The 144,179-nt window shown below is 42.6% G+C and overlaps 1 protein-coding gene and 1 long non-coding RNA gene across 5 annotated transcripts; one reads left to right on the forward strand and one right to left on the reverse strand.

Moving 5' to 3' along the window:
- The first annotated feature begins 18,327 nt into the window (after positions 1 to 18,327).
- Positions 18,328 to 103,101, forward strand: ST6GAL2 (ST6 beta-galactoside alpha-2,6-sialyltransferase 2). 4 transcript variants are annotated; one of them, XM_045445539.1, is made up of 6 exons: positions 18,328 to 18,430; positions 60,837 to 61,831; positions 71,387 to 71,484; positions 73,166 to 73,267; positions 76,047 to 76,221; positions 99,623 to 103,101. In XM_045445539.1, exons 2-6 carry the CDS (start codon positions 60,886 to 60,888, stop codon positions 99,892 to 99,894), a joined length of 1,593 nt encoding a protein of 530 aa, XP_045301495.1. In that variant the 5' UTR covers positions 18,328 to 18,430; positions 60,837 to 60,885; the 3' UTR covers positions 99,895 to 103,101. The 4 variants fall into 4 exon arrangements, with proteins under 4 accessions (XP_045301495.1, XP_045301496.1, XP_045301494.1 ...); XM_045445540.1 differs by lacking the exon at positions 18,328 to 18,430 and adding an exon at positions 18,657 to 18,813; XM_045445538.1 differs by lacking the exon at positions 18,328 to 18,430 and adding an exon at positions 19,067 to 19,487.
- On the reverse strand, positions 67,516 to 79,491 carry LOC123580597. Its single transcript, XR_006703375.1, has 3 exons — positions 78,952 to 79,491; positions 77,581 to 78,460; positions 67,516 to 67,799 (listed from the first exon to the last, which is right to left on the reverse strand). It is a non-coding gene; the product is annotated as an uncharacterized LOC123580597 (long non-coding RNA).
- Positions 103,102 to 144,179: the final 41,078 nt, after the last annotated feature.

Raw genomic sequence — 144,179 nt, forward strand, 5'->3', positions numbered from 1 at the left:
GAGCCCCGCGTCGGGCTCTAGGCTGATGGCTCAGAGCCTGGAGCCTGCTTCCGATTCTGTGTCTCTCTCTCTCTCTGCCCCTCACCAGTTCATGCTCTGTCTCTCTCTGTCTCAAAAATAAAAAAAAAAAAAAACGTAAATAAATAAATAAATAAATAAATAAATAAATAAATAAAATAGAGAAGGCTAACAGAAGTTCTTCAAATGGAAAGGAAATTATTATCTTGAACATCAGGACACAGAAGAAACTGGTAAAAGCAAACATGTGTGTAATTACAAAAGAATTTCTCTCTTCTCTTGAGTTTTCTAAACTATGTTCAGTAGTGGAAGTAAAAATTGTGATACTGTCTAGTGTGGTTTGCAATGGATGTAGAGGAAATATTTAGACAATTATAAATGGGGGAAATATATGGATGCAAAGGGAAGTACGGTTTCTACACTTCACTTAAACTAATGAAATACGAATACCAGTAGAATTTGATAAGTATGTACCTGTAATGTAATATCCAAAGCAACCACTAAAAAAGTTATAAATGAGATACACTCAAAAACTCTATACACAAAAAAGAATAGAATTCTAGAAAAAAAATGTTGTTAGTTCACAGAAAGTAGGAAAAGAGAACCAGAAGTGAAAAACAGAGATAACAGAAAACAAAATATAAAACATCCGCTTAAGTTTTAGCGTATAATAATTACATTAAATATAAAGGACTTTTATTTTATTTATTTTTTAATTTTTTTTTCAACGTTTATTTATTTTTGGGACAGAGAGAAACAGAGCATGAACGGGGGAGGGGCAGAGAGAGAGGGAGACACAGAATCGGAAACAGGCTCCAGGCTCCGAGCCATCAGCCCAGAGCCCGACGCGGGGCTCGAACTCACGGACCGCGAGATCGTGACCTGGCTGAAGTCGGACACTTAACCGACTGCGCCACCCAGGCGCCCCATAAAGGACTTTTAAAAGAGACTATCAGAGTGGATTAAAACATGACCCAAGAATATGTTTTCTTCAAGAAATTCACTTCAAGTATAATGACATACATAGTTTGAAAGTAAAAAGATGAAATAGCATATACCATGCAAATATTCATCAAAAGAAAGGAAGGATGGCTATATTAATATCAGATAAGGTAGCTTTCAGAGCAAAGTAATCTATCAGAGACACAGAGGGATACACAAAATAATAACAAGGTCAGTCCATCAAGTAGATACAAAAATCCTAAATGTGTGTGAACCAAAAAAAAACAAAAACAAAAAACAAAAAACAAACACAAAAAAACAAAAAACAAACAAACAACAACAACAACAACAACAACAACAACAACAAAACCCAGAGCTACAAAATGTGTGTGAGCATAACTGAAAGAAGAAACAGAGAAATCCACACAGTTGGAAACTTCAATACTCCTCTCTCTTGAATTAATAGGACAGCTAAAGAGAAAGTCAGCAAGGACACTGAAGAACCTGACTACTTCATCAACAAACAGAACCTGATTGATACTTAAGAACATTTTACCAAGCAATAGCAGAAAACATTATTTTCAAATACCCAAGAAACATATACCAACCTAGACCACATCCTGGAATAAAACCAACTGCAACAAACTTACAAGAACAAAAATCATAAAGACCAGGTTCTCTGACTGCAATGGGATCAAACCAGAAGCCAATAATGGAAAGATAAAAGAGATATCATCAAAACATAAAAACTAAACAGAATCTTTCTAAATAATCCATTAGTCAAAGAGAAAGTCTCAAGAGAAATAAAAAATATGTGGAACTGAATGAAAATGAATCCTCAGCATACCAAAATTTATGACATGCAGCTAATGCAGTGGCAAGAATGAGATTTACAGCCCTGAATATATACATTAGCATAGATAAGATCGACATCCAAAAATCTGTTATGTTTCTATATACTAGCAATGAACACATGGAAACTGATATTTAAAAAATAATTTTCTGACGAATAAATCTAACAAAACTTGTACTGAAAACTACAAAATGTTTATTAAAGAAATCAAAAGAATATAAAAATAAATGGAGAGATATACCAGAGTCATATAGTCATGGAAGTCTCAACATATTAGAGAAGTCAATTCCTCCCAAACTGATGCGCAGATTTAACAAAATTCCCATCAAAATTTCAGAAAGAATTTTTACGATATAAGCAAGATTATTCTAAAATTTATGTGGAAGGGTAAAGTAATGAGATTAACTAAAATAATTCTGAAAATGAAGAATGAACTTGGAGGAATCACTCAGCCCAAGTTCAAGACTCATTGTATAATACAGTAAGCAAAATCAAGTGGTACTGGAGTTGATTCGGATACATAGGTCAATAGTTCAGCTTTGACAGCCCAGAAATAGCCCTATAATGAGGACCAACTAGTATTTGCCAGAGATGGGAAAACAAATTGATAGAGGAAGGGGGGAGTCTTTTCCACAAATGGTGCTGGAGTGATTGGGTATATATAGACAAAAACGTAAACCTAGACCTGCCTCATACTTTATACAAAAATCAAAATAGATTTAAATGTAAAACATAAGATTATTAAACTTTTAGAAGAAATGTAGGCAGAAATCTTCAGGACCTAGGGCTCAATAAAGAGTTCTAATATGTGGCCCTAAAAATATGATCCACAAAAGAGAAAAATAATAAATTTAAATAAATCAAAACTTCAAATTTTTGCTCTATAAAGGACCCTGTTAAGGTAATGGCAAGAAAAGGTAATATTCGCAAATCACATGCATGATGAAGGACTCATCTACACTATGCAAAAACTCTCAAAAATCAACACTGAAAACACAAACAATCTGGGTAGAAAATGGCTAAAGACATGAAGGAAAATATGGGTGGCGAATAAGCACACAAAAAGATGTTCAGTATTATTAGCCACTAGGAAAATGCAAATTAAGACCAAGGTGTGATATCCCTACACACATATTATTAGGGTAACGAATTATAAGTATTTATTAGAGCAACTGAAATTAAACATTAGAAAATGGTGACAATAGCGAATGCTGGAAAGGATATAGAGAAACTGAATCACTCATATATTGCTGGTGGGAATGTAATATGGTAGAGCAACTCTCAAAAACCATATGTCCTTTTGTTTCTGAACTGTTTCACTCAGGCCGGTGTGTTTGTGGAACTCAGCCACGTTGTCGCACGTAGCTACAGTTTGTTCAATTCCATTATTGTATAATACTTCATGATGAATATACCATAATTTATGTATGTTTTATGGTTGAAGGACTTTGGGATGCTTCCAGATTGGAGGAATAGAAATGACACTGCTACAAATTTTTTTTTTTCTTATTGGTATTGTCAGTCTTTTATTAATTTTAGTTTTTCTGTTGTAGAGAATAATTAAAGATTTAATCTGCATTTCTCTGATTACTGAGAAAGCTGAACACGTTTTGAGATTCATTGGCCATTTATATATCCTGTTTTATGAAGCACCTGTTCAGTTCTCTTATTTATTTTCTACAGGGTGCCTACCTATCTCTTGCTAATTTATAAGTGTTGCAAGTGTCTTCTCCCATTTTGTGAATTTACCTTTCATTCTCTTAACAATATCTTTGGATGACCTCTTTTCAGACAGTACAGAGAAATTTCCTATCCCAAGGTGACAGAGAGGCCAATATGCTTGCTGTTCCCATGACAATGGCACCATCTGGGAAGGAGGATGAAGTCTGCGAGATAAGTAAGGGTGCTTCTGTGGCGCAACTTTGGCACTGGCTGCTTGAGAGGTAGATAGTGCTCAGCGAGGGCTGAAACACAGAAAAGACTGATTTTTGAGCACCAGTCAGATCCTATTCCTTCCTCCCTCCATTCCTTCAAATCTACGGAAACGGAAAATAAAATAGGAAAGACTGTGAGACAATTCACAGTGTCCAGCAACAGGGAACTAGATCTGCTGAAATTCTTTTTGTTACTGGCGGCAGACACAGGACATTGTAGCCTGAGGGGGGCAGGGGGAAGCGGGCAAAGAATGAAACACTTTTCCAGATTTCAGAGTTTCCAATCTCATGACAGAGATGCATCTTTGTATTGTGATAAGTGGTACCATGGTACCACTTACCACTTGCGACATCAGCGCCAAAGAGAAAGTGGCTGATGTTAACTGAAGAGAGGGAGAAGGGCCAGATAAGAGGGAAGCACCAGTGGGGGGCGCCTGGGTGGCTAAGTCGGTTGAGCATCCGACTTCGGCTCAGGTCCTGATCTCATTGTTCATGAGTTTGAGCCCTGCCTCAGGCTCTGTGCTGACAGCTCAGAGCCTGGAGCCTGTTTCGGATTCTGTGTCTCCCTCTCTCTCTCCGTCAAAAATAAATAAACATTTTAAAAAATTAAAAAAAAAAAAAAGAAGAAGAAGAAGAAGGAAGCACCAGGGGCACCTGGGTGGCTCAGTGGGTGGAGCATCAGACTCTTGATTTCAGCTCAGGTCATGATCCCAGGGTCATGGGATCAAGCCCTGCACCAGAACCTGCTTGAGAGTCTCTCTTTCTCTCCTTCTGCTCATCTCCCCTGGACGCACTTTCTCTCCCCCCACCCCCTTTCTCTCTCTCTTTCTCTTTCAGCTTCTAAAAAAAAAAAAATTTTAAAGGGGGGGCGGAGCACCAAGTTGGTTTAAGAAAGAAGACCAAATGTCAACGACTTGGGGAGGAGAAAAGAAAAATAGAAACCAAAGGTTCTCAAACTTTGGTAGTTTACAGTGCCCTCAGTGTCTCAGAAATTTTTCAAGATGCCTCTAGGCCAGAAGGAATGTCTAAGAGTTTTGATTCATGTATTAATTAATTAGGACGAACAACTTTAAAAGTATATGCAGTCTGACATCTTCACACAGCTGATCCTCACTATTCGTGGCGTCTATATATTTGCAAATTCACCTACTTGCTCCATGTATCACTCATCCCCAAATCAATACTCACGGCACTTCCATGGTCATTTGCAGACATACACGGAGCACTGAAAATCTTGAGTCAAATTTTGAGAACATGTTTCCAGTTGAGGTCAAACAAGATGACGCTCTGCCTTCTTGTTTCAGCTCTCCTACTGTAAACAAGGTCCTTAAGTGTTTATTAAGTGCCATATTTCTCACATTTCTGTGCTTTTTCGCTGGTGACGTTGCCGTTTAAAACACCCCAAGTATAGCACTGAAGTTCCTAAGGGCAGGAAGGTTCTGAGGTGCCCTACAGAGAAAATACGTGTGTTAGATAAACTTCCTTCAGCAATGCGTTATTGCCAGGAGCTGTGAGTTCAATGAATGTTAAAGACGCAACAATGTATACTACATAAGATGCCTTTAAACAAAACCACTAATAAACACGCTTATAAATTGATCGGTTGATGAAAATGTTGTGGTCAGGACTTCCCAGGAACCAACCGTGTATTTCCTCTCAGAGCAATGATTCAGTATTTGCGAATTCACGGTTTGTGGGAACATTCTGGAACATAACTACTACAAACAACCCAAATCCACTGTAGCTATTTGGAAAACAATTCATATAAATTGAAGAAACAACACGTTTTCTCTTCCTTCTTAAATATCCAAAATTATTCAATAATGTGTGTTTCAGTTGGGCACTGCACAACTTCTCACACATGAAATCAGATCGAACACTGCTGCTTTCATTTCTGGTTCCACTTTAGCTTGTACATGATACTTAATTCAATCACAACAACTGCTGGAAACACAACTTCAAAAAGATGAGATATCACCAGTAACAATGTAGCACAATCTAGCATTGAGATTGCCTGAACTGCATTATCCTACAGGTATCAGGTACCACTGTGTTTCCCTTGAAAATCTAAAATATTTCTGCAGTATCTCGCTTAGTTTGCTGTGGCACCAACAACCCCTCTGCACACATTTTGAGAACCATGGATCTAATTAAAGAAAAAAGAAAGACACACTGAAATTGAATATTCTTTTCAGGAGTAACCAATTTGGTTATTTTTCCAATATGGAGAAAAATTGCATATTTATGAGAAAAGTGGTAGAAAATGAGGCCAGAAGATGAGGTTTGAACTAGCAGAGAAAGACTCTGAACATCACTTTAAAAGTGCTTTTATTCTCAAAGCATTAGAGAGCCAAAGAAGATTTTAAAGGAGGAAGGGCAGACTGGCAAATCTGTATGTAGATATGTTTCAATGATATGTAGACATAGCTATCATAGAGATAGATGAATTCAGATATGTATTATACTTAATATATCTGAAAAATATATATTATACATATAAGTAAATCTAAAATTATAGTTATAAAAATGTATATGATATAAATGAATGAATAAATATATCATATATGATTTTATATAATATATAAAATTATAAATATATTATAAATGAGTAGATATATTTATATGTAATAAAATATGCATATGTATATGTAATATGTAATACATATATAATATGTATATTTATATGTAATTTTATATATATATATGTGTGTATATATATATATATATATATATATATATAGGACACAATATGGTGGCTATGAAGGATGGATTGAATCAGGGAGAACTGGAGGTGGAAAGACCAGACTGTAAGCTAATTTCAGCACAAGATGCTAAGAATCTGACCCAAAGCAATGGAAAAGGAAAGGAACATTTTAAGAGGCAAAGCAAATACAGGAGCTCAAGAAGCTAACTAGTTATTAAGGATAGAGAGGGAGGGGTGTTGTTTCACTTTCAGCTTCCTGGGTGGACGATGATGCCATTAACCAAGCTATCTTCAGACTCGAGTTTAGAATTCTCTTCACCGGTGTTAGATGAGAAGGATGAATTAAAGTTCATTTTTACTCCAGATGCCAGTAACCTTTAGTACTTCTGCTGGTATCCCTCACTGGTTTATTTCTCTGTCAATGTTAAATGACACGGGTGGAGAGAAGGACCCACAGAGATTCCAGGAAGAGCCGATTTCAGGACCAAGGGTGAATCCGTGCCTTAGGGCGGGGCTGAAGGGTGGACGGAAGAGAGTTGGACGCAGCTAGCCCTGTTGATTGCACCTAGCAGACATTCCCAGAGCACTGAATGCAAGAGATGTCATCCTTGTTTTTATTGATTCAAACAGGGAAATGGGATGCCACAGAAATTAGATACTTGTGCTTTAAAAATATATACCTCCTTATAATATTTAATAAATGAATAGCATCCATTATCATTGCTATTTGCTGTTCCCTCTTCTACTGTTCTGGGGCCCTCTCCGGGTAGGTTTGCTCCTTCGCCTTCTCTGTGAGGCTTTCCCTGATCAACCTTTTAAAAACAGCAACTATCCCACTGATAGGACCCTGTATATTCCTTCCCTGTTTTATTAATCTCTAGAGCTCTTATTATCATCTGGCATACTATATAATTTATCTGTTTATTTGCTTATTGTCTGTCTCCTACCCACCCTGCACCAGAACATTAGCTCCACAAGGCCTGGGATTATTTTTATGTTTTTCACTCATGTTTCTCAGCCCCTAGAACAGGCCCCAGCATATAGAAGACACTCAAAAAATATTACTTGACAAGTATTTTGAATGTGAATATAATTTTGTTACACGCAACAGAAGAAAAGTACCATGTGCCATGAATTGCATTTTATTTTTTTAATGTTTCTTTATTTTTGAGAGGGAGAGAGAGTGTGTGCGCACACGTGAGCAGGGGAGGGGCAGAGAGAGAAGGAGACAGAGTATCCCAAGCAAGGCCTATGCTGATAGCAGCAAGCAAATGTAGGGCTTGGGGCTTGAACTCAAAAACCGTGAGATCATGACCTGAGCCAAAGTCCAACGTTTAGCGGACTGAGCCACCCAGGTGCCCCATGAAGTTATATCTGAAAAGTACTTAACATGGTCTGGGGTCATTTTTTTTTTTTTTCAGGAAAAATTTAGATTGAAACTGAGATGTAAGGGTTAGGAAGTAAGCAAGCAAAGGCCCAGTGACCAGAAGACCCCTAAGTGGAGGGAGCCAAAGAAGTGCTGTGCTAGGAAGAGGGAAGCGGCAGGAGAAACAGTTCACACAGGCCCTGGGGGACAAGCCGAGTCCACTAATCCAGGACCTCACCACATTTCAGGACATTTTCATGATCAAATGTGCTCTAATGCTGTAGCTTAGTGGTTCTCAAACTTTATTGCATATTTACCAAAATTAAGCCAAAATATTTTTAATATTTAATTAATTTAAAAATAACAATAACTGATAAAAAAGCACAAGAAATAACAAGTGCTGGTGAGGGTGTGGATAAAAAGGAATGCTCATGCACTGTTGAATGGAATGCAAACTGGTACAGCCACTGTGGAAAACGGTAAGGACGTTTCTCAAAAAGCTAAATATAGAACTACCCTACCATCTAGCAATTGTACTGCCAGGTATTCACCCAAAGAATATGAAAATACTGATGTGAAAAAGTATATGCACGCCTATGTTTATTGCAGCATTATTTACAACAGCCAAATTATCGAAGCAGCTCAAGTATCCATTGATAGAGGAATGGATATCATCTGGTATATATACACAATGGAATATTACTCAGCCATAAAAAAGAATGAAATTTTGCCATTTGCAACAACATGGATGGGTGTAGAGTATAATGCTAAGTAAAATAAGTCAATCAGAGAAAGACAAGTACCATGTGATTTCACTCGTATGTGGAATTTAATTTTTTTTTTCAACGTTTATTATTTTTGGGACAGAGAGAGACAGAGCATGAACGGGGGAGGGACAGAGAGAGAGGGAGACACAGAATCGGAAACAGGCTCCAGGCTCTGAGCCATCAGCCCAGAGCCTGACGCGGGGCTCGAACTCACGGACCGCGAGATCGTGACCTGGCTGAAGTCGGACGCTTAACCGACTGCGCCACCCAGGCGCCCCTCGTATGTGGAATTTAAGAACCAAAACAAACAAAGAGACAAACAACAACAACAACAACAACAACAACAACACCAGACTCTTAACTATGGAAAACAAACTGATGGTTACCAAAGGGGAGGTGGGTGGGGGAATGGGAGAAATAGGTGATGGGGATGAAGGAGTGCACTTGTGATGATGAGCATGGGGTGTTGTCTGGAAGTGTTGAATCGCGACATTGTACACCTGAAACTAATATAACACTGGGTGTTTACACTGGAATTTTTTTGAAAGTTAAAAAAGTAACAATAATATAAAGCTATTGTATGTTAACATAAATCACATGTTTTTGTGACAAAGTAACTAGTTTTCAAAACAAAGCAAAACAAAATCTAGGAAGAAGAACCACATTGCTCGACACTTTTGCAAACTGCTTTAATGTCTGATTGAAAATACAGGTGAATTCACAGCTGCTTCTGCCATCAATCTGCTGCAATATCACATGTCACATGTCACCCTGCATCTAGAAAACTAGTGCACACTCATGACAGAATGAGAATGAAAAAGGAAAATAATATCCAGTATTATTAGGAAAATAGTTTTGACTTCAAGAGCTCTTTTGGAGAGGGTCTTGAGGCCCCCAAACCCTGGCCACACATAGAGGGGGCTGCTCTCTCGTTCAGGAAGATGCCTGTGGAATGCAGCCCATCTTGGACTCTTCCTTCAAAAGCGTTCTTTTTTTTTTTTTTTAAAGTTTATTTTATTTATTTATTTTGAAAGACAGAGAAAGGGCATGTGCAAGCAAGGGGGAGGAAGAAAGAAAGGGAGACAGAGAATCTCAAGCAGGCTCCACACTGTCAGCACAGAGCCCGATGCGCTCGAACCCATGAACTGTGACATCATGACTGAGACAAAACCAAGAGTCAGACCCTTAACCAACTAAGCCACCCAGGTGTCCTTCAAGAGTGTTAAGTTATTATCAAAAAAAAAAAAAAGTAAAATCATGAATATGTGTATTTTTCTTTTACCATATCTCAATGATTCCATAGATAACAGCATCTTCCAGAATCCATGTAAACTAGGAAGAAAGGAAGGGAGGAAGGGAGGGATGGAGGGAAGGAGGAAGGAAGGAAGGGAGAAAGAAACAAAGAGAAAAAGAGGTAAGATTTTAAAAGTGCTAACATTTTCAGAAGAATAAATTACCCACTGTGCCTCGTCAATACTTGCACCATAAGATCCAGCTGAACAAATAGGGCAACGGACTTTGATTGTGTCCTTCGAATATTCTTACATGCCATGAGGTAATTGGTTCCCCTTAGCCAAGTCAGTCAAAAATCTACAAATTATTTCCTGCCTGTAATAGGATACAGTTTGCTTTGGTGATTCTTTTTCACTTTTGTTGATTTTTGAATTGAGAGAAGTATAGCTGTCTAAAAGCGTGCTATTTACGGATGCCTGCATGGTTCAGTAGGTTAAGCGTCTGACTCTTGGTTTTGGCTCAGGTCACGATCTCACAGGTTTCGTGAGTTTAAACCCTGCATTGGGCTCTTTGCTGACAATGTGGAACCTGCTTGGGATTCTCTCTCCGCCCCCTCTCTGCCCCTGCCCCGCTCATGCAGTCTCTTTCTCTCCCAGAAAAATAACAAATAAATAAACTTTAAAAATAAATAAATAAATAAATAAATAAATAAATAAATAAATAAATAAATATTGTAGTATTTAATATATACCTTACAATCAACCTCAGTCATGCAAGAATTGATTTTAAACTGTGTTGGATGAGAAACACGTTGGGGAGAATAATTTGAACTGAACAAGAGAAATATCAAGACGACTTAGCACTTCTTTTAAAAAACTAACAGGTTGGTAGGTTTTCTTTCTTTTTTTTTTTTTTTTTTTTAATTTTTTTTTTTTCAACGTTTATTTATTTTTGGGACAGAGAGAGACAGAGCATGAACGGGGGAGGGGCAGAGAGAGAGGGAGACACAGAATCGGAAACAGGCTCCAGGCTCTGAGCCATCAGCCCAGAGCTTGACGCGGGGCTCGAACTCCCGGAACGCGAGATCGTGACCTGGCTGAAGTCGGACGCTTAACCGACTGCGCCACCCAGGCGCCCCTCTTTTTTTTTTTTTAAAGAAAACTTTGGTGCAAAGTTTCTACTTTGTATTCATGCTTCTGGTGGCTCTTAAATTAGTGCCATTATTATCCATTAGTTTCTATAGCTAAAGCCATTTTGTACCATTTCTAGTATTGACTGAGCAAAGTGTAAATTGCTGTAGGATTTAGACACTGAAACGGAACGGTGTTTTCACCTCTGTTGTAATTATATGTCGGGATAGGCTGCTTCACCTTAAAATGATTAGTGTTTTGTGAGGGATGTATAACAAATTGCAAGGCCAATCAATGGGAAAATTACCCAGTAGTTGAGGTAGGGTTTTAATTAATTATATTGCTAGTTTGTTAGAAGAGAGGCCTTTGAACAGGTAATCAAAGAATCAGCACATATGGGCTGTTTGTTCCTGAATCACTGTGTTTAGAAAGGAAGTTTCTTGACTAGCCTTGGTCTGCCTCCATAGCCTGCCAAGGATTGGGGGTGGGATTAGGTATTTTTCAGGCAACACACTGATGGGTCTTCCCCCTTCCTGTGTGGAAATAAATGAAGGCCACCCAAATGAGAACCGACAAAGGCTATTTGCTGGGAGTTGGCTCAAGGGAGGGAGTCAGCCACCATCCCTTGCCAAATAGGCATTTGGCAAGGACTCAAAGGCAGGCTGAGGAGGGGGAAAGCTTTAAAATGGAAAGAAGAGGTGGCTTCAGGGGTGCCCTGAGTGACACTGTCAGCCAGAGGAAGCTGTAGGTGGTATGTGATCCTGCTAGGGCCACCAGAACAAGATACCACAGAGGGGGTGGTTTAAACAACAGAAATCCATTTTCTCCCAGTTCTGAGGGCGGGAAATCCCAGATTGAGGAGTGGCAGGGGTGCGTCCCTTGAGGCCTCTCTTCCTGGCCTGAAGATGGCCAGCTTCTGGCTGTGTCGTATGGTCTTTCCTCCGTGAGAGGGAACCCTCATGTCTCTCTGTGTGCCCTACCCTCTCCTTCTCATAGGGACCCCAGTCAGACTGGATTAGGAGCCCGCTTAATGACTTTATTTTAATCAATCACCTCTTGAAAGGCCCTGTCTCCAAACAGAGTCATATTCTGAGGTACAGGGTGTTAGGGCTCCAACACATGAATTTTGGGGGGACGTAATCTATAACCATGGAGTAACTAGACATGGGGCATCCCATGTGATTGGTTAGAGGAGCATATTTGGCTTTGTACATATGGTCTTAAATTGAAAGTGGGGACAAAAATTGGAGAAGCCGGCAGTTATTAAGCCCTGACTGGGGTGGATCACACAAAGGTCTGGCTTCCTGGTTTGGTTGCTGCAGATTGTGAGTCAGTTTCATCATCACATACGATCTGGCTGTTGTTGGTTCGTGTATTCAGTCTCACCTGGGAAAAAGAGGCAGCGAGAGCAAGCTCATGTTGTGTCGTTGACTTCTACAGCCCCAGCTCCTAGAACCGAACCTGGTAGACAGCTGGAACTCAAATAATAGTTGCTGAAGGAAAGATTTCAAGGTCACAATGTCCCTTGGTAACAAGTCTTACACACTTCTCTTACCCTCTATAACCAGATTTTCTCTTCTACAAAATGGGCATATTCCCATCATCTTAATGACCATTACTATATGTTCAATAGGGGTAGACACTTCGGAGTCACTATCTCATTTAATTCTCCAAACAGCCTCAAAACATGGATTATTGTTTTAATTTTATAGATGAGGAAAGATGGGACACCTGGGTGGCATTAAGCATTGGCTCAGGTCATGATCTCACAGTTTTGTGAGTTCAAGCCTGGCATTGGGCTCTGTGCTGACAGCGTAGAGCCTGCTTGGGATTCCCTCTTTCCCTCTCTTTCTCTTCCCCTGCCCCACTCTGTCTCTCACAAAAATAAATAAACTGGGATGCCTGGGTGGCTCAGTCGGTTAAGTGTCTGACTTCAGCTCAGGTCATGATCTCGGAGTTCACGGGTTCGAGCTCCGCATCAGGCTGTGTGGTGCTGACAGCTCAGAGCCTGGACCCTGCTTCAGATTCTCTCTCTCTCTCTGTCCCTCCCCTGCTCATGCACCACCCCCCCAAAAAAAATAAATAAACATTAAAAAATGGTTTCAATTAAATAAACTGAAAGAGAGAAATCAGAGGCACTACCTTGCCCAAGTGACAGTTAATAGACGTGTGATCCAGGACAATCCGCGTCCCCTCTCTGTGACTCTTCATTTCATCCTCTTTAGAAAGAGGGGAACAAAAAATGCTCGCATCAAAATCCTGCTATAAAATCAATAAATGGGGGAAAGGGAAAGCTCTTTCTGTGGCAACATGCCAACAACTAAGTGTAAAGAAAAAAAGGTGCCACCATTGCTTGTAGGAGTCATGAGTGGAGATTAAAGCTAGCGAATACAAATTTGAAGGGAACAGAATATGTACATGCCCTCAAAGTATTTACACACAAATTACTTTTTAATTATAAAGGAAGGAGTAACTTCACTGTGGAGCAAGGTGGCAGGCACCACCTTCGCCAAGAACAGAAGGTAAGCCCACTGCTATTGGAACAAAGGCACAGAAAGCGTAACTTTGAAACGATGCTCTGAGTGATACATAACACTTTGGTATTCCCGGCCAAAAAGGAAAAAAGCATAACCTGAATCTAATCTGAATTTAATCGTGAGGAAACAGCAGACAAGCCTAAATTGAGGGCATCTAATGATATAAATAGTCTGAACTCTGCAAAAGTGTTGAGGTTAAAGAAACTGTAAGAAAATGTTCCAGATTAAAGAAACCAAAAAGACACCAAGTATAACAGATGATCCTGGATCGGATCCTGGGCATTATTATTATTATTATTCCTTAATGACCTGTGTCAGGGAGCAAGAGTGCCTCACCCCCTTCACAGGGAGTAAGAATTTCCTGTCTCCTTCAAGGTCCTTCTAGCTGGACTAAGAATCAAATCAAGGAGAGACAGATTCACAGGAGAAAATAAAATGTAATAGGTGTATGTATGGGGAATCACATACACAGAGAAATTCCAAAGACAGTGGGGTAAAATGATGGATCTATGTCATCCCGAACCAAGCAGAAGGAGGCAGGGGTCTGGGGTTTCAGGGGAAATAAAGGCACTTCACAAGTGATAAGACAGCAGATGTTTGTTAATTAGATGTTTGCCCTGCCATACAGATGGGTCACTCAGATAAAATGTATCTTCGTTAATAACCCTTATTCTGGTAAGATCCTCCAATTTAGATTCTTCTGGATACTTAAGGGAGGGGCAAAAGTTTCTCTTGAGCCCACCGGGTCTCAATTATCTTGAGCTCCAAATAATCCACATGCCAAAGGGGCACATTCTTGGTGGGGGGAGTGGGGCTGTCCTGAAACCCTTCACCTGATATAAAGGACATTAGTGGACAATTGACATGTGCATACCGTCAGAGATTAGACAACAGTATAACCAATTTTATTTTCCTAAGTATGATAGTTGCACTTTGGTTATGTAAGAAAATGTCCCTGTTTTCAGAAAACTAAAGCAAAGTGTTTAGGGGTAAAAGAGGCATGATGTATGCAATGCACGCTTCAACTGCTGGGGGCGGGGGGAGGGCAGGGACATGAAGAGAAGGTAAAGGAATGGGAAAGCAAACACAGCAAAGTGTCAATATGTGGGGAGTGGTGGGGGGAGGTATTACTTAACCCCATTTTTCTCTAAGTCTGAGGTTATTTCAAAAGAAAAGGCTAAAGATGGAAAAAGGGTTTTAAAACCCTTACTGTAAGGATTGAGTGAGTTCATGCTTATAAAGGACTTAGAACACAGGCCCTAAAATTTTAGCGACTAGGTATTCTTATTACCACATAATTAAGAAGTGATGGGGCCACCTCACTCTGCCCCCGCATACCTTCACTTCCTCATTCAGAGTTGTGGAAAATCCAGGAAATCAAGTCACAGGAAAGCCTTTACAGAAACTGTGTACCCTGGCAAATGTTTCTAAGCTTGCGACGTGAGGTCAGATTCTTGTAGATAACTGTGAAGTGGGTTAATCTGTAGTGTTGGTGAGGTCATTGAGGTACAGAAAACTCAAACAAATTCACTAAGCGTGACAAGGTCAGAAGCAAAGCCCAGAGCTCCTGGCTTTCCATCCAGTCCTTCAGATAGGAAGGAAAAGTTTAGGAAAAGAAAACATTCACACCTGACCTGTTCTCATCTTGCTCTGTATGAAAGGTAGGGATGGCCTATGGGAGGTCAGGTTGTGACCTCCTGACCCCACCTTGAGGCCAGCTCAGTGACCTTGCCTGGAGTCCAAGGGCAGGCTAGAAGGGGTGCAAACTGTGGACGGGGCAAGCCTAAGGGCAACCAATTGCATTTCTCTGTCCTCTCCTCCATATCACATGCTGAAAAGCTATCTTTCTTATGCTAGCAAAGATTTTTTTTTTCTCCACCTGCAAATATTGAAGGAATGGGGGAGGGAACTCCTGTATGGCCAGGATTCAGCTTCTACACACATCCACACACTCAAGGCTATTTCTTCTTAATACTGGTCTGTTTCCTTATTAACATTTCTAAAGAGTAAATTAATTAATCTTATTTTTTAAAATCTATAGGTTGGCTGGAAAACAAATGTTTCTTCCTGATCTTTGCATTGTATATGGGATCCAAACAAATGAGTATCTGAAATTCATTTTTTACACCGACCACATACAGAATTGTTTCGCTGATGAAGTATGAACACATCTATAGGTGATTTCCCTCCCTGAGGTACTAAATGCATTTATAGAATAGCAATCACAAGTAAATCAGAAGCAGAAGATGTCATGCTTGGAGAAGTGGGAAAAAAAACAAAAAAACAAAACAAAACTTGCCAGCCTCAGTTTCCTCATCTGTAAAAGAATCCCTGGGTTTACTGTGACAGCAGAATGGCAAAATAAATAGGAGAGAAAGATTTTCTATGAACAGTACTTTAAGTGAAAACAAACCCCCAGATTCAGCAATGGTACAGTTAGGAAATATTGACTCTTCAGTTCCTACCCAAGCTCAAATACTTCTCCGCTGAGAGATTCACCTAGCCTCCCGATTTGACTGCTTACCAATAACAAGTTTCTGAAAACAGAAGGAACGTTTCCTGTGAAACACAGCCCACCATCGGTCAAGAGTGGATGTGAAAAAAAGCTCAGGGGAGGAGCCCGGAGTTTAAAAACAGAAAAAGAAATTGAAGTTCTTATAAGTAAGTGGATAATAGCAAGCAGGCTTCTGATGCAGGAATTTTCTTATTTGCAGGAGTAAGTTTATTCTGGCTCTTTGTTGGGTTTTGTTTTGTTTGAGGAAAGGGATATTAAAGTGTCAGATGAGCCCTGGAATTTCTTACAAATCAGTAGACTAACACAAAAAGTAAATCATTTGTTCCTATTTGGCGTACCTTCTAGGCAATGAAACTAAAAGATGTCAAAATATGTTATTTATCGTTACACTTTAACAGAAATAATCATCAGTTGATAGTTTTATGTACATCAACTGGCTTTCTGATTTCTTCAGGAAGCAACAGATTAAGTTAGTTTAGCATCATTTCATTTACTACCCCCAATCATAAATAATAAATACAATCCACTTAAAATTTTACAACAATGATTTGCATATTTGCCTTCAGGTGGTAATTTTTCTAAAAGCATCAAGTTAATTGTTATTGGGCCACTCTTTTTTTTTTTTTTTTAAGTTTATTTATTTATTTTGAGAGAGAGAGAGAGAGAGAGAGAGCAGTGGAGGGGCAAAGAAAGGAGAGAGAGAATCCCAGGCAAGCTGCATACTGTCAGCACAGAGCCCAAAGCAGCGGAAGCAAGCTCCTTCCTCTGAACGGTGAGATCATGACGGAGCTGAAATCAAGAGTCAGAGGCTTAACCACCTGAGCCACCCAGGAGCCCCCATGGCTACTCTTATTTAACTTCTCATTAAGACTTCTTTAAGGTAGTCAACATCAACTTTCGCAGCAAGAATACAAAGAAACGGAAGTGTATAAAATACAAATACACCACAAGAAGTGTATAAAAATTATTCCTTTACTTCACCAAAGTATTTAACACTATTGTTTATGAATTACTACTATTAAGTATCAGATTCCAGGCACTAGGGGAGACACTTTCAACATGTAATCTCTACTTCTTACAACAAATCTTGAAGGTAGGCACTATTATATGTGTTAGACAAAGGAGAAAACAAGACAGTGACTGGCTCAAGGCCTCTCAGCTGATAAGGGGTAGATTTTTCTTCATTACTTCCTTCCCCCGCCAGCCAATGGCCTCTGTCATGTCTCTCTTGTTTTAAAAGTTACTTTTAGCCACACTATAATATTTCACATTTGTGAAACAGAGTCGTTGTTGTTGCTGTTAAATCCGTGTGACACATTACCCCTTCGTGCAGTTCTGCAGAATTCCAAGTGTCAGAAACCATTAACGTAACTGGGGAAATACTGAGTAAGCTTTTTCGGCCCACGCTTTTGATTGAGTGCAATGCATTTTGCCCAGTCAGTTTTAGTCGAACCCTCGTGATGTTTTACATTTCTGCAAGCCTTTTGAGGGTAGGAAAGAGATTTTATTCGCCTTAATAGGTCTACTGTTGAACCCAGTCCCCAACCCACAGTAGCCACTCGGTAACACTGACTGAATTGGGTATCCAGGTAATTGTTTTACTCTAAAAAGCCTCAGTTAAACGAACGTACACGCAAATTTTAAAATGGTATATTTAGTGAAGGATTTGTGTCTCCAAAATGTGAGCCCCTGCAGGGCCCTGGGATGGAGAGGACAGTGGGCAACCTGTCCCTCTGAGGTGGATGGGCGCTATCTGGTAATACCATCCGACTCAACAACCTAACTCCAGCTGGAGGCTCCCCCACACCGGTACAGCTCACGGTCAGCGAGAGGACCCCCAGGGAAAGACGGAGGCCCAAAGCCACACGTACGCACGCTGCGAGCCACGTTGAAGTTCAAAGGAGCGTGTTTAACCAGCAAACAAAGGGCGGCGCGGTCTCCGGTCCCGGGACCAGCTGCGGCCTCCTGGGAGGGGCAGGAGGGCCGCGGTGACAAATGGACATTCCGCACGCGAGCAGACGGACACCTGATCTGCGGCTCCCGGCGGCCCCACCCACCGCCTCCAGCTGCCTGGCCCACAGTCGCCGCCGGCTTCCTCGGCGGGTTCTCCACGCGCCCAGCTAGCAGCCTCTGGCGCCACCGTCCCGAGAACTTTCCAATCCTCTCGGGGCTAGGGGCGGGCAGTGGGGAGGGGGCGGCTAGGTGGGGGCCTCGACGAAATTCCTTCCCGGGACTTGGCGGGCGGCCCTTCGCAAGTGGAAAGTGGCTCGTCCCCAAGTCCAACCCCGACCCCAGGGCGCCCCGGAGAAGCTCCCCGGAGCGAGGAGCCGGCGGCCGCGCGGGCGGAACAAAGGGACTCAGCGGGCCGGGGAGGATGCTGCGCTCCCCCGCGCCCCACCCGGCCGGCTCTCGGGCGCTGCCTCCGGCGCAGGTAGCCCGGCCTGCGGCGCGGCGGGAGGGTGTGTTCAAGCGGGGAACACAAAGACTCACTTCCGCGGGGCCACTCGCAGCCCGTTCACATTCCTGCATCCCTGACGCCCGCGGGACCTGCGTGCCCGCCGGGCGCCCAGCGCGGTGCGGGTGCAGGTAACCCTCGGAGGAACTAGGGCTGGCTGCAGGCGGCGGCCGGGGAGAGGCATGCCTTTTTAGGCAGCCACGCCGCCCGCACAGCCCCACGCAGCCCAAGTCTGCAGTCGCTCCTTTGCCAGAGGCAGGGCTCGGCGCGCAGCCGGGGAGCGTCCCGCCGTGCACCCCGCCTGGCGGGCCAGGGGCGCGGGGAGCGGACGGTGCAACTTCCCGGCGCCCGGCCGCTAGGTGAGCCGAGGCCGGGAAGGGGGAGGACGGGGGGACGGGCGGAGGGAGCGGGGTGGGGGGGGAACGGCCTGGGCGGGCGGGGGGGGACGCGCGGAGCTCGGGGGCGGGGCGCGGCGCAAGCTCAGCGCGGGGGCCGGGAGCCTCCGCCTAGCCCCGGGGCTCGGGGCCGCGGTCCCTCCCGCCGTCCGCGCCGCCGCCGCCGCCGCCGCGCTGCCGGGAACAATGAGGCGCGCGGCGCGGGGCTAAGCGCAGCGCCGCGCCGGCCCGAGGCCGAGCACCCGACGCGCCCGCAGCTGCCGCCCGCCGCCGAGCAGCTCTGGCCCGGGGGAGGTGATCCGCAAGCCGCCCGGGACGCGAGCGCGGGTCGCTCGGGGCTCCCGAGGTGGCGCGGGGAGGCTGCGCGGCGGAGGCGGGGGCGGCCACCGGCAGCACGATCTGAGCCGCGCGCTCGGCGTTCGCAGCCCCCAAGTTCCGCGGCGCGCGTCGGGCGCCCCCGGCCCCGGGTCCCGGCTCCCGCGGGCGGCCGTGTGAGTGTGGGAGCGCGTGGCGCGCGCGCCCGAGCGGCTGCCGGAGAATAAAATGTGACACGCACGTCTCCGACTCCAGCGCCGCGCGGACGGGGGAGCGCGGAGCACCGCGGGGTCGGACGGTGCGAGGCGCGGCGTCCGGAGAAGGTTGGTAGGGGAGGGCGCGGGGCTCGGGCGATGGGGCGACGTCTGCCTTCGGGTCGCCGCAGCCTGTGCGCTGCTCGGCACGGAGTTAGACTCGGTGGCCGGGAGGCAGACCTGTGTAGGGGGGTGAGGGGACGCTGAGGGTTTTGGGGGAGAAGCAGGACATTCTTCGAGAGGGTGAGTGAACCTGAGGGCTTGAGCTTTGGGGACGGGCAGACACAGTTGTGCTCCTGCGGTTCAATCAATAAAACGGCGATCTTTTATTTTATTTAATTTGGCTCTGGAAGGAAATCGAGATTTTTAATTGCCTTTCTTGACCCCACCCCCATGCAAGACTGCGCTTCTTAAGGCTTAAAGTGTGTTCTATTGGTTTCTAGTTTGCTGTAGGTATAATGTTTAGGGACAGAAGGGATCCTTAGAATCCCAAATACCCGGGTGTTAATTCTTACGCGCTTGCTGGAGGAAAACTCTTGCTTTTAAGTTGTTACACTTTTCACCGTGTAGGGAGAAGATATTTGATGAATTCTTTTGAGTAAGCAACGTTAACACCCGTCTCTTTCGGATGTGACGGTGCTGCTGGGGCGGGGAGTGAAGTTCAACTTGTGGCTCGCAGCGAGTGATGCCTTCCAAAGCGAGCTGAATAGCTGTGTTTGGAGAAGCCCTGCTTTCCAGGAATTTAAATGAGACTTTTTGTGGTTGCCTTCCAGGTCTCTCCTCCTAGTACCATATTTGTTTTGTCAGGCTGAACTTTCAAAGCTGTTTTATAATCCGAGAAGCACTTTGGGAGAAAAGTAATGCTTGGCTGGGTTTTGTGAACTTATTTTTACAGGGTCATATTGAAAATTGGAGGAGACGCAAACCATATTTGGTAGCAATCTTTGTTTTCTGTACCGTTTGAGTTCTAACAGCGAAGGGGCTTGCTGATCTCCCACGGGCACTGGCTGCTTGGGTGAGGGTATTGTTGGAGCGCTTGCAACACGTTGTGAGTGAAGTGCTTTGTACGTATTTAAAAAGCCTCGTGCGGGTTACTTGATATTTAGTTATTTTTTTCTTTTTGAAATTTTGCTCAACATATTTTTGCCATTTTGAAATAATTGTGACTAATGACGAATTTCAAAACCTGAAATGCTGTGTGTGGTCCCGTTGTTGCAAACTTACGGCTAACACTTCCTTTAAATGGCCTTGAACTTATTTTTACCCACTTCGCTCCTCCATTATTTTTCTGAACTTGACCGCCAGACTTTTGCAACACTCTGGGGTTTGCATTTCCTACTAAATGTTTAGAAAAGCTGATGACAATGGTGAATGAATATTATGATGAAAATGGAGAACAACCTAAAATAGTAGGGCAGTCGCCTTGAATTTTGCAGCCACAGTGAAAAATGGGGGTACTCAAACATGTTGGAATTCTTGATCCAGTTTTTATTGTGATTGATATGAATTTTAGCATTTTACCTTTTTGTAAAATGCAGCTGACGCTTAGTTTTGAGGTAAGTCTCTTGACGAACGTGTGGTAGGAGCCTCAGCTCTTTGTGGAATTCTGAGCCCCAGAGTTCAGACAGAAGGTAGAGACTGTTGGAGAGTGTTCAGAGCAGAGACCAGCATTTGGGGGGTTTCTTATGTTGTGCACGCCATCTAGGAAGTAAAGATAAAGTGAGGATATGCAGGCAGGAGGATTCAAGCCTGAGATAACTTAATGTTTGAAAATATGTGAATAGATTTATTAGGCAGGGAAGGGGAGTCAATCAACTAGGCTCAGTTTCTGATGAGGACACGTAAGAAGGGGGTGAACAATTAAGTTGGTGTCGGGAAGGATTTCTGGTCAGCCAGTAAGATTGGTTAAATAGCGAAGGGGTTGCTGAGAAATTCTTCTAGGTGCTTGTTTCTCTAGAGCTTTTTTTCCCCTGAGATTCTCTTTCTGAGATGATTTACCTGTGTGAGTCTCTATCTATTGCTTATACTAACTGCAATTGTGTACTGTGGGTCCAGGATGTATCCAAGCATTTGCCAAGCGCTTAAATCTTCCCTAAATTGACAAACTAATTCTCAGTTTCCTGCATCTGCTGCTTAGGTAGATACACGATGGGTTGCATTCCAAAAAAACTTAGAAATATTTGCCCTTTGAGAAACTTAGTTGATTTTCAGATTTCATGCCTCATTCCTGATACTTTTGAATAAAAATATCTTATGTGTTGATAATAGGGACAGTCTGTTAAATATTCACCTTCTCTTTCATTGTAATGTGTTTTACCCTCCTGGGTCTTCTGTTATATGATCATAAATTTTAATTGCTTAGATTAAATGAAATACTTAATTTGAATTGTTTACATGTCTAAGCAAAAAATAGTGCCCTCATGCTAGGTGTGTGTTAAGTTTTAAGTTTTTGAGCCTCCTCAAAGAAGAACTATGGGATGAAGTTCACAACTGACTGTCAGAGAAATAATTACATAGAATCAGACGCTAATTTTGGAATCCAGAAAGTGCAGGTGTACATTTACATAGCAATTCAGTATTCTCAACAGGTTGAGGTCAAGGGCAAGAACTGAGTGTGCTCTAGAAGTTGCCCAGCTGCTTGCTGTTAGTGGATAAACTTCAGACTTTCTGTTTAGCGTTATCTGTCATTTTTCTGAAAACGCTCCTTCCTACTTTGGAGAGATTTGTTTGGAAGCATTATTAAGTACACAGAGCACAGACAGAAGAATCAGGGGGGAAGAAAAGAAGCATCAGAGAAATATGGATTTATTATGCCCCTTATCAAATCCCATCCTGATCCGAAATCCCATGCCCCCCCACCCCCCGGGATGGATGGGGAACAGTTGTAATGCTTGGAACCCACCCAAGCTGTGGGTGAAATAGCGGCCGTGCGTTTAAAGGATGTGATATATGAACTGGCACTCCTGAGGCTTTGTCCTTATCAGTGGTTTGGTCCAGCACTAGCATGGGTCCTAGACCTGCTGCTTTGGTAAAAATGGGGTACCAGCAGCTGCTTGGCCAGTGTCTTCACTTGGCCACTTGCAGGTTCTTCTTGGCCATCCCACTGTGCCAAGACCCTTCTGATTTGGGGAAGAATTGCTCTCTGGATGGAAGTGGCATCAGAGAAATACTACCCACTCTCTCAGGGATTTTGGTCTGCACAGACGTGCTCTGTGCCCCCTTCCAGGTTCTGCTGCCCCCTGTGGTCTTCTCTAGGAAAAAATTCTGAATTCCAGGCAGACATCGGCTCTAACAAGCTAGAAGGATGTGAGGGTTGGGTTTGCAGTTTGCACTGGACTTTCTCAGTGAAGAAGCCACAAAGGAAATTCTTGGCTGGCGCCCTCAAACCTGAGTTCTCAGGAGTGCTGTCCCTGCACCACAGGTCACTGGAACAAGTCTGAGCCTTCCCAGGGCCTGGTTTCCAGGGCTGGGAAATGGAGGCTTAGCTTAAATCCTCTCCAAGGTGTCTCCTCATGCTGAGATTCCGTGAAATTGAGAATTGTATATTCTGACATACTTAAAAGTGAATTCCCATGCTCAGAGGAGAATTCACCTTTAGTTACTGTGCTTCGTATCCCTTCAAACACCATGTAGCCCAGAAGGGAGTAGTAACTCAAAGAATAATAACAGCAATTGCTTCAGACTTATTATGGATTATACCCTGCCACCTGCTCTGCATAGGTTATCCCAATATACCTTAGCCACAACCCTGGGGTGTATTGTTATCCCCATTTCATAGGTGAGGAGACTGAGCCTCAGAAAGATGAAGTGCCTTCCTCAAAAGTCCCACAGTGGGAAAGCAGCCCTGGGTTTGTGTGTTCCAAAGTCCATGCTGTTGAGACTATGCTCAGACTCTGTGGAGGAAAAGGCATGACTCCTCTCGTGGTCTGTATGTTGGGGTCAGAGAAGGGCTGTGACCTTGAGCTTGATCGTCTCAAACCATGGCTGAGCTTGCTGGATCAGAAAGATTTTTATAACAGGATGGAAGGGGCTGGTGGGGCACTCATTACACAAAGCCAGCAGATTCACTGGAACCTGGAAGCAGAAAAAGGCAGGAAATGCAACCTAAAAACGACCCCTGCAGTTGAGAATATCCCAGGCAGTCAGTATTCTAATGAAAATCAGGCTCATATGAAGGGTTTCTCATCAAGTGAAATTTCCAAGGAAAAATTTAAGCAAAGACTTGAGAAAATGATCCCTACTCTCTAAGTTATTGGGTCAGTGAGGAGAGGAAGCTCAGAAAGTAGTCTCTTGGGACATTGAGAAATATATTGGCTAAAGCATTAGAGAAGACACTGTAAAGAAAAATCCTGCGATATCTTGATTATAACCTTCTGCTTTCAGAAGTTTATAATTCACACGTTATGTTCTGCTCTTGGCTGCTCCTAGTCTTTGAGCCCGAGAGGGAAACGCATTATTAAATTTAAAACAATTGGTTTTCCATGTTCAAATTATACAAATTTTTCAAGTAGAGGTTCTTGCCTGTTGGTAATTGTGGTTTCTAAAATGACTTAGCTTTAAATTAAATTTGGAAGAGGGTAAATCTCTTAGATAATCCGGTAGCTTTCATTATTCAGAAAGAAATTTGAAAAGTAGCTTCCTTGAAAGTGTAGTGATGATTTTTGTTTCTGGAAGATAAGTATATTACTAGGTGCTTAAAACCTGTCTTTGTACCTCTGACCACAAACAGGTAGAAAAGGTACTGGTAAGATTGGTATATTTTCTGAATGATACAGTTAACCCAGTTATGCTGTGGAACTGTAAGTGCGTGATTGAATGAATGGATTTGGGTTTACTGTGAGAAGAGGGATCTTGCTCTGTAAATTCTATTTTAAAATTAGTAAAACTATATCCCCCATACAGAAAAGAGGACTTCCTTCCTCCCTCCCTTCCTTCCTCCCTCCCTCCTTTCCTTCCTTCCTTCCTTCCTTCCTTCCTTCCTTCCTTCCTTCCTTCCTTCCCACTGTCATTAAAAAGAACATGCCTGGGAGGCTCATTCGGTACATATCCAACTCTTGGTTTGGGCTCAGGACATGATCTCAGGGTTTGTGAGTTCAAGCCCTGTGTCAGGCTGTGTGCTGACAACATAGAGCGTGCTTGGGATTCTCTTTCTCTCTCCCTCTCTCTCTGCCCTTTGCCTTTGCTCTCTCTCTCTCCAAAAATAAATAAACTTAAAAAAATAAGTAAAAAATAAAAATATAACAAGAACACGCACACACACGTGCACAGACGTGTGCACACATAAACTTGCAAATACAGGGGGACTGCATCCCTGCATTAATATGGTTTACCATTAGTAATTTGGAGTGGGAACCTGAATTCGGATACTTATGGATGAATTGTTGGGATTCACAGCTGTTGAGTGAGAAAATCAGGACTCAGAGCCTTGGCCTTCTGACGGAGAGAAGAACATTCTTTTTCCTGTACTACTTATCTCTGAGAGAATTGCATGTTCCAGATTGCCAGTGGCTTGTGTGAAGATAGAAATGTTTAAGGTCGTTTAAGCTTTACTTGGATTTATTATTAATAGGATAGGTATGGGAAAACACACTTTTACTTCTATGTGTATATGTGTGAGAGTGTGTGTATCTGTAAATATTCTTTAAAACAATAGCGTCTCCAAGGTCCCTCTGGTGGTTTGCAGAATGTTTTTTGACTGTTGACGTTCACGAGGGAGGCCTCTCGGGCAGGGCAGCCTGGAAAACCAATGTTGGGGTCCTGTACATTAGTTAGCTACTTGCTGGGTGAAAGAAGTGGTGCCATTTTAGAGGGTTTGGGGTCAGCCTGGTGTTGGCCCAATAGTGGGTGTGAGTTAGTCTTTCTCTGATAACCATTCGAAGTTGCCCCGATGCCGTCTCATCACTTTAAACTTTAGGTAAAATAATTAAAACAGCAGCAAGCTCAAGTGTTCAAAAAAATTTTTTTTGAAACCCTCTGGTTCATAAGGTACTTTTTGGAGCAATTAATGAATACCAGGAAGCTGACAAATGCAACATGGTTTACTTTATATTAGTATTTGTGTAGGGGCGCCTGGGTGGCGCAGTCGGTTAAGCGTCCGACTTCAGCCAGGTCACGATCTCACGGTCCGTGAGTTCGAGCCCCGCGTCAGGCTCTGGGCTGATGGCTCAGAGCCTGGAGCCTGTTTCCGTTTCTGTGTCTCCCTCTCTCTCTGCCCCTCCCCCGTTCATGCTCTGTCTCTCTCTGTCCCAAAAATAAATAAAAAACGTTGAAAAAAAAATTTATATTAGTATTTGTGTATCTGTATGTATGTCATGTATATGTAGGTATTTGATTGACATTTTTCAAAGGGCAGTTTTCCTCCTTACAATAACAGTACAAACAGTATTCCTCTGCCTTATGTTCAAAATTAGTAGCTGGGAGAGCTGAAATAATTAAGTAATTTGTCTGACTAAATACTTGATACTTAATAATAACATTCAAAGAGAGCCATTAAATAGATTGCTTCATTAACTATTTGAGGTGGGAGGGTTTCAGAAACTGACTTGATAGTAACAGGAAAATCTATAATGTGACTCGAAAATAATGTTAAACCCAAACATGTCTCTACTGGCCACACTGTAATTTTCACATAATTAAAACATACCATTAATGTATTATAATCATACCCCAGTAATACCCCTCATATTACTGTTTGATACATATGCTGAAAGAGCAGAATTAATTTTTGGTTTGGGGGTTTTCCAGTATTTTCATGACTGGTAGGCATAGTATTAGATGTAAAACCAGAAGTGGGTAAAAGAAAAGCTTTAAATTGCATTAAACAATGTGCTTCACAAAGGAGAGTCAAAAGACTCCTGGAACAAGGAGGCTTTGTTTTTTGTAGATGGTATATAAAACCCAATTATAGCATGGAACTCCAGGAGTATAATCACATACATGATGTGCATGTTATACTGGCAAAACTAAACTCACCTGCCCCAAATCTCCCCCAGTGGGTCCCTGCCTCTCAGTTGCCCAACTTAGATCTATCTTGAATTCATTACACCATATTGAAAATGAATATGAGTTTGTAATATACTGAGTGACCCTGCATTATGGCCCACACATTTGGTCTGGGAATGACTGTGGTGCATAGTGGTGACCCTAAATGCTTAGTGTGATTGGTGCAGTGCACAGCCAGGTGTCCGGGCTTGTCGTCCATCAGGTCCGTGCTCAACCTCACCAGTTACAGGTTGGAAGGAGGGCCATTCCTTAGAATCATTCCTTGTTGAACTGAAAGGCATCCACAGATCAATTAATTCACTTTCCAGGGTACATATTTTCTATGAACCCACATAGTCTTTTCTCAAGAAAAAAATTCAAATTCTGTATGTGGGGAAAGGTAGACATAGAACAAAATTATAGGAGGAAGGTCATGTGCCTTTTGTTTGAGATGTATATATATATATATATATATATATATATATATATATATATTTATGTTGAGGGTAGAAAACAAGGATTGATGATTGCAATGAGGTATTTAAATCTTCCCCTTGTTTGTTTTGCATAGTTGCTAAGCAAATCTTTTTTCCAGGTGAAGTCCCTTGGACTGTTCTTTCATCTGTGTGAAATTTCAAAATGAAATTCCTTGGGGCGTCTGGGTGGCTCAGTCCATTAAGCGTCTGACTTCAGCTCAGGTTATGATCTCATGGGTTTGAGCCCCGCTTCGGGTTCTGTGTCTTCCTCTCTCTCTGCTCCTCTCCCACTCATGCTCTGTCGCTCTCTCTCTCTCTCAAAAATAAATAAACATTATTATTATTTTTTTTTTCATGAAGCATCCTTCATTTGGTGCTGACAGTTTGTAGAGAGAGAAAAAGCAGTGACTGAGTCATAGACTGCTTGCATTGGTAGAATGGGAGATATGTGTAGATACATTGGTAGAATGGGAGCTTGGAAGAGTGACATCATTGAACAAAACAGGTCTAGGGCATGTCTTTTCTTCTTTTTTTACTTTTTTTTTTTTTAAGTTCACAAGACTACAGTTATTTTCATGTGACATTCTTCTTGTCAGCTACCTGTATGCTCAAGAAGCAGATGACATTAACCTCAAATACAAAAGACGGAGGTGGAGCAGTGCCCCTAAACCACCTTCTGGGGTCTCAGGAAGATACAGAGAATCCAGCTTAGCTATCCCTTGAAGATCAAATAGGCCATCAGAGATTTGCTAAAACATTCAGGGTTGTCAGACACTAATCAGTATGAAACTGGAAATGGATGGCATCAGATGCAGTCTGGGGGGAGAAATGAAGTACATAGAAACCTGTACCCCATATCCCCACGTGACCCTCGTTTTTTCCTCCAGAGACTTCAGAGCTTTTATTTTCTTCCTCACTCTCGAAATGTGTCTGTGTGCGTCATGTGCTGCTTGTGTCCGTGGGACATGGGAGGGAAGCTGTATCACATCCCCAAAGTTCAGTTTTCTCTGGATTTTGGGCAACTGCCTTACCTGGCTTGTTTTCTTCAGCTGTGTTCCTAACCAGAGAAGTGTTGCATAGAAAAGGTAATTATTAAATCTTTAGCCAGTGCCAACTGTGCACAGATCATAAGTGAAAAGTTTGATGGATTTTCATAAACCAAATACACCCATATAACCAGCTAGATCAAGAATGAGATATTACCAGGGCACCTGGGTGGCTCAGTCCTTTTAGTATCCAACTCTTGCTTTGGGCTCAGGTCATGATCTCACGGTTCATGAGATCGAGCTCTATGCTGACAGCATGGAGTCTGCTTGGGATTCTCTCTCTATGTCTCTCTTTCTCTCTCTGCCTCTCCCTTACATGCACATGCATGCTCACTCTCTCTCTCTCTCTCTCTCTCTCTCTCTCTCTCTTTCTCTCAAATAAATAAATAAATAAACTTAAAAAAAAAAAGAGTAAAATATTGCCAACAATCCCTGAAGCCTGACCCTTCTGGTCACTGTCCAGCGGAAGGTAACCATTATCCTGATTTCTCACAGAACAGAGGAGTTTTGTGTCACCTGCTTGCATTCAGTTTTAAACAAAATGACGTTTTAACAGTATGGTATATATATTTTTTAGAGTTAAAGCAGCGTTAACCAGCAATGAAATATAGGTTGTGCTGTTAAAGTTGAGAAGTTTGCTCTTGGTTCAGAAACTTCCATGCTGTGCATGGAACAAAAGTGCATTTTGTTATTAACAATTGTAGGTTGTTAGTAACATAAATGTCACTTAGTTTTGCTGTTTCTTGGATGCTACAGATCTTCCTTTCCATTCGCTACACAACAGGATCAAAATATTTTTTAAGTGTATTAAAAGCTAGTAACATTATGTTCTAAATCTTGAAGATATATTTTAATATATTTCCCCTTATTAAAAATAAAACTGGAGCACCTAGGTGGCTAAGCCAGTTAAGCATCTGATTCGTGGTTTCGGCTCAGGTCATGATCTCACAGTTAGTGGGTTCAAGCCTTGCATTGGGCTCTGTGCTGACGGTGTGGAGCCTGCGTGGGATTCTCTCTCTCCCTCTCTCTTTGTCCTTCCCCTGCCTAAATAAATAAATAAATAAACAAACAAACAAACTTAAAAAAATAAAATTGAACATAGGACAGTTCTATGGAAAAAAACTTCAAAATGAAGCTTTCTTTACTAACTGAATTTAGTTTCATTTGGCAACTTTTAGCCTTTGATTTGTGAATTTGGCATACTTTCATACTGTAAGTGGACACTGATAGATGGATAGTTCTATGAGATATTTTACATAATACGACTTTTTTAGATTTTTTAAGGGACTAGCTCAGAAAAATTCAGCAGGACATGGAAGATTAAAATCATATAGATTCTTTAGAGTTTTTGTCTGCCTAGAGATAGTCTACATTGCTATTTGGAAATAAATAAAAATCCATAAACTGAAAAGACTAAAAAAAAAAAACCCTGAAGACTCAGTTCCAGGCCATCAGTTGCCTGGCCTGTACTTGGTACACTGACCAACTTGAAAAAAGGTTTTCACCGTACCAAAGAAAGTAAAGTTCAAAGGGATATAAAGAAAAGATAGAATGATATCTTAACGTTTACCAGAAAAGAATTAAAAATTGGAAATATGATTTAAAAAAAGTAAAAAGGTTAACAGGCAGACTGCTTAATAATAGTCTGATGTACTTGAATTATATTGTATAAATTCAGGATTTGCCTAAAGCCAAAGAGATTGGCTTAAACCCAAAGCCAGATGCCATTGGAACCCAGTTGGTAGAGAGCAGGGCATTTGGCAGTCAAAGCTCACATGGCATTAAGAGTCTCATGATTTGGTTTCTGTCTCCTAAAGAGGAAGCTGTATCTCTCACCTGCCTCTGAAAATGCTGGCTTTTGTACAGCATGCCCTTGGGCGTGTACTACTTAAGTGGTTCAGAAATATGTGATTATACTTCATGTGATTGTCCAGAGTTTCTTTCCTGACATTTACTGTTTCTGGAAGGCAAAATGTTTTTTGGGCTCCAGCTTCTATTGTTTATCATATTCTTTACAGAAAAAATGGAGGGAAGCCCCGCTCTATTAGCAGAAGGAGCATTTAAATGAGGAATTCACTTTACAGATGGCTCTGTCCACTCTTGCTCACCTCCTGAACCCCCGTATGTTGTCCATATTGGCAAAGAGCCATCTTTCCAAACCCTAAACTTGATCATGTGACCTTCTCCTCTCCTTAGTGCCGCGCCCTCCCACCCCCCCCCCACCCCCACCCCATGGCATACAGGACCCAGCCTGGAATTTTTAGAATATCATGTGCTTCTGAATTGGGCCCCAGTTTTGTCTCCTCTTTACTACTTTAAGGGTGTCTCTGACTATATTAGGCTGAGTTTAAGGATGGACCTGCTTCTTCCTCCTGCTGTCCCTGTCTCTTTCACACACACACACATACACACACGATGTGTGGTCCCCTCCTGTGCTATAGCACCATTTGTCTTTGTTGCACCTCCCAGTCTGTGTTGTAATTAACCTTTTACTTTTTTTCTCCCCTGCTTAACTGTAAGGTGCTTGCAGGCAGCCGTGGGAGGCTGTGTCCCCAGCTCCTTAGTACATCTCAAGATACTGAGCTCAGTAGATGGCTTGATCAATGTTAACTGAATGAACGGAGCTGAAAGTATTTCAGATTTGAAAGGACTACCGTCCACTCCATAAACATGACTTCTACAAATGAAGGGGAGAGGGTGAGATCCTTTCTGCCTTTTTTTTCAAGGCAAATCCCCACGTATATAGCTCATCCAATTCTAGCCATCCATTTATAAACAGGCTATTCTAAAGACAAGGGACTATGGACCGAATGGACCATTCTGTACATACATTATCTTTAGAGTTGCAGTTAATCACTTTGGAGAAACACATTTACTAGTGATATTAGGAAATCAGAGTTAAACTGTTCAACCTTGTAATCTTTAGGCCTCTTGTGAATCTCACCGAGAGCACTAGAAATTCACATTTCTTTTCATAAGTGGTAGAAATGTGGCTGGGCGTCTTTGTTCCTCCTTTAACAAAGCATTCCCAAGTAAGGGACACGTGTAATTGGTAAGTGATTAGTAAATAAATTGGGGAGGATCTGCCCAGGGAGGTTTTATAAAAGCACTTTGTCTAGGATTCATAAATGTATCAAATTCTAACAATTAGAGCTACATACATTATCAGCACCTGGTGTGATAATAAAGGCTGCTCCAGAGCGAATGGGCTCAGCAGCATTTTGTTGTGGGCTTGCATTTTTTCTGGCTGCCCACACAAATCATCTATGAATAGGTATTAAAACTGGGAAAGGTGCTGCTAGCCCGGGGACAGTATGAAATATGAGCTGTCTGTGAGGAATTATAAGTGCAATCCCTTTATCCTGAGATCAGTCCAACCAGGTGCAAGCGGAAAGGTGCACACCTTTAGCTGAAAGCCTGGAGAAGGCACTGTGCTGTGCCTTCTTCCTGTGTGTCTGATGGTGTGGCCTTGACCTCATTCTGCCAGTGCTTCCTGGAGGAGACAGCCCCCAGGGCTGAGGTGCCTTCCCCGACAGGGGGGTCAGTGCGTGTCTGGGGTCACTCATTCCACAAAAATTTATGTGGAATCTAGTGTATTTTCAACGTATCTTCCCAGATGCACATCCTGCAGAGTACCAAATGCTGTGCATTTCTCTCCCCACTATTTAAATGAGTTTTGTTTTAAAGTTTGCAGTCTCCCAAAACACTGGGTTAGAGCTAGGGAATGCCTGGGATGAGTCATTTAATTAAGGGGACACTTTCCCTTACTCTGAACCCATTCTAGAATTAAAATAAAAAATGTTACCCATGGTTGAAGTTAGGGACCTTTGGCGGTCCCCAGCAGTAAATAGAACATTGCAGGAATTTAACAGAAGCTGGAGGAATTTTAAAAAATGCTTGGAGCGTTTGAATAAACTATTTCCGTGCTCCATTTACATATGCTTAAGATCATGGAACCACTTGGGAGTAAAGAAAGAAGAACCTAAGTGTGGATTTCCTCTCACCCACGGAAATAGCTTTAAATCGCTTTCATAGTCAAGTTAAGTGGATTTTAATGATTTCATGTGTGCTGGCTATTAGCAGTTGTCGTGCTGCTGACTGTGGCACTCTGTTCCTTCTGGTGACCCCTCCTCCGCCGGAGGCTATGGGTACATCTCCACATCATCAGCACAGACTCACATCTGTCCCTGGATTCACACACCAGGCAAAGGAAGCTTTTAAAGTAAGAAAACTACGGGTAGAAGTCAGGGTTAGGCACCAGAGCATCAGGGCATGGCTGTTATTTAAAGTGATGTATTCAAATTTGAATATCTGTTTAAATTATTTCATTTTTCTTAATGACCTTAGATCCCTACACACCCCCAAGCCCTTTTAATTTTCCTTGTGAGTCATGCTATGCCAGCTTAATAAGGCTTTCTATGCCAGTGGGTTTCTTGGCGCTTTTTAATTATGTTGTTGTCCCAGACATGGCTTTTGATAACTGGATGTGGTTAAAAGATTCTGTTACTGTGTTTTGGAAATCTGGTGCCAGCCAGGAAGGCCTACCCCTGCGACAAACCAACCCACCAACAATTGTTGAACCTTTCAGGAAACTCACAATCGTTGGATATTGGAACTCGTCTCAGATGGATTCCAGGCTGTGTGGGGAGGCACCAAATTTGGCCTGTGCTTTTAGTAATGGGTTTGGTGTTTTGCTTATTTATTGGTTTGGTTTTCTTTTCTTTGTTCTCCCCCCTCCGCCCCCAAATGCTTTAGACTCCTTCAGAAGATTTACTCTCAGGCAGTAAGTCTCAAAGTAAACACAATTTTGTGGCTTCCTAGAAACTAGTGATGAATAATATGGATCTAACAGGAAGTCCTGCATTTACCTTTCATGAATATCTGAAGTAATTCAAAGTTGTAACTTTGAAGGCCCTCTTAGTGAATTACTATTAAACATTCAGTTTGAACAGCAAAAAAATGTATTTAAAAAAAATTTTTTTGGACGTTTATTTTTGAGAGAGGAAGAGAGACAGAGTGCGAGCAGGGGAGGGGCAGACAGAGAGGGAGGCACAGAGTCTGAAATAGGCTCCAGGCTCTGAGCTGTCAGCACAGAGCCTGACGCGGGGCTAGAACCCACGAACCGTGAGATCATGACCTGAGCCAAAGTCAGATGCTTAACTGACTGAGCCACCCAGACACCCCCAAATAATTTATTTATTCTTTTTTTTTGTTTGTTTGTTTTTTGGAGGCAAGGCCTTCTCCCAGGAAGACTAGCATCCTGCAGGGTGATATGAATTGTGCCTGCCGCCCTCCCTGCCAAGGGAAAGATGGAGATGTGGCCATGCAGTGATTGGGAGAATTCCTTGTCCAAACAGTGGCTGAATGCAGGGATCTCCCAGGCGACTGTCTGTACAGAGCTGGCTCTCCCTGTGCTCCCCTCCCTGGCCGTTTTGCGGATGGGCTCCCTAGCAGTCACCACAGACACATCACATCGGCCACACCAGGTGAAGTGGAACGTGGCCGATTATAGTCTTCACAAATAAATAACTAAAGGATAATCTTTCTCCCAGGCTCAAAGGTCAGGTGCCTTCCAGGATGGGCCCTCTGTTCAGTCCTGCTTTGAATCAGGAAGGGGTGAGGCGCAGGTGTAAGGGGGAGCTGGGACCCCCTTGGAGCTGGGAGAGGGGGCTTCAGCCCCAAATCCCCACATGGCTGGGCATGCAAGTGAGGCCTCAGCTATCAGTCAAATTAATGAGAAAGGCTTAAAAGCAAACAAATCCTTTCTTCCCTCCCCAGGGTTCTTCAGCTTTCTGGAAGGGTCTGACTGACAGCTTTGAAGGCCCTGCTCCTGCCCAGAGAGCTTAAGCGGCCAGAGGGGGCTTCTGTACTGCGTAAACTGTCAGTCTTTCCCCTCCCTGACCTAGAAAACAGGCAGGAAAGGGGTCCCTTGGGCCCCATCTCAGGCAGGCTTCCTAGGACAGGAGCAGTTCCCATTGAGTTCAAAGGGCAGCTGTTGTTTTGGGGCTTCTAGAGGACAAGGTGAAAAGATGAGGCGAAATATGTTTTCTGTTTGCTGAAGGAAATTAACAGAGTTGCCTGGCTTTGGTATTTCCTGGAATATCTGCATGGAAGAGGTAAGCTCTGTATGCAAGGGAAGCTGCCAGAGACCCAGATGGCTTCCCCTCACTCCCTGGCTGCACCTGCCTGAGGGGAGCCTTTGCAGTCCCTGATTCTAGTGAGTCATGACTCCCTCCCTAGGACTTTCACAGCGCGGCTTGTGTCTCCTGGCCTGGCTGTCCTGGACTCCTGGGAATTCTGGTCACCACCCACAGATCTTCTCTACCCTTTGCCACCCCCAGAATTCTTAAATATGGGATCTTCTCTCACCTTCCATAGACAGTTGTTGAATAAAAGAAGCTGCTTTCATGCTGGACACAGCGATCTTACTACTAACTTAGCATGGAATGTGATGGCACTCCTTCCACAAATACGTATTTAATCATTTTTTTTTTTCTATTGCACTTTCTGATTCATGCTCTTCAGCCATAATAAACAGAAGTGGGAACAGAAATTTGTAGAAGGTACCTTCTGAGATTAGAAATTTCCTTCTTAAAAAGAGGAACACGTAGGCTTGTATTGTCTCTTAAGCTCCCCGGCCCCAACACCGATGGTAGATGGTTGACAGTTTTTCGTCAACCCCCACCTTTCTTCAGTTGCTGGTCTCCCATCTCTTTGGTGTGACACATGATGTCAGGACTTTTGCATTAACAGCAAGCACTATTGAACCACTGCTGGAGGTTTTCAGGACCGTTATCTTTGCTTTGGGACTTGTACACAGATATTTCGTTTATTATGGCAGGTTCTAAAAATTTATGACCTGTGAAAAGTTTATTTTCGGTGTAACTGAGGTCAGAATTGAACATTTAATCCAAAATCCATATGGCACTGAGTTGCACAGTGTATGAAAGCGCTTTGTAAGCCATGGAGGGGCTGCCTGAGGAGAGAGGCCTGCACTCAACAGACCCAGTCTCAGATTCCAGGGCCTCCACTTCGGGGTGATTTGTGTGTGAGTTTTTCTCTTCTCCTTTTATTTCTACATCTTTTAGCATGAAGACTTTCAGAGTAGCTTTAGGATTGCAGCAAAAATTGAGCAGAACACAGAGATTACCCACAGGCCCCTGCCCTCCCAGGTGCACGGCCTCCCCCACCATCAGCACCACCCCCCCTCCCCCCAGAGCGGTACATTTGTTACAGCCAGTGAACCTATCCTGACACATCACTGTCACCCGGAGTCCGCCGTTCACATTGGGGTGCACTCCTGGGGTTGTACGTGCTGTGGGTTTGGACAAATGTTCACATGTATCCATCACTAGAGTGTCATACAGAGTATTTTCACTGCCTTAAAGATCCTCTGTGCTCAGTCTGTTCACCACCACCTCCTCCCCCCGCCACCAGCTCCCACAACCACTGAACTCTTACTGGTTCTATAGTTTTGCCTCTTCCAGAATATCATATAATTGGAATCACAAAGTTTGTGATTGGCTTTTCAGATTGGCTTCTTTCACTTAGTACATTTTAAGATTCCTCCGTGTGTTTTCATGGCTTGACAGCTCGTTTCTTTTTAGTGCCAAATAACTTCCCATTATCTGGTTGCCACAGCTTATTTATCCGTTCATATTTATCCAATGGATTATGTATCCATTTAGCCAGTTGAGGGATATCTTGGTGGCTTCCAGGTTTTGGCACTTGTGAATAAAGCTGCTGTCAACATCCACGTGCAGGTTTTTATGTGGATGTAAGTTTTCAGTTCCTTTTAACATGACTGGAACATGATGCCAGATCGTAAGACAAGAGGATGTTTAGCTTTCTGAGAAGCTGACAAAGTGGCTGTACCATTTTCTCATTCCCACCAGCTATGAGTGAGTGCTCCTCTTGGCCCACATCCTTGCTGGTGTCAGTGTTCTGGATTTCGGCTACTCTAGCAGGTGTGTAGGGGTATCTCATGGTTGTTTTGACTTGCATTTCCTTGAGGACTTATGATGTGGAGCATCTTTTCATACACTTACTTGCCATTGGTATATGTTCTTTGACACGTTGTCTGTTAAGGGCTTTAACCCATTTTTTAATCATGTTTATTTTCTCACTGTTGAGTTTTAAGAGTTCTTTGTGTAATTTTGCTCACAGTTCTTTATCAGGTGTGTCTTTTGCAAGTATTTTCTCCCAGTCTGTAACTGGTCTTCTCACACTCTTGCGATTGTATTTCAGAGAGCAGAGGTTGTTTATTTCAAGGAAGTTCTGCTTATCAACTCATCCTTTTATAGATAGTGCCTTTGGTGTTGTCTTTAACAAGTTCTGCCATACTGAAGGTCATCAAGATTCCCCCCTATATTACCTTTGAGGCATTTTATAGTTTTCTGTTTGGGGTTTAGGTCTGTGGTTTCTTCAACTTGTTCTTAAGTTTCTCCTTTGTAAAATGAGAGTAAATCGTCTGCGTCTTTTTTATGCTCAAGTACCAACCAGCACTCCTATCCCGGGCTCAAGGGTGGTCATTTGTGGCTGATATTAGTAGAACCACAACACAGTAGTCAAAGGCAATGAACTTGGCCACAGGTCTAGCACATTTTTTTGGCCTTTGCCTCATCAGCCCTCATAAAAGTTTTGGGGTTTTGTTTTGGTGGTGGTGGTTTTGCTATTGCATTGCCTTGTTATAGAATACCTTATTCTTTAAAGTGAGTTTTGGCTGATGTGACTTACAACACAATGATTTGGGGGTCTTAAAGATGCAGACAGTTCCTAGGGTGGAAATTCCCTGACTTTGAGTTCGCTGTGGGACTCAAGCACACAGAATTTTCATCTGCTACTTCTCACCCACATTTGGTGTTCAACCAAACACACCCATTTAGCAACCAAATGCTCATTTCAGTCCCTCCCTCCTCCGTCTTAACCAGCCCAGTCCCCGGAAGGATTACACCTGCTGTAAAATGCAGCCTCTGGTTATGAAAGTAATTAAGTATTGGGGAAAATAAGCAGAAAGACTTTGAAGTTACATAAAACTCCTCATTTATTTGTTTTTATTAAGGTTCTTAGAAATGACTTTGCCATCTTCGACTCTAACATTCTACACTTTGCTGAGACTCTTATATGTTCCTGGCTCAGAGTGAATACTTACTCAGTGAATAGAGAAAATACAGCCTTAAATGATCCAGAGAAAACAAGAAGAAAACAAGAAAAGCCAAAGGGAATAAACAATTAATTGTGTGCTGTCCAGATTGCTAACAGTGGAATAATGACAAAAATGTTCTGAAGCTGGGAGCACTGTTGCTTTTAACCGGAGGCCGCCTAAGATGGTGTGAAAGTAGAGGAAGCTCTGCAGTCAGCCTGGGTTTGGATCCTGACTGCCGCTTACAGGCTGCGTGACACCCAGGGCTGGCTGAAGGACTCCGTGCACAATGCGAGGGGGCAGGGGGAACCCTTGTTCAAAAAGCAGGGGGGGATAATGCCCTTAACAGCACCCAAACAAAACACTTCTTCCTTCCCTTTCCTTCCATTTTTTTTTTTTTTTTTTTTTTTTTTGCGTGTCATGGTGTTTTTAATGTTCTAAGGAAAGAGGAATTAAAATTTAATTATTAACATCAATTTTACTGGTCATTTTTGTTGTGCAATGCCACTTTTAAATCCACATGTAGGATCATTTAACTCCTGTGCACAATCAGTGAGATTACACAATGTGTACTTCCTGGCGGGCACAGGCTTACATATTTCATTCTTACCAGAACAGTGGAGACATAACTCAAAACTAACTCAGCTCTTTTTATTTCACCTCGTGACACATGCGATTCTACCAACCTCAGCTTTCCCGTAAGGAAGGAATTCCAGGCTTTTCTTCTACATCATTATTTTCAGCATATGTGGACAGTTCATCCAGGGCAATGAGAAAGGACACGATGAGAGCCCTTGGCCTATTGTGTTTCTTAGAACACCATTGCTTCTTTTTGCTTTTGAAGACAGTTCTGGCTCTAACAAAGCATGGCCCCTCGGGGCTGTCAGATCCCCCTACTTAGTCACAGAGGTAACATGCTTACTGTGTCCTCACTTTGAGTCTTGCTAAACTTCCAATGCACCAGATCCACAGGGCGTCAGGCATGCTGTCTGTGAAGGGGCTGGCAAGGAAGGGTGGACACACATACTGCACACGTTATACATGTCTGGTCTGCTCATGGGAATGCTTCATTGTCCCATTGCCCCATTTTCCCATTGGATTTTACTTGGAAAACACAAACTCAAAGGTGAAATTATTAATAACTTTAAGACAGTGGCAGGAGAAAATCAAAGCAAGCATGGTCCTTCTGTATGTGGGGTCCTGTGACATGACACAAGTCACATCCCATGAAGGTGGCCCTGCTGACATCTAATGGATTCTTAACTTCAAGGAACCTCTTTCCTCATCATAAAATTGAGCAATAATATGACCGAACTCATTGGTTGTTTTAAGTTTAAATGAAGCCCTGTTTGTGGTGTATGAAGTACCACACTTGGTACATAGCATGCCTTTACTTAAAGTTCACTCTTTTCTTTTTTAAAGTTTGTTTGTTTATTTATTTATTTATTTATTTATTTATTTATTTAGAGAGCGTGCACGCACGTGTGACTGGGGGAGGGATACAGAGAGGGAGAGAAAGAATCCCAAGCAAGCTCCACACTGTCAGCGTGGAGCTTGACACGGGGCTCAAACTCGCTAACTGTAAGATCATGACCCGAGCCGTAATCAAGAGTTGGACACTTAACCAACTGAGCCACCCAGGCACCCCATATATTCTGAAACCACTTCGGACTACAGGGTGAGTCTTCAAATAAGATGGTTTTGTTGTTGGAAAGACTACCAAATGTGGAGGCAAGCCAGAGTCATGAAATGCAACTTCTAGAATTGAGCAGGGTGGAAAAAAAAAAATTATAAGCCACAAATGCATTTTATTATCTCTGTTGAAACAATTCAGTGCCTGTTCAGATGCATAAGCAAATAAAATGTAGTGCCTTGAGGGCTTTGAAGAGCCAACTGGTTTTATAAAAATATGAAACATGGCTTCCAGTTCCACACCTCTTTTTACCTGTGGGCAACTTGCTTCCTTGTGTCCAGGAGAGTGTCAGATGTCTGACATGGATACTAAAACTCGTTGCATCGTGACATAGCATCTAGCAACTGGAAGGGGCCTAGATAAAAAGCAGAGGCTTAACAAACGTATGTTATGAGGACCTGATGGAAAGAAGAGTGGCAATAAATCAGTTTTATTATTGCCATCATGTTGACTGGGTGCTGGCCGTGAGCTGTGCACTGTAGAAGCTTCCTCCTCTACAGCAAGGGCTTTGCCCGGCAGAGCTAATGCACAGGGAGCACTATCCCAGTACTGCACAGATGTGTACTGTTCTGTAGCCATATTTCACCTTTGTAGAAACTCGAAGCATATACTTTCTGCATCTGCTTAAAGGGTCCTGCATAAATAAAGCCCCCCTATATAGTCTGCAAATCAGAACACCCCGGAATTAATACGCTGTAGTCAGCATTTTCTTGATGAGGTGAGATACAGTGGTGTGCTTAGAGCCGGCCGGTGAATACTCGCTCGGGAATTTTGTGAGCCAGTTGTTAAACTACTTTAAAACAGTCCTTTCTCAACATTCATCATTTCCTAATTATTTCAGTTACATTTTACTATCATCTATGCTCTCGAAGGTGTTCACATCTGCCGTGGCTGATGGTGCAAATACTGTACGACAATAAGCTTCTGTGGATCTCTTCTCTGTGTTCAGTGGCCTCACCTTAGTAGTTTAAAACTGGCCATGACCGAAGGATGTACTCCAAGGAAATGGGACAATGCCAAAATCAGCCCTCCACTTCCCACTTCTCTTTCCCAAGAGCCAGTCGTCAAACATTTATCAGCACATTACTAAGGAGGAATGAAATTGGCATAGAAGTTTCTTTGGGAAGATTTGTTACAAGCTCTATAGGCTCCTGTAGACCATTACAGAGCCAATTAGAAAGTGTACAAAAGGAAAAGGGGAAGGGAACGAACATTCTTGAAGCATCCGTGCCTGGCAGTGCATTAATTGACTTTCATATAGAGGTCAGTTAAAATCCTCTTAAAGGCTGGCTAAGCTGTGTGATGTTACCTCAGTCTTGCAGTTGAAGAAACCGGTCTTTGGTTTAATAACTTACCCACGTTGGTATGGTTAATAAGGGAAGAAACTTACATGGAAAAGTATTTGAATGTAGGTGTTTGTAACTCAAGTCATTGTCTTTTCCCTATAGAATGGAAATTTGAATGTCTAGTGGAAATACTGTCGTTAATGCTGTGGTAAGGTTTTTGCAAGTGTAATGAATGCTTTTTTTTCCCCTTTCATTCATGTGCATACAAGCATTGGAAGGCAGGTGCCCATTGGTCATGCAGAGGTTCTGCCCCGAGGGAGGAGGGAGGAGTAGTGTGTACGAAGTCCTGGGGCAGTGCAGGAAATGATAAGGAATGTCTGAGAGGGATGCTGAAGCTGGCTCTTAAAAGGTGACAGGTCATTTCAAAGACATGCAGATGTGTGCCTGGCATCAGTCACATGTGGCCCGGGGGTGACCCCAGGGATTAACATGTTGTGGTGCAGGTTGGTTTTGTTAGCTAGCGGTGACAGGATTATGAGATTGTGGTCAGACAGGCGTCAGCGGGTAGTCTGGGGCAGATTCTTGCCCAACCGCCTTGGAGGAGCATTTAGAATGCAGTGGCCCATTCTTACCGGCCTCCCTGGCTTCAGGCTCATTCACTGGCCCTGGCAAGGCCAAGGGCAAGGGCGAATGGCCCAAGGGGGAGTGTCTGCAATGCAGGCTCAGCGGCCCTCCTCCTCTGATTCTGATTCAGGAAGTCACAGTGGGACCCAGGAAGTTTCCTTTTTAACACGCAGCGCTAGAGATTCTGGGATGGTACCAGGCCCTTGTTCTATAACTTCTGTGCTGTCTCCACCAGCAAGAAGAAAGCACCGGCACCTAATAATGATAATAGCCCTTCCTAGCTTTGGCAGAGGTTTAATCCAGTACCACCAGCCTCCACCATTGGCAAACTGAGGACCCAGACTTCCGAATACTTTCCAGTATATTTCCCTCAGGTGCATGGTGCCCTTAAGGGATGCTGCCCCGGTGCCTGGGATGCCACCTTGCGGTGATCTGCTCTGCAGTCAGCTTCAGAAATACTGTGCCTTAAAGAGGGGACCACCTATGCTCCCCAGAATATTTGGGACTCCATTGGAATGATTCTACAGATGCTACAATGTAGTAATTTTATTCTTCAGATTTCTCCTTCCCAATTCCTGCAGGATTCTCTTGGGCTACAGAACTTTAAAATACTCCGGAAGTAAAATCTGTGATCCGATCTATTTGGTATCATTAGATGACAGGGAATGCATTGTGAGTATCTGCCTCCAGTTACTCTTGCAACACAGGTAACGTGCTTCATTTTCGCACACCGTGGGTCCCTCTTTGGTGGAAAAAAAAAAAAAAAAAGTTGGAGTCCTTGAGTCCTTGTAAGGTCTGTCCTGGCTTTTGTGAAAACTCCCTAGTCTCCAGGATGGAGGGAGAAAATACAACCACTGATTTCATGTTCTTTGGCTTTTCTAAGACAAATGGCATTGACATTGTAAGCCATGAACTCATGATTCTATTACTGTATTCACTTATTTTGGGGTTGAGGGAAAACCAAAATGTATTTTATGCGTTGTATTAATTAGACTTAAAATAGCTCACTTACTTGTTTTCTTTAGTGTGAAGCCAGTTTTCTCAATTACCCTGTCTCCATCTAGAAAATGTGGTTTTCTTATATGACCTGCCTCCATTTAGCGTCCACATCATAAAGCACAGTGAAATTACGTTCCTCCGGGTGCACAATTCTCAGTGGTTTCCACTGAGAGCTGATATTTTGTTTTCTTATAAAATGGGGACTGAAGTTTTTACTAAAATGAGGGGGGCAACCAAGTCAGAATGCTTTTCTAGCACATAATGCAGAGTAAACCCACAGTAGCCCACATGGCTTGACTTGAACTTTACATTCTGAAGACAGCCAGAACATCCTTGAGGGTGCATTCTTTTTTAAATTCAAAGTAATAACTACACACTGTTGAGAGCTGAATTTGAGCTATAGATTTTTATCAAAGTCATCTGACATTTTAAATAAATTTTAGATTGGTGAATTCAGTGTTTCTGTGACAGAGATCATAAACGTTTTCCTTGTTCCAAAAGCAATATGAGGACTGTATATTTGTACTGTAGTTAATGCTGTGTTAAGTCAGTGTAATGTAGCTGCTGCAAACATTTGTAGAGCAGAGGAGAAAAAGCCTTTATTTAAATCTTGCCAAGAGCAGAAATAAAGTGAGCAAATGCACAGTGGAGTGAGAGAAAACATAAATATCCATACGGTTTTATTACCGTGGTGCCCTGGTGGTAGCATCTCCTTTAAGCTGCATGGAATATATGGTGCTGTTGCTGATAATTTTATGTCTGAGTGTGGGCCTCACAAGAGATGTTTGTTGAGTGAATCAATGTTGGATCAGTGCTCTCTTTTTCTGTTAACAGGACTTTCACTTACCCAGCATGGAAATTAGGTACAGATAGCCTAAATGTAGTACTACTTGTAAATTTCCATAAGAGTAAGAAATAAAAATAAATGAACATAAATTCTCTTTAATAGTGAAATGTTCGTGGCTGACGCAGGTACCATGAAGACAACTTTAGAAGTTATTTTCACCGTAAGTCAGGCAGAGAAAGACAGATACCATATGTTTTCACTCATGTGTGGATCCTGAGAAACTGAACAAAAGACCATGGGGGAGGGGAAGGGGGAACAAAAAAAGTTACAGAGAGGGAGGGAGGCAAACCACAAGAGACTCTGAAATGCTGAGAACAGACTGATGGTTGATGGGGGGTGGGGGAGAGGGGAAAGTGGGTGATGGGCATTGAGGAGGGCACCTGTTAGGATGAGCACTGGGTGTTGTATGGAAACCAGTTTGACAATAAATTGTATTTAGTAAAAAAAAAAAAAAAAGTTATTTTCACTAAATTATAGACTCATGAAGGATAAGACGGTGTTGTATTGTCCTTTTGATCCCTACCATGTAGCACAGTGCCTGGCATATAATAAAGGCGTAATGCGTGCATTGTGTGTATATGATGTGGTGTGTGTGTGTGTGTGCATGTGTGTGTGTGTGTCTCCATCAAGGGTAGGTGGGCAGCTTACATGCCATGGCTTATTAACAAATTAGATAAAAGGGCTTTTTGCAGCCCAGAGAAAAGTTACAGCTGGAAGGAGGAGGGGCTGGGGCGAGTGGGGTTAGATGACCAGAGCATTTGTTTAGCATAGATACTGGACCAGAATTCATCAGAACGATTTATGATGCCTGTTGTCGTCCCAGAGACACAGTCTTCAGACAGCATCTTTCATCTCCTTTGAGGTGCTATTTTCCTGTGTCATCCTGGTTGCTTTAAACTCCTATTCTGATAATTTTGCCATGACTCCGGTCTCACCCTTCCCTCCCTCTGTACTTTTCTGTCCCTGCCATGTCGGGAGTGGGGCTGGTCGGTCCCTCTCCAGGGCAGATCTCGGTTTCCGGCGTCTGGCAGCGATGCCTTGTTTGTAAACTTCTGGTCCTGCTGGAGCCCTGCAGAAGTTTTGTGCTATCCGTCAAGGCTGGGTGCATGTGGACGCAATATTATTTTCACATCTCTCCCTTTTTCCTCATTCCATCTATGACCAAATAAACTTCCAGAAGTCATAGTGCTAAGTTCCCATTTGCCAACTGTGTGTGCTAAAACTGTCTACTGACTCTGATGGGGAGGGTGAAACCCACTGCATTTTATTTATGTCATTAGATGTGATAAAGACATTAAAATTATAGTGTTTCTCCCAAGTTCTTGATAGTATATTTCATAGAGGCCAGCATTTCCGTATCATGGTGTGTTTGGGGATTAAGTAACAAGGGGTTTGATCTTTGTGAAGAGGAGATATTATGTTTCTCTGCCCTTACCCAAACCACAATACAGGCGCGCAGATTCCCACCTGCCCTAACCCTCACAGCTCCTATTTTTCCACTTGAAATGCACCCGGCCCCCAACTACCTAATTCTTGCCACCCATTTGTTCTCAGTTTAAATTTTACTGCCACCGTATGATCCGCCCAGGCTCCCCAACCTAAGTTAGGCCCCAAAGTCTTTTGTCTTACAGTCCCTCCTTCATTTCCCCACCTTGTTCCTGGAGTGGCTGAGAACTTCCTATGTGCCAGGCACTGTCTAGGGAGTGAGGAAAGACAGGTCCCCCTTGTAGAGCTTACAGCCTGTTGGAGAAGGATAGCATTAGAAAAACAACATAGCAGGTGGTGAGCAGTACCAAAAGTGAAGACAGAGCCGGCTGAGAGAGAGGTCGGGAGGAGGAGTATTTCTTTTTTTTTTTTTATTTATTTTTTTCAATGTTTATTTATTTTTGGGACAGAGAGAAACAGAGCATGAACGGGGGAGGGGCAGAGAGAGAGGGAGACACAGAATCGGAAACAGGCTCCAGGCTCTGAGCCATCAGCCCAGAGCCCAACGCAGGGCTCGAACTCACAGACCACGAGATCGTGACCCGGGCTGAAGTCGGATGCTTAACCGACTGCGCCACCCAGGCGCCCCGGGAGGAGGAGTATTTCAGGGAAAGCCCTTCTGAGTAGAGCAGAGACTTACATAAAAACTGGGAGGAAGGCAGGTCATCTTCTAGAGGATGGCCCCAGGCAATAGGAAGGGCCCAGGCAGGGCCCCAGCCCTGCAACAGGTGGGAGCTGAGTGTGCAGGAAGCTGTAGGGGCCAGGAGGACGGAGGAAGGCAAAGGGAGCAGTGGTGTGAAATGAGGACAGCAAGGGGCACCTGTGTCAGTTAAGCCTCTGACTCTGGATTTCGGCTCAGGTGATGATCTCATGGTTTGTGAGTTCGAGTCCCGCTTCAGGTCCCATGCTGACAGTGTGCAGCCTGCCTGGGGTCCTCTCTCTCTCCCTCTCTCTCTGCCCTTCCCCCACTTGTGGTTGTGCTCTTTCTCTCCCAAAAATAAGTAAACTTAAAAAAAAGTGAGGTCGGGGTGCCTGGGTGGCTCTGTCGGTTGGGTGTCCGACTTCAGCTCAGGTCATGATCTCACAGCTCATGGGTTCGAGCCCCGCATCGGGTTCTGTGCTGACAGCTCAGAGCCTGGAGCCTGCTTCGGGTTCTGTGTCTCCTCTCTCTGCCCCTCCCCTGCTCACACTCTCTCTCTCAAAAATAAATAAATATTTTTAAAAAATTTTAAAAGATTAGGTCAGCAAAAGAAGTGGAGGCATACCACATACGGGAGGTAAGGGGGGAGGGGCGATTGACAGCAGGTAACTGGCTACATTAAATTCCCATCATAAGAGTTTCTTTCTGTGGCCTGCAGCACGCACAGAGGGAAGGCAGGGTGCCAGCAGGGACACCGGTTCCAGGGCTGTTGCACTGGTGCAGGCGAGAGGTGGTGTGGACCACTTTGGGGAGGCAGAGAAGGCAACCAGTTGTGCGAGTGCAGGCATGTTTTAGGATTGGGTCTGTCTAGGTCAGGTCAGGGCTGGTGGTTGGGATTGGACATAAGTTTAAGTGGAAAGAAGCAGCAAGAGTAACACCAAAGTCTTTGACCCAGGCAGCCCGGTGAATGGCCATGCTGGTTACTGGATGGGGAAAGGCTAAGGGAGGAGTAGAGAGTAACAGGTGTTTGGTATGGACACATGAAGTTCGAGATTGCTAGGAAGCACAGAAGGGGAGTAGTTGGTTATATATAGGTTTGCGGTTCAGAGGAGAAACCAACATGGTGGATATAAATGTGGGTGGCACCAGGAGATAGAAAACGTAGCACAGTTGTATCCGTACACTTATGTAGCAGGTGTGTATGTTGAGTCCACATCCAGAAGTGTTCAAGAAATGGAAATTTATCTCAATGCAACTTAAGCTGTATTTTGAGACCCCATTCCACCCAGTGTTGGAAAATCAAACTACCAATTCAGCCAACCTTTTCTAGTTGAGTAAATTAACCAAAGTTGACATTAACGTGGGTGATTTAGGTTCTTTTTTTTTTTCCTCTTCCAACTTAGATAGCTTCATGACTTCAGGGAAATTGTCTAGTCCTTAGCATGCAGGTGCATGCATTTTGGGCTGGCTGGGCTTGAACTACCTGCCTGGCCTTCTGCCTTGCAGTACATTATAGTACGGCGCCCTCTACTGTCCCCCTTCCATCCCGTGCCTGTGCCGCGCGTCCCCTCTGGGTCTGTGGATTCTGTCTACTTTGGAGGCCACAGTTGGTTGACATTAGAAACCATCTTCGGGGGCCCTGGCCAGTGCCCAGTTGTTCTGTTTCAATTCCCACTCTCCTTTTCCATCAGTTCAGAGATCTTTCCAGTCTCCCTTTGGACAAGAGAAAACGGGCTCAGCAAGTATTCTTCCCAGTTTTTGTCCTGCCCTTTCCCACCCCTTGAAATACAGCTTTTGAACTTTATTTATTTCTTTAACATTTTTTAGTGTTTATTTCTTTTTGAAAGAGAGACAGACAGAGTGTGAGTCAGGGGTGGGGAGGGGAAGCAGAGAGAGAATCCGAAGCAGGCTCCAGGCTCAGAACTGTCAGCACAGAGCCTGATGCGGGGCTCAGACTCATGAACCGTGAGTGAGATCATGACCTGAGCTGAAGTTGGATGCTTAACCAACTGAGCCACCCACGTGCCACTATTTATTTATTTTTTAATTTAAATTTTAATTAGGGGGTGGCTCGGTTGGTTAAGCATCTACTTCTTGGTTTCGGCTCAGGTCATGATCTCATGGTTCCTGGGTTTGACCCCCACATTGGGCTCTTGTGCTGACAGTGTGGAGCCTGCTTGGGATTCTCTCTCTTTCTCTCTCTCTGCCCCTCCCCTGATCATGCAAAATAAATATATTAAATTTATTTAATTTATTATTTTTAAAATAATAAATTAATACTAAAATAAATTAATTTTTAAAAACTTTAGTTAACATACGGTGCAATTTTGGCTTCAGGAGTAGAATTCATTGATTCATTACTTACATGTAACATGCAGGCTCATCCCAAAAAGTGCCCTCCTTAGTACACCTCACCCATCTGTCCCATCCCCCACCCACCTCTCTCCATCTAATCAAAATAAGTCATTTAGCTTTTGGACTTCAAAGGCAAGAATTGACGTTACCGCCTTCTGGTTCCTTTGTGACAATTTTCCTTTGGGCACTAGAGGTCTTATGTTAAAAATTTTTTTTAAATGTTATTTATTTTAGAGAGAGACAGAGACAGAGCACAAGTGGGGATGGGGCAGAGAGAGAGGGAGACACAAAATCCAAAGCAGGCTCCAGGCTCTGAGCTGTCAGCACAGAGCTTGACGCAGGGCTTGAACCCACAGACCTCGAGATCATGACCTGAGTTGAAGTTGGACACTTAATCAACTAAGCCACCCAAGCACCCCTGTTTTATGTTTAGCATCCTCCCTCCCACTCAAAATCTCGGTCCTCCTCCTTTAGCAGTAGCTGCCAAGGTCACCAGGAAGGTCACAGCGTAAAAAGGAATGTGGTTAAAAAAAAAAAAATCAGTTAAAACTACACAGTATCTTGCAAGATTTGTATACCTGATTTCTGCCTTTCCTGTCCTATAAGCTCAGGGGAGGGGACAGATTATATTTGATTTGCTCCACATGGTAGACACAGGACCCAGTGTGTAGTAGGTGCCCAGTTACCTGTAGAATGAATGAATGAGTGAAGTAATGTTAAGACCAACACTGTGTTCGTAGGTACACGTGCGCTCAGATACAAAAAAACATTTGTGCTGCTGTTCCCAGGGGAACCGTAACTCAGTTGACTGGCCATGCCTGGGGTGTGTTGGCACTTAGAAGATGTTATAAGGGTGAGCTAATCCTAAGAATTAGAAACTTCAGAAATTATTCCATAATCTGGAATTTTTTTACTGGCTTTGGAAAATGGAACCTGGAGAAGCATACTAGAGAGGAAACATTTGAATCATACCTAGGTTATTTTTTCTTTAAGTTTATTAATTTTATTTTATTTTTTTTTTTAATTTTTTTTTCAACTTTTATTTATTTTTTTGGGACAGAGAGAGACAGAGCATGAACGGGGGGAGGGGCAGAGAGAGAGGGAGACACAGAATCGGAAACAGGCTCCAGGCTCTGAGCCATCAGCCCAGAGCCTGACGCGGGGCTCGAACTCACGGACCGCGAGATCGTGACCTGGCTGAAGTCGGACGCTTAACCGACTGCGCCACCCAGGCGCCCCAAGTTTATTAATTTTAGATTGAGAGCAAGCAAGCGGAGAAGGGGCAGAGAGAGAGAGAAACAGAGAATCCGAAGCGGACTCTGTGCTGACAGCAGATAGCGCGATGCAGGGCTTGAACTCACAAACCTGGAAATGGTGACCTGAGCTGAAGTTGGATGCTTAACCCAGTGAGCAACCCAGGGGCCCCACCCAAGTTATTCTTAAGTGCACTGGGGACCTTCTTTGTTTGTTTGTTTGTTTGTTTGTTTGTTTTTAAGTAGGCTTAACGCAGCATGGAGCCCAACATGGGGCCCAAACTCAGGACCTTGAGATCAAGACAGGAGCTGAGACCAAAAGTCAGACACTTCACTTCCTGAGCCACCCAGGTGCCCCTGGGGTCCTTACTCTGGAGTCTCATCCCAGCTTCTCAGATTTTTCCATTAGGGAGAAGAACACTGAGCTCTGGAAGGTCAGAGGGCAGAGTTGAAAGCTCTGTACCGAGAAGTTTCTTTGAAGTCTCATATTTTATGTTAAGTTCAAGTTCATTTATATTTGACAACATAATATGTATATGTGTTTTAATATAAAAGTTAATGCATTTCGAAGATATGCTGCCTTCTTCTGCTACTTCTATGGAAAATATTTCCTATCATAAGAACTTGGTGTTAGGGCATTCACAACTTGCATTTTCTCTTAATGTTTTAATAGTTTCATTCTTAAAACCAAACTATAGGAATGTTAAGGCTACATTACTAAAGCCACTAAGTAGCCTTACAAAGCAAACTGTTGTCATTTTTACTTGCCCAGAAGTATGTTCACCAGTCTACGATTTTCACTGGCAATTCTTCATCTGCCAAGGTGATTTTTATCTTTTTATTTACACATATATTATGGGACAAAAAAATCAACTAGGATAACTGACATAATATTGAAATCTAAGTATTTATGATTCCTTATATCATGGACACTGAATGAATTTGTAGGACATTGAGTTTTAAATGTTCCTACTAACACATTTTTCTTGGGCATTTTCAACAACCCTGGGAGGTAAGGAAAATACACATCATCATTGTCTTCATTTTGACTGCTTGCTGTTTTACCAGGTACTGTCCTGGCTCCCACACGGGTTAACAATGGGACTTTTAAGTCACCGCCCTGGGACTCATGTTTCTCTTCCATAAAATGGGCTTCACCATAGTTCCCAGATGGTAGGATTTGAGAGACACTGAAATAACTGTTCAGCATTTTACAAGATACCACAAATGTCAGACAGATGGAGGTTAAATTATTATGTGCGTTACAGATAGTCATGCCTAACTTGTGGCCTGGGTGTGGGGAACAAATTGGGTTGCCAGTCCCCCACATTGCTTCCCCCAACTGTCAAATCTAGACTTTGGGCCAGCTTAGTTTGGTGCTACCAAGATTCATGCCATTATCCTTGTCCCTCAGTGGACTGGGAACTCCTCTATAGGAGAATTAAGAGGTGGAGTAGAGAACACAGGACTCAGAGACTCCATCTTCTCAGGTAGTTAGGAGTAAACAAGATGGCAGCCATAAGTGCTTAAGGCAGAGCCTGGGGCCACAGGGCATAGCTGTTTTTAGATACTTACAACCTATGGTGGCAACAATAGAAACTTTATTTGCATATTCTCATTAAAATCTGTTATTCTGTATCAGTCTGTTAAAGTCAGGAGTATTTTCATCTTCATATGATGAAGCTGAGGCTCCAAGAGCTAAAGTAACTTGCCCCAAATCACATGGCTAGAAAGAGTGAGGGCCAAAATCTCATTGCTTTTGTATGCTTTCATAAATCATTACAGCTGTAAGTTATTCATTGCTGGATTGATGATGTTGTCACATGAGAGTCTTAACCAAAGCTGGAATCCAGGCTGGAATCTAAACGTTAGATTTATACTTTGTGCTAACAGAGGAAGCAGGGGTTATTAGCCAAAGAGATTAGGAAGTAGAGATGTAAATATAAACACAATTAGTGATTTCTCTTATTTTTACAACTCTTATTACAACTTTTATTTTTGTAACTTTTGTTATGTGTAAAATTGTTATGTTTAAATATGTTCAAAACACAAAATACATAAGTTAGTTTATATACTCAGATTTAATACCTATTAATATTCTGCCTTACTACTTTGAATCTTTTCTTTATAAGAAAGGACATTTTTTTAAGTTTTTTTTTGTTTATTTTTTTAATTTTTTTTAACGTTTATTTATTTTTTAGACAGAGAGAAACAGAGCATGAACAGGGGAGGGTCAGAGAGAGAAGGAGACACAGAATCCGAAACAGGCTCCAGGCTCTGAGCTGTCATCACAGAGCCGATCGCGGGGCTCGAACCCACAAACCGCGAGATCATGACCTGAGCTGAAGTCAGACTCTTAACCGACTGAGCCACCCAGGCACCCCCATTGTTTACTTATTTTTGAGAGAGAGACAGACAGAGAGTTGAGTGGGGGAAGGGCAGAGAGAGAGACACACACACAGAATCTGAAGCAGGCTCCAGGCTACGAGCTGTCAGCCCAGAGCCCGACGTGGGGCTCGAACCCACAAACGGTGAGACCATGACCTGAGCCTAAGTTGGACGCTTAACCAACTGAGCCACCCAGGTGCCTCAAGAAAGGACATTTTTGAGCAATGATGCAAGCACCCTCCCTCCCACTCAAAATCTCAGTCCTCCTTCCTCTTTGGTCACTGCTGAGGTTTGTACTGGCATTTTATAACCCTCCAGAAATGATTAAGACTCTTGTGAGTTTGCTTCTGCAGCTTCTGTTTTCCCTCAGCATTATTCTTGAGATCCACCTGTGCTGATCTATGGAGACGGATCTAAAGCAGTTAGCTTTTTTTTTATGATCCCTATTTGTTAAGATGTGGCTCTTGCCATAGAAAACATTCTCTTTCCCCTGATAGGCAAAACCAGTGCCCTGGTTTGAAGTTTTCTGAAAGGGAATTCTTCTAAGCACACTCTCTTCCTGGGCTCTGATGACAGCCCCAGTGTCTGGACTGAAGAGACATGTTGGAATTTGCACTCTTGGTGTTCAAGATTTTAAATCTTAATTTCCCCAAGAACTTCATTCAATTCCCCCAAAGGCAGAGTCTTCTGGGATACATATTCAGCCTGACATTAAGTTTAATAACTATTTGTTGAATTAGAGTAACATGAATTACAATAAGCTAACACAGCAAGCCCCAAAGAAGATACTTCTCGGGCATTCAGCCCCTGATGGGTTCTGCTTTTTGTGACGGAGACACCAGAGACAGGCCTTTATTTAGGTCTGGGCCATGCTTATTAGCTGGAGTCCCCTGCTTGTGCTGATGTCAACGAGGGCATGTCCTTTTGGGGCCACTGAAAGAGAGGGATGCCTACTGGTGAGCCTTTATGTGTTTATGCATGGGACCAATATTCATACAGTGAAATCCATGCTGGTTATACCACTTTTTTGCTTTTACGGGATTTCAAAACCTGGACTGAAATCATATTTATGTAGCTTTCCCTTTGGGCCAGGCACTGTGCCAGTCAAGTCACACGCAGCGCCTGACTCATTCATCTCACAGAGCAGTGGTGATAGAGGCAGTGTTATGACTCACACTGGATGAAGAAACTGAGGCTCAAAGGATTTATCCAGAATAACAGAGCCGGCAAGGATCTGAACAGGCTGTCTGACCAAAGGGCTTTCCAGTCAACCATATGTTGCCTTTCCTTCTCAGTGTGGAATCATCAATGTCACCGTGCAACACTGTGTAGACCAGAGACGGTGGCCCTGATGTGCCCCTGATTGGTGCTGGCACCCTCTTGCCATCACACATGCATCCACTGCCAGTCCGTATTGATGCTCTGACCCCTGTGGGGACAGGAAGGCATGCTTTTCCTATGAAAGAGTGGCTTCCACTGGTCCAGAGGCCTCCTTGGGAGAGCCACCTGCTGACCACCTACACTTTGACCCAGAAGCCCAGTTACATTGGAGGAAGCAGAGTGTAACCTTCAAGTCTCAGTGGCAGGTATGCAACATTTCATCTTCTTGACTACTAAACATCAGTGCTGAAGCTAATTTACAGCTTCAATCATGAGCCTTGGCATATTATTGGTATAAAGTGTAAATATTTGAATGCTAATTATCGTAAAACAAACAGGCCACTGTGTCCAAAGCAGATGAATGCTGTTTCAGGAAGCCAGCAGACCCTAGCTGGTAGGCAGCTTGTGTTGTCTCTGCACAACCAATAATAGATGTCTGGAATCATTTCCACCTCCCTCTGCCCCAACAGCACCTGCCACCTCATTGCAGAAAGTTCTGAAAGCTAAAAGCTGCCCAGAGTGGCTCACATATGGGAGTCCTTGCCTTTTAAACTATTTCCCATCTGCCCTGCCACTTGAGGAAAAATCTTGTATTGCTGAAATTATTTGCTCAGAAAGAGAATACCATCGTCTTAATAAGATTGGCCACCCTTGTTCAGCCGGAGCCCAACATTCCTGGTCACCTGTCTTTGCACCATGCAAATTCTCATCCCAGGTGCACTTAGCCCAGTTGTTCCACTGGCTGGAGGTGACTGACTCCGTTCCAAACCAATGTGTGCTTCAGTGTCCAAACCTACTCCCCCGCGTCTCTAGTCCTTTTCGCTCCTCTCTACATTCACTTATCCTGGGACAGAGACCCAAGCAGTCAGAATTGTGGTCTTCCTACCTAGATAACAAATTCCTTGAGATCTTAGACCTTCCCACCTGTAGCTGGAAATGTTAGTGAACTGGCAGCCTGTTCTGACTGGGCGAAATCCACGTGGTTGGTGTGCCCAGGCTAAGCTGTCTCTAGTAATGGCCAAGCAGGTGGATTCTGGGGAGGTGTTGATTCCAAGGCCTATACCTGGGAAGATCAGTTTCTCCAGCAGACAAAAGCGTGTTAGGCAAGACGGGATGTCAGGTGGTCTGGTCAGTGTAGGGAGCTAACCTGAAATTTGGCATAATACTTTCTGGCCGAGAGAAAAAAAATCTCATTAAAATTTCAAGCATGGTGGGGGCGCCTGGGTGGCTCAGTCGGTTGAGTGTCCGACTTCGGCTCAGGTCATAATCTCACACCTCGTGGGCTCGAGTCCCGAGTCAGGCTCTGTGCTGACAGCTCAGAGCCTGGATCCTGCTTCAGATTCTGTGTCTCCTTCTCTGCCCCTCCCTGACGCGCGGGCACGCACTATCTCTCTCTCAAAAATAAATACACATTAAAAAATTAAAAAAAAAATAAATACATTTTCAGGCATGGTGCAACATCCCCTGGTTTCATTGTACAGTTGGTACAAAAAGGGGTTTGGAACAGTGTACATGATGGGGACCACTCAGAGCTTCAGTTTCTCCATATGCCGAATGAGAATAACAATGTTGACTGTAGAGTTTGATACGACGATTACACCGGGAATGAAGCATTTAAATGAGACAGTACAGATGAGGGGCTTTGCACAGGGCCCAGCACGTGGTAGGCATCTGCTGCATGGCAGCATCTGATACCGTCGCTGCTCGTTCATTCCATCTCCCTGACCACTCCTGTGACTGCTGTTCCTTACATTCTGTTCCTTACATGCTGTTCTTAAGCCAACCATACGACAACTGGTTAAATGTGTAGAGAGCCACCCACACACTCCCGCTGGCCTGGGAAGGACAGCAAGCGGTGGGGCCCCTCCTGCCTGTCCCACCCAGGAGTCTGCCTCCGGGCGGTCCTGCTTATTTTATTTTATGAATTGCAGTCTTTCATTTCATTTATTTAAAACATTAATCGGGAACCTTCCATGGGGCCACCTACACTGGTTTCCTGGGAATATAAGACTGAATCTGATACGGTCCCACCCTCAGGCAGCTCCCACTGTCCCCCTCTGAGATTACTCAAGATACCACATTTTAAATCAACCAGAAGCCATGGCACTGGTTTTTTAAACTCAGGCCTTTGCCAAGAGAGCTCATTTGGGTCGGCTGGCCCTAGCATAACTGCGTCCTTCCTCCTACAGGAGATGGCGACATCTATCGTGGAGTCCAGCGGCTCCTGGTCACAAGGATACTTGGCCTGAGCCAAGCTGCCTCACCCTCAGGGCACCCAGTGCACCTGCAGGGCTGCCCTTGTAGGACAATGAATCAGCAGTTCGGCCGGGACCGTTAGAAAGGGGGCCGGCCCTCCCACCACCAGGCCCCACTGACCAGGCTGACCTCCTTCTTTCTGTTTTTCTGGGCATTAGCTTCAAAATGGGCTGAGACTGGAGTGAGAAAGAATGCAAGAGCGGGCCCTCCGTGTCGTGCATGTAGCAGTCCGGAGGCTTTCTTACATTTATAGAAAATGAAAAGAAAGAAAAGGGGTTATTTGTGAAAGGAGCCAATGGGGTTGTGAAGAGAGAGAAGGATTCCAGCTGGGGGTGGTACCTCCCTCTTTTCTGCAGACTTGAGTGTTTTCTTGGGTATGTGACAAGAGCTAATTTTGGAAAAACGAATCTTGAAAGCAAATGTCTCCTGACGGCTACTAAGATACATGAGTATCTCACTATAGCTCACATCCTAAATCTTCTTTATTATTTCAATGTTAAAATAAATACTTAGATTTAAGATTCTTCAGACAACTTCGACACACAAAAAAGACACGAGTGTTTCTCCGACCAACAGAAAACCTGGTCAGATGGCAGTTGTAACAGAGACCCATCCATCAAAGTGTGTTACAGAATGTTCTCCATTCAAGGAAACGGGTGATCAAGCCTGTCAACCTGAGGGCTTATGAGAGGGACATCGTTGAAGTGGCAAAGGCCAGAATTAACTTCTCTCTACCCTTGAACAAAATGGGAAGCTAGCCCTCTTAACACTTAGCTGCACTGTAATGTTCATCTGCAGCTTGTGTTTCCTCACGTCATCTGACCACTTGTAATGAATTGTGCCTTTTGGAAAATGTGATTTCTCCCTCAACAATTTGAAGGAGGATTATTAACACTCTCGTATTATTTTCAACATCCTCCATGCAGAAACGTGGCTCATTTCTTTGAGAATTAGTATCTGAGGGGCACCGAAATTCCTGAACAAGTGGAATAATCAAAATAATTTCTAGCAGCCGGTCATTTTGTTTTGTTTGTCTATGATCATTGCTTTAGTGTTACCCTGTTAAGTTTCCTAGAGGCCTGGCTAGAAAGGCAATAGGAATTGGGAGAAAAGTGGGAAGAGAGAAAAGTAGTTCAAGTGGGCAGAGAACGTCTACTTGGAATGTAGACCTTAGCACGGCTAAAGTAGTAGGTCATAATGTTATTACAATCGCTTTGGAGAGGGGGCACCTGGGTGGCCCAGTTGGTTAACCTTCTGACCCTTGATTTCAGCTCAGATCATGATCTCGCCGCTTTGTGGGTTCGAGCCCCACATCGGGCTCTGTGCTGGCAGTGCAGAGCCTGCTTGAGATTCTCCCTCCCTCCTTCTCTCTCTCTCTCTCTCTCTCTCCCCATCTCTCTCTGCCCCTCCCCCACTTGCACTGTCTCTGTCTCTCACAAAATAAATAAATAAACTTAAAAAAAAATCCCGGGGCGCCTGGGTGGCGCAGTCGGTTAAGCGTCCGACTTCAGCCAGGTCACAATCTCGCGGTCCGTGAGTTCAAGCCCCGCGTCAGGCTCTGGGCTGATGGCTCAGAGCCTGGAGCCTGTTTCCGATTCTGTGTCTCCCTCTCTCTCTGCCCCTCCCCCGTTCATGCTCTGTCTCTCTCTGTCCCAAAATAAATAAATAAACGTTGAAAAAAAAAATTAAAAAAAAAAAAATCCCTATGGAGAGAGGGCCACGCCACACAAACGATGCTAATAATCTTGCCAGTTCTCTTCCCAGGGGACAACTGGCAGGGACTGAACTGCCGCAGTCACTAAAATCACCCCCGACAAAGCACACGTGAACGTATGATTAGGTAGCACTTTGTCATTGGCACCTGGGAACGGATGATTTGCCTGATGTAGCTCTTATATCTCCCCGATGTGATTTATATCACACCAGCTAATGATGGGAAATAGCAATGAGTATACGTTACTTTGTTTAAGCTACGTTATTATATTTTAAATATACCACGTTAGAGGAAAAAAAAATGTGTTGTTTTTTTTCTTTTTCTGTTGCTTAGCTGAACATTTCTTCCTCTGGCTGAATGGTCATTTTGAGGAGAAGAATGAGCAATGGACAGAACATTGGTGATGTCCTCCACCTGTCTCTGACCTGGATTGTTTATAAAGATGCTGGGGACTGGGCCCCATGATCCGTAAAATGATGTGTGTAGCGTTTTGCTGGCGGAGGATTTGCTGTTGCCTTGAGATTTAATCATTTTGGAGAATGTTCCCTTAATTGGCAGAAGGTTTGCAGCGACAGAGGTTGCGGGGAAGCTTTTGGATTATTAAAAGTTCAGCCTAATCATGAGTTGAGACCGTGATCCCCCTCCTTTCTATTATTACTGTGCATCCGAAGCCACGAAATCTTACCTAATGAAAAATTATCATTATTGCATTGGGCTTCCCAGTGCTTGCATGGTGCCCAGAGGGCTTCACAAATCCCACCTTTCTGCTTCCTGACAAAGTGGGCAGAGACAACAAGAGCTGCCCCAGGGTCCTGGCCCCATGGCAGTGCCTTCTCTCCTGCTTTTCCCTTTTAGGCTTGTCTTCTGACCAGAGAGCTCCTGTCATGATTCTGCCTCTCTTCCATGTCTGTCAGCTCCCCAAAGTTAAAAAACAAAATGTCTTGGCCTGCTTCGGTTGGGAACGAGGCGTTTTCTAAATAAGGAACTCTGTATGCCTAATACCCCCGCTCTGCTGCTCTGAAGCAGCTCAGGGTCACCTGGCATGGGGGTGGGGCCCTCAGCTCCAAACCCCACGGCCAGAGGTTTCTAGGCCCTCCCCAAAGGATCAAGGCTTCCTCCTCATCATTTTACACACAGCAACCCTGTGCACAGCCCACATCTCCACTTCCCCATTCTTCAGCAAGCCACCGACTGTGTGCCCAGAGCTGTTGCTCAACGAGAGGCCACCACATAATGAGGACTTCTACAGCCTTGCTGTGGCAGAATAATCTCTCTGGTCTTTGTCCGGGGGTTCCTGGCATGGGGCTGCCAAAAGCCTTGCAATTTCCTGAGTGGCAGGAATATCTTTGTTATGTTCATGAGGTGACTCTTGGTGGGTCCCTGCCGAGCTTCAGGATGGAGGCTGGTCACCAGAAAGATGAACTGTGTGTTCAGATGGTAGGGAGAAATCTCTGGATGACAGGGCTTGGTGGAAGTTCATGGTTCATGAACATAGTGGAGTCCAGAGAGTGATGTTCTCTGACACCACAGAGAGAGGGATCCTCCCTGCAAGACCTCGAACCACGCGTATACCTTACAAAACCTCGGTAATCGTTGGTACAGGGCTCTCGTAGTTCATTCTGGCAAATTATGGAACCCGAGGGGGTGCTATGGGAACCTCCCAGATTGCTAGCCAAAGAAAGGGTCCTAAGTGCATGTGGCCTGGGGTTCCCACTTCAGGCTGGTGTCCGAGGTGGAGGCAGTCTTGTGGGACTGAGTCCCTAACTGGCGGGGACCGTGCTAACTCCAGAGCTTAGTGTCAGAATGGTATTGCAGTGTGCTCATCTGGGGTAAGGGCAGAATAACCGGCATTAAGGGTGATTTTCTGATTTCCTAATAGAAATGTTGAAATACTGGATATAGCATCTAGATCCTCAGCTTGGGCAGCACAGTTTGAAGCACAGGCTCCCAAGAAAACAGGTTTAGAGAGATCATGTGGTAGACGCTACTCAAAGTGTGGTCCCCAGACTGCGTGTGCACATCTGCAAACTGTCCATTACCAGCTCCTGATGAGATGTGTACAAAACTTGACAGTAAGCATTTAGAGTCTTTTACGGCAATTGGGCATTGCCAAGACATGAAGGAGTGGAAATATAAGAGCATCAGATTGTGACAGTTTGGAGAAAAAAAGCGATCCTTCACCAGAGAGAGCTTTAAAAGCTTTCTTTAGAAGATATAGCTTCAGTCTGTATGATCAAATGGAGTCAGAACTTACTGTTAAACGTGTGAGCCCTGGAGTCAGGCAGATGGGTTTTGTATGCAGTCGCTGCTGCTTGCTATCTCCCCGGCTTTGGGCAAGTTACTTAACCCCTCCGGGCTTTAGTTTCCTCATTTATAAAGTGTATTTCCTACCTTATGAGGTGCTGGGAAGACCAGATGAGCTAATCCAGGGGAAAGAGTAAGCCTAGGGTCTGGCACATAGGTTAACCATTAGTATTGTTTCTTCTGCGTTAATTTATTGGCATCAACGTTCCCAGCTTGGTGAAAGCATGTTCTGTACGTGTGTGTTTGAATTATGACCGTAAATGAAACCTGCAGCCTTGCCTTTAGGTGATACAAGGTAAAGCAAACACGTTTTTAAAAGCCACAGCTCCTCCATTGAAATGAATATTGCTTTTCATATAATCTCTGAGAGGCTGGGCTCTCCTTTCAAGGATGCCGTGATGTTGGAAGTGTTTGGGGCACTTCCCATTTCTCATTTCTGTTAGCACCGGCCCCCGTGATCTATTCTGAGGTAACAAAGTCCTCAAAACCTTTGTGGCTTATTCCCACAACCTGTCATCATCACTGTGGCGGTAGGTAGACTGGGCTTTGGCTGGGTTCTCACTTGGGGTCGTCCATACAGTTGCAGTGAGAGGTTGGCCAGGGATGGATCATCTGAAAGCTCAACTTGGCTGGACGCGCCGCAATGTGTCTTCGCTGTTCATGTTTGATGCTGGGGCTGGGACAGCCGGAAGAGCTTGGGGTTGGCGGGCATCTTGCAGTCCATGTGGCCTTTCTACATGGCTAGCTTCGGTTTCCTGACTGTAGGGTGGACTGAGGTTAGAGAGACAGCCTTGTTGGTGGCTAGCTTTCCTCCAGATGAGCGTTTTAAGAAGTAGAAAATGGAAGCAGGGAGTGGAAACGGATCAGAGCAGTTACAGAACCCTCCTCTGAATGCAAGACCAGGATTAGACCCTGCCTCTCAATGGGAAGGGGGTCAATGAATCTGTGTCCATATTTCGTCGGCTACAGAGCCACAAAGAAAACATGGTTTTCTTACATTGGCATATCATTTTTTACCACCAAAGACAGAGGACAGCTTCCACAGTAACTGTGTTTATGTAGGTATCAGTCATTTTGATATGAGTTATCTAAGTAAAAACCCAGCCATTGCATTATGGCCCCACCTCACATGCTTTGAGTTTTAGTCACATCGATCAGCCTATGCTAGGGAGGGAAGTCCCCCCCTGAGTTCTTCATACTCTACTTTCTGAGTGTCTGATTTCTACCAATGACCCCCTCGAGCCCTGTATTGCCTCCTTACACCTCTCCTCCCTGTCCCCCCTACCTGCTATAGAGAAATCTGAAAGCAACCAGTATGGTACCCTCGCTCAGAGAACTTCACTTCTCCCCGTTTCAAATACACCCTCCGGGTCCCCCATGGCTGGATGGGAGTCACTTTCCAGTTCAGTTTTCCCTACTTCTTCCAACCCCATCACCCAAACACACAACCCCCACCCCCAACACGCACACGCAGGCTCACGCCATTCTTTCAGCCAATATGTATTCAGTGCCTGCCTGTGTTGGGCACTGTGCTCATTGGTAGGCTCCAGAAAGCTCCAGTATTATTACACGTGCCTTGTATTTTTCCCTTTTGGGGGCTTTGCTTACTTTCCCGAACATTAAGGGCGTTTCTTGTTACTGTTTTATTAGTACCAGGCACTGTACCTACACAGCAATGTAGCAGTAAACAGGGGCTCGAGTACTGTGTGAAGGAGAGGTTCCTTCTCCCTTACCTTGTATCTTGTCCATTTCATCTCTGCCTTCTTCGTCACCCTTTCTCTGTTGGAGGCTCATCTAGAATCAGGCAGCTTTTCCTTCATCTCCTCCCGTGTTTGACATGTGAACATACTACCTTCCTGTTCCACGAGAGACTCATGATGGGGGTGAAGTCGGAGGCTACTTATTTGAGTGTATTTTTGAAGTCCACAGATACTCTGGCATCACATTCGCCCACAGTGGCTAACTGCAGACCTGGCTGAAGCATTGGTTATTCACGACCCTAGTGGGCTTCTGGTATATTTCAGGCAGCCCCCAGGGCCTGGGGGAGACCAGGAAGAATCTGACACGCTTGTCACCCATTAAAAGCACACAGTACTACAGCTGTACAATATAGGAGCCTTTGTTGTCTGATAAAGCAGGGAAGAGAGGGCGGACAGACTCTGCTTCTTAACTCAGCTGCTTTGCTTTTCCAATGGAATTCTGTAAACCCAGTTTCAGGGAGAGGCTTTTGGGATGGGCCCCAATTCAGTAGCTGTCAGGGTGGGGGAAGTGGTTATACCTGCAGAGGTTTTCCATATATACAGCCACTCCTCCAGCTGTCTCCCAAGACTCTGGGCAGGACCTCTTGTCTGGCACGGATCCAGTGGAGGAAAGTGGGGTGGGGCTGGGGGGATATGACGCTTAAATTTAGTCAGACTTCCCAAATGATCCTGGTTTCTGATGCCCCTTCTAACCCTCCCCTGCAGAAACACTGCTCAAGCCAGATTCTCCCCAGGGGCCTCTGAGCAGGTGTCTTCTGGTGGCTAACTGCAGACCTGGCTGTTTTTCAGGTTCATTCGGCCTCCTACCGACACAAGGTGCTGACCCCAGAGACCTGCCATGAAACCACACTTGAAGCAATGGAGACAACGAATGCTTTGCGGGATCTTCGCCTGGGGGCTCCTCTTCGTGGTGATTTTCATTTACTTCACCGACAGCAACCCAGCTGAGCCTGCGCCCAGCTCCTTCTCCTTCCTGGAGACCAGGAGGCTCCTGCCCATGCAGGGGAAGCAGAGAGCCATCATGGGTGCCATGCAGGAGCCCTCCTTGCCCGAGAGCGTGGGTGCGAACAAGCGGCTGCTGGGCGGACGCCCGTCTGTCCCCTTCCGCTCTGGTCCAGGCGACCTGCCGCAATGGACCCAGGTGCAGGATGGGTTTGAAAATGACGAAGAGTTCTTTTCATCCCAGATCGGGAGAAAATCGCAAAGTGCTTTCTACCCGGAGGACGACGACTACTTCTTTGCCGCCGGGCAGCCAGGGTTGCACAGCCACACTCTGGGCACGCCGGGGGCCCTCTCCCCCGGGGACCCAGGCCGGCGGGAGGGGGCTGCACCGGCTCGCCTGGCTCAGAGAAGGCGGTCGAGGAAGCGGCAGCGGAAACCCGGCGGGAGCCCGGCGCTGGAGGACGGCGACGACGGGGACAGGCTATACTCGTCCATGTCCAGGGCCTTCCTCCACCGGCTCTGGAAGGGAAACGTCTCGTCCAAGATGCTCAACCCGCGGCTGCAGAAGGCCATGCAGGACTACCTGAGCGCCAACAAGCACGGCGTGCGCTTCCGCGGGCGGCGGGCGGCCGGGCTGAGCCGCGCCGAGCTGCTGTGTGCGCTGCGGAGCCGGGTGCGGGTGCGCACGCTGGACGGCAAGGAGGCGCCCTTCTCAGCGCTCGGTTGGCAGAAGCTGGTCCCCGCCGTGCCGCTGAGCCAGCTGCACCCGCGCGGCCTGCGGAGCTGCGCCGTGGTCATGTCTGCCGGCGCCATCCTCAACTCCTCCCTGGGCGAGGAGATAGGTGGGTCCCGCACAGTCGCCCACGGTGCGCACTCGGCCTTGTTCTTTGCATCTGGCTGGCTGGGCAGAACCGGGGTTCTGCGCTGGATGTCTCTGACGCCAGCGGGAGAGTCTCCCGTGCTTCTCCCTCACTGGCGCAGAACGAGCCTGTTGGAGGTAGCAGCAAAGGTCTTTTTTGGGGGGACGATTTGAAAGCAGAGGTGTTCCCCCTCTCCTGGCTGGCAGGGGAGTGGAAGGTCTGTGTCCTGCCCCTGGCAGCCGCTCCGAGTTCTTCTCCCAAAGAGACTGTGTTCTACGTGGCCAGGCTCCTGGCCTAGCCTGCAGAGACCTGATGAACCCCTAAGTTGTAGGCTCATGGGAGAGGAGCAAGAGGACCAGAAAAGAAAGCAGAACTGTCTGCAGGGCAGCGACAGTTAGAGAGGGCGCAACTGCAAAGAGAAGTATGCATGGTGGTAATTTTCGTTAGCCCAGGGACTAAATGGATGTTGTGGCTCAGAGAAGAGCCCTTCCTGTCCGCACAATGAGCTCTGACCTCACGCCAGCTAGTGCATGTCCAACCTTTGAGTCGTGGCCAGGACACCCATCAGGGACCTTCTCCAAGATGGTAAATAACATGACCACACCTTGGGTATCCGTCTTTCCTTCTGAACTCTGCCTTCAGAGCCCTGTCAAGAGCCCAGGAGCACATCTGGGTCATAGTTCCTGTATTAGGCCTGTCCAGAGAAACAGATTGATGTAGAGAGAGAGGAGATTTTTTTAAGGACTTACTCCTGCAGTTGTGGGGACGGACAAGTCTGAAATTTGTAGGGCAGGTGAGTAGGCTGGAAGTTTGGATAAGAGTTGAGATTGCTGTCTGGAGGCTGGAGTCTGCAGGGCAGGCAAGCAAGTGGGAAGTTGAGGCAGGGTTTCTCTTTTGCATCTGGAGGCAGAATTCCTTCTTTCTCAGCAAACTTCAGGCTTAGCTGTAAGGCCTTAGCCTTCCCTCTGTGCCCATGCTCATTCCATTGCCACACGGGCAAACAAGCAGTTTGAGTCTATAGAATCATTCATTCATTTAGTAAACATGTGTTTAGTCCTTACTATGTTCAGACTTCTGTACTAGGTGCCAAGAAAAAAATGTGAATCGGACACAGCCTTGGCCTGAAGTCAAGTTGTAAAACAACTGTGTCTAATACATTCTCACAGTAGACAGTGTTGTAGCTCATAGCTAATCTGGAAGTTTCAGTCAAGGGGCTTTTGCTCACTTGGTAGAAAGGAATAACCATTGTTTCTTGGGTCTGTCAGTGTTCTGTATTCCTGAGGAGGGGCTGACATGCCAGAGCTGCCTTGAAATGGGGCGATGCCATTGTAATCGGGTCCCACCACCCAGACCTCCTATCAGACATTCTTGGGAATGGAGGTGAATGTGAATTTTTAAAAAGTTAAAAAAAGTAAGCACGAGCACGGGCTTGAGGTGTAGGGTCCCAGTGTCCCAGTGCTGACATTACAGCAGGCTCATAATAACACTGTCCATGTGTCATATGCAGCCAAGGCCGGAGCAGAGTAGTCTGCAATTGATTATGGAAGAACAGTGGTTTAAAGCTCCCTGGGGTGAAGTTCCTTCTCATTCCCGAGGACCATTATTAATAATGTAAGAAGGAATTTAAGTATTATGCTTGAAAGCAGGCAGTAACTTGCTTCCGGTTTTGTTTTGCTTTATTTTAAACACTTCTGCATAGTAGCTGCATATATGGATTGCTCTTGTGTGTCAGGGAGATTCCTCTTGCTCTTTATTCTGGCAAAAATATCCTTGACCAGAGTCTTATAAATTCTACTTGATTCAGAGTTTGGAAGAGAGTGTGAAAGACACTGAGAATTACACATTTCTGGGGAACGTGAAATGTCACTTACATCTTTGTTAGTTGCTAGCATCCAAATTTAACTTCTATTGTCTGCCCTTAGGTGAAGCTTCATGATTAGAACTATAGACTTCCAATTATGATATTGAAGAACGCAACTCAGAAATTTTAAGAAATTCTCTTTATTGTATTGCCCAGGTTCCTTTGAACCCAGTTTTTCACTACCATTTTAAGAATGTGGAATCAGCACAGTTCCGTGTGTAAAAGCAAAAAGTTTCATTTTTATAAGCGAGGGTGTCTCTTAGTCTCAGCACTTGTGCATGCCAGGTGCTTCTATGTCTCCTTCCTGCTCCCCTAACGTATATGTGCTTATAACACATACTTGTCAATGTCTCTCTTGATAAAAACAGATTCACTCAGCAGATTCCTTCAGGCAACTTGGAATGCTGGGGCGTTCCATGCTGGTTAGCTAAAATCATCTTGGCCCCTACATTTCTACTTGTGTAATTGGCTAAATGAAGATCAAAGAACTTACAGAAAGGTCATGGTCTCATGAAAGACTGAGGAAGAAGCTAAGAAAGTACCTACCTCCATGTCACCCCTCCCAGGAGGCCCCTCCAGGCTGTACTGGCCCAGAATGCTCCATCAATCTCCCCTCTCTGAGTGGGAGACCCCATGCGCCTCAGGTTTGCTTATCGGCCGCCCTGTAGCTCCCTCTGCTGGTTGCTCCGCTGACAATGCAGTCTTGCTTCTCCCTCTTCTGTTAGGCTTGAGTCATGCCATGTAATTGTTTTTGAGAACAGTATAGCAGTTGTAAACACCTCCACTTTGAATATGTTATTGCAAAGCAAACTGAACTGTTTTGGAAACATGGAACATTCTTTCCTAGAACTAAGAGATGATTTTTTTTTCAGCCATACACATAAACAATAATAATTTGGTAGTGAAATCAGCTCCCAGCAGTCCTGTGCAAACACACTACAGAGGAGAAATGTCTTAACAGCCCTAGCCCTGATGTGGGAAATCAGGGACTGTGTGCTTGCAACTCAAATTCTGGGAAGGGTCTGGGGAAGTGGGAGGGTGTGGAGGGCTGTGTGTAGGAAGCAGGGCATATGGTACTTGGTGGTAATAGCTTAGGATTTGGCAGATCCTGATGCCTCAAAAGGGGAGAAAGAAGATCCTGTAGTTATTTAACAGGAATTGATTATTTATTGAGTCCCCAACCCACCGAGGCCTAATGCTATGCTAGGCACTAGCGATGCAAAGATAAATAAGGCTGAGAGATAAACCTCAAGTCCTATGCAGTCTATTGGAGAAGACCAACTGGAACAGACATTTTCAGTATTGTGGTTAGAAGGACAGAGAGATATGCATACTGACGGGGAAGAAATGACAGCAGAATCCTAACCCACCGTGAGGGCTGATGACTGGGTAGAGAGAGGTTAGCAAGGACTGCCCAAAGAGGGAAATCCAGGCTGAAGTCTAGGGTAAGAGGTAGGTGAGACACAGCATGAGAAGTGCTTGGCGGGGCGGGGGTGGGGGGCACACAGAAGGGCACAGGGGTAGGGAGATGGGGGAGGTGGGTGGCATGAGATCTACAGGGAGCACGAGGGGCTGGGAGTGGGGAGAGACTTACATTGATAGGCAGGCAGGCCGCTTGCACATCATTCTCCAGAAATTAGATTTCACTTAATAATTGTAATAAAAGGTGCCACTTATAGGGTGTCTACTGCAAAGTCCTGTTGCAAATGCTCTTGTGTAAACTGTTGCAAAGCCAAGAAAAGGAATCTTCCTGTTTTATGGGGGCACCTACAGGCACACTGGGTGGAGCCTGGACTCCATTAAACTCCACTCTGGGTCTCCAGAAAGTCTAGCTCTGACCCCTGGGTCCACGTGGCCGAGAGAGGCATTACGATCTTTGAAGCAGGGAAGTGATGGGTCAGCTTTGCATTTCAGAGAGAGTTCCAGAGCCTGGAGTGGAGGGCACAAAGGAAGTCACACTGCAGCAGTCCCAGGGAGAGGCGAGGCACACAGGGGCGGCGGAGTCTTGAGAGGGATGAATCATCTCTTTGGCAGGCCATTCCCTATAGACTGGAGGCTTTTGCTCCCTTGCTGTTTCAGATTTTGTTTTCTGGAGGAGTGCAGGAAGGGAGGAGGGGGATGTGGGGCCCAGTGCCCAAGGCAGGGCACTGACTTAGTGCTGGTACGCCTCCTGGCTGGCTGCTTCTTGAAGGGTTTTTTAATCTTCCTTAGTGAATGCATGTAGCCTGGCCCTGTTCTCAAGGTCAACACGAAATGGCTCTACCCTGGAAATGCCTTCTCCAGAAATGAGGCTTTACTTTATTCCCCATGTGCTTGCTGTCTGATCCATTCCTTCTTTTCTAAATATGAATGGACAGCTTAGTTTTTCAAGAGCATTATCAAGGAGATGCACAGCCAGGAATATGTTTACAAAACATGTCTGCGTGATAGACACGCTCTCAGCTCATCCTCCCCAAAACGCTCCCCCCTCCCATCCTGATCCCACTGACAGCTTTAAGGAGGTTCTGTCTCCATCCATAGCAGCCTCCTGCACAAAAATTGGCCTTTTAACTCTTTAGACTCCTACCACTTCCAAAGGAATTAAGCTAGTTTATGTTTTTGTGCCCTGTGCCTTGTGTGGTCGCTTGAAGGCTTAACACACACCTCAGTGTAGAATACTGGCATTTAAAAGCTGTGACATTTTCAAGGCTGATACCGTTAATTTGGAATTTCTACCTAATTAATTTGAAAAGCACCCACTGCTTGGAAGCCTTGGCTTGTTCACCTCTCCTTTAGACAGAGGCTGCGTCCAAGGGCAGCATGGTTTAGCAGGAGAACTGAGGTTCAGCAGCACTGGCCTCACACTTCTTACCCTCATAGTGCCCTGATTACGTCTGTTCCTAAAGGTCACCTCACTGCCTGGAGCCTGCTCTCACTCTGGCTTGGGAGTGGGTTGCCCCAGATCAGCAGTTCACATCGCTGTGATGTGCTTACATTTGGGGTCCCAAGACCCCTTCAGGGGCTCATGAGGGGAAAACTTTTTATGAAAACACACAGGGGTCTTTTAACCATTGACATTTGCACTGGTGGTGCAGAGGCAGCGGTAGGTAAAACTGCTGCTTAGTGTAAATGAAGGCAGTGTTGCCCAATGGTACTAGTTGTGATTTCTGCAGCCAAGCTCTGCAGGAGAAGAATAGAGAGGCAGTTTCACTTATGGATGTCCTTGAGGAAGCAGGAAAACATTTAAAAATGTTGGCTTTATTAAATATCAGTCTTTGAGTACACGTGTTTTCAAGACCAAGAAGGCAATGACGTGAAAACGCTTCTGCACACCAGCACATAGTGGAAAAGCCCTTGTGTGGCTGAGTAGTGAGCAGAACTAGCCACTTGTATCATGCGACGCCATGTTTACTTGAAACAAATGACTGATAGACATACTTGATTCAGTCCCTGGATATTTGGTAGATATTTTCTCAAAGAGGAATTGAGTCAGCCTGTCCCTTTTAGGAAAATAGCAGACAGTATTTTTTTTTTTTTTTTTTTTTTGCCAGTAATAAAATTCAAGCTTTCAACCAGGAACTTGTAACTGAACCCAAGTTCGTCTGCCCTATGTGCAGCAGCAAAGCCAATCACCGAGACATCAGGTATGCAGCAAGGAAAGGGTTCATTTATGCAGCCAAACCTGAAGAAGGGAGGATAAGCCTCAAATCTGCTTCCTCCAAGGGGGAGGGAATGAGTTTTTTACAATCATAGGGGTTGAGAATGCATACATATTGATGCAAAGCGCAAGGAAACTTAACAACTACTCATAAGGAAAGAGAGCATGTTCATTGAGCAAACGTTTATTGTAACATATACCCATGTTCCCTTGAGGTGGAGACTTAACTCCGGAAGGAGGCAGAATTCAGCCCGTGATGTCAGGAGGTTATCTTCAGATGAGGAGAGGGATTATGGGCTTGCTCTGAGAGCCAGTATAAACTGGAGGGGGTCTTGGGCTTGTAATCTCGAGTAAGGAATGCCAGGCCTTGCTTGTTCCTAGGCTGGAACCATATCAGTTGACCTTGAGTCCAGGCTTCTGTAGAAATAGCTAAGTGAGTCTGTTAGTGGGGTCTGAAAAGACACAGCAGCTGATTAGGGGGGAACAGTTCTCAGAAAAACAAGCTTTAAACTTTCTGCTAGTTTCAGCCTCATTAACCCCATGAGGCACTCTTTCAAACTTAGAAGTGTCCCAGCCTTAAAAACTGATGAGATGCATGGTAATATTAACTGCTGTGACTTGGGGGGATACCTTATAATGAAGTGCATCAATATTTGGAAGATCTGCATAACTTATTAAATTGGTAGTTCCAAATGACCGTTGCACAATGCTGCAAAATCATGCATGGGTGAATCATCCATTTTAAGAGCAAGATGAACTATTTGAATGGATTTTAATCTAATGGAGCATGGCAACTTCATTGATACGGTTTCACATTCCACATTAGGAAAGCTTTTTTAAGAAACTAGCACTTGTCAAGTTTTGATGAAGTATCAAAGAAGAATATTCTCAGTAATGTGGAAAGACTTTAAGTACTCCTTACATTTTCAGAGATATATCGGAGTGTTCATATACTTCAACTAAAGCAATATGTTGCAACAGAATGCAGAAGCAGTTAAGAGAAACCAACTGTCTTCTGAAAAGCCAGGCGTTAAAGAGATTTGCAGACATTTAAACCAGTGCAAGTCCTCTATTTTTTGAAAATATGGTTATTTTTCATAAAAATATTTTATTTTAAAATAAATGAGTAAGTAAGGGTGCCTGGGTGGCTTGGTCGGTTAAGCATCTGACTCTGGATCTCAGCTCAGGTGTTGGTCTCAGGGTGGTCAGTTCAAGGCCCACCTTGGGCTCCATGCTGGGCATGAAGCCTACTTTAAGAAAGTAATAATCAGTTAATTAATAAACATCTTTAAGTTTTCTTTTTTTTTTAATTTTTTTTAACGGTTTATTTATTTTTGAGACAGAGAGAGACAGAGAATGAACGGGGGAGGGTCAGAGAGAGAGGGAGACACAGAATCTGAAACAGGCTCCAGGCTCTGAGCGGTCAGCACAGAGCCCGACGTGGGGCTCGAACTCACGGACCGCGAGATCGTGACCTGAGCGGAAGTCGGCCGCTTAACCGACTGAGCCACCCAGGCGCCCCAAAACATCTTTAAGTTTTCTATTTTGCTTCCGAAGTAGGCATATATTGACAGATATAATCCAAATAAACAAAAGAACTTTGGGTTGTCAATAATTTTCAAGAGTAAGAGGGTTCTAAGACCAAAACGTGAGAACCACTGCTTTGGGTAATCAAATTTTTCTGACTCCAATAGCATTTGAATTTGTATGAGAAAATACTATCCAATAAAAATAAATGACCAAACAGCTCATTACAAAAAAAAAAAAAAATGTATGAACAAGTGCCTATATTGTAAAGAAAATAGAAAGTGTTCAGGTTGTTAGGCATCATTTATTCAAAGCATGGATCACCTAGAATGTAAACATTGGCAAACCTCTTTATTTATTTCTTTAAGAACCAAGTAGTAAATATTTTAGTTTTTGTGAGCCATGGGGGTCACTGTCACAACTCACCTCTGCCATTACAGACAATAGATAAACAAATGACTATGTCTGTGTTGTGGTCCAGCTTTATTTACTAAAACAGGTGGTCACAGCTTGCTCCCCCCTGCACCATTTCCCCTAAAAGAACACTGTAGAATTTTTTTAATGCTTATTTGTTTATTTTTGAGAGAGAAAGAGAGAACGAGCTGGGGAGAGGCAGAGAAAGAGGGGAACAGAGGATCTGAAGTGGGCTCTGTGATAACAGCAGAGAGCCTGGCATGTGGCTCGAACTCACAAACCTCGAGATCATGAGCTGAGTTGAAGTCAGATGCTTAACCCCCTGAGCCACCCAAGGCTCCCCTTTAGAATTTTTTCAATTACGTAGTCAAGTACCAGTTATTCATTCTTTGTGTTCTGTTTAATTTTGGTGCTCAAAACTGGAATACAAATTCTTCTGAGTTCAGGGCCCGTCAAGAAAGGCACCTAAGATAACTGTGTTTTGTTTGTTTTTCTTTTTAATGTTTGTTTATTTTTGAGAGAGAGACAGAGTGCGAGCAGGGGAGGGGCAGAGAGAGAGGGAGACACAGAATCTGAAGCAGGCTCCAGGCTCTGAGCTGTCAGCACAGAGCCGGACACAGGGTTCAAATCCATAGGGTTCAAATCCATGTGAGATCATGACCTGAGCTGAAGTCAGATGCTTAACTGACTGAGACACCCAGGCGCCCCCTAAGGTAACGTTGTTTCAATGGTGGCATGTGTGCCCAGTCTCTGATACTTAGGGAGTAGGAAAGTCTCTCCTAGGAAGACTGCTCAGGAGGGAGCAGCACACTCAAGGAGGTGGCCTGCTTTAAGGACTTGTGTGGGGTATGGTCACGGTAAACATAGGGCACGTCTACAGGCTCTTTGGTGAATCAGAAATGCATAACCTTACCTCTCTCTCACGCAGACAGAGGCATTGTCGTTGCTCCAAGGTAAGCTTGAAATGTGCCTAGAATTTTTGAAGCTAAAGATAGCCCGTAGCGATTCCCTTATTGCTGATTAACTCTGGTTTCTGGGCAACACAGTAGCTGGCTTGGGAGATTTCAAGACATATGCATGCGTCTAGACTGCTTTGTGGAAAGGGAACGTGTCCCCATTCCCATCTAGCCTACCTGTAGCTCTTCGTGTCCTCGTCAGCCTCCAGGATGTGGGAGGTGTGTTTTCACCCGGGACCCCTGAGAACTTGAGGAAGTCTGTCAAGTTGAATGAAGAGAGACACAGATTTATGTTGTAGTCGAGGCTCGGTGAACCAAGGTGTGCCCTTAAAGAGTGTAAAGAGCCTTGGCAGCCAGTACCACTGGTGGTGTCTCCCGTCCTCCAGTCCTGTGGCAGTTGGTCATACCATTGCTGGAAATGCAGAATGCTCTCGATTGCTCTCACATGGGCCTTCTGGGAATCAGCAGCAATTTGTAAAGCACAGAAATCAGCTGGTTTTCTTTCTTTCTTTCTTTCTTTCTTTCTTTCTTTCTTTCTTTCTTTCTTTCTTTTTCAACTTTTAAATTTCAATTCCAGTATAGTTAATGTACAGTGTTCTATAGGGCTGGTGTTCTTTTTAAGCACAAACCAGTACCCCAAGGTATAAAAGTTGCACTGAAGGCTGTGGCTCTCACTGTGTGGGAGATGTCCTTGTCCTGGCACAAGTGGCCTCTTTAGCGACACCATGAGCAGCCTTCATGCTCTAAAGCAATAAGAGGCCACAAACAAGCAGCCTCTGTCTGCAGCCTTTGTCTGCTCCCATAGATTCCATCTTCGAAATACCCTGGAATCTCTGAGAATGCCCGCATAAAGCATGCCCCCTTTAAAGAATATGAACACGTAACAAGTACCTACACATATCTGAGATGACATTGGACCACATGTAATGGATTCATATGTTCCCATGTTGATTTGTCCCCTAGAGAAGACCTCATTCGAAATAAACACTACAGACACTGAAAATGACATGTATGGGTATCTTAACTATATTGGTTGTTTCCAGTTAGCTTCAGGTATTAAAAAATTTGCTTTAAAACTTTTTCTAAATTATGTTGATTCTACAGCAAAAAATAAAGTAACTTTGTCACTCATGTGTTCTTAGATTCTCATGATGCAGTTTTGAGATTTAACTCGGCACCTACACGTGGCTATGAGAAAGATGTTGGAAATAAAACCACCGTGCGCATCATTAATTCCCAGGTAAGATGGATGGAGTGTTTTCATGCATGTACATTTTATAGGTAAATAATCTAACTGGGTGAATGAAGAGAAATTACCCAGTTGTACATGACCATGGTCTTGCTTATTTGTAGGTTATTGTAATCATAAAAGAATTGATGAGAAAAAATGCAGATAAATGGGCATTTATGTGTGACATGACTAGGAAGAAATGAGTAAATAAGATTAAAAGGAAAAATCAGAGAAGATATAGAAACATGTATGGATATCCATATATGCATATGTGTGTGTATATATATATAATCGTAGTCTTAGTGTGTTGTCTATAGCAGATGGAGCAAAGGACAGTTGAATTTAGAAAAAAATCATGGTGGTGTGAAAGGCAAGGGATGAAGGGGAGAAAAAGCAAAGGCTACAAAATCCAAGGGTCAGCAGGGTGGCTTGGAAACTTTAGTCCATTATCTGAAAATTTTAAAAATGAAATTGTTGAAAATGGAAGTATTTCTCTTTATGGTGTTCTTCATACAAATGTTTTCCAAATTCAAAGCAAAATTATTCTCAAAACCATGGCAGTTTCTAGAGTTTCAAACTATATAGAAAGACCATGAGGTGATGGATGATTTATGACAAGTTGCTTGCAGAAGAAAAGATTGGCTTTCTGCCTGGGACCCTGAGCCAGGCAGCCTGCAGCAAGGGAAGAAACAATCGCCATGTTCCCTTGCTTCATAGCATGGATTGTAAGAGTCGCCATTCATTTATTAACACTTCCAGCTTTTTAGCTAATCGTCCCCACAAATTAAAATACATGCCGCCTGTAAAATATGTCCTGACTTGAGAAATCTGTATGAAGAAAGAGAGTGCATCTTAAAAACTGTGAAAAGTTGCACCTCAACACTGAGGAAAACCAAATTTTTTTTTTCTCCTCCAAAGCTGTAGTTTAAAAAAGATGATTGGCAGGTGAGACCGAAGGACTCCTCTAGGACCACAGAGGGAGGAAGTCACATGTGGGCTGTCACCAGTCTGCTGGCTGTCCCTGTTCCATTTGTCCTGAGGCTGGCACTCTGAAGGCACCTTAATAACGTGGGTCATTCATATCTGTGCCTCCTTCTCCAGTTGTCTGTGAAGGCAATTAGAGAGGAGGTCGGGGGTGCCAAATTAGCTAAGGCATCGCATCTTTCAGGAGCTGATTCGATACCACCGGCTTTGGGTATAATGCTGATGAAAATGTAAGAACTCGTGAATTTTATTTTATTTTGTTTTTTAAATTTTTTTAATGTTTATTTATATTTGAGAGAGAGAGAGAGAGAGAGAGACAGAACAAGAATGGGGGAGGGGCAGAGAGACAGAGGGAGACACAGAATCCCAGGGAGACTCCAGGCTTTGGGCTGTGAACACAGAGCCCGACTGGGGACTGGAACTCATGAACCATGAGATCATGCCCTGAGCTGAGGTCAAGACGGGTAACTGACAGAGCCACCCAGGCACCCCTCCTAAATTTTATTTTTAACCCTAGTTTCCCCAGACATTTCTTCAGGCTCATTAGCGTGCAATGCCTGCCTCTCTCACTCCCCCGGAGGAAAATAGTAAAGTCTGAGTAACTTTGTTTTTCTTGCTCTGATTCATTTTTTAAAACTTTCCTCTTTTTGAAAATATAATTTTGAAGAGCCACTCGCTTTGAAATGATTTCTGTGTGTATTTGCAGATTCTGACCAACCCCAATCATCACTTCATTGACAGTTCATTATATAAAAACGTCATTTTGGTGGCCTGGGACCCTGCTCCTTACTCTGCAAATCTTAACCTGGTAAGTGTTCCCTTTGGTGCCCTTACCCTACTGATCAGACAGTGCCTTTGACTGATTAATAATGGGAGCAAGTCAAGGATTAAGCTTTCACAGAATGAAACCAATCATGGGCACTACTGAAATACATGGGCGTTCATACCATTTTGATACCCAGTTCCGGTAGCGTACTTGGTGAATGTGACCTATCTAATGAAAAAAGGGCTTTTGCTCTGGAAGATTTAAAAACAAAAACAAATCACAGTGCCCTAAATGTTCAGAAATTCCTAGTTACACTGGAAGTTGAGCCAAGTAAACTCAGATTTTTCCATTGTGATAGGGTTACACCACCTTCCACGTAGTTATGAGACCTTCTGAAATAAATTCAAAGTGCTTGATAAGAGAATCTAAACTTTGTGAATCAACAGCTCACTGCCCTTTAAGTGGAACCTGTTACACACTTTTCTTGAGTGTGCAACTCTGGCTTTTTCCTCTAAACCTTTCTTACCTTATGTGATATAGTGTAAACAAGATTACTGCTAGCCATCAAAATATAAGCAAGTTACATTCATGGCATTCTGGCAAATCATTCCCTATCTAAACAAGCAGCTAGTTACTTCTGGTGAGAACTTGGATGAAGAGCCGATGCACTTGTCTTTTAAGGAGGGCTGGGAAAGAAGTGTGATAGTTTTAGCCTCATGAAAGATAATGTCTGCTGTGCCACTGAGCGTCTTTCAACTTGTTCTGTCATGACCCAAGAGAATGCATCCTTCTTAAGATGATGGAAATGAGGGAACAGGCCTTGGCTTTACCAAGAGGACTTCCCAAGAGAGCAGCGGCCCAAGGTCAGATGGGTCCTTCTGGGGCTGTTGTGTCACTGTTCATCTTGAGACCAAGGCTGGACATTTAACTAGCATGATTCCTAACTGGTTCTTTTTTAAAAAAAATTTAAAAATTGTACTTAAATCCAAGTTAGTTAACATATAGTGTAGTAATGATTTCAGGAGTAGAAGACCCAACAAGTGCCCTCCTTAATGCCCCTCACCCACTTAGCCCCTCCCCCCACCATCACCCCTCTGGCAACCCTCAGTTTGTTCTCTGCATTTGAGTCTTTTATGGTTTGCCTCCCTCTGTCTTTTAATCCTAACTGGTTCTTAACCAGGAGCGCAAAACAGAATCACCTGGAGAGTATTTTTTCAAATGTATCTGTCAGAGCCCCATTTCCTGACATATCACTTACAGCCCCAGTGTGTAGTTTCTGAGAAAGCTCTCTGGCTGATTTTCACAGGTACCGTCTACCGAGAATCCGGCACGAAATGCATGTTGGAACTCTTCAGCTTCCTTTCCGGTCTGAAGTTCTCTGGTTTTAAGTTCTGACAGCTTTCTCACTATCTGTGGACAGACTGAGAGCTCTAGCTATTGGACCTTGTTTCTTCCTCCTTGGGAAGCATCCAAGCCCAGGGCACAGAGCTGTCCAACCCGATGGAGGGGACAGCAACAGTGCTGAAACCCAGGCAACCGGGCTGCTTTCTGGGTGGCCTGCGCTCTGGGGAGCAGGAGGAGGGGTGAAGAAACTGAGGCCCACACTCCTCTTGCTTCCCTTCTGCTGCCTCTTGGCTTGGGGGCAAAGTTTACAAAAGATGATTGGCCCCGGTCCTTCTCAAAATTGTTAAAGCCACAGAACCCATTCAACCATGGAATATTACTTGGGATCTCAGGGCGTATCTACTGTTTCCCGAAGGTGTCTGTTTGAAGGGATAACAGGGCCCTCAGAGCCTTATGAACTAAGTCTCTCCCCCACATACCTCCAAATCCCATTTTTTCATGGTGGCACCTCAGATGTTCTGAAGACATTTAAAAGTAAACCTAGGGGCGCCTGGGTGGCTCAGTCGGTTGGACGACTAACTTCACTCAGGTCATGATCTCACAGATTGTGAGTTCGAGTCCCATGTCTGGCTCTGTGCTGATAGCTCAGAGCCTGGAGCCTGCTTCGGATTCTGTGTCTCCCTTTCTCTCTGCCCCTCTCCTGCTCACGTTCTGTCTCTCTCCTTCAAAAATAAACATCAAAAAAATTTTTTAAGTAACTCAACCTTATTGTACATTTTTTCATACAGTAACATGTACAGTCAGTGGAAGGATACATGTTGATGAGTATTAGCAAATTTATATAGTCATGTATCCACCACCACAGTTAAGAAATGGAATATTTTCAGCACTCCCAAGAGTTCCTTGTGCCCCACCTATCAGTCTGCCCAGCACTGCCCCAGACCTAGGCAATAACTGATATGCTTTCTGTCACTGTGTATTACATATGAAAAATATGTTTTGAAATACACTGATTGAAGCCCCAGGGTCAGCACACTGTAGCCGTGGACCAAATCTGGCCCCATTTCGTAAATAAAGTTTTATTGGAACACAGCCATGCTCATTCATGATGTATCTTCTGTGACTTTCTCAGTACAATAGAAGCATCGACTAGTTGCAGCAGAGACTGTCTGGCCCACAAAGCCTCAAGGGTTTGCTACCTGGCCCTTTACAGAAAAGTCTGGGGCCCCTGCCCTAGCTCATCTCCCATATTTCACTAAAGAACAAATCCTTGTCCCTCAGGGCTGGGACCCTATCTCTTTTTGTTCTGGTTCCCTCATCCATGAGGCAGTGCCTGTCCTTCACCTCCTTCTCCCGGGCCCTTAGCCTCTAAATAGTCTCCAACCCCACCCCGGTGCTGCCCTGTTTCCTTTTCACAGTGTGGTTCTCTGTACTTGATTGCGTTGATTTTTTTTTTGTTTGTTTGTTTGTTTCTTAGTGGTACAAGAAGCCAGATTACAACCTGTTCACTCCATATGTTCAGCACCGGCAGAGAAACCCAAATCAGCCATTTTACATTCTTCATCCTAAATTTATATGGCAGCTTTGGGACATTATCCAGGAGAACACCAAGGAGAAGATTCAGCCCAACCCACCATCTTCTGGCTTCATTGGTAGGTATATATAAAAATGGATGATCAGGCAGGCACTCAGGGTTAGGGTTAGGCTTAGTATTCAGCAAATGTACAGTTATGTTATTTAATCAGAACAATTAAAAGGTGGTTTTAGAGGAAGCATAGATAAGCTGACGATAGTAGAAACACTCTGTTTTTTCCAGTTTTCTATTGGTACGTGATAACTGCCCCCAGAATTGCAAGATGTACAGCAAAAACTATTTTATTTTCTGTCGGTTTTGTGGGTCAGGACAGGCTTGGATGGGTTATTCTTCTGTTCCACAGGCTTCAGTGGGAATCACTTCATGGTATTCACCTGCTTCATGGGATGGCTACAGTCCCGTGGTTGGCCCCTTTGGCGGAGATGGCTGGGAGGGCGGGCTCAGCCAGGACTATTGACTTTGTGCCTGCACGTGGTCTCTTGCATGGTGGTCTCAGGGTACTCGGGCTTCTTACATGGGAGCTCATGGCCCCTGGCAAGTGTGCCAAAAGGCAGGAAATAGAAGCTGCCTGTTTCTTAAGGTTGAGGCCTAGAGACCTGCACAATGTCACTTGCACTCTTCTGCGGGTCAGAGTAGTCAAGGCCCCACTGGATTCAAGGGGGAAGACACACAGACCCCACGTGGGTCATCTGTGATCCACTAGCCACTCACCCATTCACATTGTTTATGTAATAGCAGATTGAGGAGCTGAATTTGTGACCGTAGGATCGTGTCATGTGCTGCAAGATAGCAAGCGCAGGCTTTGATGAGACTAATTCTAAGACCTTGTACAGCTCTTGCTGCCAGAGTCCACTAGCTCTAATCTAAAAACTGGATTTTTTTCATATAACAGATCATCACACTTAGCTTATTTTATCTATCTATCTATCTATCTATCTATCTATCTTTCAGCCAGGCTTTGATCCTCCAAAATTTGTGGTTTTACTCTACTTCTTTACCCATGATTCAGCTAATCATCCCATTATCTCTTTGATTTTACCCGAGTAGGGTAATATTAAGGAATATCCTCGATCCCCTTGGCAATATGAAAGCTGTAGTGGAACCAAAGAATGTTAGTTGTGTCCACAAAAAACTGTGATGTTCTCCCCGCCTAATTTCAACGAATTAGCCACCCTGCGTCTTAATTTGGGCTGCAAACTGGGTCCCTCTGAATAAAGGAGAGATTTATGGAGATAGCACCGTTTTCATTATGGATACGGGACACACAAGTATCTGAATGGAGGCCTGTGGATTTTGGAGTGAGTTTCTGGCATTACAATAATGTGAACTATTTTACCTAGAGTTCAAGACAGAATTTACGATATGACTCTGTAGATTAGCTGCCTTAAGTATAGCTAACCCCCTTTTAAAGTCATACCTTTGACACTGTGTCCAAATCAGTTTTTTGAAATCGTAGTGTCTTTATCTTTTGCACAGTTTCGTGGGATCCTGTTGCTTTAGGAAAGAAAGTATAATCCAGTTTGTCAGCAAAGGGTAAGTAGGAGAGTATAATGCTTAGACAGCGTAACGGGATGTGGCGGAAGTTTAATAAAATCATTTTCATATTGTTGCCTTCTCACAAATTCATGGGGCTTCTACTTGCTTGGAGCAGAAGTTTTAGAGCACAGTGGGGGCTGTCAGATATACTTACAGCAATGTGCAGTTGAAAGACTCACATAGATAGTCATAGCTGGAGAGAAATATTTTCCCATGTGTTTTTGTTGGAAGGAATCCTGCCACACATGGCCAGCTTCCTTTCATAGCTATTTACTGAGAATTTGGAGTTTTCAGAGGCTGATACTTGCCTTAGAGGCTGCTTTTACACGAATATGGAGGAATCCAGTTTGACGTCATTGCAGGAGTGGAGGCTGGGTCTGGCAGGTTAAGTGTAAATTCTTCTCTGCCCTTTACCAGCTTTTTGGTCATGGGCATGTCACTTACCCTCGTGAGCCTTAAATATGCTCATATGAGAAATGAGACTCATAAAATCTTTCTAAAGATGAGTTGGTGTGCCGATGGGCAATGGTTCCTGTTTTCTACCACTGTCCTGCCCAGAGTGACAACTATTAGCCACATGTGGCCATGCAAATTTAAATTAATTAGGATTAAAGGAGAGAAAAGCTTCAGTTCCTCTTGCACTTGCCTTATTTCAGGTTCTTAGTATCCACGTGCACTGGCGGCCACTGTCTTGACAGGCAGGGCAGGAGAACATCTCCATCATCACACAAAGTTGCATGGGACAGTGCTGTTAAGTTTTGCTAATCACAGAAGAATGAAAAAAGAGCAAGCAGATAAGGAAGCCTTAAGTTCCCAGTAGGTGGGCTGTGCTCTGTGACTGGGGATACAGATGTCACAGAAGACATGGCCTGCTGTCCCTGGCCGGATTTAAGAGTGAGCTCTCACTAAGGATGGACGGGAGATGCAGTCTGGGTGGGCTGTGCCCAGCAGAGCCCCAGTCGCCCTCTGAATACTCTGCTGATTTTGCAATCTGTCTGCCTCCTCTTTGATCCTGCTCAGAAATATGCTGAGAGCCAGAGTCTGTTTTATAACTTATCTGATGTTCCTAAATATTAGCAGAATGATGGTCGCTCACATCTCAATCTGTCGGCCATAAGAATTTCTAAAAATCAATGAGTTATTTTCTGTTATTGAGAAGTGTTCTCCAAATACGTGTTCTAAGGTCACGTAGAAAAAAAAAAAAAAACTATTGACTTCTTGTCTCACCACCTCATCATGTCCAGACACTAACCTCTCATGTTCATTACTGGACAAAAAGAACCCATTGCAGAGCTGGTCGGTGAGATCAGGATGTTTCTGTGTGCACAGCGCTGGGCTCTGCCCAGGTACAGCGGTCAGCAGGGTGCTTTCTATCAGAGGAGAGCAGTATTCTGACGCCCTGCTTTCCTCATTAGCACAGCACCTGTGGGGAAGACATTGCAGGTGAAGCAAGATGAGGCCCTTTGCTTTATGGATGTGCTCTTCTGGAAAGGAAAATGGTGTCACATTTAATTACTGGTGTTTCTAAACCCGCTGCATACGTTTTCCTTATACGTGTTTATGAATCTGCACGTGTGAAATAGAGGGACTCTAAAAGTTGACTGTTTTGAACACAAAAGACATGTCTTTCTATGGAAATAAATGGTAGTTAGATTCCCAGGGGAACACACCTTGAACCCTTTAAATGTCATGTCATTGGTGGTATTAGGAGACTTGTTCCTGGTGCCTGAATTCATCATACAGGAGGAAGGTGGAGAAAATGGAAGGGGAAAGTCATCCCAAGAAGTAGGTATTAATTAAGCCCCTCTATGTGCCAAGCATGATGCTGAGCCCAGGCTCAGCCCAGTGGTGAGGAAACCAGGCAAAGAACTCATGGTGCACCGAGTGACAGACATTGCATAGGTGTCCCTTCCCTAAATAAAATAAAATTACAAACTGGGCAATGAAGGAAGAGAACAGGATGCATCAAGGGCTGGGAAGTGTGTGCTTTTCCCATTGTGTTCCTGCTCTTAGCCTAGTGCATAGGAGGTACAAGAAGTAATTACTTGGAGAATGAATGTTTAGCTTAGAACTTGAGAAGTTCTCAAGTTTAACATGTGTCAGAATCACCCAGAGAGGGCTTATGTATTAGATATCTAATGATGTGAGGCAGATTACCCCAAAATTTAGCTACTGGACAGAACAATAAGCATTTGTTATCTTGTACAGTTTCTGTGGTCAGTATTGTAGGAGCAGATTGGCTGGCTGGCTCACCTTGGTATCTTTCATGAGATTGCATTGAGCTGTCTGGACTTGGCTTGGCTGATCTGTTTTCTGGATGGTTCACTCACAAGATGGCTGTTGACTGGAGGCCTCAGTTCCTTACCACACCTCTCTATAGGTCTACTTGAATGCTCTCACAACATGGCAGCCGGCTTCCCTATAGCAGGCAATCCAAGGGAGAGAGCAAGAAGGAGGTCTCAGTACTTTTTATGGTGTCATAAACTATCTATCCCCTTGGCTACATTCTATTTGTTACACAAGTCAGTCCCATTGTTGTGGGATGGAACTACCCAAAGATGGGGATACCAGGTAGGGATCATTGGGGGCCATGCTGGAGGCTGGCTACCATACCTTTCTAAAACACAGACAAGTGGGCCCACCCCTAGAGTTTCTGGGAAGGTGGAAGGGGCAAGAATTTGCATTTCTAACAGGTTTTTAAGTGATGCTTCTGCTGTGGTCCTTGTTCTGTACTTTGAGAACCACCCTTCTGGCATTTTAGAATCCTGAAGTTAGAAGGAAATTCAGAAATCAAGTCTGTGGGCCCTGTATTGATAGACATGCCATCAAGGTGATAAGCATTTAGCTCAGCAGGAGAACACAGGATGCTACCAATAATACATTATTCCTTTGTTTCTTTGAAGACATAGCTAAAAAATTTACTCTTATTATTACTGATGGACTTCTTTCATGCCCTGAAAACTTGTGAAATGATATACATAACAGCTACCTGTCAACATCCTTCTTAAAAGTAGATTTTTGTTCGTTTGGTTGGTTGGTTTATCATCTTGGGACCCAGATTCTCAGATGTACTGATTAGTCAGGTATAAGTTCGGGCACCAATAAGCAACTCTCATTGATTTCAGGAAACCGCCCTCAGTAATATTCAGGCAGATAGTTCAGCCAACATCTCCCATTCCAGAAGCATTTGTACCTTCATTAGCAACCCCTAGTCCTGCACCAGCAGTCTCCTTGATGGCACACAAATCATGTGGGCTTGCCTGGTAGATAGGAGCTGTGGTAGGTATGTGTGTGTTCTTCTGGGTTATAACAATATATTATGATAAAAGTCATGTGAATACAGTCTTTCTCTCAAACTGGTATTGCAATGTGCCTACCCTTCTTCTGATGGTGTGAGGTGATAAAATGCCCATTTGATGAGATGACATAAGGTGAATGACATGGGCATTGGGATGTGGCATTTGGCCACCACTGACCTTCTGATGACCTATCAGAAGGAGAATCATCTGCTTTCTGACTGCAGGCGACCGTGGTGGGTAACTGAACCTACAGATAAGGGGAAAACTACCATGTTGAAGGGAAGAAGGGTCTAGAAGTAACTTCTGTCCACTACACCATTCTGAATGTTCCTTAGAACAGGGTTGGAAATATTGCTGCATCAATGTCAACTCTGATCACAATACCCAAATAGGCACTGTACTTTTTCCTGGGTTCTGTGGGGTCTGTGTATTATCAGCTCCTATGGAGAAGTTTCCTTTTGGGCAAGATGTCCTAGTTACATCAGATTCAGGCACAAATATTTAACTTGCATCTGAATAAATTCTTCTTGTTCTGTCTACAGTAATAGGAACTGCCTTTTCTGATTATAAAGAAAGAGCAGGGAGTTGTAGGATTTAAGGAACACATTGACCTAGCATTGAAGAAAACAAACTCTGAGAGCCTCTTCACTGGAAAAACATTCCAGAAGTTTCTCTTTAAAATTTTTTTTTTTAATATTTATTTATTTTTGAGAGACGGAGCACGAGCAGGGGAGGGGCAGAGAAGGAGACACAGGTCTGAACTGTCAGCACAGGGCCTGAATCAGGGCTCGAACCCATGAAACATGACATCACTACCTGAGCCAAGGTTGGACGCTTAACCAACTGAGCCACCCAGGCGCCCCCAAAACATTCCAGAAGTTTCTAATTCACATACATAAAGGACTTATCAAAGCTAATAACTTCAGTTTGCTTTCTTTGTAATAAAACTGACTTAAAGAACATATGTGAACAATTTTTATAATATTGACAAAATGTAAATGCATATTAATATCAAGTGAATTAAACTATACTTTCATTACAAGCTTTAATATTACTAAGATACTTATTAAAGATTTAATATCTATAATGTGTACTGAAGGTGGTCCTCTCAGATTTCTAAATGAACATTTTTGAACTATGTTTTCTCCCTTTTTTTAAAACAATCGAACCCATGTTATTACCAAACTACTCTGCCAAACAAAATATTTTAAAGAATCACTCCTAAAGAGATGACTATTCACTGCAATTAAACATGAAACCTAATTCAAAGTTGTATGTTGATTAGTGGTAATTGTCTTTCAAAATATTTTTAAAATTTTTTTAAATTTTTTTTTTTTTTTTGAGAGAGAGAGACAGAGTGCAAGCGGGGGAAGGGCAGAGAGAGAGGGAGACACAGAATCCGAAACAGGCTCCAGGCTCTGAGCTGTCAGCACAGAGCCAGACATGGGGCTCAAACTCACAATCTGTGAGATCAAGACCTGAGCTGAAGCCAGACGCTCAACCGACTGAGCCATCCAGGTACCCCTATCTTTCAAAATATTGTAATATAACTGTGCGAATATATTCTGACTTTTGTTAACAAGGTCATTATGTGAAAATTAATGAAAACCTGACTTTTTAAGAGAGCTCATTATTAACATATGTAAATCGAAGGAGATTGAGAGATTATTTATCCCAACATAGATACTGGTCCAAAGCTTTGACCAAACCTTAAGGGAGAGACTGATTCTGTTGCTTTATAAGATTTTTCTTTGTAACATTTTATTTGAGTTTCAATAATTAAAACATGGTTTAATTGTTATTAGAATAGCTAGTTGGATTAATAAAGTAAATAAGTACATTCAGAAAAAGTCAGGAGAATATTTCTAAAAATTAACTTCAAATAATAAATAATAAAAATAAGATTTTTCAAGAATAAGAATAATGTCTATTTCATTATTTTTTTTAACTTCTTGGTTTCTTTTTTTTTTTTTAATTATTTTTTTAACTTACATCCAAATTAGTTAACATATAGTGCAACAGTGGTTTCAGGAGTAGATTCCTTAATGCCCCTTACCCATTTAGCCCATCTCCCCTCCCACAACCCCTCTGGTAACCCTCTGTTTGTTCTCCATATTTAAGAGTCTCTTATGTTTTGTCCCCTTCCCTGTTTTTATATTATTTTTGCTTCCCTTCCCTTATGTTTATCTGTTTTGTCTCTTAAAGTCCTCATATGAGTGAAGTCATATGATATTTGTCTTTTTCTGACTGATTAACTTAGCATAATACCCTCCAGTTCCATCCACATAGTTGCAAAGGACAAGATTTCGTTCTTTTTGATTGCCAAGTAATATTCCATTGTGTGTATGTGTGTGTGTGTGTGTATACACACACACACACACACACACACACACACACACACACATATACATATATACCACATCTTCTTTATCCATTCATCTATCGATGGACATTTGGGCTCTTTCCATACTTTGGCTGTTGTTGATAGTGCTGCTATAAACATGGGGGTGCATGTGTCCCTTCGAAACAGCACACCTGTATCCCTTGGATAAATACCTAGTAGTGCAGTTGCTGGGTCATAGGGTAGTTCTATTTTTAGTTTTTTGAGGAACCTCCATACTGTTTTCCAGAGTGGCTGCATCAGCTCGCATTGCCACCAACAATGCAAAAGAGATCCTCTTTCTCTGCATCCTCGCCAACACCTGTTGTTGCCTGAGTTGTTAATGTTAGCCATTCTGACAGGTGTAAGGTGGTATCTCATTGTGGCTTTGATTTGTATTTCCCTGATGATGAGTGCTGTTGGGCATTCTTTCATGTGTCAGTTGGCCGTCTCGATGTCTTCTTTGGAGAAGTGTCTATTCATGTCTTTTGCCCATTTCTTCACTGGATTATTTGTTTTTTGGGTGTTGAGTTTGATAAGTTCTTTATAGATTTTGGATACTAACCCTTTATCTGATATGTCATTTGCAAATATCTTCTCCCATTCTGTCGGCTGCCTTTTAGTTTTGCTGATTTGTTTCCTTCACTGTGCAGAAGCTTTTTATTTTGATGAGGTCCCAGTAGTTCATTTTTGCTTTTGTTTCCTTTGCCTCCGGAGACATGTTGAGTAAGAAGCTGCTGCGGCCAAGACCAAAGAGATTTTTGCCTGCTTTCTCCTCAGGAATTTGATGACTTTCTGTCTTATGTTTAGGTCTTTCATCCATTTTGAGTTTATTTTTGTGGATGGTGTAAGAAAGTGGTCCAGGTTCATTCTTCTGAATGTCACTGTCCAGTTTTCCCAGCACCACTTGCTGAAGAGACTGTCTTTATTCCATTGGATATTCTTTCCTGCTTTGTCAAAGATTAGTTGGCCATAAGTTTGTGGGTCCATTTCTGGGTTCACTATTCTGTTCCATTGATCTGAGTGTCTGTTCTTGTGCCAGTACCATACTGTCTTGATGATCAGAGCTTTGTAGTATAGCTTGAAGTCCGGGATTGTGATGCCTCCTGCTTTGGTTTTCTTTTTCAAAATTGCTTTGGCTATTCGGGGTCTTTTCTGGCTCCATACAAATTTTAGGATTATTTGTCCTAGCTCTGTGAAGAATGCTGGTGTTATTTTGATAGGGATTGCATTGAATATGTAGATTGCTTTGGGCAGTATCGACATTTTAACAATATTTGTTCTTCTTATCCAGGAGCATGGAATCTTTTTCCATTTTTTGTGTATTCTTCAATTTCTTTCATAAGCTTTCTATAGTTTTCAGCGTATAGATTTTTCACCTCTTTAGTTAGATTTATTCCTAGGTATTTTATGGATTTTGGTGCAATTGTAAATGGGATCGATTCCTTGATTTCTCTTTCTGTTGCTTCATTGTTGGTGTATAGGAGGAATGCAACTGATTTCTGTGCATTGATTTTACATCCTGTGACTCTGCTGAATTCATGAATCATTTCTAGCTGTTTTTTGGTGGAATCTTTTGGGTTTTCCATATAGAGTATCATGTCATCTGCGAAGAGTGAAAGTTTGACCTCCTTCTGGCCAATTTGGATGCCTTTTATTTCTTTGTCTGATTGCAGAGGCTAAGACTTCCAGTACTATGTTGAATAACAGTGGCGAGAGTGGACATCCCTGTCTTATTCCTGACCTTAGGGGGAAAGCTCTCAGTTTTTCCCCACTGAGGATGACATTAGTGTTGGGTCTTTCGTATATGGCTTTTATGATCTTGAGGTATGATCCTTTTATCCTGACTTTCTTGAGGGTTTTTATCAAGAAAGGATGCTGTATTTTGTTAAATGCTTTCTCTGCACCTATTGAGAGGATCATATGGTTCTTGTCCTTTCTTTATTGATGTGATGAATCACATTGATTGTTTTCTGGATATTGAAGCAGCCCTGCATCCCAGGTATAAATCCCAGTTGGTCATGGTGAATAATTTTTTTAATGTATTGCTGGAGCCAGTTGGTTAATATCTTGTTGAGGATTTTTGCATCCATGTTTATCAGGGAAATTGGTCTATAGTTCTCCTTTTTTAGTGGGGTCTCTGTCTGGTTTGGAATCCCTTCATAGAAAGGGTTTGGAAGTTTTCCTTCCATTTCTATTTTTTGGAACAGCTTCAAGAGAATAGGTGCTAACTCTTCCTTAAATGTTTGGTACAATTCCTCTGGAAAGCCATCTGGCCCTGGACTCTTGTTTTTGGGGAGATTTTTGATTACTTATTCGATATCTTTATTGGTTATGGGTCTGTTCAAATCTTCTATTTCTTCTTATTTCAGTTTTTGTAGTGTATATGTGTCTAGGAATTAGTCCATTTCTTCCAGATTGCCCATTTTATTGACATATAATTGCTCATAATATTCTCTTATTATTGTTTTTATTTCTGCTGTGTTGGTTGTGGTGTCTCCTCTTTCATTCTTGATTTTCTTTATTTGGGTCCTTTTTTTTCTTTTTGATCAATCTGGCTAGTGGTTTATCAATTTTGTTAATTCTTTCGAAGAAACAGCTTCTGGTTTCATTGATCTATTCTACTGTTTTTTTGTTTTGTTTTGTTTTGTTTTGTTTTTTGTTTTTTGTTTTGGTTCCGATAGCATTAATTTCAGCTCTAATCTTTATTGTTTCTTGTCTTCTGCTGGTTTGGAATTTTATTTGCTGTTCTTTTTCCAGCTCTTTAAGGTGTAAGGTTAGGTTGTGTATCTGAGATCTTTCTTCCTTCTTTAGGAAGGCTTAGATTTCTATTTACTTTCCTCTTATGACTGCCTTTCCTATGTCCCAGAGGTTTTGGGTTATGGTGTTACCACTTTCATTGGCTTCCATGAACTTTTTAATTTCCTCTTTAACTTCTTGGTTAACCCATTCATTCTTTAGTAGGATGTTCTTTAGTCTCCAAGTATTTGTTACCTTTCCAAATGTTTTCTTGTGGCTGATTTCAAGTTTCATGGCATTGAAAATATGCACAATAGGATATCGATCTTTTTGTATTTGTTGAGGGCTCCTTGTAACATTTTTGAAGAGTCTCCTTTGCAAAGGAAAAATAACATTATAACTAAATATTTAAACATTTTTTAAAGCACCCAGTAACCCCACCACCACCTCGCATACTGCCATCTGATTGTTTTAGTCTGTGCTCTTCCAAATGGCAACCACATCTAGGGTTGGGTTTTCTTAACGTGGTTGTAATGAAGGGGCTTCCCTCAATGTATGGCACTACACAACAGGTGCATGGTAAATGTTTGCTGAATGAGTGAAGGCATGAAAAAATGAATTGGAAGTTCTGATTCTTGTCTCCTTATAGACTCTCCCCTCTGATAGAGCTGCTCTCACATCTAGAAGGATGCCCACTTCCTCCCATAACACACTATATGTGTGTGCTGTGGTTAAGACCTTGGGTTTTGCAGAGACCAGAATCAAACTTTGGTTCTACCTGTCAACTAGATATGTGATCTTGAGAGCAAGTTACTCTAAACCTCCAAACCTCAGTTCTTTAAACTGGAAAATGAAGATACCAGTACTACCATAATATTTGAATCATCATATGCTTAGCACAATAGCCAATATTTGCTCTTTACTATTATTGTGATGTTTCCATCTAAAACTTTATGCTTAGTCAAATAAGACCATATTGGCAAATATAAAAACATAATAAAAAATAGACTTGTTCCCTTTGATATTACAGAGGCCATATCAGTCCATCAAATAGGAGTATCATAACTTAGGCCTTTCTTTTTTAAAAAATTTTTTTTTCAACGTTTATTTATTTTTGGGACAGAGAGAGACAGAGCATGAACGGGGGAGGGTCAGAGAGAGAGAGAGGGAGACACAGAATCGGAAACAGGCTCCAGGCTCTGAGCCATCATGAGCCATCAGCCCAGAGCCTGACGCGGGGCTCGAACTCACGGACCGTGAGATCGTGACCTGGCTGAAGTCGGACGCTTAACCGACTGCGCCACCCAGGCGCCCCAACTTAGGCCTTTCTTTAGCTGTTGAGTATTTAAGTTGTTTCAAAGTATTTGATATCATCAATTTATTGATGAGTCATTACTATCTCTGTATGAATAGTACTATAGTTTATTCTGTATGTGCATACATAAACTTTTCTTTCTTGTAAACCATTTCCTTAAGATAAATTCCCAAGGGTATTAGTGCCAGGCAAAGGCTGTGTATGACATGTCATGTAGGTGACTGTTGGTAAGTGTTGACATAATGCTTTTTCTTTGAATTTCTAATTGGACCATATTTGTCCTTACAGTTCCCAGAAAGAGGCACACTAGTAGATACACTGGAAATGTATTATATGTACCATCCCCTTCTCCAGAGAAGCAGTAAAGGGATTCCTACACCTCTTGGATGGCACATGCATTTTTTAAGTTAAAAGAAAGTAACGTGGATCAAGGTAATTTTGATGATCCATAAAGACTTGTTTCTTTGGAGCAACTTTTTTATTTTATTAGGTTCCTTACCCTGAGCCCACTGGGGAGTGATTTGTGCACATATGAGTAGCATTTCTCTCTTTCATCACTAGTTGGATACTAGAGATTTATCTTGTTATTTGGTACTTTGAAGTCGTTTTGACTGTACCATAGCCTGACTGAGGATAAGGAATAATTTACTTGGAGTCTCACGGCTTCCATTTTGTTCTCATAAAGACCGATATTTTTATACAAGGTCAGTGAACTCACCTGGGGTCATAAAGCATGTCTGGATTGGTTTGTCATCTACATGCAGTAGGGCATCCAGCCAGGCTGGGAGGCACCAGCTTCGCCATCCGTGGCGCATAGCCTAAGTACCAGCAGGCAGACAGGCCTGGTAGCACACATCCCAACCAGAAGCACAGAGATAAGACTCTCTACTTTAATCCGGAATTGAGCAACTGACAGTATTTTTATTGTAGAAACCAGCAACACCTCCTGCCACTTTTTAAAAGGCAGTAGCCAGTACTGATTGTATTATAACTAATATTTCTGGAATTCATAAATGCAGACACTATAATTTCAGGCAGTTTAACTATGCACAAGAATAATAGGCTTAAAAACAAGTCATAACTTTCTTTTCCATGTTGTATTGCTTTTGAGGGGGGAGGATTCTAATTTTCCAATACATCATCCAAACTCAGATGTTTAACACAAAATAAGAAGCCACTTAGCATCCGTATTTATGATTATGTAAAACAAGTCAGAATTATATTGATTAGGAATACCTTTGCATTTCCCTGTAAATAATGAATTCTGAATGTGTGTTGCCATGAAATAAATACAGTAGAAATCAGCTAATAATTGGCCTTTCCGGTATCATTCTTGCATTATATGATTTTATCTAATGAGGTGGATGCTTCTTAAACTATTATTTTGCTACATCAAGTTCAGATCTCCAAACCACCTTTTAATTACAAATATTTTCTGGAAGTCTTACTTGAAGACTCACTTTTGCTCCCAAATAATCTTAAGCATAGGGGCACCTGGATGGCTCAGTCGGTTAAGCATCCAACTTCAGCTCAGGTCATAATCTCATGGTTTGTGAGTTCGAGCCCCGTGTTGGGCCCTGTGCTGATAGCTCAGAGGCTGGAACCTGCTTTGGATTCTGTGTCATCCCCTCTCTCTGCACCTTCCCTTCTTGCATGCCCTCTCTCTCTCTCTCTCTCTCTCTCTCAAGAATAAATAAACATTAATTTTTTTAAATAATCTTAAGTATAATTTTCATAATTTTCTATTTTATGATGAATTTATGGGGAAACCTGACAGGGGTGCTAGATTCCTATGAGACTGGCCTATTCCATACACTTAGATTTTCTTGCACTCAGACCACTTATTCAGAAATCTGGTTTGCAGTGTTGTGTTGGTCATGCTCAGAAATTCCTAATTTACCTCACATATGAATTATGTTCAAGTGTTAACTGAAATTGATGTAAGCCAGCGTTTTTTTCTGTCACTTGCATTGTGTTGTTTATATCCATAGTTTATTTTGCCATGTGTTAAAAGGATCCATTCAGCAAGGAGAAAATTCTGTCATCCTGAACAATTTTGGACGTTATTTTGAATACTTCAGGTGAAAGCAAGATAATTTTAATCACAATTAAAATACATGAACACACTATACCTGATCTGAAAACACATCAACTACAGCTAGACACGCAAAGTAGAATTTTACAGAGGAAGCCTCACTGATTTAGAATTTGTGGTACTCTGAACATGGGTTGTACTTTGCTTTGTATCCTGGCTTTGGAGCAAATAAATAAGTGTATCTACTGTTAGTATGCTGAGTCAGAGAATGTGACATTTTATTAAGACCAGTTGAAATGCTTTTTAATTGGTTTGATAATTACATTGCATTATACAGTACTTAAAGACATGTAATTTGGCAAATGAATGCTTCTTGAGTCATGACTGCCCAGAAAAATGTGCACTTTTTTTTCCCCTTTAAATGAATCTCTAGTATGGACTCGTTTGTAAAAACTGGCCAAAGAAACTGAATGTTAATTGAATTATATTTACAGATTTTAAAAAGCTGGCCACGTGCCCATCTGATTGGCTTAGGAAAATACATTAAAATGTGTCTAAATATTGATCTGCCTATCTAAAAGTCTGGCTTCGTGTCAGGAGCAGGAAATTTTCATTGAGGCTTAATTGATGTACAATATTATATTAGTTTCAGATGTATAGCATGATGATTTGATATTTGTGTCTGTTGCCAAATGATCACCACAATAAGTTTAATTAACATCTGTCACCATATGTGGTTTACAGAGTTTTCTTTCTTGTGATGAGAACTTTTAAGATGGACTCTCTTAGCAACTTTCCAATATGCAATACAGTGTTGTTAACTATAGTCTCAATGCCATATGTTGTATCCCATGACATACTTATTTTATAGCTGGAAGTTTGTACCTTTTGAGCCCCTTCACCTGTTTTGCCCACCCCTCACCACTGGCAGCCACCAATCTGTTTTCTGTATCTATAAGGGTATTTTTTTGTTCCTTGGGCTTTTTTTTATCCCACATATAAATGATATCATAAGGCATTTGTCTTTCTCTGTCTAACTTACTTCGCTTAGCATAACACCTTCTAACTTACTTCACTTATCAATGCCTTCAAGGATTCTTTGGTAAGAGAAACAGAGTCCAGCAATGGACTCAGGTTGTTTCTGTATCTCAGCTATTGTGAACATTGTGCTTCAGTAACATAAGGGTGCAGATATCTTTCCAGGTGGCTTTGTTTTCTTCGGATAAACACTGAGAAGTGGTATTACTGAGTGATACGGTAATTTCTATTTTTAATTTTCTGAGGAACCTCCATACTGTTTTCCACAGTGGCTGTACCAATTTACAATACCGCCAACACTGCACTAGGGTTTCTTTTCCTGCACATCCTTGCCAAAACTTGTTATTTCTTATTGTTTTCATGATAGCCATTCTGAGAGGTGTGATGTAATATCTCCTTGTGGTTTTGATTTCCATTTCCCTGATAATTAGTGATTTTGTGCATCTTTTCATTTACCTGTTGGTCATCTTTATGTTTTCTTTGGAAATCTATCCATTCAGTCTTCCGCCCATTTTTTAAATTGGATTGTTGGGTTTTTTGTTGTTGTTGTTGTTTTGTTTTGGGGGTTTTTTTGCCTGTGTTCTTTATATGTTTTGGATATTCAACCTTTTTCACATATATGATTTGCAAATATTTTCTATTCAGTAGGCTATCTTTTCATTTTGTTGATGGTTTCCTTTGCTTTGAAGTTTTTAGTTTGACGTAGTCCTACTTGTTTCTTTCTTTTTTTTTTTTTTTTTCTTTTTGCTTTTCTTTTTGCCTTTGTGCTTGTGGTAAATCCAAAAACTCATTGCCAGGATCCATGTTTAGGAGCTTAATATCTATGTGTTCTTCTAGGAGTTTCATGGTTACAGTTCAAGTATTTAATCTATTTTGAGTTATTTTTTGTGTATGGTATAAGATAGCAGTCCGATTTCATTTTTTGCGTGTTGCTGTCCAGTTTTCCCAGTGCCATTTATTGAAGAGACTGTCCTTTCCTCATTGTATGCTCTTGGCTCTTTTGTTGGAAGTTAATTGACCATATATGTGTGTGGGTTTATTTCTGGGCTCTGTATTCTGTTCCATTGAGCTATGTGTCTGTTTTTATGCCAGTACCACACTGTTCTGATTACTGAACCTTTGTAACATAGTTTGAAATCAGGGATGATAATGCCTTCAGCTCTGTTCTTTTTCAAGATTGCTTTGACTATTTGGGGTTTTTTTGTGGTTACATACAGATTTTAAAATTGTTTGTTCTATTTCTGTGGGGGAAAAATGCCATTGGGATTTTGATAGGGACTGCAATGAATTTGTAGATTGCTGTGGATAATATGGATATTTTAACAATATTAATTCTTCCAGTCCATGAGCATGGAATATCTTTCCATTTATTTGTGTTTTCTTCAGTTTCTTTCATCAGTATCCTACAGTTTTCAGTGTGCAGATCTTTCACCTCCTTAGTTAAGTTTATTCCTATATATTTTATTCTTTATAGTGCAATTGTAAATGGGATTCTTACCTTAATTTTTCTTTCTGATAGTTTGTTATTAGTGTAGAAAAGCAAAACAGATTTTTGTACATTGATTTTCTATCCTTCAGCTTTGCTGAATCCATTTATTAGTTCTAATAGCTTTTGGGCTAGTTTTCAGAGTTTTCTATATATAGTGTCATGTCATCTGTAGAGTGACAGTTTTACTTCTTCCTTTTCTCTCCTTCTATCCTTCTAACTTTGAATGCTTTTTTTTCTTTGTCTTGCCTAATTGTTCTGGCTAGGAATTTCAATACTATGTTGGATAAAGTGGCACAAGTGGATATCCTTGTCTTGTTCTTGATCTGAGAGGGAAAACTTTCAGCTTTTCATCATTGGGTATGATGTTAGCTGAGGGCTGTTCAGGTATGGCCTTTATTATGTTGGGGTACAGTTCCTCTAAACCCACTTTGTCGAGAACTTTTATCTTAAATGAGTGTTGAGTTTTGTCAAATGCTTTTCTGCATCTACTGATAGGATCATATGATTTTTGTCCTTCATTTTGTTAATGTGGGTCTATCACATTGATTGATTTACAGAAGCTGGACCATCCTTACATCCCTGGAACAGATCCCACTTGATTGTGGTGTATGATCCTTTTAATGTGTTGCTGAATTTGGTTTGTTGATATTTTGTTGAGTATGTTTGCATCTGTGCTCATCAGGGATATTGGCTGGTAATTTTCTTTTTTTTGTGGTGTCCTTTTCTGTTTTTGGAATCTGTGTAATGCTGGCCTCATAAAATGAATTTGGAAATGTTCCCATCTCCTCTGTGTTTTTTGAAGAGTTTGAGAAGGATTGGTATTAATTCTTCTTTGAATTCTGGGTGAAAGCAGTAAAATTTTATTAGTAATGAAAGCAGTTACTTTTTGGTAGTCCATAAACAAAATACTTGACATAAAAGTTTAAGTGATTTTTAAAAATTCTTTACTGAATAGCCTAGTATTAAATTATTTGTATCCTTTTTGATTTTTAGGTGATCCTGAGCAGTCCTAAGAAAGGAAATGAAAAAAAACACTAAAAACATTTTTAGCATAACCAGATGTGAATTCGCCATGTGAATTCTGGCATGGGGAATTGATTATGAAGTAACATGATACTTTGAATTTATCCATGTATGGTATCTTTGCAGAAAAGATTTAACCTGACAGGCCTGACTGCTGATATTTAGGAAGGCATGCCTGCAAAGCTGGCCCTTGGCTGGCATCTGGGATCTTTGATTTGGGAAGGTTCCCAACCTCAAAACTAATAGGAGTAATTCACCTTGCCTAGACTGTTCACGCAAGCACTATGGTTTATGCTGAACACCTGCTTTCATTCTGGGAGTCTGGAATTTAGCTATGTGCCAGGCAGAAACTGCCTGCGTGACCAGTTCCCAGTTAAAACCTTGAGCACCAACTCTCTCAATAGCTTCCCTGATTGGCAGCATTTCACATGTGTTGCTAGGGGTATGAAGCAAACCCTGTGTGACTCCACTGGGAGTGGAAACTTGGCCTTAGTTTTTCCTGGAGTTTGGCCCACGTAACTTCTACTTTTGCTGTTTTTACCTTGTGTCCTTTTGCTTTAATATATCATAGCAGAGTAGCACTATATACTGGGTCCTGTGGGTCCTCCTAGTGAATCAGCAAACCTGGGGAGGGGGTGAGTTGGGGGCTCTCAATGTGGCACTTCATTGGTGGTAATTCAGAGGAGAACCACGTGTTGTTGGTATTTACATTGTTTGTGAACGGTAGGGCTCAGCGTCACAACACTTGAGAAGCAATGCTGGTGGTAGTACTCAAACATTCTTTCTCAGTGCATCACGTAAGACTCTTTCTCCAAATCATCCAAAGAATTGCCAGTTATGGGCTTGCTACCTGTTTTTATATTTAAAGGTTAGTTCTTTAACTTTCTTTTCTTGAAGAAACTTTCTCTTAATCCCCAATGATTAGCACTGTGCCCAGTTTAATAAATGTTGGATTTAACTGAAGAGGCCTCCGGCAGAATGTGAAGCCTTTGATCTTTCCTAGCCCCGTCCCAGCCCTGCCTCCCTGCAGTGTCTACACCCACATCCCCTGTTCCCTAACACGCGTACTGAGAACTGTGCCAGGGCTATTATATAACTCCAAATATCGATGTCTACCTAGCTCCTTTTTGCAAAACAAGAAGAAATTTCATCTTAAGGATTTTGTTTATGGCTAAGTACTCTTAACTGTTAGCATAACTATTGTATATATTTGACCACATTTAACAGTAATGATTTTTAGTATTTATTATATGAGAGAGTCAGAATCTAAACTCCCATCTGTGTGTAATCATGGCCCTAATAAATCGAAAAGTGGAGTATGCATATGCCAAATGAATTGACCATGCTGTCTGAAAAAAACTTTTAAATAATAAAAATATTCTCCAGCTTTGGTGCCATAAATCTTGTCCACCTTTCATGTGTAGCCAACAAATTGTAAATTGCTTTTCCCCTTCCTTTTGAAGGTGTTGCCATACCAGTTGTGATGTCCGTGCTATAGCTGGCTGACATTTAAACACTTAGGGCAGATTCTGCTATTGTTTAAGTTTTACGATGCTCTCAGCTCATAGTTCTAGAAAGCCACAAGTTTGTATGAGTACACATTGGGCTGGATAATTGCTCCTGTAAGTCTGTATCAGGTAAGGAAAGATCAGGAGGAATTGTGCAGGTAACTCAAGGCAAGAACCCACACTTTCTTAACCTCCACTCGCCTTCATTTTGTCTAAAATGAAGAACCAAGTTTCTGCATTTCTGAAGCTCTAGAAGTCATTTAATTATTTTTTATTTTTTTTAAGTTTATTTTTGAGAGGGGTGGGACGGGCAGAAAGAGAGAGAGACAGAGGATCCAAAGTGGGCTCTGGGCTTACAACAGAGAACCCTATGTGGGGCTCAAACTCATGAACCATGAGATCATGACCTGAGCTGAAACTGAACACTTAACTGACTGAGCCATCCAGGTACCCCTAGAAGTTATTTTTAAATATAAAGTATTTTTTATATGAAAGTGCTAAAACATACCTATTTACTTGCAGGGAAACCAAAACTTCTTGCCCAGTCTTCTGACAAAATCTATATTGTATAGCTAGCAAATGCATGATTTAAATGTAATAACTAGTAGCAAGAGTAAAAATTTTCTCTGGGAAACTTCCTAGAGAAAAAAAAGAATCTGATTCAAACATGTTAGTAGATGCTCTTTGAGCTGAAGACAATAGGAAGTACTTGAGTACTTGATCTTCTTACTTGGGTGTGGGTAGCAAACTCAACTCTAGATTTAATCTAATATGTGGAATGTCTAGCTACTAATGAGACAGGATGGGCATCCCTGACTGAAGACCTTTTCAAAGAATATGTGTGTTAGACCAACATAATCCTCAAAGAATGGCCATCAGTGCATTGTAGGCAGACCGGCATTGGTCCAGAAACATTAGTCATTGGTCTACAAGTAGATCATCATAGAAATTGACAGTATTTAGAAACTTCTGTAGTAACTTGACATAGCATGGCATCCAAATATGTGATAATTTTTCTAGTAAATCATTGTACTGTATTTTGTAGAAGTAATGGTCTATGATAGATTGGACTTTTTTTTAACAGCCTTTTGCCACACATAGTTTAGGAATGTTTATTAAAAATGCAGTTTCCTGGAGCTCCTGGGTGGCTCAGTTGGTTAAGTGTCTGACTTCATCTCAGGTCATGATCTTACAGTTCATGAGTTTGAGCCCCGCGTCAGACTCTCTACTGTCAGTGCAGACTCTGCTTCAGATCCTCTGTCTCCCTCTCTCTGCCCCTCCACGTGTTCCCCCCCTGCTCTCAAAAATAAATGAACTTTAAAGAAATTTTTTAAAATTTAATTTTATTTTAATTTACATCCAAATTAGCATATAGTGCAACAGTGGTTTCAGGAGTAGATTCCTTAATGCCCATTACCCATTTAGCCCATTCCCCCTCCCACAACCACTCTATTTGTTCTCCATATTTAAGAGTCTTTTATGTTTTGTCCCCCTCCCTGTTTTTATATTATTTTTCTTTCCCTTCCCTTATGTTCATCTGTTTTGGCTCTTAAAGTCCTCATATGAGTGAAGTCATATGATATTTGTCTTTCTCTGACTAGTTTTGCTTAGCATAATACCCTCCAGTTCCATCCACATAATTGCAAATGGCAAGATTTCATTCTTTTTGATTGCTGAGTATACTCCATTGTGTGTGTGTGTGTGTGTGTGTGTGTGTGTGTGTGTGTGTGTATGTGTGTGTGTGTGTGTATATATATATATATATATATATATATATATATATATATATACCACATCTTCTTTATCCATTCATCCATCAATGGACATTTGGGCTCTTTCCATACTTTGGCTGTTGTTGATAGTGCTGCTATAAACATGGGGGTGCATGTGTCCCTTTGAAACAGCACACCTGTATCCCTTGGATAAATACCTAGTAGTGCAATTACTGGGTTGTAGGGTAGTTCTGTTTTTAGTTTTTTGAGGAACCTCCGTACCGTTTTCCAGAGTGGCTGCACCAGCTCGCATTGCCACCAACAATGCAAAAGAGATCCTCTTTCTCCGCATCCTCGCCAACACCTGTTGTTGCCTGAGTTAATGTTAGCCATTCTGACAAGTGTAAGGTGGTATCTCATTGTGGCTTTGATTTGTATTTCCCTGATGATGAGTGCTGTTGGGCATTCTTTCATGTGTCAGTTGGCCGTCTGGATGTCTTCTTTGGAGAAGTGTCTATTCATGTCTTTTGCCCATTTCTTCACTGGATTATTTGTTTTTTGAGTGTTGAGTTTGATAAGTTCTTTATAGATTTTGGATACTAACCCTTTATCTGATATGTCATTTGCAAATATCTTCTCCCATTCTGTCGGCTGCCTTTTAGTTTTGCTGATTTGTTTCCTTCACTGTGCAGAAGCTTTTTATTTTGATGAGGTCCCAGTAGTTCATTTTTGCTTTTGTTTCCTTTGCCTCCGGAGACATGTTGAGTAAGAAGCTGCTGCGGCCAAGACCAAAGAGATCTTTGCCTGCTTTCTCCTCAGGAATTTGATGACTTTCTGTCTTATGTTTAGGTCTTTCATCCATTTTGAGTTTATTTTTGTGGATGGTGTAAGAAAGTGGTCCAGGTTCATTCTTCTGAATGTTGCTGTCCAATTTTCCCAGCACCACTTGCTGAAGAGACTGTCTTTATTCCATTGGATATTCTTTCCTGCTTTGTCAAAGATTAGTTGGCCATAAGTTTGTGGGTCCATTTCTGGGTTCGCTATTCTGTTCCATTGATCTGAGTGTCTGTTTTTGTGCCATGAGGAAATTTTTTTAAAAATGCAGTTTCCTGGATCCCAACATACACTAGTGGCACCCAGATCTCTGGAAATGGGAACAAGTCTCAGGAACTGACATTTAGCATGCTGCCCTGGTCATTCTTTTTCATGCTGAAGTTTGAGAACTGCTTTAGGAGAAGAGCCAATAACGTGGCTAAGACATTTAACTATGAGATTAACTTCTGAAAGCCATCCACTCTAACACTCTAATGACCAGAGTTGCAAAAGTGGCAACTCGTACACATTTGACTACAGCCCTCAGGGAGGAGTTTCTTTTACTGGCTGACAACACAACCCAGGTAAACGGAGACTGGTCCAGTTCCATTGCTAGTTTTCGAGATGCCTTTGTGCAAGACACCCTCAAAGGCTCTTCACTGCCATCAGCAGGAAGGTAGTTGTCATAATTGTATTAATGAAAGGCATCTAGGTATGCGAAAGATGCCAGGACCCTTCAATGCGGTGCCTTGTGCAAAGCTGGCATAGCCATGTACCATGCCCAGGGGAGGGAGAGCAGCCAGCTTCCAGGTGTTGTGATTCAAGAACTTGTTCCATAACTCCTGATTAAAACACTGAAGCTGGAGCACCTGGGTGGTCAGTCAGTTAAGCATCTAACTTCTGCTCAGGTCACGGTCTTGTGGTTCGTGAGTTTGAGCCCCACATCTGGCTCTGTGCTCTCAGCGTACTCTCAGCGTGCTCTCTCTCTCTCTCTCTCTCTCTCTTTCTCTCTGTCTCTCTCACACACAAAAGCAAACATTAAAAAAAATATATATTTTTGAAAAATGAAAACACTGAAGCCATTCTCAACTCCATAGACACAGGTCCTGTGACACTCCCTGATGAAGAACATACACATTGTTTGTTGCAGGTGTAAAGTAACCAGAAAAAAGGTGGGGGATTTAGTTCGCCCTGGGCACATGGCTTTCTCATTTGCAACGTGAGTTCCTTACAGATGATTTTATGAGGAGGGGGACAAAATGTTCCTAGAGCAGTAATTAATAGAAGGAAGGAGACTCCATTATCGCCTGTGCTGTATCTTCAGGTACTGATACCCGCTCTCCTCGGGTGACTTCAGGAGGAAGGTTCTTGCCCTTAGCTCCACCTGAATCGCTGTCACCTTCGGCCTTCCCGAGGAAGGGGTCACAACCCGGCAGCAAGTCAGCCATGGGAGAGGAGGAAGAAGAAGTGGGTTGTGGGAGGAAAAGGGGAGGAACAGACCAGTAGCTTGAAGTTTTGACATAGCTCTTGAGAACAGTTTTGCTTTTGAGACTGTGAACAGAAGCACCTCCTTCTCTCTGTTAGGAATATCTTACTCTCAGCCACACTACTACATCATGGCTCTCAAGTCATACCTTTACTGGCTTCTAAACAGGATGCCATTGTCACCTCTGGACCAGCATCCCTTTCTCCTGCTTCCCTGTCTCCCCTTGTCTGCCAGGCTGCCCCATAGGTGCAGGCCTCACCTCCCTGAGCAACTCCTCTGAACCCCCAGACAACATTTGGCCCCTGCTCTCTTCTCTCCCAGTGGCCCTTATGCGTGAATTTCTCTGGCTGTAAGGGTTTTCATGGTTGATTAATTAGAAATATAACTGTCCTCTGCAGATAGATATTGCCTCTAACAGGAGCTAACTGTTGCCACCATCTTTTTTTCATAAAGGATTCCTCTTTCCTAAAAGGCATAAGCATATATATTTGCTTAAAGTTTAAAGGATGTGAACAAAGGTGGTGGTGGTGCTGGGAAAAGAAAGCCCCCTAGCCGAGGATGAGGTTTGATAGCACTCTATTTGCAACATAGGGAGATAATTTTGATACTATGAATCTTAAACTCTCTTTCCCAATTCCATCTCTTTCCATTCATATATTTTATAATCAAGAAGCTATTTTATAGCCCTTGTTTTTTGTTTTTTTTTAAACATGTGTTTGTTTGGAACGTAAGAGCCCTATTCTTGCAAATGAGGACAGAACCTGTCTGTGGACTGCAACACGTGAACTTGGAGAATGCAAACCTCACTCACTAGATTATGTCTTGTTAAGTACAGTAACTGCGCCTCCCACAATAATCCTATGAATCCTATGAATGTATAACGGTACCACATCTCAGGCCCCCACAGCCCCTGAGCCACAGACAGGCCACTTGCTGGAGGTTGTGACACTGCCACGGTAAAAGTAACAGGAAAACGAGCCCAGGGCAAGTGCCTGTTGCTACAGTCATTCCGTCCACCACGGCTCCAGAACATTCTCGCTCCCGCTCGGAGTTGTTCATTGGCTTCTAACTTTCTTTCCGCGGCAGGAATCCTCATCATGATGTCCCTGTGCAGCGAAGTGCACGTGTATGAATACATCCCGTCCATCCGGCAGACGGAGCTGTGCCACTACCACGAGCTGTACTACGACGCGGCCTGCACGCTCGGCGCGTACCACCCGCTGCTCTACGAGAAGCTGCTGGTGCAGCGGCTGAACACGGGCGCCCAGGGGGACCTGCACCGCAAGGGGAAGGTGGTCCTGCCGGGGCTCCGGGCGGTGCGCTGCCCTGCGCCCAGGCGCGTCGGTCCGCACTCTTGAAGAGGGGCTCTTAAGAGCCCATGTGCAATAAGGTACTACTGTCGTACTCTTGAGTCCCAGAAGAATACTTGAAGATATATTTTAGGCAATGTAGTCTTCAGTCTTTAGACTGTAATTTAGTGGTGGCCACGAGAATTCCTCTTTTTCTAAGCCATTGAGTATTTATTACTACTTTGAATACAGAAATGGAGTTTAAAAGGAAAAAGCTCAAGAAAGATGCAAAAAAGAAAAAAAAGAAAAAAAAAAGAAAAAAGCAAATGTGTGACGAATGGGTACTATACCTCCAGAAATGTTAGCCTTTTCTTATGCCGTGGGCACCCCTTATCAGGGTTGGTTTCAGCTACAGGTTTCTTTCCATGATATACCTGATACTATGAAATGGTTTATACACCCTTGTCAAGGTACGGTATCTATAGCACCTAATGTGTCCCTTGTACATTCATTCGTTATTAAATACCCTAGAGTTTATGACGACCATCTGAATTATCACTCAGATGTGTTTAACCCCAGAATCCCCAGTATATGTTGAGAGATGCATATGTTCCCCAACTGTTGCATATTCCCCGGCTCCATTTCCCATTGCCCACTGAATTTTTGCTTTGTTTCTAAAACCATAAAGCATCCATCTCAAGCAGTCCAAGAAAAAGCCACTCCTGGAATAGCACTGCAAAGGAGACACTTTGTTTTCCTGCAGTATTTTCTTACTCTGGCAAGTAGACACAGAATCACTGGGCTGGCTACAGGGTGGCCCGGGACCAGGATGTTCCCAGCTCCAGCTTTTGCGCACTGTACCTCCTCGGCTGCCAGTTCTCACAGCCCTTACGCTGTTACACTCAAGACACTTGTGACCCCCTTGTCCGTGAGGAAGGGCTCCTTCCAATCTAGAAGGAGAATTTCGGAGCCTTCACTCTGTGCTTCTGGGGATGCACACCTGTCTCTTTCATGGGGATTTCTTGCAGGTCAATATCAGCTACTGGAAACCTAGCAGTGATGTTCTGGATTTTCACTAATTCTCCCTACAGACAGACAGTGAGGAACCCTGCCCCTCTTTTCACAGATATATTTTATGTCAGCAACACACAAGCCACATAATTAAGTAAAATTGTGTGAAAAGGTTGCTTTTTAACAAGAAGGAAAATACCTACATGCTTGAGAGGCAACAGCTCATAGAGGGGAGGAAGGTGTCACCCCAGTGCATTAACTGTATTCGGTTCTGTTTTCTTTTGGTTTTAATCTCAGCTTTTGTCACTGATACATTGACACTGATACATTGAAAAACAGGTTTTTTTGCTATGAATGTAGTGAAACAGAAACATTTTGTAATACCTTAATTAAACATGCTATCTCTCTATATAACCGAAACATTTTTCAGCAGTACACATAAGACTTCTTTTCATTAAAAATCTGTTCTCCCTTGCAAGCGTGTAGATGTCAAGAGAGTTTTGTGGGAAAGTTTTTTTTTTTTCTTTTTTTCTTTTTTGTTCCAGGATTGGTTTTTTCCTGAGTGCTTTCAAAACTACTTTCTTGAGCAAGAATGGTTTATAGAAATTGACAGCTTCTGTTTGGTTAGGCTAACTCCCCAGAAATCAGGTTAGGTAATAGACATCTCCTATGGCTTATTATGGTAGTGAAGTGTAGGAATAACTGAAAAGTTTTAATCATGACAGTATCCACTAAAAGCCTATTTTTAGAACTTTCTTTCTTGAACTATGAAAATAGATTCATAATTTTATCCTACACATTAGCTTATGTGTGAGCAGACATGGTCAAGCCACTTTTCTCTCTGGTTTCCTGAAAGAGCTTAGTTTTGTCCCCATGTGGAATAAGGAGTTCAGTGACTAGATGCTGGTGAGGTAACTCTGATCACGGTGAGTGAGCAGTCCTCCTGTGGCCTTGGTTCTCCCTGGACCTTCCAGGCTCTGCCTTCAAATGTCCATGACATTGAAGTTCCTTTGATAGCCTTCCTGGTGGATTTCCTTCTGATCTTCTTTTTATCCAGGACAACCCCCTTCAGTGACATAAGAGCTTGGCTAAAGGAAAATTTGTCCGGGTCAATATAAATATTCAAGTTCAGAAGCCCCAGAAAACACTTCAAAGATTTTTAAATAACATTTTGTTGTAACGCGTGTACTTTAAAAAGTCCTTTCAGTCTCACTGAGGTTACAAGAAAGACTGAAGAGCATAAAGGAAATTTAATTAAAATTTTTGAATTTATTATGGCCTTAAAGACTCTTGGGAATCAGGGTCTGTTAAACATTCAGAAAATGTGGTACACATATTAATATAGCATGGCTGGGCATTCTTCTGTTTGAAAGTTTAAATTGTTTAGCCTCTCAAAAATATCAGGCAGTTACAGTTAACATGATGACTGCATCTGGTATTAGCTAAATTGGTCCTAAGTGGTAGTATTTTGCCAGACATTGATTAAGTCCTTCTAGGCTACATTTACTGAACTGCAATAAACACACAGCTCTTCTGTGGAGTAGTTAACAATAAATGCTGTCCTATTACATTTCTCCCAGGCCCTGTCCCTTCTAAAATGCTCCATCCACTTCTGGAAGGGACACTGATAAAATCCTTAAGGTGCAACCTAAAGCCATTATCTTCAATTGAAGATAATTTCAGGAGATCTTTGGTGGTGGTGGTTGTTATCACAAAGAAACAAATGTTGACCGAGAATGACAAGGCACCTTTATCTAGATTTTCCCTGACTAGTTTCCCCAGTTCCTCTACCAGGTATGAGGATGGGGTTTAATAGGTGTTGAAAGCTCACTGTCCCCAGGGAATACCAGTGCCAGCCCTGCGTACCTGGCCTTCCCTCCAGCCCAAGTCCTTAACAAGGCTGCTTTTATCGGGAACTTTGTGCATAGGCCAAGAGGTGGTCAATTAAAAGTTGCATATATGCACCATGCAACATCAAGGGCATGTATTAAAATGAATATAAAATGTATTAAAAGTGAGGGACTTTTGCACATCTTCCAATTATTGGGTCTTTCCTTGTCTGCCTGTATGTAGAACTCCAGGAGCCCTGCGTCAGTCACAACACTTCCAGTGTGTCCTGCCCTAGGTCTCTGAGCCAGACATTTAATCAATCCTGAACTCACCAGTAATAATCTGTCATTGTAGCCATAGTGTCTGGACAAAGCAATGCTGAAATAATCGTTAGCATTTTCAAAATTGGGAAATAAAAGTAACAGTTTGAAACTACCATGGGATTGCTCTGTTATGTGTTTATGAGCCAGTTCCTTCCAGTGGAACAGATTAATACCTTATGTTGTTAGCTGACCCTTCCGGGCAGGAACACGTACATCCACTGAATTAATTAGGTCTAGGTCCTGTTCGGCTGCATTAAGTGGGATCAGTCTCACGTGAGTAATGGCATATGATGGAAGCATTTTTTATGCACAAGTGACATGATTCAAGTTCTCTCTCCAGCCTGTCTTAGAGATCAACACACAGTGCATGTTCAAGGCTGATAGGTAGAGTGACCTGGTCTCATTTCTGCTCAACTATGGGAAGAGGCAGAGAGGGAGGTAGGGAATTATCGAGAAATCCATGACAGGCCAAATAGTCTCTGAATATATTCTGATACTCTGTCACATTATCCAATTCGACTTCCCACTTTCTGATAGGTTAGAACTCTTTCTCAGTTGTGACAGCCAACGAAGGCAGCTACATTTAGAAGTTAACTGCTTAGGTAAAATGTGCCTGCGTTCAAACTTGTTTCTTTTTATACTCTGGACATTTCCATTGTGAAAATATTCTGCATGTTCTTGTCATTTGGGCATTATTTACACAATTGGTAAATGAAAGGTATCTCTCTGTGAATTCAAGGATAAAATGTAAGTTCTGATTCTTGTTTTCTTAAATAAATGAAGCCTTTTAGTAAGACGTAATAATCCAGCATACTCCTCTACAAGCTTGGAATGATAGAATTTAAAGAATTAAAGACATTGCTATAGTTCTTACTTTTGTTACAAAAGTGTGCATGTAGATATAGTTATATAATTGTATATATACGTATCTACACACATGTTGGTTTTATATTGTCTTTTTTCATCAAACTTTTCCTAAAACCTTTACAACCAATTTTATTTTAATTATGCAAACGCCAGTGTTTTAATAGAAAAACGTAAATGTTATATGTCCTTCTATTAAAAAAAATATTCGGTCTTCCCACACACTGATATTTTACACACCCTGGGTATGTTAAAAAGTATGGCAGAAATATTTAAAAGGCACTATGCAGGTAGAACCCTGAATACTGTGGCCTCATCAGAATGTGATGCTGAACATTGATGAGAAGGTTATTTATTATATAGCTCATGGCTTTTACAAGGTTGGGGGCAAAAGTGAATTTTGGTTTCGTGGAAAATAGTCTTCTTACCAGGTAGGTTTCACACAAATTAACTGCACTGATAGTGCTAACACCTAACATTTCTGATGCCGCACATCTTGTTCTACTCCAGATAAAACACGTATGACATTTTTCCGGTGGGAACCAGTGAACTTTTTTAACAGCTTTGGGAATTTTTTTGTATGATAATTTTTAAACTGGAATGTGTACCCTTCAAACTAATGAAGGCCTGAGGTTTTTCCAGGAATCACATTTTAAAAGTGTTTGTATACATTTTAACACCTTTGATATTTTCTATTTTGGTTTTGTATATTTTTATGTATACACAGTGTACAGACTTTTTTCTTGTAAATAAAACATGTTTTCATTTGTCTAGAAGTTTCTGTGTTTTAATTTGTAAAAGTCGCGGATACAAATGAGCGACCGGCAGAATCCCAAGCCATCCCTAGGAGAGGGCGGCACAAAGCCGAAGTCTCACTAGAAATTTGTACACAAGGTAACAACAGCATGCCCTGGAACTGAGAGTAGGGCCACCCCTGGGGCCTCAGACCGGAAGCAGGGGCCGTCTTCATCGGAGGGGTAATTGTCAAATGCAAAGAACCACAGCGGCAAAAACAAGCAGGAAAGGCGTATTAGGCTCACGTATCTTTAGGTGGAGTTAGTAGCCCAGCATTTTGGTTAATTTATCGCCTTGGGAGACTCTTCCTTAGCTTGACAGGGTTTCAGGTCTTAGAAAAAATATGTAAGTTATTAGTTATATATATGTAAAATACATGTAAGTTATTAGAGGGAAGGCCTAGGGACAGTGAAGTCACCTTAACCCACTGCAATGTCAGATCAGCCTTGGTATTTTTGTGCTTGCTGTGTGAAGGGAAAATCGGTTAATCAGGCTCCTAGAAAGAAATTCCCAGTCCTTTGTGCTTTCTGGGTGGAATGTAAAGGGAGCCTTGAAGGGAGGCGTTCGGGGTGTTTGATGTGAGGACTGACATGAGCAGCTGGGGAATTCGGGAGACATAAATCACCTCTGACTGTTGTGCTGAATCAGAGAGGGCTCCCACTACCTTTGTGTTACTGTCATTTTTCTTTTCCCACAACATGACTGCCTGCTTCCAGATCATTAAAAACGCAGGCCTTGCCCCGAGGGCCCTGATTAGAAAGATGCTCAGAGAGCAGCCAGTGATGAGCCGGCCCCTCCCCGGACGTGGAGGTGCCTCCTCGGGGGACTGGCTGGTGGTCTCTGCCGTCTGGATGCTCTTGGGAGGACTGAGAGGGGAGAACAGGACCAACTTCGGGTAGGCTGCACAGAGATGAGGGAGGAACAAGGGGAAGGAGACGGGGATGAAGAACTGGGTAGGGAAAGGGAAGGCTGAAGTGAGGGGGGAGTGAACTACAAGTGCCAGGGATCTTTGACACCACTTGCATAGCAAAGGCATCAGGTCAGAGACAAAACTGCCTCCTGGCTAAAAGCTCAGCGGGCTGACTGAGCTCTGTGCACTTAAATGTTGTGTTCAAGAAACCCTGGAGCACAGAGCCCTGCAGGCCAAACGCCCTCCTGCACTAAACGTCTACTGGCCCCTCATTGCCTGGAACAGGGGTTGGCAAACGGCTGCCCACAGCCTATTTTTGTAAATAAAGTTTTATTGGCACACAGCCCTGTTCACTTGTTTACATGCTGTCTATGCTGTCGCATACAAAGAGCTTAGTTGCGACAGAGACCTCACAGTCCACCTGCCAAACCTAAAACGTTAATTATCTGGCCCTTTACAAAAAGGTTTGCCACCTCCCATTACAAATACAGAGGTCCCCACCCTTATTCATGGTTTTGCTTACCATGGTTCAGTTACCCAAGGTCAGCTGTGGTCCAGAATCAGATGATCTTCCTGACCTATTACCAGGAGGTCAGCAGCAATCTAATGCTATGTCACAATGCCTACATCGTTCACCTCACTTCATCTCATCATGTAGGCATATTATCATTTCACATCATCACAAGAAGGATGAGTGTGGCACAATCATATACTTAAAGACCACATTCATATAACTTTTATTGCAATGTATTGTTACAATTGTTCTATTTTATTATTATTGTTCATCTCTTACCATGCCTAATTTATAAATTAAGCTTTATCATAGGTACATATGTATTAAAAATATACATATAGCACTGAGTACTATCTTTGGTTTCAGGAATCAATCAGGGTCTTTGAATATATCCCCTAGAGATAAGGTCGGGGGTTGGGGGCACTGTACAATTTACCAAGAACTATTTAAGCAAGACTTGTAGTGGATGGTTGCATATAGATCTCACAAAATCACCTTCTAAGGTAGATATTATATTAGCCCCAGGAAAGTTGGGACTCAGAGAGGTTAATTCATCAGTGTATAATCACACAGCCAGGAAGTGACAGAGGTTGGCTTCAACCCTTGTCTGACTTCAGAGCCCACAGTTAGAACCATTATGTTAGGCTTCTTAAAGTAGTCTCTAGTACCTAGAGGTACTGCCTTAATATTCAAGTATCCCATACCCCAATAGTCCAAGGGCTCAGCTTTTCAGGATAATTATATTTTGAATATTTTGAGAAACCGTGCTATGAAATGTATGGAGATTAACAAAGGATTCAGGCTTTTCAAGTTCTCTGAATACCCAGAACACTAAAATGCATCTAAACTACATGTGTCAGGCAAGTATAACTTTCATTTTGTTATTAGAAGCCAGTGTCTATGTTCGTCACACCTAGTGAGTAGAATACCTCTTATGTGGAGTAGAGAAAGCACATGCACGGAGGCCTGGCATTCCATCAACTGTATTCCCAGCTACTGTCCTAACTAAATTGCATCATGCTGGAGAAACAAGCAGTACTTAACCTGAAAACAATGAGATGCCAGCTGAGAAACTGATCACAAAAATAAAAGAAAAATTAATGACTTTGAGAAATGTCTTCCTGTCATTACTGACTTCCTGATCCTCACAAGGAGGGAGAAGAAAAGAGGATTAGAACAACAGCATGCCCCTTGGCTGTCTTAAAAATGCTGGCCTTGGGGCGCCTGGGTGGCTCAGTCAGTTAAGCGTCCGACTTCGGCTCAGGTCATGATCTCACAGTCTGTGAGTTTGAGCCCCGCGTCGGGCTCTGTGCTGACAGCTCAGAGCCTGGTGCCCATTTCAGATTCTGTGTCTCCCTCTCTCTCTGCCCCTCCCCTGTTCATGCTCTGTCTCTCTCTGTCTCAAAAATAAATAAACGTTAAAAAAAAAAAAAAAACAATGCTGGCCTAAAGTCACTGCAGAAGGTACTTTGGAACTGCTCTTCTCCTCTATGAAACCTGCTTGAGTGAGGTCTGGCACAGAGTATCTAGGGGAAGACACACAGCCACCTTGGAAACCATATTGGGTGGCAGTAAACGAAGAACCAGCGGCCATGGTACTGTGGCTGCCTCACCATAGGCACTCCAAGAGGCTGACTCAGAGCTGACCTAGGAATCCTGAGCAAGCAATGGTGTCCTGGACAGCTGTCATCTACACAGCGGGTGTGTACGAGAAGCATAGCTCGTTTTTTTCATAACTAAACATTTCTATCTTAGTTCCCTTTCCCAACACAAGGTAAAAGCTACCATATTTCATCTCATCTAAGACATCACTAAGTATGAGATACATCTTTCTTTTGTGTATCACTAGGGGAGAAAATGCTGTAATTAGTGAGAATTTGTGTGCTGTCAAACACAGTAGCTACAAGCCACACAAGTCTATTGAACAGCTGAAGTGTGGCTCATCAGATTTGAGATGTGAAATGTAAAATACACCCTGAATTTCCAAGACTATGAAAAACGAATGTAAAATATCCTAATCATTGTGTTATACTTATGACATTGAAGTGGCATTTTAAACATTTTGGGTTAAATAAAAATACATGAAAATTAATTTTACTTGTTCCTTTTTACATTTTTACCATGTTTACCAGAAGATCTGCAGTAGCTACACTCACGTTATATCTCCAGTAAACAGTAGTTACTTTGAACTTGTATATTTGCTGAAAAGACTTTTAGGCTTACTGACAATTTTTTATTTCATTAGCATGCTTGTATATATAGAAAAGCAAAATACAAGTGAAACACATTACATGAGGTATTCTTGAAACATTTGTATTCACAGGCTCTCTCTTCTGAATCACTTTTTGGATAAGAGTCATTAATTTTCCATGATTTTTCAACCCACAGTTGTCCTCTACACCATCAGAAGCAATGATGATACACCACTTTCTAAAGGGTGTACTACTATCATCTTCGGGATTTTCTTCGGAGCTACTGATATAGTCTGCAATTTTAATGTCCACAAGGAGATAAGAACAAATTCTTAAGACTGCTGACTGGCAAATAGTGATGGCAAATTGCATTTCAACTTCATGGATGTTAAAATATGAGGGGAAAAAATCTTGGTGTTAATGAAAAAACATATTTCTAAACTAGCTTGGATTTAATCCCATTCTTTCCCAGATTTGTATTTAAATTCTGGACTGCAAAAAAGTACTTCTGAGGTGGCAGGGTAAGGCCTTCCAGAAATCCCCTCTCTCCACAAAAGCAACAAGAACACTGGAAGAAATTGTTGCAATCAAAATTTTCAGACATTAGGACATTAACTAAGGGATTAAAACAATCCAAGGAGAGTGTATTCAAGAAAAGTGGCTAAATCACAGTAAGACAAGTGAGCTTTGTAGTATTTTTAACTTGCCTTATTCTCTTCCCTTTCTCTCCAGTTCCGTGAAAATCTTGATAGCTATCAACCATACCAGCCACTGGAGGGCCAGAACAGCTTCTGAGCTTCCTGAAAGCCTCAGAGAACCATCCTTGTTTGACGTTTCTTGCAGCTCACTGCAAAAAGCCTTTCTCAGAGAGTGTAGGTCTTTTACCTAACTCAGAGCCATCTGGGGCTAACAGCCTTATCACTAGGATGTTTTTTGAAAACAACAAGCAGCAATTCTTTAACATCACAGCTGTCTGACAGCTGAATGCTAACCAGTTGAAGCTAACGAGAGGCTGATCAAAAACCTTAGAACAAAATAAACTGGGAAAGAGATGTCTGTAGCAGGCTTTGAAAAAGCTTTGATGTCTTCCTGTGAATCTGGAAGGCTATGCACATATGCAGGGATGTGTGCATGCCCAGAAAAGACCCGATATTCAAATGTTGAAGACATACTTCAACACACGTTAGACCCCTTGGCAAAGGCTAGGTGGCTTAATGGCTCAAGGCATAGAAAAAAACCCAGTCACTAGTTGAACACTAAAGTAACTGAGCAGAGACCACAATGGCTGCAAACACAAGGAATACAGACAGTATTTACATAAGTATTTCAAAGAAATCACTAAATAGACAAATAGCAAAAAAAAAAAAAAAAAAAAAAAAAAAAAAAAACATTGAGAAGGGAGGAGAATCTGATTTCCAGAATTATCATATAATTCTAAATGTCTAGTTTTTAACAAAAAATTTATGAGACATAAGACAAATAAGAAAGTACAGTCCAAAGACAGGAAAAAAAAATCTGTAAGGAAGACAGATGTTGGACTTACTGGACAAAGACTTTAAATCAGCTATTATAAATATGTCCAAAGAACTAAAGATAACCACGTCTAAATAATTAAAGAAAAGTGTAAGAACAATGATTCACAAAATTAAATATCAGTAAATATATAGATATAGATATTATAAAAGTAATGAAATAGAAATTTTAGAGTTGTAAAAGATGGTACCTGAAATTAAAATTTAGCTAAAGAGGCCCAAAGCAGATTTTAAGAGGCAGAAGAAATAACTAATGTATTTGAAGGTATATAAACTGGACTTCACGAAAGTAAAAACCTTTATGTTTCAAAGGACACCATCAAAAAAGTGAAAAGGCAAGTCATAAAATGGGAGAAAATATTTGCAAATCACACATCTTATAAAGGTCTAGTATCTAGAATATACAAAGAACTTTTACAAATGTAATAAAAAACATAGAAGCCCAATTTAAATGAAGAGATAATTCTATGCAGAAGATGTACAAATGGACTTGAATCCCATGAAAAAATGCTCAACATCATGAGTCATTAGGGAAATGTAAATCACAATCACATAATACATTTGGCACACACAAGAATGTCGATAATCAAAAACCAGACATGACAAGTATTTCTGAGAATGTGGAGACATTGGAACACTCTTACTCTTCTTCTGGGGTGTAAAATGGTATGTCTGCTTAGGAAAACAGTTTGTTGGTTCATCAAAAAATTAGATATGATGACCAAATGCCCCAGCAATTCCATCCTAATCTCTGGAACCTGTGATTATAATATGTTACATAACAAAGGTATTGTGGTGCCTGGCTGGCTCAGTCAGTAGAACATGTAACTCTTAATCTCAGGGTTGTGAGTTCAAGCCCCACATTGGGCATAGAGCTTATTAATTAATGAATTAATTAATTAATCATTAACTAAAGCAAAGAATTTGCACATCGCAAAGGATAGTAAGATTGCAGATAAGATTAATCAGCTGACCTCAAAATAAGTAGATCTATTCTAGATGATGAAGGTGGGCCCAATGTAATCTTTAAAGTAATAAAAGAATTAGAGAAAGATACAAATAAAGAGATCCAGAGAGGTGGCAATGTGTAAAGATCATTTCCCAGAGTTTCTGTCTTTGGTGATGAAAGAAGAAAACTATGAGCCAAAGACTATGGGCAGCCTCTCCGAGCTGGGAAGGGCAAGGAAGGGAGAGCCTCTGGAAGGGAATGAAGCTCTGCTGGTACCTTGATTTTAGTCCAGTGAAATGAATTTCAGACTTCTAAAATACGGAACTATAGGATAAGAAATTTTTGTCATAAGCCTGTATTCATGGTAATTTGTTACAGTGACCATAGAAAATGAATACAATGCTCAAAATAATTCTAAACATATCCACAGAAAAATTCATACCTGAATATCCATAGAAGCCTATTCATAACAGCCAAAAAGTAGAAATAACTCAAACATCCATACTGATGAATAGATAAGGAAAATGTGGTATATGCATTCAATGGAATTTTTTTCGCCATAAAAAAGAATGAAGTAGTGATATATGCTACAATGTGGATTAACCTGAAAACATTATATTTAGTGAACAAAGTCACAGAACAAGTATTTTATGTTTCCATTTATATTGAAATGTCTGAAATTAGGCAAATCCATAGAGACCTAAAGTAGATTAGTGGTTCCTGGAGACTGGGGCAAGGGGGGGAATAGGGAATGACTACAGATGGGTATAGGGTTTCTTTTTGGGGTGATGGAATGTTCTGGAAATAGACAGTGGTGATAGTTGCATGAGCCTGTGAATATGCTCAAAAGTACTGAATTGTACCCTTTAAAGGGTGAACTGTGTGGTATGTTAATTTTATCTTAACAAAGGAAAAATAAGTCTTATTTATTTATACTCAAATGTATTTGTACTTAAAATAAAACTAAAGTTTCATTGAAGTAAAATTCATGACCACATGAGGGAGCAGCTTTCATGGTCTGAGGCCCTACAGGAAGTGTCTAGTCTCTAGCCACCATTCATCCATGAATGCTGAAATGTCCTCATTGCTGTCTAATGTCCAACCACAGGCCCATCCAAGATCTACCACCACACCCCTCCCTGCAGTCTCAAAGTCTCTGAAGTCTGGTCCTCTTGCCAGCTATTTTTGTCCACCTTTCAGGCAGGCTCACAAGTCACAGCTGTGTCTTGCTGGAGTGAGGGGACAGCCTGGAGTCTCTTTGGTTCATGGCTTGTACAGTTCCATTTGCTACTTTACACCTTCCTGGATGTGGGGTACTTACGTATCTCACTGCCTCCCATGGTTCCCAGGAAAAGCAAGTCATGTGTTCTCTCTTTTTGGGGAGAGAATCCCACCCTGGGATTGTTTCAATACCCTGACCTTGGAGTCAGCCTAGGGTGGGGAGAGCGGGGGAAATGGCTCCTAGTTCTGGGCCACCAGTGTCTCCTTCTCTTGGTTCCACTCTAGATTTTTCTCCCACCTACAGTTTGGAGAATCTTTAGCCAGCCTGGATATAGATGAAACTAGCTCTTCATAATGGCACAGTCTTCCAAATTTTCTGTCTTAAAACCCACTGTAGCTAAAGAAAATCAGAAGCTAAATATCTGACTCTTTATTTCTCTTTATTTTACAGATACATTCCTTATTTGAGGATTGATGGCAACATGCCTTCACCTCCTGAGCTGGAGAAAGAGCCAGGAGTACTAGGGATTACCAGGAAAGAACCTTAAATTACTGTTTCATGCTATTATCACCATATACCAAAGTTGCAAAATGGCAAAATTCTGAATGAAACACAAATCAGAAACAGTCATGGTTCAGGGATGTGGTCCCTATTCATGGCATGCTTTAACTGAATGGTTCTACAACACCTGAAGATGTTTGTGAAACTTTCAAATATCAATATGCTGCATTCGTCTTATATACTAGAAATAGTATATACTGATATACTAGAAATAGCTTTCTTTCTGTGAAATATCTGTCTCTCCTATGTGGTCAATACAAAATTATAACCGTGGACATACCTGAAGAACAATAAAACAAATTGATGAGCTGCAAATTAAAATGTATTCCTTAAGTTTACAATGTATCTTCCTTTGCTACTTGTTTATTTGTTTGCTTATCTGCTGGTGTCATTAGCTGATAAGCAATGCTCCATGTCAAAGATTCAAGAGAAGAATGTGGATGACGCAATTTTGTACAGGAAAGTACCAACAATGATAGTTTCCCCCTGTAAATTAGGGATGACTGCTGTATTTGGTGCTGAAATCAATCCCAATATCAGATGTGAATTTTGCTTAGGTGGCAGTTCAATAGGGTGTTTGGCTGACACCCTTCCTTGTGGTGAAAGGGACACAGGCTCTTCTGACCTGACCTGAAGCTCTTCCAATCCCCTGATGGCTTTGGAGCCCTCCACACATTCTCTCCATGTCCCCACAGGATGAGAGAAGAGAGGGTTGGCAGGATGCCATGGGACATTTTAGGGGCCTTGACACGGTATGTACTACTTCTGCCCACAGTGCCCATGCCTGAATCAGTCACGTACCCCTTGCCTGATTGCCACTGGGAATGTAGTCTAGCCATGGGCCAGAAGGAAGAGAGCAACCTTGTAATATTGCTGGCTCAACAGCTGTTAATTTAAACTGGTATCAGTATTTGGGGGAATGTTACTCGAGAAACTATGTATACCAAAAATGCTAACCAGACCAGACAGAAAAGAAACTATGAAGACTCATTGGACCTATGGGAGCCAGCTAAATGGACACCAAATAGGAACTTCTGAATCAAAGGAAGATTCTGGAAACACCTTAAGTGGAGATACTGTATACTGGCATTGAAAATGCAGCAACATGAGCTAGCCAAACACAGGTCAATGAATGGTTGTCATGGTGACCAACACCATGGCTGTGGGGGCCTAAGGGCAGTATTTCTTACATTTTTCACACAGAGAAGGTACAAAGCACTCATAAGAAAAAAAATTTCTCCTGGTCCCCCATAGTCGACTCAATTTATCTTTAGTATAATAATGCTGTGATGTGTTTCAATATAAAACTAGGTAAAAGTTCTGTATGTTTGTAGTTTTCACACAACTATACATCAAAAACATTTTCAAATTAAACAGGAATTAGCAACCAAATAAATTAAATCTCCATTAGCAACACGGATGTGACCTAATATTGTTTTGTTAAAGCTGAATCACACAAATTGGGTATGGACTGCAATAAGGCAACTCCCTTTAAATTCCTTTATCTATCCTATCATAGACCAAGTCTCCTGACACTTTCTCTTATGTAAAATGTATTTACAGAGTGTGTTTTTACATCATTCAGCATTAAATTTGCATTCCTATCTCGATAACCCACATTTAAAGTAGTACTACATGAGGCCAACTTGAATATTAAAAGGAAACAAAAAAAGCAAATACCAAAATATGACAGTGCTTGGCCAGCAAACCATCTTCTGCAGCTAAATCCAGCTTGCTGTCCATTTTTGTAAATAAAGTTTTATTGATAACAGCCAGGCTCATTCATTACACATTGTCTATGGCTGCTTTAATGATACAACAGCAGAATTGAATAATTGTGTCAGATGCTGTCTCTATGTCTCTCAAAGTCTAAAATATTTACTATCTTGTTGCTTACCAAAAACGTTTGTAGATCCAGATTGAGATGCTTCGGAATAGATGTACATTATTGGACTAGTTGTCTATCGCTGCCTAAGAATTAACTTTCAGAGAGTTAAATAGCAGCCATTTTATTAAATCTTGTAATTGCATCATTCACATATTCATGCAGCACTTGGCTGATGATTCTCCTGCCCTGTGTACTCAGCTTGTGGATGGGCTGCTCCAAGGGCTCCAAGGTGGCTTCATTCACACATCTGGCATTTTGCAGGGATGGTTAGAAGGCTTAGCACAGTGGGGACCATTGGCCGGAGGTGTCTCCAGTATAGCAGTCTCAGGATTGTCAGACTTCATCAAAGGCCGCCCATGGTCCCCAGCGAGAATACACCAAGATGGCAGGGTTAGAAGGTGGAGACCTCTTATGCTCTATCTTCAGAAGCCTTATAATGTCATTTCTACTACATTCTATTGGTCAACCAAGTCACCGAAGTCAGCCCAGGTTCAAGGGGAGGAGAAATAGACACCACCTCTTAAAGGCAGGAACAGGGGCGCCTGGGTGGCGCAGTCGGTTAAGCGTCCGACTTCAGCCAGGTCACGATCTCGCGGTCCGTGAGTTCGAGCCCCGCATCAGGCTCTGGGCTGATGGCTCAGAGCCTGGAGCCTGTTTCCGATTCTGTGTCTCCCTCTCTCTCTGCCCCTCCCCCGTTCATGCTCTGTCTCTCTCTGTCCCAAAAATAAAAAAAAATAAACGTTGAAAAAAAAATTAAAAAAAAAAATAAATAAATAAATAAATAAAGGCAGGAACAGTAAAGGATTTGCAACCACTTTCTATCTACCCCACCTGTTTCTTGACTATACAACTTAAAATACCCATACAGCAAACACAAAATCCTGAAAATACATCTGAGGAGGCTGATGGATCTGTGATCCCAGTGTGAGAAAAACTGCACAAGAAAGTTACAGGCAAGAGACGAGAACATAAGCAATTGCTTTAATTTTCAATCCAGGGGGTCTGTACATGCATTATGTGTATATCTGTATATACATGTGTATAGGTATACATATGTATGCATATATATATATTACCCTGTGTGTGTGTGTGTGTGTGTGTGTGTGTGTATGTTCTAGCAGAAAGAGCATAGGTTTTGATGATATGGGTAGTCAGAGAGGAAAATCTACATACTGCTTTTTGCTTATTCATTTATATGATCCAAGTGTGATGGAAATCAGAGCCCCCAAATATCCTCAGCCACACAGGCTAGGATAGTACCCAGCTCTGCAGCAATGTAACCAGCAACAACAACCATGCCTTATGGCAAGCACCTGGAATCACATTATTGATTAGAAAGGCAAGGTTCAGTTCCTGCCTCTTACACTAGCTAGATGACCTTGTGTAAATTACTTACTCTCTTTCAAGTTCAGTTCCCTCACATGTAAAATAAAGTTAATAACAGTACCTACTCATTGAATTATTGCAGTTATTAATTTAGACAGTGCATGTAAATTATTTAGCACAGAGCCTAACACCTAGTGAATATGAATTGTTGGTGGTGGTATTATTATTATCATATTTTGATCTCTTCAGTCTAATATATCTAAATAATTAATAGAAGAGAACACTGATGGATGCTAGACTTTGAAGATGGATGCTTTTTCAGAGAGGTTTCATCTGTTTACATTTGAAAAGTAAAATAAAACTAGGTCTTTGTGATGATGATTTGTTTTCAAGGTGATCTAAACAAAACTCTGCAGGAATACTCTTTCACAAAATGAGAAAACACAGAGAAATATGTTTTTGAACTGTTTTAATTGTTTCTGTCTTCTTCGTGACCAACTAGCCACCTGGTTGGATGCATTGGACCCCACCTTCATCATGTAGAAGAAGGGGATGTAGAATTCTTCATTGAGATCCTCACTTACACTGAATATGGATTTGGATTCCCTATTGCCATAGTTCTGCCACAGCCTCTGTCAGTGAACTTTTAAAGACCTCATCTGCTGTCATACTGATATAGGCTTACTGGGTGTGAGAACCCAGAAGGGTATCCCAAAGGACGAGCCAAGAGTGTCCTTGGCTTCTTGCAGGATAGAAATCAAACACTAGTGGGGAAGAAGTGAAAGCAGAATTTATAAAAGATACAGAGAAGAGTGTAGATATGGACTGAGCATCAGAGAAGACTCGGAAAGGAAAGGAGAGTGAGTCTCCTCTTTGGGGCCTGGGTTTTTACTGAGGATGATGGTCTGGTGCACATGTCTTCTCAGTAATCTGCAAACAAAGATGAGTTTTTAGGTGTTCTCTGTAAGTCCCTTCTGCCGCGGAACCAGGGGTCTTGATGAGTCAGCAGTCTTGAAAAATATTCATGATGACCCCACCTGATCACTCCTGAGATGTTATCTATTGTGCTGGAAGACTCCAAAGAAATCATTAAATCCACCTTTACAAGGAGGACATACATTTTCTATTCTATAAGGTGTGTGTAAGGCAGGGATGCGGATTCTAGCAAGAACAGAAGCAAGGAAAGGAGCAAAAAAGTTTTTCATGGGTCCTTTTAGTTTCCCTGTCTCAATACCACTTCACAGGGCAAGGCTTCTGACCAGGTAACTAATTTTATGTGCAGAAAGTGTGGTGACAGCTTACGCTCAGAATCTACCGGTTTCACTGAATTCCCTATGGCTACAGAAGGCAGCATCAGCAAGGTAACAACAACATGGCATATCTGACCCATAACTACCACACATGTGTCGAGGAACCTTTCATAAAGTACTACAAAATACTGGTTCCCCTTTCCATCTCATTAACTGTGGTCTTTGGTCATGCAACTCAGATCAATGGAACATGAATGAATGTATATGCACCTGCCCAAGATATGCATTTTCCCAACCTCATTTCTTTGGTGATGAAAGCAATTCTGCTTTTAAAGGACAGGCCAGAATTTAAATTCTTATTACTGAAAAGTAACTCTTCTATCTAAAAGAAGCCTACATGCTTTACCAGCATGCATGTGGATTTGATGTTCTCTCCTTAGATTAGGCTCTTGGCAGCGGTCCTAGCACATCACTGAGGAATGTCTGCAAATCCTTCAAGGCTGATGACCACAACCTGTGCCTTGTCCATGTTCCTTCCCTTCCCAGATGTCTTCCGGGAGTCCCTGAGTGCATAGTCTGCCCTGATTCAGTGCTAAAACATTTATTGTACTCCATTAAATGCTTATCAAGAATGATGGAGATGTTAATGGGATATGCATGCAGGATAAAACCTTGACATTTTGATTTATCTCTTGCTGGCTTGGGGCAGTGGAGGAGAACTCTAGAGAAGTTTAAGAGTTCAGTGTGCTACCACAGCGCCCAGTGAGGTCAATGGGACAGTGACATTCCAACTGACCAAGAAGTTTCTAAAAGGCAGCACTTGGGATTTAAAGAGTTTTTGAACCCAAATGTCAAGTGTATCATTCCTTTCCCAATGGAGAGGGTTGATAGTTTATGAAGTACCCCCCAGGTGGGGTGCAGGCAGGGCAGAGGCATGTGAGGAGCTTTTGGCAGGGAAAAAAAAAACAACTCCTCTTCCTAGCCCTCATCCTACAAGACCAAAACCAATAACAACACCAAAACTCTAGGGAGATGAATCATGTCGATCTGATGACTTGAAGCCTGTCTAAAGGTGGTGAGAACAAGCTTCTTTTTCTGAGTTGTAGCAGACTTCGTTAGATGTTCTCCAAAAGCCACATTCTTCTCTTCTTCAGGCATTTAGGAAATGTACTCTGAGATGAAAACATGAGTTTCAGTCTTCATTTGTCAGGTGCTGCATCCTAGAGACAGGAGCTACTATCATCTCTGCAGTGCAGAGGGGAATACACAGAACCCAGGAACTCAGGGCTGGGGAAGGCAGAGCCAGCAGGCAGTTTCCCACGTCTGTGGCCACCACTCCATCATACACCCATTAGGGAGAGGCAACGTTGGCCGGACTTCTGCACCAGAACATAGATGTGCTCCTGAGGCTAAAAGGTGGCCAGAGTCAGACTTTAATGGAGTGAGTGAAAAGTCACTGGCCATGAGTCATTTTCCAGGGGCCTTGATACAGAGGGCTCGGCTACCCTTCATCATCCAGCCTCCCTGGCAGTTGTGTGTGGCCACAGGAATGAGTGTAACCAATAGCCAATGGGGTGTGAGTGGTGGCAGTGCTCACCACATCCCAGCCTCCTCCCCTCTTTACAACTAGATGGAGAAGGCCTGTGATCTTGGGAAGCTACATGTTGAAAACAGCTCCACAATGATACAGATCCTGTTAGGTCAAAACAAAACATGTGGTAAAATTATTGCCTAGCATGACTTGGTAAACTGGCTGAGGACTTCTAGAGCCTGTGACCTTATAGAAAGTGGTGGAAGAGAGCTAGAAACACTTGTTTATGCTGCTTGCCCTTCACTGCATTTAGCAAAGTGTTGTAAGAAAGAGAATATTTTAGAAAAGTTTGACCAGTTTGCAAGCAAAAATAAAAGAGAGCAGAAAATGTGAATAAATATAGGGTCTCACAGGGTTAAAAACAGCAGATAACATCTAGACTCCAAACTTTTAGAAGAAGGACTGAGGAAAGGTTTGAGCAGTAAGAATTCATCAGGCCTTAGTTAAATAAAGTGGCCCATCCCTGTGGCAAATATCAGATCAAGGATGTGGCCTTGCCCCAAGCAATTGCTTCAATGGCCTTGCCATTACATGAAGGAAGCATGCCATTACATGAAGGAGTCCAGGAAGAAAACAGAAACAATGCAGTCTTGAGAGTTAATCTAGAAAATGTCCTTGGGTTCCTGACATGTGGAATAGAGAGTGGGCTCACACAGATCATAAGAATTGGAGGAATTACCCTGCCAACGAGAATAGCCAGAATAACAAAACTCCCTAGCCAAAAGCCTTTGAATCTTACAGAAACCTTAGCCTTCCAACCTGTAGAAAGTGGCCATGGAAGCTCACAGCCCTACTGAAAGGGACCAGAACATGTCACCCCAAGATATGCCATTGTGACATAAGAAACGTTCGAGCTGAAGGCAATTAAGAAGCAGTGAAAGCAGGGGCATCTGGGTGACCCTCAGACCAGTTGAGTGTTTGACTTTTGAGTTTGGCTCAGGTCATGATTCCAGGGTGGTGGCAGCAAGCCCTGTGCCGTGCTCTGCACTGAATGTGGAGCCTGCTTCAGATTCTCTTTCTTAAATAAATAAATAAATAAATAAATAAATAAATAAATATTAAAAAAAAAAAAAACCAGCTTATACAGAAAAAAAGTCTCTGTCTTCTGTCTGCTTAAAAGCAGGGCATAAATTTTCATTCCTGAAGGGGTTTCCCCTCCCCTCTCCCATACCAGGAGGCAAATAACCACCATTCCAGAAAAATGGGCACCAAGTTGGATCTGCATAGCAAACTTTCCTAAAATAATCTTCATCTTCCATTAGTTTTACCCATGTATCCTCCTTCCCACAGTTTTAAGCCCAAACCTCTTCCTTTTGTCTTGTCACTTTTCCAGAATTTATCACTCTTTGTTAGAATGGCATATAAGCCCCTGGGTCTAACTGCTTCTTTGAGTGTACACTCTTTTTCTACGAAAGCCTCCATATGCGTGCATAATATACCTTTTCTCCTGTTAATCTAGCTCTTGTTGGTTTAATTTGTGGGCCCCAGTCACTGGTAGATAAGAGAGGAGAGGAGAAATGGTTGTTTTCCTCCCCTTCACTGTCAAATGTCCTGCAGTTCCCTTCCATAGTGAACACATGAAATAAGGAACCAGAAAGAACCTTCCGGAGGCAGACTCACAGGACTCAGTGGGCAGGGCACTTCCTTCTAGACTGGAGAGGAGAAATGGCGTTGAATCAAGGAACTTTGCCCCATGCAAGGGCAGAGGGACCTTGCAAATTCTGTCTGACAGGATTTATCTCATCATTGCAGCAATTGCTGTGTGTCACATTCTTCCCTTTTCCACATGGGACGTTTTTATTGTGGTTATCTTGTCCCTCCTTCAGAGTTAGGAATGAGTGTGGTGGCAGTGAGGAGAGGTAGAAAAACAACTTTAACTTGTCTTTAAGTTTGTTAAAGCACATGGAACTACATTCAGATCAGCCAGAGGGGCTGCATGCACCCTGAGAACTTGGACTTTAAGCTTGACACACTGGCAGGATAAGACATAGATTGTCTCCATCAGAGAAGGGAGCTGGTGCATTCTATAGAAGGATGAGCCATGTATGAATGCTCTCTGGAGGGTAGGAAGAGGCACCAGGCCAGGGACGGCTGGCTCCACACCAACCGGTTCTGTCCTGCCTTTTGGATATTCGGTCAGACAACCTTGGCCAGTTTCCTTTACAATTAGGTAGGGCAACTTGCTGAGTTCCAGCCAATGAAAGGGGACCACAGGTGGTGGACCCACTTCCTGGCCAGGCCCAACACTTCTCTTGTGTGATGCTCCAGATTCTCTCCTCTTCCCACAACTGGATAGAGGTGACCAGAGCAATTGTGAAAGTTGAGGGCAGCAGAACCTCGCTCAGCCTGGGCCTCTGAGAGGCTGCTTAGAGCCAAACTCTCCAGTGACCGGAACTACTTAGAACTGGGGCATGAGCAAGAAATAAACACAAGTTGTTATGTATCTGGGGGGTTGACTTTTTATCCCAGCTAACGCTACCTGAAATAATACACTGATTGTCTCCTTACATTTTCCTGATGTCCTGGGCCACTTGATCAAGGTTGTACTTATGGTTATGAGTGAGCTGTCAGTGACAGTTTTGTAGACACTTGGAAAGTTTCCTCTGCCTCTGGATTGTGCCCTTGGGTTCCAGTGCCTAAAACTGCTCTGCTGGAGACACTTTCTTCAGTTGGCTCCCTCCTTGACGTTGGACAAAGCAACAAAAATCTCTGAGCCCCAGAGCCCTCAACTATAATGTGGGGACAGCAACAGACCTACTTCACGTGGCCGTGTGAAGAAGGAACAAGGTGACGTCACAGTGCCTAACACATAGTGCATCTTCAGTAAATGCTCACACTAATGTTGTTATATATTTGTGGTATTAGATGATGATGATGATGATTATCTTAAAGAGACCCATGTTCATGTGAAAATCTTTTTGATCTGAATTCTTCAAATACCTTCCAAAGGAGAAACGAGAGTGTGATCCCCCTGGCCTGAATGGAGTGGCTTAGTACTACCTGAGACGCTGGCTGGGTTGGGAGCTTTGGGTGAGGGAATAGGCCAGGAGCCAAAACTGTGACCCCCAAGGGGGGCAGGGGACACATTAAATGATGGCATCTGTGTCAGGAATCCGGGCCAGCTGTGAGGCTGTGGTCACTCCTGACAGCTTGGTTTCACATAATGCCAACTGCTGGCAGCTGAGGGAATGAGGAAACTAGGTTTTGAAATAAAAGGAGTCTTACAGGAGTAGGGAAGGAGCACCAGTTTGAGGAGTAGAAATCGAAAGCTGAGGGCACCTCAAGAATCAGGAGCCAGTCTCTTGGGACAAAGCCAGAGTCAGTTCAGTTAATGGCTGTAGAGGGACAAAGTGTTTTTCATAATGTTTTAAGGGCACTCAATCTCAGGCCAGCTTTCTGGGCCTCCTGAGTCACAATCTCTGGTGGCAGAGCCCAAGACTGCATTGTTTAAAAGTCTGTATGTGATCCTTATCACTAACATTTGTGAGCTAGTAGTTCCTCAATAAATGTTGGTGTTCTTTCTCTATGCTGATAAAGGGTGTTGAAAAGATCCTTGCATCTGAAAAATTATCTCCCAGCTCCCACAAAGCTGCATATCAGAAAGAAATTAAAATTGATTCTTTTATTTGCATAGAAATACTTCTGCACTGGTTGTGTTTCAAAAGATCAAACAGTTCAAACAATACATTCAAACAGTTACTTCTTTTCTTTTATGTAACCCTGATTATAGATAATTTTGGAAAGTGTCAGGTCTAGGCATCCTGAGGGTTTTAGTCATGTATGTGTATTATTGACCAGATCTTCAGTGCCCAGCATACAAAAGGTCTATAATGAGTACTTATTATGGTGTATTGAGTTTTAAAATAAGACTCAAACCAGAATCTCAGCTTCGTTTATTGGTAAAATTCTATACACATCATTTATCAGAAACTCCATAGAGAAAGTTAAGCAGATTTATTCTCTATTATGAAATGGTATTGTTCTTGGTGTTCTTTCCATGAATTTCATTAATCATGATGACTCAGTAATATGTAATTATAAGGCCAAGCTTTGCATTCATAAAAGCACTAACTACATATATGCATACCTATTAAGAAATGCTGCAATTTATAACAATAAGTGATAAAATATTAAAATCATTGGGGAGACATTACTGTTGTTTATGAAATGTGTCCCAATTAAAACCACTGGTCTTGAGTTCATTTTTTATCTTTTTACTCTTATTACATTCTTTAAAAAATTTCTTGAATAGAATGCTGGCTTTCATGACTCCCCATGGAGAGGGAACATACCAGAAAAGAAAAAGAAAAGAATCATCAGCATTGAACAGACCAAAAAATTTCAAGTGCATTTTTGTGTGATGTATTCGTACAAAAAAAAAAGTATTAAGCAGGTACTGGGGACCAGGTATTATTCTAGCTGATGGGGCATTCAAAGAAGAGAAACATAAAGTCTTGTTTGGAGATCTTACAGGAGAGGTATACATGTGTGTACACAAAAAGTTATTCAGCAGACGCCATCTCTCATTTTCTCACCCTCTCCAGTGAACCCTGCATTAGTCAATAAGTGAATCCAGGGCAGGTAAGAGGACGTTGTACATACAGCACTCTGCAGAGTGACTTACTCTGTTAGCTACCCTGGGCAGTTAGGAGAAGAGGCATGCTGGTAGATAGAAAGCTATATAGATCCTGTTCTCGGGGAACATACTCTCTAGAAGGGCAGGGATAGCAGCACCATAATAGTTTCCATAGGAAAGTAGAGTCCATGCATGTTGCAATGCCAAGAGGCCACAGGGCAGGATGGTTGGCCAATGCCTGCTCAACATCCTGCTGTCTGGCTCAGCTTTCACAGAGGTGGATTCCCCCAACCCCGGAATGAGTGCTGTGAAGGGGTCCCTGACCTCTAGAAGCTTACCGTCCAATTGAACAACAAAACAAATAAAATATCCAATTAGAGAGCGTGAGGGCACCAACCTGCTGTGATTCTGAGTTTATGTCTGGATCCTGCAGCCCTGTCTTCTCCCGCACTAACACTAGCAGCCCATCAGCTGGCAAATTGCTTAAGCCCTCTCCCTCTCTTTTTCTGCAGTCAGGCTATACCATAGTAATGACTTTTCAGCTTGCTGTGTTCAATGATCGCCTCTGGGTAGGGTGCTCAGAAGGTGCTCAGCACACAGCACATGCTCAACAAGCAAGAGCTGTCCTGGCCAGAGCCCGTGGCGAATCTGCCCTGGCCAACATGAAGCAAAAAGTTTTCTGAACAGTGTTCACTTCACATTGCATAAGAGAGATGATGGTTTTGGGGAGGAAACAGAAGTGAGTAGCGACTGTACACAGAAGCATCCTCACCTTTCTCCTGGAAGCAGGGTGGTAAGGTGGGAGGGCTGTCCCCCCACCCCCTGACAGGTGCAGGCTGGCCGACACTATGCCATCCTTGTTGAGATCAGTGACAAAGCTATAACCCCCAAGAAGGTTTATTTTTTCTCAGATGAAAGACTCCCAGTTCATTCCCCTGAAGGCTGCACTTTAGTAGCAGCCCAGTTGAATTAAGGGCATTGCAGGGCTTGATTTAAAGAGAAAATAAGGTTTGCCACAGTAATTAACCAAAAAAGAGACAAGACATCTTAGAAGGAGATTCAAATTATTCCACTGCTGAAGTTAATAGGAATGCTTTTTTGCTTTTCTCCCTAGAGGTTATGTTGATCTGGCAATTAGCAGCGTGCCTCAGCTCATTGGTATTCCTCGCCGTGAACTGCGGCTGCAAAATAAAAGGTGACTATAGAAATAAGAGCCTACAGTGCTGCTTCCCCAGAGCTGTTCTGGGGGTTCTCTGGCTTATTCACCCTTCTCTCTCTCAGCCTGGTGATTCCTGAGCGTTCATCCATGAGTTCCTATTATGAGAGGAAAGAAGACAGTAGGGTTAATTTTCACACCATGAATTAGACAGGGATTTCACATCCTAAGACTTGGTCGTAAATAGCTAAGAAAAAAGGCAGTAGGGAAGTGTGAGGCACCTGAAACTAATATAACATTGTATGTCAACTATACTTTAATAATAAAATAAAATAAAATTAAATTAAATTAAAAAGTGTAAGACCCAGGGACACCCAAGCCCTACAATCATGGTTCCCTGTCTCTGGGAAGCCTGACTGCCTCTCCATCAAGCTTCATTCATTGATCCATCCATTCACTTATCAGATATTGAATGGGCGTCATCTATATTTTAGGTGCTCTGTGACACTTTGGGGACAGGCATAAATGATACAATCGCTGTGTGTCTTTGGGGTTACGTAGTTTTCAGATCCAGTCTTCTACGGATCTGTCCACCTCTCTCAGGAGACCAATTATAAGTTCTATCTTTATGATTCCTCGGATAATGATTTTTTAAGTTAATATGTCCTTTCATTTTAATTGGATCTACTTAACAGCTATTTCAAATACCAAGCTGAGTAACTTTTTAGGGCATCTTATCCAGTCTCATAGCTTGAAATACTATTTAAATAACAACAACCCCCAAAGTGATCCTTCAGCACTTGGGTTCTAGACTTGTATCCCCAAATGCTTTCTTGACATCTCTATTTAGATGTCTAGTGGAGTTGTCAAAGTTCACATGTTCAAAATGAGCTCTCCATTTTTTCCCCAGTACCTCCCACAGACCCTCCATCTTGATAAATACAATCTCCTTTCTTCTATTTGCCCACCATAAGAACAGCAGGTTCCTCCTTGACTCCTCTCCTCCCATACGCCATATCCATTCCATTAGCAAATGCTGAAGTTCTCCCTCTGTGAGACCCTGAACGTCATCCTCTCTTCTGAGGAATATTTCGGGAGACTTCTACCTGGTCTTCCTGCTGCTTGCTTTCTTGCCTCCCTTCTGTTTAACAACTTGGACAAAAAAATATCCTAAATCTGGCACAAGGTAAGTATGCAATCAATGTTGGTTTATGGAATAAAGAATGTTAGAAATCTCTCATAATTCAGCAGGGAAGATGAACTTCACGTGGCTTGCATACGATAGTGCTACATCAACTGGGTGGTTTCTTCCCTGGACTTCAATATATGATAGTTCAGCAATGAACATCACACCATGGTTTGTACTTAAATTTTGCAGAGGTCCACTACGACATCTATTAGCTCTATCTACAGTGTTCCTTCCTTAAATGAGTGGGACCACTCCCTCAAAAGGAGACTGTACCAAGTAGTGACAGCACCCACTTCCCAGAATGGAGGCTGCTCCATCCTGTCTCATCTGTCACTCACTCACTCTGGCACAGACATCTGCCCAGCTGAGACCCCTACTCCGTGGATGCTCATTCCTGCTGCTGCTACAGACTGTCAAGCAGCCTCCCCTATCTGTTTTCTGGCTCATTGGTTCCATCTAATTTTAAATCCCAATTGAACGTCTTGTATGTCTTTCCTGGGATTCTCTTGCCCCCCGCCTGCATGCTGTATGTTTTTGATTGCTATCATTATCAGCTGATCCAGTGGAGGAACTTCAGAAGAGACTGAAGACAAAACAATTCCTAATGATGCTATAATGTGCATTTTTATTGCTACCATTACCTTCAGATCAAGAGGGAACTGTTTTTAAGGGATTAGCAAGCGATGTTAAGAATTCAGGAAAGTTAGGGGCGCCTGGGTGGCTCAGTAGGTTGGGCGGCCAACGACAGCTCAGGTCATGATCTCATGGTCTGTGAGTTCAAGCCCCGCATTGGATTCTGTCCTGAGCGCTCAGAGCCTGGAGCCTGCTTCCGATTCTGTGTCTCCCTCTCTCTCTGCCCCTTACCTGCTTGCTTTCTCTCTCTCTCTCTCTCTCTCTCAAAAATAATAAACAGTAAAAAAGCTAAAAAAAAGAATTCAAGAAAGTTAATAAATACATGTGATTTGCCTTCTGTTAGAATTGATAGCTTATAGGAATAATGCTTGGCTACTTTATGGAAGGACACAAAAGAAAAAGAAAGAAGGAAATTGTTTACAAACTTCCCAGGAGCCAGTCCACAAGATTTTTTTTTTTTTTACAACATTCTTTCTTCAACTAAGGGATTGAAGTTTAGTAAAGGCTTTGGTACCTTTGGTAAAATGTACATCCTTAAAATCTACTGCATTCCATTGTTTTTTTGATGAGGCTTCTAGAGTGAGAAAAAGCATTATAGATCTCTAAGAAGATATATTTTCAATATATGCATAAGTTACTGCTCATCCATATTTATTCACATTCAGATTAGTGGCTCGTGGATGTGGAAAATAGCATTTTTTTATTTTTGCAACTATAAGAGCATTCAAAGTCATTTAATAAATACACTCCCAATATGTTCCAAGAGCAATATTAAGAATTGGGAATCAACGACCACCAAACCAGAGTGGCAAAGAATTTTGGCAGCCAAAAACTCAGTGGACTGATTCATGCCATGTGGTCAACTGTGAGCTAAGTGCTTGCCCCCCAGTTCTGCAACTGTGGGAGCCGACTTCTGGAAGCCTGATGGATGCTTGCATTGACTACCTAACTTTGATCATCCTCAACCCTGCTTGATGCCTCTTCTCAGGAAGACTAAGTTAGGGCCCTTGCTTTACATTTTCATAGCATCCGAACTATTCTTGCATACCTTCTTGCTCACTTAAAATCAATCAATCAAGATTTACTTAGGCAGGGACCATATCTGTCTTATTCACCAGTTCCATAATACGTTAATCATAGGAGGCCCATGATAAGTAACCATTAACTGATTGCCATATTAATTAAAAGCACGATAAAACTTTAGCAAATCTGAAATACGTCCATTCTGAAAGATGGAAGCTGAGAGAGGATAATGGACCTACATCACACATATAGCTTGGGAGGGTTTGGGCAAAGTATATTTCCAGTTTGAGAATATTAGATGAAGGGGCTGCTTTTGAAAAAGTTCTACTCAGTGTAGAGGGTAGCAAGCTTCTGACATGATATAAAGATATGATAAAAATTGAAATACATAGATTAAAGAAGTATTACAGTATGTTTATGGTTGATGAATTTTTAAGTATGTCCTCAACAGGAATATATGATGTTTGGGTATTCTTATATTTTATGTACCTTTTGAAGTGAGATTATTGAGGACACAGATATTTCTTAGAACTGTACAGCACAAAACCTCTTCTCTCAGGTTCTGTGGCTGGCCTAAGAACCACAGTGACAAAAGACAGGTAAGCAGGAGAAAAGCACACAGTTCATATTTGATGTTAATATTTTTACAGGAACATGGAGGCCTCCATATATAAAAAACGAAAAACCAAAAAGAGCAGGTAGTCTTGAGAGTTCATATACCTTTTCACAAAGAGTGAGAACTTATGCAAACGTGCCAGGACAGAGGGAAAAAGGGTCTGAGGTAGGGGTGGCTACTTACGGGAAAGGGACTAGGAAGTATACAGAGAAACAATGGAAGATACTGTTATTTTTAGTAAGTTTGTTTGTATAGATTCCCCTCCATGTCGACTTCTAGTACCCAGTGTTAAGGATGTTCTCCTTTACCTAGTGTGGGGAGGGCACCTTTTTCCAGGTAAAACGTATGCTCTGCTTTTAGATCAAAAGGAGAAGTTCTGAGGGCCATCCCTGTAATCTGCTTTTTCTTAATTTCCTTCAGCTTAAATTAGTATTATACCAAAGTAGTGTATTTTGGGGTGTAGCTACTACTATCAACATCAGGAGCATAATATTGGATGTGAAGGACTATGGTGATGTCCATGTCTTTATATTAAATTCCAGAGTGTATGCTTAGTCTGGTAGAAATAAAATTGTTTGGGCTCATTTTAGAGTGACAGAAGATGCTTTAGAATGTTGTGTTTAATAACAATATGGAAGAATGTCAAAAAAAAATTGCTGGGTAAAAGAAGTCTTACCCAAATAGTATGCACTGTATGATTCCATTTACAAGAAGTCCCAGAAAGGACAAAACTAATCTATGGTCAGGAAAAATCTGAAAGGTAGTTGCTTCTAGCAGATGGAGGTGAGGATTGAGGGAAAGGGCATAAAGGACATTCTGGGGGGATGAAATTTGCCATATATTGACAGGGCTTTGTGTTACACAGGTATATACTTTCATCAAAACTACACACCCATTGTACGTAAGTTTTGCCTTATATATTGAACTCCAATTAGTGATATTTGTGAAGGAGGAAAAACTTTTCTTCTACCCTCTTATGTTTGAGGACTGGAGCCAGAAAATTAAACTGACAAAAGACACATTAACAGGGGGAAAAAATACACGTTTTATTAACATGTTACACATGAAAGCTCACAAAAAATAACTGAAACTAGAAGAAGCACTTAGACTCCGGGACATCTATACCTTTTTAAAAAGAAAGAGAGTTTAGGTTTGAGAGATCATAGATTGTAAGAAAGTGATTAGGAAATGCTTGGAGGAAATTAATGAAAATTAAGGAATTTTTTTAGTAAGGTCTGTTTACACAGATTCATCTCCGTGCTGACTCTTCATCTCCAATGATAAACATTATTCTTTTCTTCTTGATATAGAAGAGAGGGTCACCTTGCAAAAAGGAAATTTATGCCCTGCTTTTAGGCAGAAAAATTCTTCACACATTTCTTGATTCTCAATTGCCTTCCGCTCAAAATAATCCTTATTCCAAAGTGGCTGGGGTGCCTGGGTGGCTCAGTGGGTTGAGCGACTGACTTCGGCTCAGGTCATGATCTCACGGTTTGTGAGTTCGAGCCCCATGTCAGTCTCAGTGCTGACAGCTCAGAGCCTGGAGCCTGCTTCAGATTCTGTGTCTCCCTCTCTCTCTGCCCCTCACCCCACTCATGCTCTGTCTCTCACTGTCCCAGAAATAAATAACCATTAAAAAAAATTAAACAAACAAACAAACAAACAAAAAACCAAAGTGGCATATTTGGGGATGGCATATCCTGATGCTAAAGTTTATAAAGGGAAGTATACCGATAAGTGAAATTTACTTTGAAATGCATCAAAAATGAGATGGATTGATAAATATATGGAGCATTAGATAGTCAAATGGATATGTAATTTTTTTAAAGTATAATAAAATGTTAATGGTAGCGTCTAAGCAGGGGGATATATATAGGTGTTCATTTGTACAATTATTTCAACTTTGCCAAATATCTGCAAACTTCCATAATAAAGTGTCAGAAACCATGCTGTGTCCACTAGTAGAGCCTGCACTATTCAGAAAGTGACATCTGACTGGGCCCCCTTTGTAAGGTTGCACTGCTGGTGAGACCCACAAGCCCATCCCATGACTTCTCCGAGTCCAGTCGTCTCTCCAGGGATTATGCATTTTTCTGGACACTCACATGGTCCTTGGTGCTCTCTGACTTGGATTTGCTGCTTCTCGGTTCCCATCTCTATTTTCTAACCTGTGGCTTTGTACCTTCATGTCACACCCACGGATTGCCCTTGATTTTCCTTGAAAACACTCTGAGCGGAAACTTTACCGAAAGTCAGGAGGGTCAGAGAAAGTTTGCATCGCTAACTTGCAAACAGCATCACTGAATATTCAGAATTCCTGCTCTTAAAATTTTCCTCTGCTCTTTCTGCCCTGTCAGTCCCCTGTGCCCAGCCCTGCTGTTTGCTCACCCTGTCCCTCTTCAGACCTGTCATCTCACTGCCATGGGTCATCAAAATAATTTGATTAACAAAAAACCTGTTCATTCCCCAGAGTAGCTCTGTCCAGTGGAAAGAGTATGTGAGCCACATCTGTAATTCTAAATTTTCCGTTGGCAACATGCCAAAATGTAAAGGGAAACTCTGCCATTTGTGACAACATGGATGAAGTTGGAGGATATTGTGCTGAGCGAGATAAGCAGACACAGAAGAACCAGTACTACCTGATCCCACCTGCTTGAGGAAAGGAACGTGAGTAGAAGCAGAGTACGAAGGCAGTTATCAGAGGCTGGGGAAGGGGGAAATGAGGCAGTGCTATCAAAGGGTACCAAGTTCCGGTTATGGAAGACGAACAAGTCCTGGAATCCACTGTCGAGTGCTGTGCCTGGATTTATAGTAACCCCCTTAGCCGTCATCTTGCTTCCCACATTACCTGCAGTCAGCTGCCGTCCAGAAGCAAATGATCCTCTTTCTGGGGTGTTGACAGGTCAGTAGTAGCCTAATACTACATCACAATGCCTACATCATTCACCTCACTTCATCTCATCACGTGGGCATCTTATCACTCATCATCACAATAAGAAAGGTGATAACAGCACAATAAAGTATTTTGTGAGAGAGAGACCATATTCACATAACGTTGACTACAGGATAATGTTAAAATTGTTCTATTTTATTATTAGTTATTATTGTGAGTCTCTTACTGTGGCTAATTTGAAAATTAAACCTTATTACATGTATGTATGTCTCAGAAAAAAACACAGTATGTATAAGGTTTGGTATTATCCATGGTTTCTGTCACCCACTGGGGGGCTTGGAACGTATCCCAGAAAAGGGGTGTCTGATGCATACTTAAAAATTTGCTAGAAGGTAGTTCTTATGTTAAGTGTTATCATCATTACATAAATAAATAAATAAAATAGGAAGAAACTTTTGGAGCTGAAGGGTATGTTTATGACATTGATTATGGTAATGGTTTCACAGGTGTATACTTATCTACAAATTCATCAAATTGTGCATATAATATATGTACAGCTTTTTTCATGTTGATCAAATGTCACCTCAATAAAGTAGTTTTATTTTTTAAACTTAAAAAAAATTTTAATGTTTATTTGTTTTTGAGAGAGAGTTGTGAGTAGGGGAGGGGCAGAGAGCGAGGGAGACACAGAATCCAAAGCAGGCTCCAGACTCCCAGCTGTCAGCACAGAGCCCAATGCAGGGCTCGAACTCGTGAACTGCAAGATCATGACCTAAGCTGAAGTCAGATGCTTAACCAACTGAGCCACCCAGGTGCCCCTATTTTTTTAATTAATATTTATTCATTTTGAAAGACAGAGAGAGAAAGGGAGAGAAAGTGCGTGAGTGGAAGGAGGGACAGAGAGAGAGAGAGAGAGAGAATCCCGGGCAGGCTTCATGCTGTCAGCAGAGAGCCCCACCAGGGGCTCAGTCCCATGAACGGTGAGATCATGACCTGAGCCGAGATAAAGAGTCAAACACTTAACTGACAGAGCCACCCAGGTACCCCAATAAAGTGGTTTTAAATTTAAAAATAGAGAAATAGGGGAAATAATATTTCATAATATTTTATTTAACCTGAAGTATCAGAAATTTCCACATGTAAACAATAAATAATATAAACGTTATTAATAAGGTATTCTACAATGCTTTAAAAATTCTTTTTACTGTCTTAATAAGTCTTTAAACCGGCATGGATTTCACAGTTACAGTTCATCTCAATTCCAAGTGGCCACATTTCAAGTGCTTGTTAGCACATGACAGCGGCTACCGAATTATACAACACAAATCTAGGGGAATTCTCCCTCTGGCTCTTAGAGAGAGAGACAGAAAGAAAGCATCTGCTTCCGGTGACATTACTTATAGAATAAGTTGACACCTATTGTCTGGGGGGAAAAGTAATCAGGCTTCCTTTCAGTTTTAGGAAGGATTCCGTTCTTCATGCTTCAGTTCACAGCCTCCTGGGAGGGGCACAAGCCACACAGAAGCCTCCTTGAGGGGGGCCAATATTTAAGGTTCAAGATTATCATCAGGCATCTGATGAATTGAGATGAATTGGTGTAAGAAATCTGGCTTACAAGGACACCAGGAACCCTCAAAGTCTCCTATAGCACAGGAGAAAGAAAAATCTAGAATGAAGGATGGACAGAATAGAGAGTGAAGAGTGGAAGGAGGTGAAGCATGGAGGTGAAGAGAGGAAAGACCGAAGGCCCTGGGTTACAGAGAGGGCCTTCAGCTGCCCCTTACAGAGAGGGACTGCAGCCACCTGCCCCGAAGACTCTGTGTCTGTCCCTATGGACACCCTGGAACCTGTAGCTGCTGAAGGATGAGCTGTCGGGGGCAAAGGAAGCATCAGGCATTGGTTCACTCAAAAGGGAAATAGAAATGCCTCCACTCAGTTCTCCATTCAAAACACGTGTATTCAGGACCTACTGTGAGCAGAAAGCAGGGAGAGGCGTTGGCTGGGTGAGCAGGAGCTGGTAAGTGCTAGACCCCATCTGTCCTGTGTGAGCAAGCAACCAAGTGCTGAGGTCAAACTACAGGAAAAGCAACACTGAAATAAGTGTGAAAGGGCCCGCATCCATGATGGAGGTACTGCCCCGGTACTCCGGAATGTTTCCGGAGAGATCCACAAGGCACATCATTAGAATCGAGATACACCTTCTATATCCAAGAAAAAAAGAAATGTAATCGTCTTTATTCATATATTCAGTGTTTCTTCCTCAGGCATGCCATTACCCATGCTAGCAGATGCGTGATTATCATTGCTATCAACACCGAGCACATATTAAATGTCAAGTGCAGATTGATTAAGAAAAAAGATCACAAGGTTGTCAAACTGGGTCTCTCTCAAAAGACAGAAATGAAAGCAATCTCTCCCTTTTGGTTCTCTTTCCTTGAGAAGCCTGTCACCAGCAGTGCGGCTTGGCAGTTTGACCCAGAGGGGACTCTAAAACTGGCATGGTCATCCTAAGCCCGGGTTCCAGGTCAAGCCCATGTACCATGTTTAGGAAGAAAGGTTTATCAGTAGCACACTACCAAGTGGTGTCATTTTGTCTAATATCCTGTCAAAGGTTCCACCTTAAGTGATTTCAGTGACCAGTAGTTTAGATACCAAAACCCTCAGAAGGGAGCTGGTGACCAGAGATGATTCTCAGGTCAGAGTTCTCTCTTTTAGCTTAACACGTCTCTGGACATGGGACAAGGCTGCACTCTCCATAGGCAAGGGGACATTTTCATTGTGGCCCACCCAAGCTTGGGAGCCCCTATCCTCCCAGGAAGGGAGACTAAGCCCCTCGGTCACAGGACCAGTGCAGCTCTGACCAGGTTACTTTGTGCTGTTCTGTGCATGTGTGGAAGCATCATATCTACCCATACTTCCTCTCACCTCCCCGCCAGCCACATCCCAAGGAAGTTCTTGTGCTTCCTTCCTCCCACAGAAATCACATGAGCTCAGGATGCAGACAGGGGTCGCCACTACCCAAATGTGCTGCTATGTTTTTTTAATATAATTTATTGTCAAGTTAGCTAACACACAGTGTATACAGTGTGCTCTTGGTTTCAGGGGTAGATTCCCATGATTCATGACTTACATACAACACCCAGTGCTCATCCCAACAACTGCAGTCCTCAGTGCCCATCAGCCATTTTCCCCTCCCTCCCCCCATCAACCCTCAGTTTGTTCTTTGTATTTAAGAGTCTCTTATAGGTTTACCTCCCTCTCTGTTTGAAACTATTTTTTCCCCTTCCCTTCTCCCATGGGCTACAAGATTTGCTTTATACCCAAGAAGCCAAATCTATGTGAAATGTTATGTTTTTATAAATACAACTATAAAAACCCATGTATGCTTTTGATCATGCCACCATAGACACCCCTCAATTGTCTAAAGGTTTAATGCTCCTTAAGTGAGGACCATTCCTTTGTATTCTTTTGGGCCATGGGATTACAAACAAATCAGAGATAACGTTTAAATCAGGCCAGAATGATGATGGCAGAGGGATGGATATATAAAAAGGGGCAGAATAAAGTTAAAAGAGAAACATGGCAATAGCAGTACCTAGGTGATGGCCATATGGTTTGTCTGAATTTCCCAGGGCTGCCATCACTAAGTACCACAAACTGGGTGGCTTTAAAAGAACAGAAATTTATTCTCTCACAGTTCCGGAGACTAAAAGCCCAAGATGAAGGTTTCAGCAGGGTTTACTGCTTCTAAGGGCTGGGAAAAGAAGAATCCATTCCAGACCTCTTTCCTTGGCTTATAAATGGCTGTCTTCTCCTGAATCTTCCCTCTGGCCCCACCTATGTCCAGACTTCCTCTTCGTATAAGGACCCCAGTCAGACTGGATTAGGGCCCACGCTCATGACCTCATTTTAATGTTGTTAACATTTCACTCTTTAAAGACCCTCTTTCCAAATATAGCCACATTCTGTGGTTACTGAGGGTTATATGTTCATCATACGAATTTCGTGGAGACACATTCAGTCCATAACATGGGTGTTCACTCTAAAATTCTCCCAACTTCACTATGTATTTCCACTTTTTCATAATAAAATGTTGAAAAACATTTACATTGGGCAAATATATTCCTTGTTTACAACTCTTCTGAGCATTCTGGCCGAGGAGGAGACCATAATCCTTAAGCCAAGAGAAGTTTGCCATTCATAGATTAACACACTGCATGTCAACCCTTCTCTCTCTTGCCAGGCTCTATGGGCAGAGATAAGAAGATAGGCTGCAACATTTCATTTACAATGGCTGCTAAAGATTTCATAACACTTGTCTAAGTGTCTTAATATCTCTAGATGGTAGACACAGGCAATAGCAATTGCCATCATAGTTTAGGACCTCAGTGCCTTAATCCATAGTGAAAATTCTTCAGTACGGCTCAGCTCCCTCTCTAACCTCCAGCAATATCTTCCAAGAGTCCAGGACAGGAAGAAGGTTGCAAATGGGAAAAACTGCAGGGAGGAGTGCTCTGCTAAGGGATAACAATTCATCTGCAGCACCCACTGAGGCATATGAGGGGTGGGGAGAGCATACATCTCCTGAGGATCAGCTGGTGGGACTTCTGTCCTGCATTGCCTCTGCAGAAACAGAAGCAAGTGTCAAGTCATCCCAAAGACTAGAGATAAACAGGTTTTAGCAAAATTGCATAGGTACAGGTTAGGATCCAATTAGTATGCAGAGCAATTTACAAGTAATGAAATTGGCACTTATGAATTTTAAGTGGAAATTTTACATTTACAGAAATTCTACAATTATGGTGGGAATAGAGAAGGTGGGGCAGGGGAGAGAAGAGCTGCCTGAAATGTCTCAGCAGGCTGTTCAGTGCTCCCACCGACTTTCAACATTTGCATGTACAGTAAGCACGGAGTTAGGTCTCCTTTGATCTGTTTCCACTCCTCAATAAAGAGTGATGGAAATGGAATTGTAATTGTTGTTTTCCTTTTCCATATAGCTCATCCCAAAGAGTAATCACACTGGGAACAGAATGGACACACCCCATAGTTACTGCAGAAATCTCAGAAAGTGATGGGGAATGCAGAGAATCAGAGCTTGACTGTCACCCTGGTCATCAACTGGTAGTGACCTTGAGAAAGTAGCTCTTTCTGCTGTAGCTGGCTTCTCTGCTAATTGAAGATGACAGATTTAATCTACATTCCAGGAGAGCTGAGAGGGAGGAAGAGCTCCAAACATCCTGCGTGTCACTGTTTATGACCTCCCGGGCAACGAGGTCCATGTGCTATACAGGGCATGGGCAACCTTTTTAAACAAACATAGGGGGAGAGCTCTTAACACATGGCAGTTTAGCATACCATCTGGAGGACTTTGAGACAATATGGCATTGCTTTAGTCCCACACTCAGCCATTTGATTTGGTTTGGATAAAGTTCATTGAAAACATACACAGGGGCACCCGGGTGGTTCAGTTGGTTAAGCAGCCTATTCTTGATTTAGGCTCAGGTCATGACCTTACAGCTCGTGAGACTGAACCCCGTGTCAGGATCTGTGCTGATAGCACAGAGCCTGCTTGGGATTCTCTCCCTCTCTCTCTGGCCTCCCCCACTTGTTCTTTCTCTCTCTCCAAAAAAAAAAAATAAATAATAATAATAATAATTAATTAAACACACACACACACACACACACACACACACACACACAAGCACTTCCGGATGATGGGTGTGCAGACTTTTTCCCATAGGGTCCTAGCGGGAAACAGATGTCACACTCAAATTGTGTCATTGAGGAAGTTTAATAAAATGATTATTTGTAAAGATGTGTCACAGTGTTGAGAATCATAAGGGATAGAACGGCACTTGGGGGCATCTCTGGGACTGAAGGAACAAGAAAAGAGAGTGTGGTTCATAGCAGGGACCACCAGAGAGAAATTGTGGCATGGTCCCAGGTCACAGTCCAGCCAGAGGTGATACCAGATGGAGGGAGCAGGAAGAACAAATGTCCCAACCTCCTCTGTCTCTTATCCTATCTCCTACTGCTGATCCACAGTGGCCCAAATCTACAGGAGGTAGAAGGTCAGGAAACCCAAGGACATCATCTGTGCAGGCCAGCCTCGTGGGCAAGGAGGGAGGGCTCCACGGTCATCATCAACTGTGAAGTCCACTGTGTGGTTAAACACACAAGCTCTGCAGTCAGACTGTGTACGACTAATCCTGGCTCCTCCACTTATATGAGTTTTGTAAGTTATAAGAGTTACTCAAGCGTTCTGTAAACTGCCGATCATAACATTACAGAGGGAGCCAAAAATAATTGAACATTTCCAAAAATTGTTCTCGGCAACTAGGAGAGAGGAAGAAGTTGAAGCTCCTGGACTGGGATCCATTCACTCATTTTACTGAGAGATGCCCTGGCCAAGCTTCTTGTCAGCTAAACAAATGGGTGAAAAGACTAATGGTATCTGCTAGAAGGGAGGGACTTTATTTAGTGAATGCCATTAGCAAGCTGTCCTGACTAATAACTCTTAGTCAATAAACCCAGAATCTATGAAGCAAGGCTTCCTGGAGAGAATGTCACATAAGCTCAACTCTCGGGGGCACAGCACAGGATGTTTCTACATTGAGACCCTCCCTGCTGTGTGGATCTCCACAGAAATTCACTTTGAGCCCATCTATTATTCTCCACCAGACAGTGTGGGTCTGACAAGAGAAGAAAGTCCCTGGGAGTTACGTGGGATGTCCCAGATTTCTCTCTGCTTCATCTGAAATACTGGATTGTCTGTAACCAAGCAATTACTGGTAAACTTGGCACTAGGGTAAGATATCTCATTCAGGTATGTGGCTGATCTGATAAGAAAATCAGAGCCGGGAATGAGAGGGAAAGAGGTTAAGCAAGGTGACAGGGGAGGGCTGAAGGAGGCACTCACCCATAGCATCGTGCAAAATGTAGGTCAGCACCTGGAGCAAGGACCTTTTTCAGTTTTGAATCGTGGCACCAGTCCTGTCTCTACCTCATGCTGCCCTAGTCCGACTTCAAGGTTAGTCCATCAGTCCTGCAATCCTGCAAATGCTCATAGATGTCTCTCATGAGCAGGGCTCACATCAAGCCTGTTGTCTGGTTCCATGATGGTAAATGTGTGCTTGAAGGAAGAGCAGGTCCAGCCCTACTTGCAAATTCCCAGGCTCCACCTCAGACCCACTGACTCATTATCTGCACTTTAACAACATCACCAGGTGAGTTGGATGGATATTAAAATCTGAGACTCTCTGCTCTGATACCCTGTGAACTTTCATGACACATAACACTTTGTGGTTGAAATGGCAACCACATCTTGGTTCCTTGTCTGAATGCTGGGCGGGAGGTGACATACAGTGCAAGGTACATATTCAGTGGCTTTTGACAATTTTCATATATGAGATGGTTTCCAGGAACTATGGTTTTTAAAGTACTCAATTTCTTTTGTATTTTTGTGCACCTAACTCATTGGACTGTTAAGTGTATCTGAGAGAACAGATGTAGAACACCTGGAATGGTACCTGGTGCTTGGAAAAAGTCAATAAGTGTCAGCCCTTAATATCCTATGTGAGTTCTGCAAAGAAAGAAAGAAAGAAAGAAAGAAAGAAAGAAAGAAGAGAAAAGAGAAGAAAAGAAAGAAAAGAGAAGAAAAGAAAAGAAGGAAAGAAAAGAAAAGAAAAGAAAAGAAAAGAAAAGAAAAGAAAAGAAAAGAAAATCCTGGGTTACATGTTCCATTTATTTCAGGGAATGAATGGAGAAAATTTAACTACTGAGTGTTCTTGACCTTAGACTCCAAACTCCAAAGCTTCTGGTCCTATTTCCAAATTGACATGCAGATCAGTATACTTCAAGAACCATGAGGGAGGCAAATAAACCAAACACAGTTAAAGAAGATGGACCACAAATGGGCATGCCTCATATTTGTTTACACTGGATTTGAGGATTATTGATCCACAGAGGGGATCATTTGCCCATCAGTATGTACCAGAATGAAAATTGACAAGGGGTGATTTCATGCCGGTTCTTGGTTTATGAAAGTTCTTCTAGGCAGTAGAAGACAGAATTTTCTGGCTCTTTCTAGAGAAAAGACATCTACGACCCATGAAAAGACAGAATTCTCCAAGTCTGGCCAAAGCCAAGCAAAATAAAGTAGACTTTTAAAATTAAAGTCTACATGTGTGTATTTTACTGTGAATGTGTTGCATCTGGTCTTTTACGACTGTGGAGTTAACAGAAGGTTATAGCTGTCATGTCTAATTCATTTATAATTGTGTTCAACAAGTTGAGTCAGGGTAGAGAGAATGTTGGTGAACACAATATTTTACAGTTCTTCACAAACTTTTAACCGAAGTCCCTGGCAACTCAGATGAATTCTGCTGCTGATGTTTTAGAAGGTCCTCCTCAAAGAATTCTGAGGTTCAGTTGGGATGATGTGTGTGTTTAGTGCCTTGTGATTAGAAGACCCACTGGGTCCTCAAACCATGTCAGCAGCTTCATAATGTCAGTGTTGAAGCTGATAAATACTCTTCAAACTGTGAATTGCTGGGAGAATGAGCTATACCTCAAATACCAGTCGGTGACCTTTAACCTTGATGTTAATTGCATGTGAAAACAAGAAAACCCTTGAATTTCAAGGAAACTGGCTTGAAAAATCACACAGTAGATTTCCATTTAATTCTTTTCCCTTCTTCAAGGGGCCACAGAGCTGCTGGCAACCAAGGACTCCCTCTCTGCATAAGAAAAGGGGTAACTGACATGACTAAGGGGCATTTTAGACAGGAAGACCTTTGCAAGGAAGGGGACTCTGATATCAACTGAGATCTGTTAGTCTACCATGTTAATGTGATATTATGAAGAAGATTTTCTGAGAAAGGCATGGGAGAGTCTCAATACCTGAAAAAGAGGAGCCCAGAGAGACATTGGGGAAAGGTGCAAGACCAGAGCCAGTTCCTGGGAAAATTTCACTAGTTTACACAAACTTAAAAAAAAAAAAAAGATTGGGAATTAATCTTGCTGTTGTTCAGGTCTGGCATTCCATAAGAGGAGAGGAGAGGAGAGGAGAGGAGAGGAGAGGAGAGGAGAGGAGAGGAGAGGAGAGGAGAAGATGATGTGGAAGCTCTGAGGGCTAAGATGGAATGAAGAAATCATCTCAAGCTTCAATCCTCTACCTAAGGCTGTGGGTGCCTTCAGAACACCACAGGAATCTTAGCCTAAGCTCTACCTGCCCCAACCGAAAGGACAAGTGATGCTAGCCCTTGCCTTTCTTGGTTGCCTCCTTTCTATAAATTTTTTTTAAATTATTTATTTATTTAGAGAGAGAGTGAGCATGACAGGGGAGGGGAATAGAGAAAGGGAGAGAGAATCAGAAGCAGGCTCTGTGCACTGTCAGCACAGAGCCCACTGCGGGGCTTGATTTCACAAACCACAAGATCATGACTTGGCTGAAATCAAGAGTCTACCACTCAACTGACTGAGCCACTCAGGCACCCTCTTAGTTCTCTTTTATCTGCGTATGCTCATTTGACTTTCACATCAGTGCCAAGGGTCAGCTGTTACATCCTCAGTTTCCAGAGAAGGAAACAAGCCCAGAGCTGTTCGATACCCTAGACAAAGTTGTGTGACTGACCAGTAGCCAGTATGAGGAGCCACCACATTCCTTTGACTCCAGAGACCACACTTCTCCCATGATGCCATCTTGGTTGGGGGCCAGGGGATAAACTGCAGAGTTCAGTAACCATGGCAAATTAAATACATCACCTGAAGTCAAAAAAGGATTCCATTATTCACAAATTAAAACCAGTTTAGTGGAAAACTTCTCCCTTCATGCAGAGATTGATGTAGTATCAATATTTTTCCTATTTGTAAGCTAGATGGAAGTCAAGAATTACATCTAAGACAGTTCACAGGAGGCCATGTAACACACTCTTGGACTTTTCCAGAAGAATGTGCCAATGAGGTGGCTGTTTGGCCATCTATGGTCCTTGTGCATTATTTAAAAGTGATGCATACATACACACATAGGCATTGACCTTCCTCTCTACTGCTCACTCATTCAGCCATTTCGTCTCATTGTGGTGACTGCCGCCATGTCAACTTCATATACAAACAAAGCAAAGCAGCATGAGGAAGCCCAGCTTTACATAACATACCAAACGTACCAAAGTGTTCCGACAGAGTCCTGGGCAAGGATACTCTAGAGGAGCATGAACTTCAAGTTGTTTCACTTCTAACCCAACAATGGGCTCAATTTGGAACTGAGTTGCAAAGTTGCTAACTCTTGTACCAGTGATTTTCCCACATCCCAAGGTTTTACTTCCCAAGAAGCGAGCGCTCAGAATCTTTCATAAATAAAATCTGTCTCTCCTGTACTACACTGAGATTTTATACCACCTGGAAAACGAGCTTGGGTCTGATATTACTGGTGCCAGAGCTAAGGGCTTTCAGGATTTAATGCAAAATAAGATTTCATTTTCTTCAATTAAGATGTCAGTCCACCAGCATTTTTTCTCATCAGTGAGCAGTGAGTGTTATGTTCAGCACTTACTTATTTCCCTGGTTCATCTAAAGGATACACATGTCATTTCAACACTAAAGATTTAATAAAAATGCATCTTTTGAGGGGGATATTACTCTTTTGAACATCACCAGTAAAAGTAGACATAGTTTCAAGAATATGATTTTCATTTCCAAAAGCAATATGTATTACTTTGCACAGATAAAAAAAAGTAATCATTCCAAAATAAATGGACACTTTATTTCTATTTTTAAAATTCTTTCAGTTATTTAAAAAGTTTCCTATTATTTATCTCATCTGTCCCCCCCCCCCTTATTTTGTGAGTGAGAACTATTTTTCCCTCAAATGTCAGACTTGATCTTTGAATTATATTAAGCATTCTATAAGATCTTGTCTCCATAATATCAATTCAATCATTATTGTCCTTTCCTTGAGGGCCAATTCATTTATTCTCACTTTTCTCAATAACAAATGTGGCGAAAAAAAATCAGGGAATAAATTCGCTTGTCCTCAATTTTTTCCCGTTCTCTTAGGTTGTTGGCATTATGTGATTTTCTCCAAATCTTCGTTCATAATTTGTCCTATTAACCACACAGTTCTATGATGGTTGTTGTAGACAGAGGCAACATATACACAAGCGATTCCTCCTCCAGCAGCCACCCTGTGGTGCTCTCATACCTTTTCCCTTCCAGAAGTCTGTGCTTCCTGATCCAATCTCTTCTGGATTCTTTGGTGACAACCCCCTCAACCTCAGGGCTTTGACGTCCTCAATTCCACACACCCAACAGGGCTCTGCCTATTCTCTCCCCATGCAGGTATTGTGTTCAAGTGCTCATGGGATTTTTGTTTTGTTTTCTTTTGTTTTTTAAGTAAGCTCCATACCCACCACGGAGCCCAACGCGGGGCCAGAACTCACGACCCTGAGATCAAGATCTGAGCTGAGATCAAGACGCTTAATCGACTGAGCCATACAGGTGCCCCAAGAGCTAGTCATTTTATATTTAATGTCCACACATGTGATCTTTTCCATTAGTGTAAAATAATAAAGACTTGTCAGAATGGGTAAAAGAACTTTGACCAGCTCTCTTTCTCCAAAATGTCACTGAAAATTCTCTCAGACATTGTTGCAACCAGTCAGAGAACACCTATTCATGTCAGGAATGGTCTTCCAGCTCAGTGCTTTGTTACAAAATCCTCCATTAGGCCCTGGATTCTTATTCTGAATGACACCAGCTACATTCTATGAGGGGAAGAAACTCTAACTTTCTTTGCTTCTTGTTCATCTCAGCTAAACTCTCTCTAAATTCTAACGCTTCTTCTTGCTGTTTTCATTAATTTATTTCTTTTTTAACTAGGGCCTCCATTTTTTGCTACATTTCTGGATCCTTTGGCATTTTTTCTGCCCATAGACAAAGAGAAGGGCTCCAAACTTCAGAAGGGGAGACTGTCCAGGAGAGCCTGTAAGACCATTTCCAACAGCTGGAGACCATGAACCTCAAGTATGTTTGGCATCTATGGTAGGTAGACTGGTGATCCCCCAATGATTCAATGATGTCCACATCCTAAACCCTAGAACCAGTGAATATGTCACTTTACATGGCAAAGGGGATTTTGCAGATGGATTAAGTTACAGACCATGAGATGGAGAGACTATTCTGGATTATCTGGGTGAGCCCAATGTAATCATAAGGTTCTTATAAGAGGGAGGCAGGGGAGTCAGAGTCAGAGGAGATGTGAAGACAGGAGAGGTGGAAGTACAGCCGAGAATGGCTGCTTCTAGAAGATGGAAAGGAAGGGAAAAGATCCTCCTCCAGAGCCTCCGAAGGAATATAAGCCTGCTGACACCTTGATTTCAGCCCAATGACACCCTTTTGGACTTCTGACTCCAGAAATGTAAGATTGTAGATTTGTGTTATGTTAAGCCACCAAGTTACAGCAGCCATAGGAAATGAATGCAGGGTCTTTAATTTCTTCGCATACCCCCTAAATTCTTTTCATACTATTATCATTTGCCTTTTAATGTCTGGTATTTGTTAACATTCTTTCTCCCCTCTGTTTTCTGCCTACACTTCAATGAAAAACTCTAAGTTCTGTGCCATGACGTCATCCCCTAAGTGGCCTAGCCTGGCCTCCTCTCTTAACAGACCTTCCCTGTGTCTTTGTCCCCACACCCTCTTCTGCCTGCAATATACACTCTGGAGGCAGCCACCTGTTCTTATACAGGGGCTCAACATCACCTTTGCCTCCTTGTTCTCTCTAGGACTCCCTCTCAAGACATGTTCTGTCCTGTTGAAGTTAATCAATCCTTTTTTTTCCAAGGGCATCTAACAAAAGTGTATCCCTACCTTACATCCCACTTTTCATATTAGTGCCACTAATAGATCTTGTCTCTCCTTAGCTTTCTTAAAATCAATCTCTTTGGTATGTTTCCTTAGTTCTAAGGTGTGTGTGTGTGTGTGTGTGTGTGTGTGTGTGTGTATAATATAAACCTGTAATCTTTTATTCTAAGAATAAATCTTTATCTGATTAACTTCAAATAAGAAACACTCCATCTTCGGGTGCCTGAGTAGCTCAGTTTGTTAAGTGTCTGACTCTTGGTTTTGGCTCAGGTCATGATCTCATGGTTCGTGAGTTTGAGCCCCATATCAGGCTCAGCACTGACAATGTGGAGCCTGCTCGGGATTCTCTCTCCTTCGCTCTCTTCCCCTCCCCCACTCGTGTACATGCATGCTCTCTCTCTCTGTCTCTCTCTCTCAAAATAAATAAACTTTAAAAAAAAAGAAAAGAAAAAGTAACACTCTGTTTTCTATGTCTGAACACCTCTGCCTCCCAAATTTATTTCTCCTGAATGAGCTCTAACTCAGTTGATCCACTTTTTACTCTCAGAAAAATATTAACTGATTCTGTCTTCTCTGTTCCCCCAATCAGTCATGATTTCATTTAAGATGTTAAGGCATGCACATTTTCTCAGATAATACTTCTAAAAGC

Source organism: Leopardus geoffroyi, chromosome A3, assembly GCF_018350155.1.
Source record: "Leopardus geoffroyi isolate Oge1 chromosome A3, O.geoffroyi_Oge1_pat1.0, whole genome shotgun sequence".
Taxonomy (NCBI): Eukaryota; Metazoa; Chordata; class Mammalia; order Carnivora; family Felidae; genus Leopardus; species Leopardus geoffroyi.

What these genes read in the sequence shown, in the direction of transcription:
- ST6GAL2 (XM_045445539.1), top strand. Translation starts at nt 60,886, where the DNA reads ATGAAACCACACTTGAAGCAATGGAGACAACGAATGCTTTGCGGGATC. An exon ending in CTCCCTGGGCGAGGAGATAG is followed by an intron (nt 61,832 to 71,386) that starts GTGGGTCCCGCA and finishes ATGTGTTCTTAG; the next exon opens with ATTCTCATGATGCAGTTTTG. An exon ending in ACCATCTTCTGGCTTCATTG is followed by an intron (nt 76,222 to 99,622) that starts GTAGGTATATAT and finishes TTTCCGCGGCAG; the next exon opens with GAATCCTCATCATGATGTCC.